The sequence below is a fragment of the Carcharodon carcharias genome, chromosome 28 (genome assembly GCF_017639515.1).
Source record: "Carcharodon carcharias isolate sCarCar2 chromosome 28, sCarCar2.pri, whole genome shotgun sequence".
NCBI classification, from domain to species: domain Eukaryota; kingdom Metazoa; phylum Chordata; class Chondrichthyes; order Lamniformes; family Lamnidae; genus Carcharodon; species Carcharodon carcharias.
In genome coordinates, this window is record NC_054494.1 from 20,962,844 (window position 1) to 21,107,022 (window position 144,179).

The 144,179-nt window shown below is 47.5% G+C and overlaps 1 protein-coding gene across 2 annotated transcripts; it reads left to right on the top strand.

The window, feature by feature from the left end:
- The first annotated feature begins 45,206 nt into the window (after positions 1–45,206).
- comtd1 (catechol-O-methyltransferase domain containing 1) lies at positions 45,207–120,119 on the top strand. 2 transcript variants are annotated; one of them, XM_041176436.1, is made up of 7 exons: positions 45,207–45,360; positions 48,848–48,984; positions 50,673–50,778; positions 60,095–60,213; positions 102,477–102,531; positions 118,061–118,194; positions 119,600–120,119. In XM_041176436.1, the coding sequence occupies exons 1-7, from the start codon at positions 45,285–45,287 to the stop codon at positions 119,747–119,749; spliced, it is 777 nt and encodes a 258-aa protein (XP_041032370.1). In that variant the 5' UTR covers positions 45,207–45,284; the 3' UTR covers positions 119,750–120,119. The 2 variants fall into 2 exon arrangements, with proteins under 2 accessions (XP_041032370.1, XP_041032371.1); XM_041176437.1 differs by having other exon boundaries at positions 45,311–45,364; positions 119,600–120,118.
- The last annotated feature ends 24,060 nt before the right edge of the window (positions 120,120–144,179 follow it).

The following is a 144,179-nucleotide window of genomic DNA, read 5'->3' on the forward strand; positions in this document are numbered from 1 at the left end:
CCTGGGTGCTTCCTATCTCTCTCACTATCTGGGTGCTCACTGTCTCTCACACTATCCTGGGTGCTCCCCATCTCTCACAAAATCCTGGGTTCTCCCTATCTCTTACACTATCCTGGGTTCTCCGTTTCTCTCACACTATCCTGTGTGCTCCCTATCTCTCGCACTATCATGGGTGCTCCCTATCTCTCACCCTATCCTGGGCGCTCCCTATCTCTTGCACTATCATGGGTGCTCCCTATCTCTTGCACTATCATGGGTGCTCCCTATCTCTCACACTATCCGGGGTGTTCCCTATCTCTTACACTATCCTGAATGCTCCCTATCTCTCATTCTATCCTGGGTGCTCCCTGTGGCTCTCACTATCCTGGGTGCTCCCTATTTCTCACAGAATCCTATGTGCAACCTATCTCTCACACTATTCTGGGTGCTCCCCATCACTTACACTATCCTGGGTTCTCCCGGACTCTCATTCTATCCGGGGTGCTCCCTATGGCTCACACTATCCTGGGTGCTCCCTATCTCTCGCACTATCCTGGGTTCTCCCTATCACTCGCACTATCCTGGGTGCTCCCAATCTCTCACAGTATCCAGGGTGCTCCCTATCTCTCACACTATCCTGGGCACTCCCCATCTCTTACACTATCCTGAGTGCTGCCTTTCTCTCATTCTATCCTGGGTGCTCCCTGTGGCTCACACGATCCTGGGTGCTCCCTATTTCTCGCACTATCCTGGGTGCTCCCTAGCTCTCGCACTACCCTGGGTGCTCCCTAAATCTCACAGTATCCTAGGCGCTCCCTATCTCTCACACTATTCTGGGTGCTCCTCATCACTTACACTATCCTGGGTTCTCCCTGACTCTCATTCTATCCGGGATGCTCCCTATGGCTCACACTATCCTGGGTGGTCCCTATTTCTCACAGAATACTGTGTGCTACCTATCTCTCAATATCCTGTGCGCTCCCTATCACTTACACTTACCTGGGTGTCCCTATCTCTGGCACTATCTTGGGTGCTCCCTATTTCTTACACTATCCTGGATGCTCCCTATCCCTGACACTATCCAGGGTACTCCCTATCACTTACACTAACCTCTTAGCTCCCTATCTCTTACACTATCCTGGGATCTCCCTATCTCTCGCACTATCCTGTGTGCTCCCTATCTCTCGCACTATCCTGGGTGCTCCCTATCTCTCTCACTATCCTGGGTGCTCCCTATCTCTTACACTATCCTGGGCACTCCCTATCTCTTGCACTATTCTGGGTGCTCCCTATCTCTCGCACTATCATGGGTGCTCCCTATCTCTCACCCTATCCTGGGCGCTCCCTATCTCTTGCACTATCATGGGTGCTCCCTATCTCTTGCACTATCCTGGGTGCTCCCTATCTCTTGCACTATCATGGGTGCTCCCTATCTCTCACACTATCCGGGGTGTTCCCTATCTCTTGCACTATCCTGAATGCTCCCTATCTCTCATTCTATCCTGGGTGCTCCCTGTGGCTCTCAATATCCTGGGTGCTGCCTATTTCTCACAGAATCCTATGTGCAACCTATCTCTCACACTATTCTGGGTGCTCCCCATCACTTACACTATCCTGGGTTCTCCCTGACTGTCATTCTATCCGGGGTGCTCCCTATGGCTCACACTATACTGGGTGGTCCCTATTTCTCACAGAATACTGTGTGCTACCTATCTCTCACTATCCTGTGTGCTCCCTATCACTTACACTAACCTGGGTGCTCCCTATCTCTCGCACTATCTTGGGTGCTCCCTATTTCTTACAATATCCTGGGTGCTCCCTATCCCTGACACTATCCAGGGTACTCCCTATCACTTACACTAACCTGTTTGCTCCCTATCTCTTACACTATCCTGGGAGCTCCCTATCTCTCGCAATATCCTGGGTGCTCCCTATCTCTCTCACTATCTGGGTGCTCACTGTCTCTCACACTATCCTGGGTTCTCCCTATCTCTTACACTATCCTGGGTTCTCCGTTTCTCTCACACTATCCTGGGTGCTCCCTATCTCTCACACTATCTTGGGCGGTCCCTATTTCTTACATTTTCCTGGGTGCTCCCTATCTCTCGTACTATTCTGGGTGCTCCCTATCTCTCTCACTATCTGGGTGCTCACTGTCTCTCACACTATTCTGGGTGCTCCCCATCTCTCACAATATCCTGCGTTCTCCCAATCTCTCACACTATTCTGGGTGCTCCCCATCTCTCACAATATCCTGCATTCTCCCTGTCTCTCACACTATCCTGGGTGCTTCCTATCTCTCATACTATCCTGGGTGCTGCATATCTCTCTCGCTATCTGGGTGCTCACTGTCTCTCACATTAGCCTGGGTGCTCCCCACCTCTCACAATATCCTGGGATCTCCCTAACTCTTACAATATCCTGGGCGTACCCTATGTCTTGCACTATCCTGGGTGCTCCCTATCTCTCGCAATATCCTGGGTGCTCCCTATCTCTCACACTATCCTGGGTGCTCCCTGTCTCTCGCAATATCCTGTGTGCTCCCTATCTGTCACATTATCCTGGGTGTTCCCTATCTCTCACACTATCCTGGTTGCTCCCTATCTCTCACCCTATCCTGGGCGCTCCCTATCTCTCACACTATCCTGGGTGCTCCCTGTCTCTCGCATTATCCTGTGTGCTCCCTTTCTGTCACACTATCCTGGGTGCTCCCTACCTCTCACACTATCCTGGTTGCTCCCTATCTCTCGCACTATCCTGGGTGCACCCTATCTCTCACACTATCCTGTGTGCTTCCTATCTCTCAACCTATCCTGGGCGCTCCCTATCTCTCACACTATCCTGGGTGCTCCCTATCTCTCGCACTATCATGGGTGCTCCCTATCTCTCACCCTATCCTGGGCACTCCCTATCTCTTGCACTATCATGGGTGCTCCCTATCTCTTGCACTATCCAGGGTGCTCCCTATCTCTTGCACTATCATGGGTGCTCCCTATCTCTCACACTATCCGGGGTGTTCCCTATCTCTTACACTATCCTTAATGCTCCCTATCTCTCATTCTATCCTGGGTGCTCCCAATCTCTCACAGTATCCTGGGAGCTCCCTATCTCTCACACTATCCTGGGCACTCCCCATCTCTTACACTATCCTGAGTGCTGCCTTTCTCTCATTCTATCCTGGGTGCTCCCTGTGGCTCACACTATCCTGGGTGCTCCCTATTTCTCGCACTATCCTGGGTGCTCCCTAGCTCTCGCACTACCCTGGGTGCTCCCTAAATCTCACAGTATCCTAGGCGCTCCCTATCTCTCACACTATTCTGGGTGCTCCTCATCACTTACACTATCCTGGGTTCTCCCTGACTCTCATTCTATCCGGGGTGCTCCCTATGGCTCACACTATCCTGGGTGGTCCCTATTTCTCACAGAATACTGTGTGCTACCTATCTCTCACTATCCTGTGCGCTCCCTATCACTTACACTTACCTGGGTGCTCCCTATCTCTCGCACTATCCTGGGTGCTCCCTATCTCTCTCACTATCTGGGTGCTCACTGTCTCTCACTCTATTCTGGGTGCTCCCCATCACTCACAATATCCTGCGTTCTCCCTATCTCTTGCACTATCCTGGGCGTTCTCTATCTCTCGCACTATCCTGTGTGCTCCCTATCTCTCGCACTATCCTGTGTGCTCCCTATCACTTACACTAACCTGGGTGCTCCCTATCTCTCGCACTATCTTGGGTGCTCCCTATTTCTTACACTATCCTGGATGCTCCCTATCCCTGACACTATCCAGGGTACTCCCTATCACTTACACTAACCTGTTTGCTCCCTATCTCTTACACTATCCTGGGATCTCCCTATCTCTCGCACTATCCTGGGTGCTCCCTATCTCTCTCACTATCTGGGTGCTCACTGTCTCTCACACTATTCTGGGTGCTCCCCATCTCTCACAATATCCTGCGTTCTCCCTATATCTTGCACTATCCTGGGCTTTCTCTATGTCTCGCACTATCCTGTGTGCTCCCTATCTCTCGCACTATCCTGTGTGCTCCCTATCTCTCGCACTATCATGGGTGCTCCCTATCTCTCACCCTAACCTGGGCGCTCCCTATCTCTTGCACTATCATGGGTGCTCCCTATCTCTTGCACTATCCTGGGTGCTCCCTATCTCTTGCACTATCATGGGTGCTCCCTATCTCTCACACTATCCGGGGTGCTCCCTATCTCTTACACTATCCTGAATGCTCCCTATCTCTCATTCTATCCTGGGAGCTCCCTGTGGCTCTCACTATCCTGGGTGCTCCCTATTTCCCACAGTATCCTATGTGCAACCTATCTCTCACACTATCCTGGGTGCTCCCTGTCACTTACACTAACCTGGGTGCTCCCTATCTCTCGCACTATCTTGGGTGCTCCCCATTACTTACACTTTCCTGGCTGCTCCCTGTCTCTTGCGCCATCCTTGTTGCTCCCTATTTCTTACATAATCCTGGGTGCTCCATATCCCTGACACTATCTGTGGTACTCCCTATCCCTTCCACTATCCTGTTTGCTCCCTATCTCTTACACTATCCTGGGAGATCCCTATCTCTCGCACTATCCTGGGTGCTCCCTATCTCTCTCACTATCTGGGTGCTCACGATCTCTCACACAATCCTGGGTGCTCCCTATCTCTCACACTATCCTGGGTTCTCCCTATCCCTTACACTATCCTGGGTGCTCCCTATGTCTCGCACTATCCTGGTTCCTCCGTTTCTGTCACACTATCCTGGGTGCTCCCTATCTCTCACACTATCCTGGGTGCTCCCTATCTCTCGCACTATCCTGGGTTCTCCCTATCTCTCTAACAATCCTGGGTGCTCCCAATCTCTCACAGTATCCTGGGAGCTCCCTATCTCTCACACTATCCTGGGCACTCCCCATCTCTTACACTATCCTGAGTGCTGCCTTTCTCTCATTCTATCCTGGGTGCTCCCTGTGGCTCACACTATCCTGGGTGCTCCCTATTTCTCGCACTATCCTGGGTGCTCCCTATCTCTCACAATATCCTAGGCGCTCCCCATCTCTCACACTATTCTGGGTGCTCCCTATCACTTACACTATCCTGGGTTCTCCCTGACTCTCATTCTATCCGGGGTGATCCCTATGGCTCACACTATCCTGGGTGGTCCCTATTTCTCACAGAATACTGTGTGCTACCTATCTCTCGCTATCCTGTGTGCTCCCTATCACTTACACTTACCTGGGTGCTCCCTATCTCTCGCACTATCTTGGGTGCTCCCTATTTCTTACACTATCCTGGGTGCTCCCTATCCCTGACACTATCCAGGGTACGCCCTATCACTTACACTAACCTGTTTGCTCCCTATCTCTTACACTATCCTGGGAGCTGCCTATATCTCGCACTATCCTGGGTGCTCCCTATCTCTCTCACTATCTGGGTGCTCACTGTGGCTCACACTATTCTGGGTGCTCCCCATCTCTCACAATATCCGGCGTTCTCCCTATCTCTTGCACTATCCTGGGCGTTCTCTATCTCTCGCACTATCCTGTGTGCTCCCTATCTCTCGCACTATCCTGTGTGCTCCCTATCACTTACACTAACCTGGGTGTTCCCTATCTCTCGCACTATCTTGGGTGCTCCCTATTTCTTACAATATCCTGGGTGCTCCCTATCCCTGACACTATTCAGGGTACTCCCTATCACTTACACTAACCTGTTTGCTCCCTATCTCTTACACTATCCTGGGAGCTCCCTATCTCTCGCAATGTCCTGGGTGCTTCCTATCTCTCTCACTATCTGGGTGCTCACTGTCTCTCACACTATCCTGGGTGCTCCCCATCTCTCACAAAATCCTGGGTTCTCCCGATCTCTTACACTATCCTGGGTTCTCCGTTTCTCTCACACTATCCTGTGTGCTCCCTATCTCTCGCACTATCATGGGTGCTCCCTATCTCTCACCCTATCCTGGGCGCTCCTTATCTCTTGCACTATCATGGGTGCTCCCTATCTCTTGCACTATCCTGGGTGCTCCCTATCTCTTGCACTATCATGGGTGCTCCCTATCTCTTACACTATCCTGAATGCTCCCCATCTCTCATTCTATCCTGGGTGCTCCCTGTGGCTCTCACTATCCTGGGTGCTCCCTATTTCTCACAGAATCCTATGTGCAACCTATCTCTCACACTATCCTGGGTGCTCCCTGTCACTTATACTAACCTGGGTGCTCCCTATCTCTCGCACTATCTTGGGTGCTCCCCATTACTTACACTTTCCTGGCTGCTCCCTGTCTCTTGCGCCATCCTTATTGCTCCCTATTTCTTACATAATCCTGGGTGCTCCATATCCCTGACACTATCTGTGGTACTTCCTATCCCTTCCACTATCCTGTTTGCTCCCTATCTCTTACACTATCCTGGGAGATCCCTATCTCTCGCACTATCCTGGGTGCTCCCTATCTCTCTCACTATCTGGGTGCTCACTATCTCTCACACAATCCTGGGTGCTCCCTATCTCTCACACTATCCTGGGTTCTCCCTATCCCTTACACTATCCTGGGCGCTCCCTATGTCTCGCACTATCCTGGTTCCTCCGTTTCTCTCACACTATCATGGGTGCTCCCTATCTCTCATTCTATCCTGGGTGCTCCCAATCTCTCATCGTATCCTGGGAGCTCCCTATCTCTCACACAATCCTGGGCACTCCCCATCTCTTACACTATCCTGAGTGCTGCCTTTCTCTCATTCTATCCTGGGTGCTCCCTGTGGCTCACACTATCCTGGGTGCTCCCTATTTCTCGCACTATCCTGGGTGCTCCCTATCTCTCACAATATTCTAGGCGCTCCCTATCTCTCACACTATTCTGGGTGCTCCCTATCACTTACACTATCCTGGGTTCTCCCTGACTCTCATTCTATTCGGGGTGCTCCCTATGGCTCACACTATCCTGGGTGGTCCCTATTTCTCACAGAATACTGTGTGCTACCTATCTCTCACTATCCTGAGTGCTCCCTATCACTTACACTTACCTGGGTGCTCCCTATCTCTCGCACTATCTTGGGTGCTCCCTATCTCTTACACTATCCTGGGTGCTCCCTATCCCTGACACTATCCAGGGTACTCCCTATCACTTACACTAACCTGTTTGCTCCCTATCTCTTACACTATCCTGGGAGCTGCCTATATCTCGCACTATCCTGGGTGCTCCCTATCTCTCTCACTATCTGGGTGCTCACTGTGGCTCACACTATTCTGGGTGCTCCCCATCTCTCACAATATCCTGCATTCTCCCTATCTCTTGCACTATCCTGGGCGTTCTCTAACTCTCGCACTATCCTGTCTGCTCCCTATCACTTACACTAACCTGGGTGCGCCCTATCTCTCGCACTATCTTGGGTGCTCCCTATTTCTTACAATATCCTGGGTGCTCCCTATCCCTGACACTATCCAGGGTACTCCCTATCACTTACACTAACCTGTTTGCTCCCTATCTCTTACACTATCCTGGGAGCTCCCTATCTCTCGCAATATCCTGGGTGCTCCCTATCTCTCTTACTATCTGGTTGCTCACTGTCTCTCACACTATCCTGGGTGCTCCCCATCTCTCACAAAATCCTGGGTTCTCCCTATCTCTTACACTATCCTGGGTTCTCCGTTTCTCTCACACTATCCTGGGTTCTCCCTATCTCTTACACTATCCTGGGTGCTCCCTATCTCTCACACTATCCTGGGTGCTCCCTATCTGTCACACTATCCTGGGTGCTCCCTATCTCTCACACTATCCTGGGCACTCCCCATCTCTTACACTATCCTGAGTGCTGCCTTTCTCTCATTCTATCCTGGGTGCTCCCTGTGGCTCACACTATCCTGGGTGCTCCCTATTTCTCGCACTATCCTGGGTGCTCCCTATCTCTCACAATATCCTAGGCGCTCCCCATCTCTCACACTATTCTGGGTGCTCCCTATCACTTACACTATCCTGGGTTCTCCCTGACTCTCATTCTATCCGGGGTGATCCCTATGGCTCACACTATCCTGGGTGGTCCCTATTTCTCACAGAATACTGTGTGCTACCTATCTCTCACTATCCTGTGTGCTCCCTATCACTTACACTTACCTGGGTGCTCCCTATCTCTCGCACTATCTTGGGTGCTCCCTATTTCTTACACTATCCTGGGGGCACCCAATCCCTGACACTATCCAGGGTACTCCCTATCACTTACACTAACCTGTTTGCTCCCTATCTCTTACACTATCCTGGGAGCTGCCTATATCTCGCACTATCCTGGGTGCTCCCTATCTCTCTCACTATCTGGGTGCTCACTGTGTCTCACACTATTCTGGGTGCTCCCCATCTCTCACAATATCCTGCGTTCTCCCCATCTCTTGCACTATCCTGGGCGTTCTCTATCTCTCGCACTATCCTGTGTGCTCCCTATCTCTCGCACTATCCTGTGTGCTCCCTATCACTTACACTAACCTGGGTGCTCCCTATCTCTCGCACTATCCTGTGTGCTCCCTATCACTTACACTAACCTGGGTGCTCCCTATCTCTCTCACTATCTTGGGTGCTCCCTATTTCTTACAATATCCTGGGTGCTCCCTATCCCTGACATTATTCAGGGTACTCCCTATCACTTACACTAACCTGTTTGCTCCCTATCTCTTACACTATCCTGGGAGCTCCCTATCTCTTGCAATATCCTGGGTGCTCCCTATCTCTCTCACTATCTGGGTGCTCACTGTCTCTCACACTATCCTGGGTGCTCCCCATCTCTCACAAAATCCTGGGTTCTCCCTATCTCTTACACTATCCTGGGTTCTCCGTTTCTCTCACACTATCCTGGGTGCTCCCTATCTCTCGCACTATCATGGGTGCTCCCTATCTCTCACCCTATCCTGGGCGCTCCCTATCTCTTGCACTATCATGGGTGCTCCCTATCTCTTGCACTATCCTGGGTGCTCCCTATCTCTTGCACTATCCTGGGTGCTCCCTATCTCTTACACTATCCTGAATGCTCCCTATCTCTCATTCTATCCTGGGTGCTCCCTGTGGCTCTCACTATCCTGGGTGCTCCCTATTTCTCACAGAATCCTATGTGCAACCTATCTCTCACACTATCCTGGGTGCTCCCTGTCACTTACACTAACCTGGGTGCTCCCTATCTCTCGCACTATCTTGGGTGCTCCCCATTACTTACACTTTCCTGGCTGCTCCCTGTCTCTTCCGCCATCCTTATTGCTCCCTATTTCTTACATAATCCTGGGTGCTCCATATCCCTGACACTATCTGTGGTACTCCCTATCCCTTCCACTATCCTGTTTGCTCCCTATCTCTTACACTATCCTGGGAGATCCCTATCTCTCGCACTATCCTGGGTGCTCCCTATCTCTCTCACTATCTGGGTGCTCACTATCTCTCACACAATCCTGGGTGCTCCCTATCTCTCACACTATCCTGGGTTCTCCCTATCCCTTACACTATCCTGGGCGCTCCCTATGTCTCGCACTATCCTGGTTCCTCCGTTTCTCTCACACTATCCTGGGTGCTCCCTATCTCTCGCACTATCCTGGGTTCTCCCTATCTCTCGAACTATCCTGGGTGCTCCCAATCTCTCACAGTATCCTGGGAGCTCCCTATCTCTCACACAATCCTGGGCACTCCCCATCTCTTACACTATCCTGAGTGCTGCCTTTCTCTCATTCTATCCTGGGTGCTCCCTGTGGCTCACACTATCCTGGGTGCTCCCTATTTTTCGCACTATCCTGGGTGCTCCCTATCTCTCACAATATTCTAGGCGCTCCCTATCTCTCACACTATTCTGGGTGCTCCCTATCACTTACACTATCCTGGGTTCTCCCTGACTCTCATTCTATCCAGGGTGCTCCCTATGGCTCACACTATCCTGGGTGGTCCCTATTTCTCACAGAATACTGTGTGCTACCTATCTCTCACTATCCTGAGTGCTCCCTATCACTTACACTTACCTGGGTGCTCCCTATCTCTCGCACTATCTTGGGTGCTCCCTATCTCTTACACTATCCTGGGTGCTCCCTATCCCTGACACTATCCAGGGTACTCCCTATCACTTACACTAACCTGTTTGCTCCCTATCTCTTACACTATCCTGGGAGCTGCCTATATCTCGCACTATCCTGGGTGCTCCCTATCTCTCTCACTATCTGGGTGCTCACTGTGGCTCACACTATTCTGGGTGCTCCCCATCTCTCACAATATCCTGCATTCTCCCTATCTCTTGCACTATCCTGGGCGTTCTCTAACTCTCGCACTATCCTGTCTGCTCCCTATCACTTACACTAACCTGGGTGCGCCCTATCTATCGCACTATCTTGGGTGCTCCCAATTTCTTACAATATCCTGGGTGCTCCCTATCCCTGACACTATCCAGGGTACTCCCTATCACTTACACTAACCTGTTTGCTCCCTATCTCTTACACTATCCTGGGAGCTCCCTATCTCTCGCAATATCCTGGGTGCTCCCTATCTCTCTCACTATCTGGGTGCTCACTGTCTCTCACACTATCCTGGGTGCTCCCCATCTCTCACAAAATCCTGGGTTCTCCCTATCTCTTACACTATCCTGGGTTCTCCGTTTCTCTCACACTATCCTGGGTGCTCCCTATCTGTCACACTATCCTGGGTGCTCCCTATCTCTCACGCTATCTTGGGCGGTCCCTATTTCTTACATTTTCCTGGGTGCTCCCTATCTCTCGTACTATCCTGGGTGCTCCCTATCTCTCACAGTATCCTAGGCGCTCCCTATCTCTCACACTATCCTGGGTGTTCCCTATCTCTTACACTATACTGGGTTCTCCCTGTCTCTCATTCTATCCGGGGTGCTCCCTATGGCTCACACTATCCTGGGTGGTCCCTATTTCTCACAGAATCCTGTGTGCTACCTATCTCTCATTCTATCCTGGGTGCTCCCTCTCACTTACACTAACCTGGGTGCTCCCTATCTCTCGCAATATCCTGGGTGCTCCCTATCTCTCACACTATCCTGGGTGCCCCCTGTCTCTCGCATTATCCTGTGTGCTCCCTTTCTGTCACACTATCCTGGGTGCTCCCTACCTCTCACACTATCCTGGTTGCTCCCTATCTCTCACACTATCCTGTGTGCTTCCTATCTCTCACCCTATCCTGGGCACTCCCTATCTTTCACACTATCCTGGGTGCTCCCTATCTCTCGCACTATCCTGGGTTCTCCCTATCACTCGCACTATCCTGGGTGCTCCCAATCTCTCATCGTATCCTGGGAGCTCCCTATCTCTCACACTATCCTGGGCACTCCCCATCTCTTACACTATCCTGAGTGCTGCCTTTCTCTCATTCTATCCTGGGTGCTCCCTGTGGCTCACACTATCCTGGGTGCTCCCTATTTCTCGCACTATCCTGGGTGCTCCCTAGCTCTCTCACTACCCTGGGTGCTCCCTAAATCTCACAGTATCCTAGGCGTTCCCTATCTCTCACACTATTCTGGGTGCTCCTCATCACTTACACTATCCTGGGTTCTCCCTGACTCTCATTCTATCCGGGGTGCTCCCTATGGCTCACACTATCCTGGGTGGTCCCTATTTCTCACAGAATACTGTGTGCTACCTATCTCTCACTATCCAGTGCGCTCCCTATCACTTACACTTACCTGGGTGCTCCCTATCTCTCGCACTATCCTGGGTGGTCCCTATCTCTCTCACTATCTGGGTGCTCACTGTCTCTCACTCTATTCTGGGTGCTCCCCATCACTCACAATATCCTGCGTTCTCCCTATCTCTTGCACTATCCTGGGCGTTCTCTATCTCTCGCACTATCCTGTGTGCTCCCTATCTCTCGCACTATCTTGTGTGCTCCCTATCACTTACACTAACCTGGGTGCTCCCTATCTCTCACACTATCTTGGGTGCTCCCTATTTCTTACACTATCCTGGATGCTCCCTATCCCTGACACTATCCAGGGTACTCCCTATCACTTACACTAACCTGTTTGCTCCCTATCTCTTACACTATCCTGGGATCTCCCTATCTCTCGCACTATCCTGGGCGCTCCCTATCTCTCGCACTATCCTGGGTGCTCCCTATCTCTCTCACTATCTGGGTGCTCACTGTCTCTCACACTATTCTGGGTGCTCCCCATCTCTCACAATATCCTGTGTTCTCCCTATATCTTGCACTATCCTGGGCTTTCTCTATGTCTCGCACTATCCTGTGTGCTCCCAATCTCTCGCACTATCCTGGGTGCACCCTATCTTTCGCACTATCATGGGTGCTCCCTATCTCTCACCCTATCCTGAGCGCTCCCTATCTCTTGCACTATCATGGGTGCTCCCTATCTCTTGCACTATCCTGGGTGCTCCCTATCTCTTGCACTATCATGGGTGCTCCCTATCGCTCACCCTATCCTGAGCGCTCCCTATCTCTTGCACTATCATGGGTGCTCCCTATTTCTTACTATATCCTGGGTGCTCCCTATCCCTGACAATATCCAGGGTGCTCCCTATCACTTACACTAACCTGTTTGCTCCCTATCTCTTACACTATCCTGGGAGCTGCCTATATCTCGCACTATCCTGGGTGCTCCCTATCTCTCGCACTATCTTGGGTGCTCCCCATTTCTTACACTTTCCTGGCTGCTCCCTGTCTCTTGCACTATCCTTGTTGCTCCCTATTTCTTACATAATCCTGGGTGCTCCAAATCCCTGACACTATCTGTGGTACTCCCTATCCCTTCCACTATCCTGTTTGCTCCCTATCTCTTACACTATCCTGGGAGATCCCTATCTCGCGCACTATCCTGGGTGCTCCCTATCTCTCTCACTATCTAGGTGCTCACTATCTCTCACACAATCCTGGGTGCTCCCTATCTCTCACACTATCCTGGGTTCTCCCTATCCCTTACACTATCCTGGGTGCTCCCTATGTCTCGCACTATCCTGGTTACTCCGTTTCTCTCACACTATCCTGGGTGCTCCCCATCTCTCACACTATCCTGGGTGCTCCCTATCTCTCGCACTATCCTGGGTTCTCCCTATCTCTCGAACTATCCTGGGTGCTCCCAATCTCTCACAGTATCCTGGGTTCTCCCTATCTCTCGAACTATCCTGGGTGCTCCCAATCTCTCACAGTATCCTGGGAGCTCCCTATCTCTCACACTATCCTGGGCACTCCCCATCTCTTACACTATCCTGAGTGCTGCCTTTCTCTCATTCTATCCTGGGTGCTCCCTGTGGCTCACACTATCCTGGGTGCTCCCTATTTCTCGCACTATCCTGGGTGCTCCCTATCTCTCACAATATCCTAGGCGCTCCCTATCTCTCACACTATTCTGGGTGCTCCCTATCACTTACACTATCCTGGGTTCTCCCTGACTCTCATTCTATCCGGGGTGCTCCCTATGGCTCACACTATCCTGGGTGGTCCCTATTTCTCACAGAATACAGTGTGCTACCTATCTCTCACTATCCTGAGTGCTCCCTATCTCTTACACTATCCTGGGTGCTCCCTATCCCTGACACTATCCAGGGTACTCCCTATCACTTACACTAACCTGTTTGCTCCCTATCTCTTACACTATCCTGGGAGCTGCCTATGTCTCGCACTATCCTGGGTGCTCCCTATCTCTCTCACTATCTCGGTGCTCACTGTGGCTCACACTATTCTGGGTGCTCCCCAACTCTCACAATATCCTGCGTTCTCCCTATCTCTTGCACTATCCTGGGCGTTCTCTAACTCTCGCACTATCCTGTGTGCTCCCTATCTCTCGCACTATCCTGTGTGCTCCCTATCACTTACACTAACCTGGGTGCTCCCTATCTCTCGCACTATCTTGGGTGCTCCCTATTTCTTACAATATCCTGGGTGCTCCCTATCCCTGACACTATCCAGGGTACTCCCTATCACTTACACTAACCTGTTTGCTCCCTATCTCTTACACTATCCTGGGAGCCCCCTATCTCTCGCATTATCCTGGGTGCTCCCTATCTCTCTCACTATCTGGGTGCTCACTGTCTCTCACACTATCTGTTCCCCATCTCTCACAAAATCCTGGGTTCTCCCTATCTCTTACACTATCCTGGGTTCTCCGTTTCTCTCACTCTATCCTGGGTGCTCCCTATCTCTCACACTATCTTGGGCGGTCCCTATTTCTTACATTTTCCTGGGTGCTCCCTATCTCTCGTACTATCCTGGGTGCTCCCTATCTCTCTCACTATCTGGGTGCTCACTGTCTCTCACACTATTCTGGGTGCTCCCCATCTCTCACAATATCCTGCGTTCTCCCAATCTCTCACACTATTCTGGGTGCTCCCCATCTCTCACAATATCCTGCATTCTCCCTATCTCTCACACTATCCTGGGTGCTTCCTATCTCTCATACTATCCTGAGCGCACCGTATCTGTCACACTATCCTGGGTGTTCCCTATCTCTCACACTATCCCGGGTGCTCCCTATCTCTCGCACTATCCTCGGTGCTCCCTCTCTCTCTCACTATCTGGGTGCTCACTATCTCTCACACAATCCTGGGTGCTCCCTATCTCTCGCACTACTCTGGGTGCTCCCTATCTCTCACACTATTCTGGGTGCTCCCTATCACTTACACTATCCTGGGTTCTCCCTGACTCTCATTCTATCCGGGGTGCTCCCTATGGCTCACAATATCCTGGGTGGTCCCTATTTCTCACAGAATACTGTGTGCTACCTATCTCTCACTATCCTGTGTGCTCCCTATCACTTACACTATCCTGGGAGCTCCCTATCTCTCGCAATATCCTGGGTGCTCCCTATCTCTCTCACTATCTGGGTGCTCACTGTCTCTCACACTATCCTGGGTGCTCCCCATCTCTCACAATATCCTGGGTTCTCCCTATCTCTTACACTATCCTGGGTTCTCCGTTTCTCTCACAATATCCTGGGTGCTCCGTATCTGTCACACTATCCTGGGTGCTCCCTATCTCTCACACTATCTTGGGCGGTCCCTATTTCTTACATTTTCCTGGGGGCTCCCTATCGCTCGTACTATCCTGGGTGCTCCCGATCTCTCTCACTATCTGGGTGCTCACTGTCTCTCACATTATTCTGGGTGCTCCCCATCTCTCACAATATCCTGCCTTCTCCCTATCTCTCACACTATTCTGGGTGCTCCCCATCTCTCACAATATCCTGCGTTCTCCCTATCTCTCACACTATCCTGGGTGCTTCCTATCTCTCATACTATCCTGGGTGCTCCGTAACTCTCTCACTATCTGGGTGCTCACTGTCTCTCACACTATCCTGGGTGCTCCCCATCTCTCACAATATCCTGGGTTCTCCCTATCTCTTACACTATCCTGGGCGTACCCTATGTCTTGCACTATCCTGGGTGCTCCCTATCTCTCACAATATCCTGGGTGCTCCCTATCTCTCACACTATTCTGGGTGCTCCCTGTCTCGCAATATCCTGTGTGCTCCCTATCTGTCACATTATCCTGGCTGTTCCCTATCTCTCACAGTATCCTGGTTGCTCCCTATCTTTCGCACTATCCTGGGTGCACCATATCTCACACTATCCTGTGTGCTTCCTATCTCTCACCCTATCCTGGGCGCTCCCTATCTCTCACACTATCCTGGGGGCTCCCTATCTCTCGCACTATCCTGGGTTCACCCTATCTCTCGCACTATCCTGGGCGCTCCCTATCTCTCACAGTATCCTGGGAGCTCCCTATCTCTCACACTATCCTGGACGCTCCCCATCTCTTACACTATCCTGAGTGCTGCCTTTCTCTCATTCTATCCTGGGTGCTCCCTGTGGCTCACACTATCCTGGGTGCTCCCTATCTGTCACACTATCCTCGGTGCTTCCTATCTCTCGCACTATCCTGTGTGCTCCCTATCTGTCACACTATCCTGGGTGCTCCCTATCTCTCACACTATCCTGGCCACTCCCTATCTCTCACACTATCCTGGGTGCTCCCTATCTCTCACACTATCCTGGGCGGTCCCTATCTCTTGCACTATCCTGGGTGCTCCCTATCTCTCGCACTATCATGGGTACTCCCTATCTCTCACCCTATCCTCGGCGCTCCCTATCTCTTGCACTATCATGAGTGCTCCCTATCTCTCATTCTATCCTGGGTGCTCCCTGTGGCTCACACTATCCTGGGTTCTCCCTATTTCTCACAGAATCCTATGTGCAACCTATCTCTCACACTATCCTGGGTACTCCCTGTCACTTACACTAACCTGGGTGCTCCCTATCTCTCGCACTATCTTGGGTGCTCCCCATTACTTACACTTTCCTGGCTGCTCCCTGTCTCTTGCACTATCCTTGTTGCTCCCTATTTCTTACATAATCCTGGGTGCTCCATATCCATGACACTATCTGTGGTACGCCCTATACCTTCCACTATCCTGTTTGCTCTCTATCTCTTACACTATCCTGGGAGCTCCCTATCTCTCGCACTATCCTGGGTGCTCCCTATCTCTCTCCACTATCTGGGTGCTCACTATCTCTCACACAATCCTGGGTGCTCCCTATCTCTCACACTATCCTGGGTTCTCCCTATCCCTTACACTATCCTGGGCGCTCCCTATGTCTCGCACTATCCAGGTTCCTCCGTTTCTCTCACACTATCCTGGGTGCTCCCTATCTGTCACACTATCCTGGGTGCTCCCTATCTCTCACACTATCCTGGGAGCTCCCTATCTCTCACACTATCTTGGGCGCTCCCTATTTCTTACACTATCCTGGGTGCTCCCTATCTCTCGCACTATCCTGGGAGCTCCCTATCTCTCACACTATCTTGGGCGCTCCCTATTTCTTACACTATCCTGGGTGCTCCCTATCTCTCGCACTATCCTGGGTGCTCTCTATCTCTCGCACTATCCTGGGTGCTCCCTATCTCTTGCACTACACTGGGTGCTGCCTATCTCTCACACTATCCTGGGTGCTCCCTATCTCTTGCACTATCCTGGGTGCTCCCTATCTCTAACACTACACTGGGTGCTCCTTATCTCTTCCACTATCCTGCTAGCTCCCTATTTCTTACACTTTCCTGGGTTCTCCCTGTCCCTTGCACTATCCTGGGTGCTCCCTATTGCTTACACTATCCTGGGTGCTCCCTATCTCTCACACTATCCTGGTTGCTTCCTATCTCTCATACTATCCTGGGCACCCCGTATCTGTCACACTATCCTGGGTGTTCCCTATCTCTCGCACTATCCCAAGTGCTTCCTATATCTCGCACTATCCTAGGTGCTGCCTATCTCTTACACTATCCTGGGTGCTCCCTATCTCTCGCACTATCCTGGGCGCTCCCTATCTCTCACACTATCCTGGGTGCTCGCTATCTTTTACACTATCCTGGGTGCTCCCTATCTCTAACACTATACTGGGTGCTCCTTATCTCTTCCACTATCCTGCGTGCTCCCTATTTCTTACACTTTCCTGGGTGCTCCCTGTCCCTTGCACTATCCTGGGTGCTCCCTATCTCTCACACTATCCTGAGTGCTCCCTATCTCTCACACTATCCTGGATGCTTCCTATCTCTCACATTATCCTGGGCGTCCCGTATCTGTCACACTAGCCTGGGTGTTCCCTATCTCTCGCACTATCCCGAGTGCTTCCTATATCTCGCACTATCCTGGGTGCTCCCTATCTCTCACACTATCCTGGGTGCTCCCTATCTCTCACACTATCCTGTGTGCTCCCTTTCTCTCACACTATCCTGGATGCTCCCTATCTCTCACAGTATCCTGGGCGCTCCCAATCTCTCACACTATCCTGGGTGCTCCCTAACTCTTACACTATCCTGGGTTCACCCTGTCTCTCATTCTATCCTGGGTGCTCCCTATCTCTCGCAATATCTTGGATGCTCCCTATTTCTTACACTATCCTGGGTGTTCCCTATCCCTGACACTATCCGGGGTACTCCCTGTCACTTACACTATCCTGTTTGCTCCCTATCTCTCACACTATCCTGGGTGCTCCCTATCTCTTACACTATCCTGGGTTAACCCTGTCTCTCATTCTATCCTGGGTGCTCCCTATCTCTCACACTATCCTGGGCACTCCCCATCTCTTACACTATCCTGAGTGCTGCCTTTCTCTCATTCTATCCTGGGTGCTCCCTGTGGCTCACACTATCCTGGGTGCTCCCTATTTCTCGCACTATCCTGGGCGCTCCCTATCTCTCGCACTACCCTGGGTGCTCCCTATCTCTCACAGTATCCTAGGCGCTCCCTATCTCTCACACTATTCTGGGTGCTCCCTATCACTTACACTATCCTGGGTTCTACCAGATTCTCATTCAATCCGGGGTGCTCCCTATGGCTCCCACTATCCTGGGTGGTCCCTATTTCTCACAGAATACTGTGTGCTCCCTATCACTTACACTAACCTGGATGCTCCCTATCTCTCACACTATCCTGGGTGCTCCCTATCTCTCGCACTATCTTGGGTGCTCCCTATTTCTTACTATATCCTGGGTGCTCCCTATCCCTGACACTATACTGTGTGCTTCCTAATTCTCACACTATCCTGGTCACTCCCTATCTCTTGCACTATTCTGGGTGCTCCCTATCTTTCGCACTATCATGGGTGCTCCCTATCTCTCACCCTATCCTGGGCGCTCCCTATCTCTTGCACTATCATGGGTGCTCCCTATCTCTTGCACTATCCTGGGTGCTCTCTATCTCTTGCATTATAATGGGTGCTCCCTATTTCTCACACTATCCGGGGTGCTCCCTATCTCTTACACTATCCTGAATGCTCCATATCTCACATTCTATCCTGGGTGCTCCCTGTGGCTCTCACTATCCTGGGTGCTCCCTATTTCTCACAGAATCCTATGTGCAACCTATCTCTCACACTATCCTGGGTGCTCCCTATCTCCCGCACTATCTTGGGTGCTCCCTATTTCTTACACTATCCTGGGTGCTCCCTATCCCTGACACTATCCAGGGTACTCCCTATCACTTACACTAACCTCTTTGCTCCCTATCTCTTACACTATCCTGGGATCTCCCTATCTCTCGCACTATCCTGGGTGCTCCCTAACTCTCTCACTATCTGGGTGCTCACTGTCTCTCACACTATTCTGGGTGCTCCCCATCTCTCACAATATCCTGCGTTCTCCCTATATCTTGCACTATCCTGGGCGTTCTCTATCTCTCGCACTATCCTGTGTACTCCCTATCTGTTGCACTATCCTGGGTTCTCCCTATCTCTCACACTCTCCTGGGTGCTCCCTATCTCTCACACTATCCTGTGTGCTTCCTAATTCTCACACTATCCTGGGCACTCCCTATCTCTTGCACTATTCTGGATGCTCCCTATCTCTCACCCTATCCTGGGTGCTCCCTATCTCTTGCACTATCATGGGTGCTCCCTATCTCTTGAACTATCCTGGGTGCTCCCTATCTCTTGCACTATCATGGGTGCTCCCTATTTCTCACACTATCCGGGGTGCTCCCTATCTCTTACACTATCCTGAATGCTCCCTATCTCTCATTCTATCCTGGGTGCTTCCTGTGGCTCTCACTATCCTGGGTGCTCCCTATTTCTCACAGAATCCTATGTGCAACCTATCTCTCACACTATCCTGGCTGCTCCCTGTCTCTTGCGCCATCCTTGTTGCTCCCTATTTCTTACATAATCCTGGGTGCTCCATATCCCTGACACTCTCTGTGGTACTCCCTATCCCTTCCACTATCCTGTTTGCTCCCTATCTCTTACACTATCCTGGGAGATCCCTATCTCTCGTACTATCCTGGGTGCTCCCTATCTCTCGCACTATCTGGGTGCTCACTATCTCTCACACAATCCTGGGTGCTCCCTATCTCTCACACTATCCGGGGTTCTCCTTATCCCTTACACTATCCTGGGCGCTCCCTATGTCTCGCACTATCCTGGTTCCTCCGTTTCTCTCACACTATCCTGGGTACTCCTTATCTGTCACACTATCCTGGGTGCTCCCTATCTCTCACACTATCCCGAGTGCTTCCTATATCTCGCACTATCCTGGGTGCTCCCTATCTCTCACACTATCCTGGGTGCTCCCTATCTCTCACACTATCCTGGGTGCTCCCTATCTCTCACACTTTCCTGGGTGCTCCCTATCTCTAACACTATACTGGGTGCTCCTTATCTCTTCCACTATCCTGCGTGCTCCCTATTTCTTACACTTTCCTGGGTGCTCCCTGTCCCTTGCACTATCCTGGGTGCTCCCTATCTCTCACACTATCCTGAGTGCTCCCTATCTCTCACACTATCCTGGGTGCTTCCTATCTCTCACACTATCCTGGGCGTCCCGTATCTGTCACACTATCCTGGGTGTTCCCTATCTCTCGCACTATCCCGAGTGCTTCCTATATCTCGCACTATCCTGGGTGCTCCCTATCTCTCACACTATCCTGGGTGCTCCCTATCTCTCGCACTATCCTGTGTGCTCCCTATCTGTTGCACTATCCTGGGTGATCCCTATCTCTCACACTATCCTGGGTGCTTCCTATATCTCGCACTATCCTGGGTGCTCCCTATCTCTCGCACTATCCTGTGTGCTCCCTTTCTCTCACACTATCCTGGATGCTCCCTTTCTCTCACACTATCCTGGATGCTCCCTATCTCTTACACTATCCTGGGTTAACCCTGTCTCTCATTCTATCCTGGGTGCTCCCTATCTCTCACACTATCCTGGGCACTCCCCATCTCTTACACTATCCTGAGTGCTGCCTTTCTCTCATTCTATCCTGGGTGCTCCCTGTGGCTCACACTATCCTGGGTGCTCCCTATTTCTCGCACTATCCTGGGTGCTCCCTATCTCTCGCACTACCCTGGGTGCTCCCTATCTCTCACAGTATCCTAGGCGCTCCCTATCTCTCACACTATTCTGGGTGCTCCCTATCACTTACACTATCCTGGGTTCTACCTGATTCTCATTCAATCCGGGGTGCTCCCTATGGCTCACATTATCCTGGGTGGTCCCTATTTCTCACAGAATACTGTGTGCTACCTATCTCTCACTATCCTGTGTGCTCCCTATCACTTACACTAACCTGGATGCTCCCTATCTCTCACACTATCCTGGGTGCTCCCTATCTCTCGCACTATCTTGGGTGCTCCCTATTTCTTACTATATCCTGGGTGCTCCCTATCCCTGACACTATCCAGGGTACTCCCTTTCACTTACACTAACCTGTTTGCTCCCTATCTCTTACACTATCCTGGGATCTCCATATCTCTCGCACTATCCTGGGTGCTCCCTATCTCTCTCACTATCTGGGTGCTCACTGTCTCTCACACTATTCTGGGTGCTTCCCATCTCTCACAATATCCTGCGTTCTCCCCATATCTTGCACTATCCTGGGCGTTCTCTATCTCTCGCACTATCCTGGGTGCTCCCTATCTCTCACACTATCCTGGGTGCTCCCTATCTCTCGCACTATCCTGTGTGCTCCCTATCTGTTGCACTATCCTGGGTGATCCCTATCTCTCACACTATCCTGGGTGCTTCCTATATCTCGCACTATCCTGGGTGCTCCCTATCTCTCGCACTATCCTGTGTGCTCCCTTTCTCTCACACTATCCTGAATGCTCCCTATCTCTCACAGTATCCTGGGCGCTCCCGATCTCTCACACTCTCCTGGGTGCTCCCTATCTCTCACACTATCCTGTGTGCTCCCTTTCTCTCACACTATCCTGGATGCTCCCTATCTCTCACAGCATCCTGGGCGCTCCCGATCTCTCACACTATCCTGGGTGCTCCCTATCTCTTACACTATCCTGGGTTCACCCTGTCTCTCATTCTATCCTGGGTGCTCCCTATCTCTCGCAATACCTTGGATGCTCCCTATTTCCTACACTATCCTGGGTGTTCCCTATCCCTGACACTATCCGGGGTACTCCCTATCACTTACACTATCCTGTTTGCTCCCTATCTCTCACACTATCCTGGGTGCTCCCTATCTCTTACACTATCCTGGGTTAACCCTGTCTCTCATTCTATCCTGGGTGCTCCCTATCTCTCACACTATCCTGGGCACTCCCCATCTCTTACACTATCCTGAGTGCTGCCTTTCTCTCATTCTATCCTGGGTGCTCCCTGTGGCTCATACTATCCTGGGTGCTCCCTATTTCTCGCACTATCCTGGGTGCTCCCTATCTCTCGCACTACCCTGGGTGCTCCCTATCTCTCACAGTATACTAGGCGCTCCCTATCTCTCACACTATTCTGGGTGCTCCCTATCACTTACACTATCCTGGGTTCTACCTGATTCTCATTCAATCCGAGGTGCTCCCTATGGCTCACACTATCCTGGGTGGTCCCTATTTCTCACAGAATACTGTGTGCTACCTATCTCTCACTATCCTGTGTGCTCCCTATCACTTACACTAACCTGGATGCTCCCTATCTCTCACACTATCCTGGGTGCTCCCTATCTCTCGCACTATCTTGTGTGCTCCCTATTTCTTACTATATCCTGGGTGCTCCCTATCCCTGACACTATCCAGGGTGCTCCCTATCACTTACACTAACCTCTTTGCTCCCTATCTCTTACACTATCCTGGGATCTCCCTATCTCTCGCACTATCCTGGGTGCTCCCTATCTCTCTCACTATCTGGGTGCTCACTGTCTCTCACACTATTCTGGGTGCTCCCCATCTCTCACAATATCCTGCGTTCTCCCTATATCTTGCACTATCCTGGGCGTTCTCTATCTCTCGCACTATCCTGGGTGCTCCCTATCTCTCACACTATCCTGGGTGCTCCCTATCTCTCGCACTATCCTGTGTGCTCCCTATCTGTTGCACTATCCTGGACGCTCCCCATCTCTTACACTATCCTGAGTGCTGCCTTTCTCTCATTCTATCCTGGGTGCTCCCTGTGGCTCACACTATCCTGGGTGATCCCTATCTCTCACACTATCCTGGGTGCTTCCTATATCTCGCACTATCCTGGGTGCTCCCTATCTCTCGCACTATCCTGTGTGCTCCCTTTCTCTCACACTATCCTGAATGCTCCCTATCTCTCACAGTATCCTGGGCGCTCCCGATCTCTCACACTCTCCTGGGTGCTCCCTATCTCTCACACTATCCTGTGTGCTCCCTTTCTCTCACACTATCCTGGATGCTCCCTATCTCTCACAGTATCCTGGGCGCTCCCGATCTCTCACACTATCCTGGGTGCTCCCTATCTCTTACACTATCCTGGGTTCACCCTGTCTCTCATTCTATCCTGGGTGCTCCCTATCTCTCGCAATACCTTGGATGCTCCCTATTTCCTACACTATCCTGGCTGTTCCCTATCCCTGACACTATCCGGGGTACTCCCTATCACTTACACTATCCTGTTTGCTCCCTATCTCTCACACTATCCTGGGTGCTCCCTATCTCTTACACTATCCTGGGTTAACCCTGTCTCTCATTCTATCCTGGGTGCTCCCTATCTCTCACACTATCCTGGGCACTCCCCATCTCTTACACTATCCTGAGTGCTGCCTTTCTCTCATTCTATCCTGGGTGCTCCCTGTGGCTCACACTATCCTGGGTGCTCCCTATTTCTCGCACTATCCTGGGTGCTCCCTATCTCTCGCACTACCCTGGGTGCTCCCTATCTCTCACAGTATCCTAGGCGCTCCCTATCTCTCACACTATTCTGGGTGCTCCCTATCACTTACACTATCCTGGGTTCTACCTGATTCTCATTCAATCCGAGGTGCTCCCTATGGCTCACACTATCCTGGGTGGTCCCTATTTCTCACAGAATACTGTGTGCTACCTATCTCTCACTATCCTGTGTGCTCCCTATCACTTACACTAACCTGGATGCTCCCTATCTCTCACACTATCCTGGGTGCTCCCTATCTCTCGCACTATCTTGTGTGCTCCCTATTTCTTACTATATCCTGGGTGCTCCCTATCCCTGACACTATCCAGGGTGCTCCCTATCACTTACACTAACCTCTTTGCTCCCTATCTCTTACACTATCCTGGGATCTCCCTATCTCTCGCACTATCCTGGGTGCTCCCTATCTCTCTCACTATCTGGGTGCTCACTGTCTCTCACACTATTCTGGGTGCTCCCCATCTCTCACAAAATCCTGCGTTCTCCCTATATCTTGCACTATCCTGGGCGTTCTCTATCTCTCGCACTATCCTGGGTGCTCCCTATCTCTCACACTATCCTGGGTGCTCCCTATCTCTCGCACTATCCTGTGTGCTCCCTATCTGTTGCACTATCCTGGACGCTCCCCATCTCTTACACTATCCTGAGTGCTGCCTTTCTCTCATTCTATCCTGGGTGCTCCCTGTGGCTCACACTATCCTGGGTGCTCCCTATCTGTCACACTATCCTCGGTGCTTCCTATCTCTCGCACTATCCTGTGTGCTCCCTATCTGTCACACTATCCTGGGTGCTCCTTATCTCTCACACTATCCTGGCCACTCCCTATCTCTCACACTATCCTGGGTGCTCCCTATCTCTCACACTATACTGTGTGCTTCCTAATTCTCACACTATCCTGGGCACTCCCTATCTCTTGCACTATTCTGGGTGCTCCCTATCTCTCGCACTATCATGGGTGCTCCCTATCTCTCACCCTATCCTGGGCGCTCCCTATCTCTTGCACTATCATGGGTGCTCCCTATCTCTTGAACTATCCTGGGTGCTCCCTATCTCTTGCATTATCATGGGTGCTCCCTATTTCTCACATTATCCGGGGTGCTCCCTATCTCTTACACTATCCTGAATGCTCCCTATCTCTCATTCTATCCTGGGTGCTCATTGTGGCTCTCACTATCCTGGGTGCTCCCTATTTCTCACAGAATCCTATGTGCAACCTATCTCTCACACTATCCTGGGTGCTCCCTATCTCTCGCACTATTCTAGGTGCTCCCTATCTCTCACCCTATCCTGGGTGCTCCCTATCTCTTGCACTATCATGGGTGCTCCCTATCTCTTGCACTATCATGGGTGCTCCCTATCTCTTGCACTATCATGGGTGCTCCCTATTTCTCACACTATCCAGGTGCTCCCTATCTCTTACACTATCCTGAATGCTCCCTATCTCTCATTCTATCCTGGGTGCTCCCTGTGGCTCTCACTATCCTGGGTGCTCCCTATTTCTCACAGAATCCTATGTGCAACCCATCTCTCACACTATCCTGGGTGCTCCCTGTCACTTACACTAACCTGGGTGCTCCCTATCTCTCGCACTATCTTGGGTGCTCCCCATTTCTTACAATTTCCTGGCTGCTCCCTGTCTCTTGCACTATCCTTGTTGCTCCCTATTTCTTACATAATCCTGGGTGCTCCATATCCCTGACACTATCTGTGTTACTCCCTATCCCTTCCACTATGCTGTTTGCTCCCTATCTCTTACACTATCCTGGGTGCTCCCGATCTCTCACAGTATCCTGGGTGCTCCCTATCTCTCACACTATCCTGGGTGCTCCCTATCTCTCACACTATCCTGGGTTCTCCCTATCCCTTACACTATCCTGGGCGCTCCCTATGTCTCGCACTATCCTGGTTCCTCCGTTTCTCTCACACTATCCTGGGTGCTCCTTATTTGTCACACTATCCTGGGTGCTCCCTATCTCTCGCAGTATCCTGGGTGCTCCCTATCTCTCACACTTTCCTGGGTGCTCCCTATCTCTTACACTATCCTGGGTGCTCCCTATCTCTCACAATATCTTGGGCGCTCCCTATTTCTTACACTATCTTGGGTGCTCCCTATCTCTCGCACTATCCTGGGTGCTCTCTATCTCTCTCACTATCCTGGGTGCTCCCTATCTCTCGCACTATCCTGGGTGCTCCCTATCTCTCGCACTATCCTGGGCGCTCCCTATCTCTCACATTATCTTGGGTGCTCCCTATCTCTAACACTATACTGGGTGCTCCTTATCTCTTCCACTATCCTGCGTGCTCCCTATCTCTCACACTATCCTGGGTGCTTCCTACCTCACACTATCCTGGGCGCCCCGTATCTGTCACACTATCCTGGGTGCTCCCTATCTCTTGCACTATCCTGTGTGCTCCCTTTCTCTCACACTATCCTGGACGCTCCCCATCTCTTACACTATCCTGAGTGCTGCCTTTCTCTCATTCTATCCTGGGTGCTCCCTGTGGCTCACACTATCCTGGGTGCTCCCTATTTCTCACAGAATCCTGTGTGCAACCTATCTCTCACACTATCCTGGCTGCTCCCTATCACTTACACTAACCTGGGTGCTCCCTATCTCTCGCACTATCTTGGGTGCTCCCCATTTCTTACACTTTCCTGGCTGCTCCCTGCCTCTTGCGCTATCCTTATTGCTCCCTATTTCTTACATAATCCTGGCTGCTCCGTATCTCTCACACTATCTGGGGTACTCCCTATCCCTTACACTATCCTGTTTGCTCCCTATCTCTTACACTATCCTGGGAGCTCCTATCTCTCGCACAATCTTGGGTGCTCCCTATCTCTCGCACTATCCTGGGTGCTCCCTATCCCTCGCACTATCTGGGTGCTTACTATCTCTCACACTATTCTGGGTGCTCCCTATCTCTCACACTATCCTGGGTGCTCGCTATCTTTTACACTATCCTGGGTGGTCCCTATCTCTTATACTATACTGGGTGCTCCTTATCTCTTCCACTATCCTGGGTGCTCCCTATTTCTTACACTTTCCTGGGTGCTCCCTGTCCCTTGCACTATCCTGGGTGCTCCCTAGTTCTTCCACTATCCTGGGTGCTCCCTATCTCTCACACTATCCTGGGTGCTCCCTATCTCTCACACTATCCTGGGTGCTTCCTATCTCTCACAGTATCCTGGGCGCTCCCTATCTGTCACACTATCCTGGGTGCTTCCTATCTCTCGCACTATCCTGGGTTCTTCCTATCTCTCACCTATCCTGGGTGTTCCCTATCTCTCGCACTATCCCGAGTGCTTCCTATCTCTTGCACTATCCTGGGTGCTCACTATCTCTCGCACGACCCTGGGTGCTCCCTATCTCTCACAGTATCCTAGGCGCTCCCTATCTCTCACACTATCCTGGGTGCTCCCTAACTCTTACACTATCCTGGGTTCTCCCTTTCTCTCATTCTATCCAGGGTGCTCCCTATGGCTCACACTATCCTGGGTGGTCCCTATTTCTCACAGAATCCTGTGTGCTACCTATCTCTCATTCTATCCTGGGTGCTCCCTCTCACCTACACTAACCTGGGTGCTCCCTATCTCTCGCACTATCTTGGGTGCTCCCTATTTCTTACACTATCCTGTTTGCTCCCTATCCCTGACACTATCCGGGCTATCCCTATCCCTTACACTATCCTGTTTGCTCCCTATCTCTTACACTATCCTGGGAGCTCAGTATCTCTCGCACTATCCTGGGTTCTCCCTATGTCTCGCACTATCATGGGTGCTCCCGATCTCTCACAGTATCCTGGGTGCTCCCTATCTCTCACACTATCCTGGGCGCTCCCTATCTCTTACACTATCCTGAGTGCTGCCTTTCTCTCATTCTATCCTGGGTGCTCCCTGTGGCTCACACTATCCTGGGTGCTCCCTATTTCTCACAGAATCCTGTGTGCAACCTATCTCTCACACTATCCTGGCTGCTCCCTATCACTTACACTAACCTGGGTGCTCCCTATCTCTCGCACTATCTTGGGTGCTCCCCATTTCTTACACTTTCCTGGCTGCTCCCTGTCTCTTGCGCTATCCTTGTTGCTCCCTATTTCTTACATAATCCTGGGTGCTCCCTATCCCTGACACTATCTGGGGTATTCCCTATCCCTTCCATAATCTGTTTGCTCCCTATCCCTTACACTATCCTGGGAGCTCCCTATCTCTCGCACAATCTTTGGTACTCCCTATCTCTCGCACTATCCTGGGTGCTCCCTATCTCTCTCACTATCTGGGTGCTCACTATCTCTCACACTATTCTGGGTGCTCCCTATCTCTCGCACTATCATGGGCGCTCCCTATCTCTCACACTATCCTGGGTGCTCGCTATCTTTTACACTATCCTGCGTGCTCCCTATCTCTTACACTATACTGGGTGCTCCTTATCTCTTCCACTATCCTGGGTGCTCCCTAGTTCTTACACTTTCCTGGGTGCTCCCTGTCCCTTGCACTATCCTGCGTGTCCCTATTGCTTACACTATCCTGGGTGCTCCCTATCTCTCACACTATCCTGGGTGTTCCCTATCTCTCACACTATCCCGAGTGCTTCCTATCTCTCGCACTATCCTGGGTGCTCCCTATCTCTCGCACTACCCTGGGTGCTCCCTATCTCTCACAGTATCCTAGGCGCTCCCTATCTCTCACACTATCCTGGGTGCTCCCTATCTCTTACACTATCCTGGGTTCTCCCTGTCTCTCATTGTATCCGGGGTGCTCCCTATGGCTCACACTATCCTGTGTGGTCCCTATTTCTCACAGAATCCTGTGTGCTACCTATCTCTCATTCTATCCTGGGTGCTCCCTCTCACTTACACTAACCTGGGTGCTCCCTATCTCTCGCACTATCTTGGGTGCTCCCTATTTCTTACACTATCCTGGGTGCTCCCTATCCCTGACACTATCCGGGGTACTCCCTATCCCTTACACTATCCTGTTTGCTCCCTATCTCTCGCACTATCCTGGGTGCCCCGTATCTCTCTCACTATCTGGGTGCTCACTGTCTCTCACACTATCCTGGGTGCTCCCTATCTCTCGTACTATCCTGGGTGCTCTCTATCTCTCGCACCATCCTAGGTGCTGCCTATCTCTTACACTATCCTGGGTGCTCCCTATCTCTCGCACTATCCTGGGTGCTCGGTATCTCTCTCACTATCTGGGTGCTCACTGTCTCTCACACTATCCTGGGTGCTCCCCATCTCTCACAATATCCTGGGTTCTCCCTATCTCTTACTCTATCCTGGTTGCTCCCTGTCTCTCGCACTATCCTGTGTGCTCCCTTTCTGTCACACTATCCTGGGTTCTCCCTATCTCTCACACTATCCTGTGTACTCCCGATCTCTCACAGTATCCTGGGAGCTCCCTATCTCTCACACTATCCTGGGCACGCCCCATCTCTTACACTATCCTGAGTGCTGCCTATCTCTCATTCTATCCTGGGTGCTCCCTGTGGCTCACACTATCCTGGGTGCTATCTATTTCTGACAGAATCCTGTGTGCAACCTATCTCTCACACTATCCTGGGTGCTCCCTATCACTTACATTAACCTGGGTGCTCCCTATCTCTCGCACTATCTTGGGTGCTCCCCATTTCTTACACTTTCCTGGCTGCTCCCTGTCTCCTGCGCTATCCTTGTTGCTCCCTATTTCTTACATAATCCTGGGTGCTCCCTTTCCCTGACACTATCTGTGGTACTCCCTATCCCTTCCACTATCCTGTTTGCTCCCTATCTCTTACACTATCCTGGGAGCTCCCTATCTCTCGCACTATCCTGGGTGCTCCCTATCTCTCTCACTATCTGGGTGCTCACTATCTCTCACACAATCTTTGTGCTCCCCATCTCTCACACTATCCTGGGTTCTCCCTATCTCTCACACTATCTTGGGCGCTCCCTATTTCTTACACTATCCTGGGTGCTCCCTATCTCTCGTACTATCCTGGGTGCTCTCTATCTCTCGCACTATCCTAGGTGCTGCCTATCTCTTACACTATCCTGGGTGCTCCCTATCTCTCGCACTATCCTGGGCGCTCCCTATCTCTCACACTATCCTGGGTGCTCGCTATCTTTTACACTATCCTGGGTGCTCCCTATCTCTAACACTATACTGGGTGCTCCTTATCTCTTCCACTATCCTGCGTGCTCCCTATTTCTTACACTTTCCTGGGTGCTCCCTGTCCCTTGCACTATCCTGGGTGCTCCCTATCTCTCACACTATCCTGAGTGCTCCCTATCTCTCACACTATCCTGGGTGCTTCCTATCTCTCACACTATCCTGGGCGTCCCGTATCTGTCACACTATCCTGGGTGTTCCCTATCTCTCGCACTATCCCGAGTGCTTCCTATATCTCGCACTATCCTGGGTGCTCCCTATCTCTCACACTATCCTGGGTGCTCCCTATCTCTCGCACTATCCTGTGTGCTCCCTTTCTCTCACACTATCCTGGATGCTCCCTATCTCTCACAGTATCCTGGGCGCTCCCGATCTCTCACACTATCCTGGGTGCTCCCCATCTCTTACACTATCCTGGGTTCACCCTGTCTCTCATTCTATCTTGGGTGCTCCCTATCTCTCGCAATACCTTGGATGCTCCCTATTTCTTACACTATCCTGGGTGTTCCCTATCCCTGACACTATCCGGGGTACTCCCTATCACTTACACTATCCTGTTTGCTCCCTATCTCTCACACTATCCTGGGTGCTCCCTATCTCTTACACTATCCTGGGTTAACCCTGTCTCTCATTCTATCCTGGGTGCTCCCTATCTCTCACACTATCCTGGGCACTCCCCATCTCTTACACTATCCTGAGTGCTGCCTTTCTCTCATTCTATCCTGGGTGCTCCCTGTGGCTCACACTATCCTGGGTGCTCCCTATTTCTCGCACTATCCTGGGTGCTCCCTATCTCTCGCACTACCCTGGGTGCTCCCTATCTCTCACAGTATCCTAGGCGCTCCCTATCTCTCACACTATTCTGGGTGCTCCCTATCACTTACACTATCCTGGGTTCTACCTGATTCTCATTCAATCCGGGGTGCTCCCTATGGCTCACACTATCCTGGGTGGTCCCTATTTCTCACAGAATACTGTGTGCTACCTATCTCTCACTATCCTGTGTGCTCCCTATCACTTACACTAACCTGGATGCTCCCTATCTCTCGCACTATCCTGGGTGCTCCCTATCTCTCGCACTATCTTGTGTGCTCCCTATTTCTTACTATATCCTGGGTGCTCCCTATCCCTGACACTTTCCAGGGTACTCCCTATCACTTACACTAACCTGTTTGCTCCCTATCTCTTACACTATCCTGGGATCTCCCTATCTCTCACACTATCCTGGGTGCTCCCTATCTCTCTCACTATCTGGGTGCTCACTGTCCCTCACACTATTCTGGGTGCTCCCCATCTCTCACAATATCCTGCGTTCTCCCTATATCTTGCACTATCCTGGGCGTTCTCTATCTCTCGCACTATCCTGGGTGCTCCCTATCTCTCGCACTATCCTGTGTGCTCCCTATCTCTCACACTATCCTGGGTGCTCCCTATCTCTCACACTATCCTGGGTGCTCCCTATCTCTCACACTATCCTGGGTGCTCCCTATCTCTCACACTATCCTGTGTGCTTCCTAATTCTCACACTATCCTGGGCACTCCCTATCTCTTGCACTATTCTGGGTGCTCCCTATCTCTCATTCTATCCGGGTTGCTCCCTATGGCTCACACTATCCTGGGTGGTCCCTATTTCTCACAGAATCCTGTGTGCTACCTATCTCTCATTCTATCCTGGGTGCTCCCTCTCACTTACACTAACCTGGGTGCTCCCTATCTCTCGCAATATCCTGGGTGCTCCCTATCTCTCGCACTATCCTGGGTGCTCCCTGTCTCTCGCATTATCCTGTGTGCTCCCTTTCTGTCACACTATCCTGGGTGCTCCCTACCTCTCACACTATCCTGGTTGCTCCCTATCTCTCGCACTATCCTGGGTGCACCCTATCTCTCACACTATCCTGTGTGCTTCCTATCTCTCACCCTATCCTGGGTGCTCCCTATCTCTCACACTATCCTGGGTGCTCCCTATCTCTCGCACTATCCTGGGTTCTCCCTATCTGTCACACTATCCTGGGTGCTCCCTATCTCTCACACTATCCTGGATGCTCCCTATTTCTCGCACTAACCTGTGTGTTCCCTATCTCTCACAGTATCCTAGGCGCTCCCTATCTCTCACACTATCCTGGGTGCTCCCTATCTCTTACACTATCCTGGGTTCTCCCTGTCTCTCATTCTATCCGGGGTGCTCCCTATGGCTCACACTATCCTGGGTGGTCCCTATTTCTCACAGAATCCTGTGTGCTACCTATCTCTCATTCAATCCTGGGTGCTCCCTCTCACTTACACTAACCTGGGTGCTCCCTATCTCTCGCACTATATTGGGTGCTCCCTATCCCTCGCACTATTCTGGGTGTTTCCTATCTCTCACACTATCCTGAGTTCTCCCTATCTCTCACACTATCCTGGGTGTCCCTATCTCTCGCACTATCCTGGGTGCTCCCTATCTCTCACACTATCCTGGGTGCTCCCTATCTCTTACAATATCCTGAGTTCTCCCTATCTCTCATTCTATCCTGGGTACTTCCTATCTCTCGCACTATCTTGTTTGCTCCTTATTTCTTACACTTTCCTGGGTGCTCCCTGTCTCTCGCACTATCTTGTTTGCTCCCTATTTCTTACACTTTCCTGGGTGCTCCCTGTCTCTTGCACTATTCTGGCTGCTCCCTATTTCTTACACTATCCTGGGTGCTCCCTATCCCTGACACTATCCGGGGTACTCCCTATCACTTACACTATCCTGTGTGCTCCCTATCTCTTACACTATCCTGGGAGCTCCCTATCTCTCGCACTATATTGGGTGCTCCCTATCCCTCGCACTATTCTGGGTGTTTCCTATCTCTCACACTATATGGGTACTCACTATCTCTCGCACTATCCTGGGTGCTCCCTATCTCTCACACTATCCTGGGTGCTCTCTATCTCTCACACTATCCTGGGTGCTCCCTATCTCTCGCACTATCCTGGGTGTACCCTGTCTCTCACACTATCCTGGGTGCTCCCTATCTCTCGCACTATCCTGGGTGTACCCTGTCTGTCACACTATCCTGCGCACTGCTGTTTCTCCATAGCAGAGTAACTCAGAAAGTCAAGGCATGATCTCTCCTGTAGGATTTTAGGTCTTGGATACCCAACGTCTCTCTTATATTTAAAATTTCATTCAGTAAAGAGATAGGCACATTTATTTATTGAAGTCACTGTCAAGATTCATCCCCTGCACATCCTAAGAGATCGGACTGGTAAACTGGCTTATCAATATCCTCAGGCACAGTGGACAGTAGAACTTAGACTCTCATTGTTGATCAAAGTCTGAATTCTTGAGAATGCACGGGGTCCAAGACTGCTATTCTAATTTGTGTCTCCCTGGAGTGTACCATCTTCCAACAATGCAGTTGCCAACTGGATTTGGAGAACAGGTCGCAATGGATTGACCTTATTTAAATAAGGCATTACAGAAACTGCTTTAGGCCGTCCCAGATAAATTATTTCCCAAGGTGATGGCAATGTCATTTAAGAACATTATAAGAAACCAATGCAAACTGATTTTTACAGAAAGTTCCAACTAATCCAACCTTCCAAGTGACAGGAAAGTTAATACTGCCTGTGTGATTAATGGAGGATATAGGATTGACTGTTCTGTTGTATCAGTAATTGTCTGCACACATCTTCCTACACATGTTGCTTCTTGTTCAATGACAAATGATTTTCATGACCGATGATGCAGCACAAAATTGCAAAACCACACCCACATTGGTGCAAAACTTGCAGCCCCATTACATAGGCTGTTCTCCTTACCCTTCAGCTCAATAAACCTTTTAAGCAGTAATTTGCCGGATCCTCGAACTGATAACGGGAATATCTGACAGCAAGGGTCTTGGAGTGTCTACGACCTTGGAGAACAACGGGACCAACAATCTACCTCCTTAACAAGTGGGATTTAAGGATAGAGCAAAAAACAGAGGGACAAGTGAAAATGAAATCGGGTGAAAGATCAGGTACAGAAACAGAAATAGAGAAAGAGAAAGAAAGAGTGGATAATGACAGAAAGAAAAAAGGCAGAAAGGAAAAATAAGAAAACATTTTTTTACAAATCTCCAACCTACAAACTGAAGGAATGAGACAATTTTAATAATTTCCCCTTCTGGGCTAGAGAGATTGGATAGAATTGCAGGAACATAAATCTTCTCAATAAAAGGCTGCTTAAGCTGTTCAGTACCGGTCCTAACTTCCTGCCCTGTGTTGTAATTAATGCACATAGCAGTAATTCTTTGAAACTCGTGGGATGTTGAGGGTGAGCTCTGGTTTCTGCAAGACTAACAGCAGAGTAACAGTAATCGCCCAACAATTTGTAGTGATTTGTGATCCACATAGGATCACTTTCTCACTAAAGCTTGCGAGGTTACTTTCACACTAATAACAGCATGCACCTTTAACTGGCCACTATTTTCTCAGCAAATTCTGGACATTGGTCTTTTTAACCCATTCTGCTTTAATTTTCCTTCCATTTACTCTGAAACTATGTTGTCTTTGGCCCTTTACCTGGGTTTTCAGTTTATCTGGGGCTAGAAAGGATACGATTGAGAATCTGATCAATAAAGACAGGATGGTTAAGCTTGAATATTAAAAGCTACAGGTTGGAGGAAGCCAGTGATTCCAAATTACTATGTGCAAAACTCCAAAAATAGAGATGTGGCAAAATGGAAGCAGGTTGAGAAAGTTGCCCCTTTCGACCACAGCTTCTCACCCCAATCCCTGCCACACTCCCCAACCCACTCCCCCTGCTCACTCCTGCACACTTCAGCTCTCTCCCCACACCCCAGCCCTCACAACCCACTCCCCTGCTCTCTCCACTTTGCTCACTCTTGCCCACTCACCCCTATTCACACCAGCTGTCTCCCCGCCACCACAACCCCCACTCTCCTAACCCCCCATTCTGCACTCCCCCACTCTCACACCACTTTTCCCCTGCCCAGCTCTCTTCAGCCGCCTCTCTCCACATCCTTGCTGCACCCCCCAGCTTCCCCGGCTCTCTAATTGCCCCACGATTCTCCCCCACTCCGCTGCCCTGACCACTTGCAATCCCTCCAGCTCTCTCTCACCCCAGCTCCCCACTCCCACCAAATCCCGTTACCCTCCCACCCCAGCACCCTGCTCCCATTCCCACATCCTCACCACCACGCCGCTTCCCCCTCTTCCCCGCACATCTCCAGCTCCTCACTGCCCCCCAAGTACTCCCACTCCCAGTTCCCCTCCCCCAGCTTCAATGGTAGAATCCTCCCTCCAAAATCCCCAATTGAGCCACAGTAAAGTTCACCCACTAAGGGCAGGGAGGGTCAAACATTAATCATGTCATTCGCAGCCAAGATAAAAACTAAACTTTCATTATCTCAGCCAGTAATCAATGAACTAATCTGAATTCAACAGGATGAGGAAAGTTAGAACATTATTATCGGCTCACAAAAACAACAGTTGTTTAATTTTTGTGGGTAAGGATTAAAACGTTCCAGATACATCTGCTGGTGGGATGCAATGACTCAGAATTTGACTGAGGGTCCTTCAGAGCAAAGCTGCTTAACCCTTCCTGCTATTTTTCAGCAGTTAATAAGTGCTTGTAAAACAGGAAATGCAAACAACTGGGACTCATCGCTGGTTTATTTTTACATATCGGAGGTCTGCCAGAAATGTCAATGAACACATCGAGTGGGGCCACAGATTGTGGGAAAGCTGGCCTAGGTCAGACAAGATGGTAGTCAGATGCTAGATTCACACTGGGGGAGCGGGCGAGCTGAATATTCTCGGCAGCCAGACTGTCGCTTCCCAGTGAGAATTGCAAGAGATGGGAGCAGTTTGTTGGACTGTTTTATACGCAATAATAGACAGATGGAAAGGATGGAAAGCTGGAATCTGATCATGTCATCGGTCGTGAGAGAAATGCTGCCATGGAATGTGAATGTTGTCTGAATCCCATGGTTGATTAGACACAGGTCTCGATATTAATTCTCCCCTTCTCACCAGCGACAGGCAGGGGAGGGTCGGGGCTGGGTTAAAATGGGAAAACCACATAACCCAACCCCAACCCGCTGAACGTGCACTGACTGCAATTGCTGAGCCAGCTCAGTGTCAGGGTATCTAAGTGTCTCGCAATGGAGAGGAGGGACACTTATTAACATACTTAAACCAGGCCCTGAACAGTGGGATTTAAAATTAACTGGGGCTGCATGTTTTTCTCAGTGGGGTCGGAGGGGAGTTGGAGGCGCAGGAGTATCCCTCCAGCCGACACCTCATCCCCTCGAGGAAGCCTTCGGCCTCCTCCTATCCCCGATCATCAGCCTTGACAAGCCTCCTCTCTGCTGGCCTGTCTGTCCATCAGGCCGGCTGCAGGGTGCAAGGCGGACACCCCAAGATGCACCTAAGGCCCTTCCTTAGCAGCAGAACCTCCACATCTCCGGCCTGCCTTCTTGGGCTGATTTTTACCTCACCATCACCATAAACCTTCGAGTCAAGGCTTTCAATCCTTGGTATCTGTTAATTCAGATTCTAAACACTGGCATTGCTTAATTTTATAAAGAATATGAAATCAAAGAACTGTCTGGCTGACTTCAACTTTCTGGTATCCATGGGGTCGTGTGAGTCATAGAAAACCACCACAGGCTTGCTGGCTGAGGATGATAGCAAGGATTCAATGTAAGACCAAACTGACTCCATGTAGGACGTTAACAGCATTTCAAGGCTGCAACACAACCAAGGCATTCAAATTAAATCATAATTAGCCATGTGAAGCTCGAGCAGTTTACAAGGATCCTTGAACCCCAGAATTGTGAAGTAGCCTTATAGCACATTTAGTAACCTAATTACCCTATCATCTACAATTTCACTTTTCTTACTGTTGTAAAACTATGGGATGGATCTTTGAGCCACACTGGTATGCTCTCTTGGGGTTTCTTCTGTTCAAAGACAGTTGGGGATGGGCAACAAATGCTGGCCTTGCCAGTGATGCCCACATCCCATGAATGAATAGGAACAAGGGGTGTTTTCAAGGTGGGAAATTGCGAAGAGGGTGCTGAAAGAGTTTTTGTTTCCAGCTGCTTTCTTCATGATATCCTCGACGAGGAGCAATTAACGATGATTGGAAAGGTTGCTGCCCCTTGTAGGTTTGCCTGTGAGCAGCTGGGTCTATAATGGACCAACAGCGCACAGTCTGGGGTGAAATAGGTTTGATGGGACAATTGGCCTTTTCTTGTTTTGTGACACCTGAACAGAAAAGCTATGTTTAATCAGGGACTGTGCTTTCAGTGAATAAACAGCTCCACACTGAAACTGTGTTGTCGCTTCTTAAAGCAGATAGTTTTAAGGTTCAGTTGATACCATGATCACATCATCCAACATGGATTAGGACGGAACATTCCGCTGCAGCTCACAGACTGTCATGAAAATATTTAATGTGGAGATTGCACCACCCAGTGGATGGACCACAAATACTTTCAACAAAATAAAAACAGAAAATGCTGGAAAAACTCAGCAGGTCAGACAGCGTTTGTGGAAAGAGAAACAAAATGCTGGTTAAAAAGAAAGACTTGCATTTATATAGCACTTTTCACAACTACTGGATGTCTCAAAGTGCTTTACAGTCAATTAAGTACTTTTGAAGCGTAGTCAGTGTTGTAATGTGGGCAAGGAAGCAGCCAGTGTGTGCTCAGCAAGATCTCACAAACAACTATGTAATAATGACCAGATCATCTGTTAATGTGATTGGGGGATAAATATTGGCCATGACACCAGGGACAACTCCCCTGCTTTTCTTCGAAATAGTGCCATGGGATCTTTCACATCCACCTAAGCAGGCAGGTAGGGCCTCAGTTTAACATCTCATCCAAAATGTAGTACCGCTTGTTTCAGCACCCGAGTGTCAGCCTTATTTTTTGGGCTGTGGAGTGAGATTTGAACCATGAATGAACCAACCTTAATTTGGATGGAAATTAGCGTTAGCAAAGGTATCTCGTGGGTTTGCCAGCAGGGATGTAAAAGATTTAAGTCATTATGAGGCATTGCTTAGCACTCAGCTCTGTACTTAAGGCGGAGTGGGGGAGGGTGGTAATGGTGGTGGTAACATGGTGGTGATGTTATTGAGCTAACAATGCAGAAACATGGAATAATGCTCCAGGAACATGAGTTTAAATCCTATCACAGCAGCTGCCAAAATTTAAATGTAATTAATTAATAACTTTGGAATAAAATGCTATTAATCTCGTTAATAACTACCAGATTGACATTAAAAATAAAATACCTGGTTCGTTAATGCCCTTTAGAGAAGGAAATCCGCCATCCTTACCTGGTCTGGCCTACACGTGACTCCAAACCCACAGCAATGTGGTTGACTCTTAACTCCCTGAAATGGCCGTGCAAGTCACTCAATCCAAGGGCAATTAGGGATGGCTAATACCTCGAGGTGGCTGTGGTGGGGAAGAGACCATTGTTCACCTCCTTCTGGAATGTACCTTTGCAAAGAAGGTCTGGATAGAGATGCAGTGGTTTTTGTCGAGGCTCATCCCGAGCAGTTTTGTGACACAGGACTCTGTGCTCAATGGGTTGTTCCCAGGGACACACACCCAGGCAAACATTAACTACAGTTGGAGGATCATCAACTCAGTGAAAGACGCTCTTTGGTCTGTCAATGCAAAGAGTTGTCCACGAATGAGCGTTGCAGACTGGCACATTCCAAGGTCCAAGACTACGTGCTGAGGGACGCACTAAAGCTTGGGACAGCCCCTACAGAGGTGCAATGGGGAAAGGTCACTGTCTAAGGCCTTTCAGCCATAGTGCACCAAGGGGCTGGGAATTGTAAAGATTCCTCAGGCTGTATGACTCACATTGAATGTATACAGTAAATATTACAATAACACAATTGTATTGAAACACTTCAGAGTGCAACATGATCCATGTAGAAAATTTGAATATCTTTCCACATTCTATCATGACCATTTTGAAATATTTTGTGATGATCTTTTTGATATTTTATGAATACAGTATATTTTTGCAAAAAAAAGGGGGATGGACTATAAATGCTGGTCTTTCTTGCCAGCGACATGCAAATCCCAAGAATAATTTTTTTTAAAAAATCTTCTTTAGAATAAAACAGGTGTATCTAGATCTTTGGTTATGCCCAGGAACTGTCCTGACCCAGTTCATGTTTCTGTAGATAAATCACAAGTAGTTACGATTACATAGTACATACGGTATAAAAGCATGCCGTTTGGCCAAACCAGTCCTCACCAGTGTTGATGCTCCACTCGAGTTTCCTCCCATCTTTTCTTATCTAAATCTACCATTGTGACCACCTCCATGGTTTCTGACCAAGGCTGACCCAAGGATGAATTTTGCCAAGGAGATATTTAACAGAACTGTACAAAGTGTTAACCCAATAAACCGGGTCACATTTCCTGGTCTTATCCAAAGGCCCTGAAATCTAGAATGACTTTATAATGTGGGGATGGAGAATTTTACAGAGTCATGTAGATGAATAAATTGGAAGACAGATGGTTTAATAATCCAGATCTTTCTAGTATGGAAAAGGATAACTTATTTCAAGAACAACTCTACAACTTTACAACTCTAAAGGGGGCGCAGAACAAAGGGACCTGGATGTATAAATATATTAATCATTAAAGGTAGCAGGACAAGTTGACAAAGCAGTAAATAAAGCAAAAAAAGTTAAAGACAGTATCAAACTTAAAGAAAAAGCATACAATTGTGCAAAGATGGGTGGCAGGTCAGTCAATTGGACAGAACATAAAGAACAGCAAAGAATGACAAAAAGATTAATACGGAGGGAAAAATAAGGAGTATGAGAGGAAGCTAGCTAGAAATGTAAAAATGTATAGTAAGAGTTTCTATAGATATTTAAATAAGAAAAGAGTTTAAAAATTGAGCATTGGTCCTGTAGAAAGTGCTTCTGTGGAATTAATAATGGAAAATAAGGAGATGGCAGAAGAATTGACCCAGTATTTTGCATTGGTCTTCACTGTAAAAGATACAAGCAACATCCCAGAAATAGCTGTAAATCAGGAAATGGGAGGGAGGGAGGAACTCAGGAAAATTATAGTCACCAGGGAAGTGGTATTGAGCAAATTGTTGGGGCTGCGGGCTGGACAAATCCTCAGGTCCTGAGGGACAACATCCTAGAGTTGAAAGAAGTGGCCACTGAGATAGTTGATGCACTGGTTTTAATTTTCCAAAACTGCCTAGATTCGGGGAAGGTTCCATTAGATTGGAAAATAGCAAATGCAATTCCTTTATTCAAAAAGAAGGGGAGACAGAAACCAGGAAACTATAGGCCAGTTAACAGATGTCATATGGAAAATGTTAGAAGCTATTATTAAAGATGTTATAGCAGGGTACTTAGAAAAATTCAAGGTAATCAGGCAGAGCCAACATGTTTTTTTTGAAAGGGAAATCATGTTTAACTAATTTATTAGAGGTCTTTGAATGAGGCACATGTGGATAAAGGGGAACCTGTGGATGTACTGTACTTAGATTTCCAAAAGGCATTTGATAACGTCCTATATCAAAGGTTAATGCGGAAAATGAAAGCTCATGGTGTAGGGAGTAAAATATTGGCATGGATAGAAGATTGGCTAGATAACAGGAAGCAGCAGGTTGCCATAAATGGGTCTTTCCCTGGCTGGTGGGATGTAATGAGGGATGTGGCACAGGGATCAGTGCTGGGGCCTCAACCTTTTACAGTTTATATAGCTGGCTTGGATGAAGGTTTGGTTGCTAAATTTGCTGATGACACAAAGATAGGTAGGAAAGTAAGTTGTGAACAGGACCTAAGGAGGCTACAAGGTTAAGTGTGTGGGCAAAGATCTGGCAAATTGAGTATAATGTGGGCAAATGTGAAGCTTCTTATCTAAATGGTGAGAGGTTGCAGAGCTCAGAGATTCAGAGGGGTCTGGTGTCCGAGTGCATGAAAAGTGCATCAAAAGGTTAGTATGCAAATACAGCAAGTGATTAGAAAAGCTAATAGAATGTTATCATTTGTTGTGAGGGGAATTGATTATAAAAGTAGGGAGATAATGCTTCAGTTGTTCAGGGCACTGGTGAGACGACATCTTGAATACTGTGTGCAGTATTGGTCTCCTTATTTAAGGACGCATGCATATATGTAAAAAGCAGTTCAGAGAAGGTTTACTAGGCTAATACCTGGAATGCAGGCTGTCTTATGAGGAAAGGTTAGGCTTGTATCCACTGGAGTTTAGAAGAGTAAGAGGTGACTTGATTGAAATCTTTAAGATCCTGAGGCGTCTTGAGAGGGTGGATGTGGAGAGGATGTTTCCTCTTGTGGTAGAATCTAGAACTAGGGGGTCACTGTTTAAAAATAAGGGTCACTCATTTAAAGACAGAGATGAGGAGAAATTTCTTCTCTCAGAGGGTCTTCTGACCTCTCTTCCTCAAAAGGCAGCGGAAGCAGAGTCTTTGAATATTTTTAAGGCAGAGGTAGATAGATTATTGATTAGCCGGGGGGGGTGGTGAAAGGTTATTGGGGTAGGCAGGAATGTGAGGTTGAGGTTACAATCAAATCAGCCATGATCTTATTGAAAGGCGAAGCAGGCTTGAGGGACCAAATGCTCCTAATGCATTTCTTTGGTGCTCATTTACACTATCCTTGGCTTTATTAATAGGGGCATAGAGTACAAGAGCAAGGAAGTTATGTTGAACTTGTATAAATCACTTGTTCAGCCTCACCTGGAGTATTGTGTCCAGTTCTGGGTGCCACTCTTTAGGAAGGATGTGAAGGCATTAGAGAGGGTGTAGAAAAAATTCACGAGAAGGGTTCCAGGGATGAGTAACTTCAGCTATGAAGATTAATTGGAGATGTTAGGACTGTTTTTCTTGGAGAAAAGAAGGATGACAGCAGATATGATAGAAGTAGTAAAAATCATGAAGGGTCTGGACAGAGTAGATAGGGAGAAACTGTTCCCAATCATGAAAGGATCAAGAACGAGAGGGCACGGGTTTAAAGTAATTGGCAAAAAAAGCAAAAGTGATATGAAAGGGAACATTTTCATGCAGTGAGTGCTTAGAGTTTGGAATGCATTGTCTGAGAGTGTGGCAGAGGCAGGTTCGATTGGAGCATTCAGAAGGGAATTAGACGTTACCGGAAAAGGAAGAATGTGCAGGGTTACGGGGAGAAGGTGGGGGAAAGGCACTCAATGAGTAGCTCATTCAGAAAGCTGGAGCATACACAATGGGCTGAATGGTCTTCTTCTCTGCTGTAACAACTCTGTGATTCTGTGAACAAACTCTGACAAAATAACTAGGTCCGGAATTGCTGGCTGTGCCTTCAGCTGCTGAGACCTGAAGTCCTGAAGTTCCCTCTCTAAACCTCCCCGCCTCTCAACTCTGTCTCCTCCTTTAAGATGCTCCTTAAAACCTACTTTACCTGTCATAATACCTCTTTATGTAACTTGTTATCAAATGTTCGCATTGGGACGTTTTACAATGTTAAAGGTGCGATATAAATGCAAGTTGTTGTTGTTGAAATTCACTTCTAAGTTCTTTGCCTCACAAGATGAAGGCTGCCTGGCATGGCCCTGTGCTCTGTGGGTGTCTTACCCCTTTAATAGGGCATTTTCACTGGTTTCGTGGAGCCTGGTTAGTCTTCTCCCTTCATCTGATGCCATCAGCTTCTCTCATTAGTTTAAAGAGCTGCCAGCAGAGGGCACCCCACACTCATGCAAGTGTCTGGCTTTTAAATCAAGGTTCTTAACCTCAACCCCATGTGACTGACTTCAGGAGCGAGTGAGAAGGATTAATCGGGCAAAACTGGAGAAAATGTTGAAGCAAGAAAGAAGAAAAAGATGACTGCAGTTATCTTCAATAATTGTGATATGACCGAGCAGCTGTTAAAGCTGAGTTCTTTAAAAATCCCAGAGGGAAACTTTAAATAACTGTCATAACCTATAATTTTAATGCAATTCTAAATTCAGGAATTGGACCACCAGTTCTCAAGGTTTAACAATAAACTAAATGAAACAATTCATTAATTTACACAGGTTAAAAAATATATATACCATAGCTACAAATTACTATTATCATAACTTTTAACAAATTCCCAAACTAATCTCCACTAAGGCAACTGTAACACATAGACTTAACCAGACATCAGGCAAAGCATTTTCACCTTTCACATTCAAAATTAGGTTCTTTTCACTTTGGTTCCTGTGGAGGCTTACAGCTGCTTTTGATCTCACATTGCCTCTGCCCTTCACACACAAAACTGCTGAAGTTAAACCTGGCACCGGTCACTGAATGTAAATTCTCTTTCAACTCCACCTTTTAACAATAAAACCCCTTTCATAGAACCAATTTTATTAGTAATATAAACATATTGCTTGGTATCTGCCTGCTAGCTAGGTGGTAGTTTTCACCCCACTTCTTGAATGCTCTATTCATAAAATGCAAATGTACACTATCTCTCTTACATATCAAAACTAGTACACACCAAAGCACCCAGACTAGCTGGCTTTAATCCAATTAAGACACACCCACAGACTAAACTTCTATTTTAAAATAAAATATTTTCCAATAATACTATATACTTGATGACAATTTGCTTTTGCATGGCCCGTGGCTCTCGTCCTTCCACTAAACAGCAGCATCGCAGATGCCTCCAATCCCATCTCTGACTTTGTTCGATCCCCAGCAGGACAGGCCCAGAAGATGATAGAATGATTGAATGCAGTAATGGGGGAATGTCTGTGTGAGTCCTCAACATGGACTATGGACCCCACGGAGCCTCATGGCATGGGCAAGAAAACCTCCTGCTGATTACCACCCACCGCCCTCCTCAACTGAGGAATTAGTACTCCCTCCATGTTGAACACCACTTGGAGAAAGCACTGAGGGTGGCAAGGGCACAGAGTGTACTCTGGGTGGGGGACATCAATGTCCATCACCAAGAGTGGCTCGGTAGCACCACTACTGACTGAGCTGGCTGAGCCCTGAAGGACATAGCTGCTGGACTGGGTCTCCAGCAGGAGGTGAGGGAACAAACAAGAAGGAAAAACATACTTAACCTCATCTTCACTAATCTATCTGCTGCATGACAAAATTTGGAGCAGTGACCATTGCACAATTCTTGTGAAGGCAATGTCCTGTCTTCACACTGAGGAAACCCTCCATCATGTTGTGTGATAGTACCATGGTACTAAAAGGGATAGGTCCAGAATAGATCTAGCAATTCAAGTCTGGGCATCCATGAGACAATGTGGGCCATCAGCAGCTAAAGAATTGTATTCCACAATCTGTAACCTCATAGCTTGGCATATCCCCCACTCTTCCATTACTATCAAGCCAGGGGATCAACCCTGGTTCATGAGTGTAGGAGGGCATGCCAGGAGCAGCATCAGGTGTCAATCTGCTGTATGAAGCTACAGTATAGGCCTGTATGCCAAACAGCAGACTCATGCAATAGACAGAGCTAAGTGATCCCACAACTAACGGATCAGATCAAAGCACTGCAGCCCTGCTGTATCTGGTTTGAATGGTTAAAGGACCAACCAGTGAAGAAGGAACTAATGTTTTGAGTCCAATATGACTTCATCCAAATTGTTCACTCTCTCCACAGATGCTGCCAGACCTGCTGAGTTTTTCCAGCACTTTCTGTTCTAATTTCAGATTGCAAACATCTGCAGTGTTTTGTTTTTGTTTTATTTGCTCACTGGTGCAGTTTGGGTTCTGCCACAGCCACTCAGCTCTCATTGTAACTTTGGTCCAGATATGGACAAAAGTCCTGGAACTCCCTCCCTAACAGCACTGTGGGTGTACCTACACCACATGGACTGCAGCGGTTCAAGAAGGCAGCTCACCACCACCTTCTCAACGGCATCTAGGGATGGGCAATAAATGCTGACCCAGCCAGCGAAGCCCACATCCCATGAATGAATAAAAAAAAAGTTCTCAGGATATGGACAATGCTGCCAAGTTACACTTACTGCCCTTCCCAGTTGGCCCTGAGGGTAATAAATGCCATATGGTGAGCATTAAACCACGAAGTGGGTATTAAAGAGCACGCAATGGACTTGTTTACAGGATGTGGAGATATCCCTCAGTGACCTCGGTCACATCTTCAATAAAGTGGTTCCTTAGTCATGGGAAGGTTGGGGGGTGGGGGGCGGGGAGGGGCAATCCCTTTCGCAATGAGTTAGGGAACCTGTAAAAGAATTGGTACAGAGGTTTTAAGAGATGTAAAAGCGACCCAAACAAGCAGAAGAAGCAAGGGAGCGAGCTGAGTCCCGTGAATCTGACAGCAGCCCGTGTGTGTGTCCAGGGCTGACTTTTACTCAGTGAATTCTCTCCGCCCTGCAGATGTCGCTGGCCGGATTAGGAAGCTTGCTTCATTTCAGAAGCTTTGCCCCTTCCGCTAATCCACCCCCCACCCCACAACGTTTTGTGATTTGCTTCTGTCTCTGGTGAGCAGGCAAGTTCCCTGTCTGGAGCGGCTCTGACACTCCGCTTGGCACTTGCACCGGGACCTGCGGCTGGCAATGTCCATCTTGGGGAAGGACGGGTTCCTGTGCGCTGCTGCGCTGGGAGTGACTTTCACCGCTGGGCTCTGGCTGGGTAAGTGAGTGTAACATTCAGCCTGGATACATCTGATAGCAACTCCCCCCTCCAGAGTCGCGGCTTCCTCCCTCTGGCACCGCCTCTGGCTTTGAGCCTGATCCCTTGGTTAACCTGGGTTCGCTAGTTGTAAAGAAAACAAAAATAGCTGGAAAAACTCAGCAGGTCTGACAGCCTCTGCGGAGAGGAACACAGTTAACGTTTCGAGTTTCAAGACTCTTCAACAGAATTAAAGAAATATAGATAAGAGGTGAAATATAAGCTGGTTGTGGGGGGCGGGGGGGAGGGGTTGGTGGTGGGACAGGTAGAGCTGGATAGAGGGCCAGTGTTAGGTCGAGGCAAAGAAGAGATGCCAAAGATGTCACAGACAAAAGGACAAAGAGGTGTTGAAGATGGTGATATTAGCTAAGAAATGTGCTAATGGTGACATTAAGGGTAGAAAGCAGGACAAGCAAGGTACAGATAGCCCTAGTGGGGGGAAGGGATCGACATAGGCTAAAAGGTGGAGATAAAACAATGGATGGAAATAAATTTAAAAACTAATAACAGAAATAGGTGGGAAAAGGAAAATATATTTTAAAAATATATAAATAATTAGAAAAAAGGGGGGTCGGAAAGGGGGTGGGGATGGAGGAGAGAGTTCATGGTCTGAAGTTATTGAACTTTTTTTTCGCTAGTTATATCAGGGACAGAATGTTTCAGTGTTGAGTCTAGGGCAGGATCATTGGCCAGGGTTGTAGCTGGGTGTCTGGTGCCAGCTGCCCATGTCTGGTGTCTGGCATCTGGCGGTACCTGCAGGAAAGGACTGAGATTGTGAGAGTGCCAGCAAATAGTAGGGTTTGGATGGAGCTTTAATATCCTCCCCCCACCCCACACTCTCATTGCTTGGTAACAATCGTTTGCTTGGGTGTGAAATCACAGCCTGGAATCAAGAGGGAATAGCCACTGTAATTGAAGTAAATGAGATCAAATGAGGTGATGGCATAGTGGTATTGTCGCTGGGCAAGTAACGGACTGGATAATGCTCTGGGGACTTGGTTTGAATCCCACCATGGCAGATGGTAGAATTTGAATTCAATAAAAAAAAATGGATTCTTGTAAAGGCCCATCTGGTTTATTTAAGGGAAGGAAATCTGCTGGCTTGGGTCTGGCCTACATGTGACCCCAGATGTGGTTGACTCTTAAATGCCAATGCTAAATGGCAATTTTTTAAATAAATGAATGCCTGGCTGTAAAGAGGCCTTGCCCACAGTTTGTTTTTCTTTAGGTTACTTGGCACCTTGTGATGTGGTGAGGAACCTTGGTGACTTTCTACTTTCTGTATTTAGATCTTGTGGTGAGTCAGGTGCCAAAGCATGTTCAAAACAAAAATCATTCGAGCAAAAAAAAAAATTCCCTGCTTTATTCAAAGCTTTCTTTTTTCCCCCTATACTTTTATCAGTCTATCCCTTCCAAGTCACTCACCATCCTGACTTGGAAATATATCGCCGTTCCTTCACCCTGTCGCTGGGTCAAAATCCTGGAACTCCCTCCCTAACAGCACTGTGGGTGTGCCAACACCGCATGGACTGCAGTGGTTCAAGAAGGCAGCTCACCACCGCCTTCTCGAGGGGTAGCTAGGGATGGACAATAAATGCTGGCCCAGCCAGCGAAGCCCACATCCTGTGAATGAATTTTTTTTAAATTCCCATAGTGAATAGTGGATAACTAAAACAGGTTCCAGCTCTAATTGTGAACTTTCTGAAAGGTTCACAACTGGTTCTGAATCACTTCATGACATTAGTCAATCAAATCTGGCAAAGGCTCAGATGTTGAGCAGTGGGCACAGCACATACAAACATTATAGACAATGGAATTAACAGTGTAATTTATGCAAGTTAACGTACCTATCATATAATATATAAAAGCAAAATACTGGAGATGTTGGAAATCTGAAATAAAAACAAAGTGTTGCAAATACTCATCTGTGGAAGGAGAAACAGAGTTAGCATTTCAAGTCCAATATGACTTCTTCGGAACTATTATATATCTGGCTCTGGTTAGTTTGAATACTGCATTGAAGTTTGAGAATTGTTGATATCATATAATAATTTTGATACAAGTGAACTGTTTCCACTAGCATGAAGACTCAGATACGAGGTAGTTGGAAACAGGCCCAGAGAGGAAACAAGAATTTTTTGTTACTATGGAGCGAAACTATATCTAGAAAACACTCCCTGAAAGCTAGGGTAGAGGCAGATTCAATAGTGAGGAACTTGATGAATAGTTTAGGGGAGAAAAAATGCATGGCTATGGGGAAAGAGCAGGAGAGTGGATGTCAGGAAGATATAATTTTCATAATGATATTGGAATTTATTGTAAAATAGAGTAATAGTGGGATCTGTGTCTGTGTGTGTGTGTGTGTGTGTGTGTGTGTGTGTATGTGTGTGGGGGACTTAACTGAATTAAAGGCAGCTGGTCTGAAGGCTTTGATGTATCCGAAGATAAGCTAGGTTTGAAATGTTAAGTAGATAAACATGGGGAAAATGTTAGAATGGAAGGTGTAAAGGGAACGTTTGCATTTTAAAATAAACCAAACTAGCTTGAATTCAAAGGAGAGAGTGAAATTTTACACCTAGCCAGGAGAAGTTAGGAAACAGCATGTTTTTTCCCCAAAGATTACTGGTAAAATTGGTACTATGGTAGATTTCTATTATTAGAGAGGTAAAAGTCAAAGTGAAACAATGGGAATTTTCATTCAAAGGGGAAAATATGTATAAAGGAGTGAAGGTTGTGTGTAAGGGGAAGGCATTCTAAGATATAACATAAGTGTGAAAAGCCTCCAGCATCTAAGCCTCAAGCTGCTGTCTACAAGGAACTGAAGCTGAGAAAAACTCACTTTGAATGCAACTGTTCAGGGTATTATGTGTCACTTTGCCTGGGTCTGTTAAAACCTATGTGTCTCATTGTTGCCTTAACGAACGTGTAACTGGGGTTTAGATTAATTAGGGGATTTAGAAGTTATCATAGTAGTAATTTGTAGATCTATGTATGTGTTTAAAATTATTTCTTCTGTTAATAAAGGTTTAGTTTTGAAAGAGAACTATAAGACTTGGTGGCCTTCTTTTACTGAGTTCAAAGCCCGCATCTCAAAATAAGTAGAAATTGCAAATAGTTGTGGCAGCTGCTTCAAATTTCCCTCTGGGATTTGGGCATTTTTGGCATTTACCATCCTGCATAACATGTAACTAATTAGAATCTATAAATTAGACAGTTCTTTGAGTATGATTCTGTAATAGTGGTTGGAGTTTCCTGTTTCTGTGGCAATATTTTCCCTCATTTGTCCACTCCAATTATCATTTCTATTACGCACATGTTGTTTGCATTATTGTATAAATATTAAAGGCACACGAAGGCCACAAACCTGCACTACTTTTTCATATTTAGATGTTTTGGATGAATTTGTGTAAGAACTTTGTGCAACATGCCCTTTGCCTCTTTTTTGTAGGGAGAAAGTGGTTTTCACACCATTATTCAATTAGCAATATCTTTAAGAGCCACGGTGGCGCAAAAAGAGATCCTTTAATGGATTACGTGTTACAGAATTCTCTCCGAGAGCATCCAGCCCTGAAGAAGTTGAGGAAGGTCAGTGACTTTGCTATTAACTATTTGTGGGATTTAGTGCAATGCACAGAACAAAAATTAGTCGCCATTAAGTGATGAGGACTGGAAGTAGAAAGTGGGCTTAGTGATCTGGACAAATAATTTCACAGACAATAGTACGGGCCATCCAGGAAGAGTTGTGTTTGAGCAATTTGAACTGTGTGCTTGCGATTATGTGTTTCTCTTTCCTAGTGTAATGGCTGCTAGGAGTTAATCCAGCCTTCTAGCATGCCATGAATGATTTCTTCTATGGGGAGAATGACCCTATTTGTACTGATCCAACTGAGATAATAAGCTTGTGCCCAAGTCCTGACAAAAGTTGCTCTCATGTCAGTTCCTGCACCCTAAGGGGGAATGTTAGTGTAGTGGTAATGTTAGTAATCAGGAGGCATGAGTTCACACTCGCGCAGGATAAGTTCAAATCCCAATATAGTAGCTTCATTAATTTAATTAATTCAGTTAATTAAATAAATCTCGAATAAAAATCTAGTCTCAGAACTAGTGACTGATTATTTTTAAACAAAAAAATTACATTAAAATTAAAATTGTACTGTACAAAACATTTCAGCTTGGAAATTGCAGGAAATGCAATAAAATTCAGCTTGTCTCCATACAGCATGTTCCATTCTGAGGTGCATTAATACAATTTAATACTCTTGATATGTACAATATGCATTCCTTGTCAGACATACAGCCTGAGAACAAAATGTTCCAAATTGAAGATTCCAGAAAGTGCAATAGAATCCAGCTTTCTTCTATACTCCATGTTCCACTCTGAGGTGCCTCAATATAATTTCAACACTTTTGATATTTGAAATATACATTTCTTGTCAGGCGTACAGCCCAAGACGTTCTACACAGTTTCCAGCCCCTGTGAAACTACTGGTTCACTAATGTCCTTCAGGGGAGAAAATCTGCCGTGCTTACCTGGTCTGGCCTATATGTGACTCCAGGCCCACAGCAATGTGGTTGGCTCCTAACTGCCCCACGAAATGCCCCAACAAGCCAATCAGTTGTGCCAAACGACCATTTTGGATTGTCGCCTATCTGTTTTTGCCAGTTGTGCACAGGGTACTAGAATTTGTACTTTTGGTTATATGTGCCAAGTGTCTTTGCACAATGGGTGAGGAGATTTCTAGTTGCTATTTTGCTTTCATGTTCATTTACCTGGCCTGAAGAGGCTTAGTTTCTCTTGGTAGCACTCCAGTTAACACATTCACAAAAACTGCATCATTTTACCTCTTTTATGACTAAGAAGTTGAAGGTGGTACCAAAACTTACCATTAAAAGGGGTGTGTAACAGATACAAATCTGAATTTATCAGAAGATTTATGTACACATAAATCAAGCTGTGATCTGCTGTCAGATTGTTGCAGCCCAATTCTTGCGTGAAAATTTATCCACTGTAATTTGGACATGTGAAGTCTCCGTTTTTAATCATTCGCTTTTGTCTTATGATGGGGAAATTATCAAATTTCAAGCAGTTTTATCATTGGTGGCAGTTGGCACAGCCCTTGGCAAGAGTCAAAACAGGAAGAAACAAAACTGACACAAATAGCTTGTTTGTCCCCACTGACCATGAGCTAAAGACCACAACACATCTTCCAAGAAAAAGCAAAGCGTTCGGAAACCCCTTTCTCACTTTTATTCTTTTTAAAATGTCTTTTCAGCGGACTCTCCAAGATGAAAGGTATTTGATGATGGTGGCTTGTGAACAGGCTCAACTGATGGCCAACCTGGCGAAGCTTATTAAAGCAAAGAATGTGATTGAAATAGGTGCGTAAAGCCCCAACCGAGCCCTCAGTCCACTAGAGAACATTTGGCAGCTGGTTGGTGTATAAATCAATGTACATGGGTAAAGAATCATAAATATGGCACAGTGTATACTGAGGGTCCCTGCAGGTGACACACACTGAAAATACATCAGTGGGCATCCATAGGCTTCCAAAGCCAACAAAAATGTAACTTTGTACACCTTAATTGCATTAGCTGAAGTTTTGTAATAGAAAGGATATGTGATCTACAATTGCATTCAATGAAAAATTGCTTATTGTATTTGAACAAGACATTGGGTTTGGGGAGGTGGGGATGGTGGTAATGTTTGCAGGGATCATTTTAAATCAGTCCCTGTGATTCTCATTGGATTCTATACAATGTCTCAGTGTGTGTCTTAGTAAAGAAACTTCATGTCCCATTTTGAGATGGTTCCTATGTTCAGCAGCTAGTGTACAGCTGCAGTTCAAATAAAATACTTTTTAACAATAGGGCTTTCGATGTGGGTCGTGGGAGAGAAAGGGGTCTGATGCTGAAAATTCACTGGGAGGGCTCGGAGAAGTGAGTGCAAACTTGGTCAAGGATGGGTTTTGTGAAGGTGCTTAAAAGGACAGGGCAAAGATGGAAAGAAAGAATTGCATTTATATAGAACCTTTCATGTCTTCAGGAATGTCCCAGAATGCTTTATAGCTAATTACTTTTGAAGTGTAATCACTGTTGTAATGTAGGAAATGTAGCCAATTTGCACACAGCAAGCTCCCACACGCAGCAATGAGTTTAATGGTTAGATGACTATTGTAGTGATGATGGTTGGGGGATAAATATTGGCCAGGACACCAGGGAGAACTGTATTGCTTTTCAAAATATGTTGGGATCTTTTCAGCCAACCAGAGAGGGCAGATGGGGCTTTGGTGTAAAGTTTTGTCTTAAAGACAGTATATTAAAGTGTAATACACCTTCAATACTTCACTGGAGTGTCAGCCTAGATTTTGTAGTAAGGGCTTAAACCCATAACCTTCTGACTCAAAGGCAAGAGTTCTACCACTGAACCATAGCGAAAATCCTAGTCAGAGAGTGGAAGGGAGAATGCCTCAGGGAGTAGTGTTGAAAGGTGGGTTGTGGGGGTGTGCAGGATGCCAGAGTCAGGAGACAGGAAGGAATGGGAAGACCCATAAAGAGGAGAAAAGCTACAGCAGTGGGATGCACCAAAGTCATGGAGTGATTTGAAAATAAGGACTGTAATTCTGACCTCTTGGGGAATGGAGCCAATCTAGGTTACTTGGATGCCACATTTAAGTGGGACTAAAGATTGGTTTAACATGGGGGCATAAAAGACTTTTCTTCCATGAATGTATTAATCAGAGGGGAGCAGAGAAAACAAGACTCCTTTGAGGCCAGGGAGAAACATGCTATACAAATCCCATCATCTTTAGTACAAGGGACCCTATCATCAATTGTACCTTCCAGCCCCCCTGTGCAGAGTACAGAATCCAAGAAATTTCAGCCATTACTGTCTGTTCTTCAACTTTGGCGCTCTATGTATCCCACCCTCTATTCAACTGCTCCGCTTCAGCCACTATGATCTTGAGCTCTGGAATTACTTTGCTAAACCATTCTGCCCTCTCTCCACCTTAAGAACCTTTCGTAAAATCCACCTCTGTCCCTTCAGTCAACTCCTCAGACTTTTCTCCAATTTTCTGTAAGATACTGGGGGATGTTTGATAGAGTGAAAAGTGCTTGATAAGTTTCATCATTACCCTGAGCTGTGGTTTGCACATTATTGACCCAAGTACCTGTAAGAGAAGTCTTGTACATGGTTCAGTGGGTAACCTTCTTGGTTCTGAGTCAGAACCTTCAAGTCCCACTCCAAATGCTTGAGCAAAGTAGGCTGACAGTCTGAAGTGCCGTCTTTCATAGGAGATTTTAAACCAAGCCTGCCTCATCCTCTCAGGCGGACATACAAGATCCCATAGCACTACTTCGAAGAGCAGGGGAATTAGCCCTGGTGTCCTGGCCAATATTTATACCGCAACCAACAATGGATTTTTTTTTAAGTCATCAATATCACATTGCTATTTGTGGGAGCTTGCTGTGCACAAATGAACTGTAGTGTTTCCTATGTTACAATAGTGACTACACCTCAAAAATATTTTGGGATGCCCCGAGGCACTATATAGATTTTCTTGAACTGTGATTGAGGGGAAGTGGTGACGAAGAGGTAATGTCACTGGACTAATAACCCAGAGGCCCAGGCTAATGCTTTGGGGACATGGGTTATCATCTCACCACGGTAGCTGGTAGAATTTAAATTCAATTAATAAATCTTGGACATAAAGCTAGTCTCAGTAATGGTGACCTTGGTAAAAACCCATCTGTTCACTAATGCCCTTGAGGGAAGGAAATCTGCCATCCTTACCTGGTCTGGCCAGGATGTGATTCCAGACCCACAGCAATCTGGTTGATTCTTAAAAAGTCCCCTGAAGTGACCTAGCAAGCGACTCAGTTATACAGAAAAGTCAAACAGAAATAAAACCAGATGGACCCCACTCGGCATCAACGCACCCAACCCTGTCAATCCCACAACGTCCTCCTTACTAACATCTGATTCTCCTTGTTTCACCTGTACATAAACCACTGGTTTCTCCTGTCTCTGAACCTCAGAACCCACAGTACTTTTACTTCCAGAGCTTTTCTGTACCCCAACAATTCCTACAGATTTTTCCTGCAACCTCCAACACACTGACTTTGTGTGCCCCACTTTATTACAATGAAAACACCTCAATTTTCAAATGTCACTTCAACCTTCAGCATCTTCCTTTTTGTTAAAAAAAAATCTTCCTGGGAACTTCCAGCTACTCCTCTTCCCTGACCTTCCGTTCACCTTCCCACTTTTTATCCTTTTCCAATTTGAAAGTGTGACGAATAAAAGGTTTGGCTCTATGAACTAACTCATAATCATCAGCTATCTCAGCTGCTTGTTTTACAGAATCAACCCTCTGTTCCTCCACATGAGTTCTCACTACCGAAGAGATTGAATCTTTACATTCTTTCAAAAAAATGACTTCCCTAAGAGCTAAATAGTTTGTCTCTATTTTTAACACCCATATCCACTGATCAAAATTACTTTGTTTTACTCTTTCAAACTCAATATAAGTTTGCCCAGGCTGTATTCTCATATTCCTAAATTCCTGCCTGTATGCCTCAAGAACCAACTCATATGCACGCAAGATATCTTTTCTCACCACATCATAATTCACCGACATTTCTTCTGATAGCAAAGCACATACCTCAAGTGCCCTACCTAACAACTTAGACTGTAATAATAACATCCAGTTTCCTGTGTCTATTTCATCTGTTTACCTAGCTTCTCAAATCAAATAAAATATGCTTCAATATCTTTTTCCTCAAACTTTGGAAGAGCTTGTATAAATTTAAACATATCCCCACTTTTATCCTCACCTACTGACATCTCTCTTCTAACTGCCAACATTTTCAGTTGGAATTTGCTCTCTCTCTCTATCTCTTTTTCCTCCTCCATTTGCACAGTTTCTAATTCCTTTGCTTCTAATTCAAGCTTCTTCATTTGCAACTGAAGTCTCACTACCTCCAGCTGTGATACACTAGGGTCAAGTTTCACTTGCAACTGTAGATGCTGTGTTATACTTTTAACTATATCTGCAAGTAACCCCAATCTTAACTTGTTAGCTTACTTTTGGTTATTTTCTCCAACACAGTTATCTCTTCTACTCCTGGACAAGTCTTAGCAATTGCTAAAGCCACCTTGCAGTCTCACCACTTCTAAAATACCTCACCAACTCCTGAATTCAAAGTGCTTCTTGTACTTGTAACCTTAAGATTCACCAATTCCTAACCAATCGAGGAATTAGAAATATAATTTAGCCCGGCAAGAGCCCCCAGTTGTTAGCAGCCAGCCTTTTGGTAAAGCGGAGTTATTTAAAAATCCCAGAGGGAAACTTTAAACAACTGTCAAAACCTATAATTTTAAGTGTTATGTTTGAGATGCGACTCTAAATTCAGGAATCACACCAGTTCTGGAGGTTTTACTTTAAGCTAAATGAAACATTTTATTAATTGACACATATATATACATGGCTACAAATTACAACCATCATAACTTTTAACAAATTCCCAAACTAATCTCCATTCAGGCAACTGCAACTCACAGACATGACCAGATACCAGGCAAAGCATTTTCACCTTACAAATTCAAAATGAGGTTCTTTTCACTTTGGTTCCTGTGGATGCGTTTGGAGGCTTACAGCTACTTTTGACCTCACATTGCCTCTGCCCTGCACATACAAAACTGCTGAAGTTATACCTAACACCATTCATTGAATGTAAATTCTCATTGTATCACCAGCCCCTTTGAACTCCACCTTTTAACAATAAAACCCCTTTCATCGTACCAACTTTATTAGTAATATAAACATATTACTTGGTCTCTGCTAGCTAGGTGGTAGTTTTCCCCCCCGCTTCTTGAATGCTGTATTCAAAAAGTGCAAATGCGCGCTATCTCTCTTACATATCATAACTAGTATGCACCAAAGCACCCAGACTAGCTGGCTTTACTCCAATTAAGACACACCCACAGAGTAAACCTCTATTTTAAAAGAAAAATATTTTCCAACAATATATACATTAATAGCTTCATGACAATTAGAATAGATCTAGCACTCAAAACTGGGCATCATGAGGTATGGTGGGCCACCAGCAGCAGCAGGATTGTATTAAACGACATGACCTGGCATATCCCCCGCTCTACCATCACCATCAAGCCGAGGGATCAACACTGGTTCAAGGAAGAGTGCAGGAGGGTATGCCAGGAGCAGCATATCTAAAAATGAGGTGTCGACTGGTGAAGCTACAACACAGGACTACTTGCATACCGAATAGTAGAAGCAGCATTTAGTAGACAGAGCTAGGTGAACCCACAGCCATCGGATTAGATCTAAGCTCTGCAGTCCTGCCACATCCTGTTGTGAATAGTGGTGGACAATTAAACAGTTCACTGGAGGAGGCAGCTGCACAGATATCCCCATTCTCAATGATTGGAGAGCCCAGCACGTCAGTGCAAAAGACAAGGCTGAAGCATTTGCAACAATCTTCAGCCAGAAGTGCCAAGTGGTTGATCCATCTTGGCCTCCTGCTGAGGTCCCCAGGGTCACAGATGCCAGTCTTCAGCCAATTCGATTCACCCCATGTGATATCAAGAAACAGCTGAAGTCACTGGATACTGCAAAGGCTATGGGCCCTGGCAACATTCCAGCAGTAGTACTGAAGACTTGTGCCCCAGAACTTGCTGCACCCCTAGCCAAGCTGTTCCATTACAGCTACAACACTGGCATCTACCTGGCTATGTGGAAAAGATATGTCCTGTCCAGGAAAAGGAGGACAAATCCAATCTGGCCAATTGCCACCCCATCGATTTACTCTCGATCATTAACAAAGTGATGGAAGGTGTTGTCGACAGAGCTATCAAGCGGCACTTACTTCGCAATAACCTGCTCACTGACGCTCAGATTGGACTCTGCCAGGGTCACTCAGCTCCTGACCTCATTACAGCCTTGGTTCAAACATGGACAAAAGAGCTGAGCTCCGGAGGTGAGGTGGGAGTGACTGCCCTTGACATCAAGGCAACATTTGACTCAGTGTGGCATCAAGGAGCCCTAACAAAACTGAATGGGAATCAGGGGAAAACTGTCCACTGGTTGGAGTCATACCTGGCACAAAGGAACATGGTTGTAGTTGTTTGAGGTCAATAATCTCAGTCCCAGGAATCACTGCAGGAGTTCCTCAGGGTAGTGTCCTTGGCCCAACCATCTTCAGTTGCTTCATCAATGACCTTCCCTCCATCATAAGATCAGAAGTGGGGATGTTCACTGATGATTGCACAATGTTCAGCACCATTCACAACTCCTCAGATACTGAAGCAGCCCATGTCCATATGCAGCAAGACCTGGACAATATCCAGGCTTGGGCTGATAAGTGGCAACATTTATGCCACACAGCTGCCAGGCAATGACCATCTACAACAAGAGAGAATCTAACCATCTGGTATTGTCACTGGACTAGTATTCAGAGACCCAGGACAATACTTCAGGGACCAGGGTTCGAATCCCACCATGGCAGATGGTGAAATTTGAATTCGATAAAAATCTGGAATCAAAAGTCTAATGATCTGGTTCACTAATGTCCTTTAGGGAAGGAAATCTGCTGTCCTTACCTGGCCTGGCCTACATGTGAATCCAAACCCACAGCAATGTGGTTGACTCTTAATTGCCCTTGTTCAGAGGGCATTTAGGTATGGGCAAAAAATGCTGGCATAGCCAGCGATGCCCTCGTCCCATAAATGAATAAAAAAAAGATCAATTCTGCACCAGACGCTGGGCTTTCTCCTCCTCAGTGCTGCAAACCCCATAAACTAGTTTTAGATCTGCTGAACATCTCATTCATTAAAAACCAGCATTAACAGATAAGGTCCAAATCTATTCACAGTAGAAATGTAACAATTAGACAACAATCCAATGTACCAATCAGAAATTGCTGACGTTTTAACTTCTGTTCTACCTTCCTCTAGGTGAAGATAATGTGAACTTTACAAGATGATTATGTTTTAAAACGTCTCCTTTAATTGATGCTGAAATAGAATATTCTGGATAGGGGGGATGGTGGTCATACTAAACCTCTGCCCAGACTAAAACTTAAAAAAGAACATAAATCAAACATTAATTAATAGGCAACTAATACACCAAACTAAAGAAAAGATACTTTCACATTAACTAATTAAAACAATTGAGATACCTCTTACATTTCCTTTTGCTATGCATCGCACTTCTGGCAAATGTGTAGCAATACAAGATTAAGTTCCAAGCTACTCCCAGATTTCCAACAGGCTCACTTCTCCCTGCAACATCAGGTCAAATTTCCCAACAGCCTTCGAAAATCGTTCCACTCAGCCCAAGTATTCCAGACCAGCTTTCACCAATAAGGCCCACTTATGCGACTCCTTGTTCCTTAATTCTCCAAAAGTCCCGTCCATTCTGTCCTCTTCTTTTTGAAGAGAAAACCAGTTCTCACCAGCATCCTGCTTGGGTAATAACACAAAAATAGCCTTTTCTCAAAGCAGCAGCCCTCCTATTGTGAGGTACTCTGTGAAGGTGTGAGAACTGTCACTTGATATTTTAATAGGTTTCTGTTTGGGTTTCTTTCCCCATGGCAACCAGATCACCTGGGCCTGTCTCTTGGCAAAAGTTTAGTATGACACCATCCCCTTGTCCAGAACATTCTGTTTCACCTTAAATTAGAAGACATTTTAAAACCTAACCCGCCTTGTAAAGTTAAACACTTGCAACAAACGTAAATGCCTCCTTCATAGCCTTCACCAAGAAGGTAGGACAGAGGTTAAAACCCTGTAGTGCTGAAACTAGGGTCGTTTTCTGATTGGCACATTGTCGCTGTTCCAATTGATACCAATCCAATCTGTCTACTTGTTACATCCCAATTGTAGATTTAGATCATATCTGTAATTGCAGATTAAGTTGGCAATGAATCTAAAACCCGGTTGTGGGGCTTGCAGCACTGAGAAGGGGAAGACTTAGCTGCTCAGTGCTGGTGCAGCATTGACCTGTGTAGAACAGGTCAGTGGGTTTGGTGGGTAAGAGGATACCTGGTGTGGCAGCGACCCTGGTACTATTTGTGCAACTCTCCGAGTTCTCCTCCTGGTCTTTTTCCCTTAAATTAACGTTGTCAAACAGATTATCTGGTTGTTATCATATTGTTGTTTAAAGGAGCTAGCTATAAGCAGCTTGACTGCTTCATGTCCTACATTACAGTAGTTACTACACTTTATTGGTATGATGAAGTCACAATACCTGCTTGAAATAAAGATAAAGACTAAGACTTGCTTCTTCCGACAGAGTTTTAATTTGGTCAATAAAACTCTACAGAGAGCTTATCTCACCTGCTTTCTCTTTTATTCTTTTGAGCAACCAATTAAACTAAAGTAACATAACAAGGGGCAAATTAAAAGAGCAGCCCCTTAAAGGGATACTGCAAAAGGAAAGACTAATCTTAAAGGAAACTTACAATAAAGTTTTCCTGCAACTGTACAGGACATTGGTGAGACCACATCTGAAATATTTGTTTTCTGTTTTACACATTCCAGTGGGTACTTAGCTAGTTAGTTAATAATTACCAATGGAAAGTCCTTATGAGTTAATTATTTCCTTCTCCAGTATGGACTGTTGTCTATCTTTATACAAGATATAGGAATGTTGTTGAGCGACAGGCAATGACAATATCTGACTCAATTGCTTAACATTTTAAATCCAGAAACGTCTTTCATTTAACTGATGGACTTTGAATCAGATAACTGTGAAGTCTCTGATCATATGATGTGATCTAATAGACACCCCAAAAAGGTAATCAGTTTTCATCACTGCCCTGCACTTCATAGGGGAAGGGATCAATAAGTCCCCTTGTAAAAATGCATTAGAAGCAGTTCAAGAAGTCTCACTCAACTCATTACTGGGATGAGGGGCTTATCTTATGAAAGATTGAACAGGTTGGGCCTATACCCATTGGAGTTTAGAAGAATGAGAGGCGATGTCATTGAAACATTTAAGAACCTGAGGGGACTTGATAGGGAGATACCAGGTGGATGTTTCCTCTTGTGGAGGAGTCTGGAACTAGGAGACACAGCTTAAGAATAAGAGGTATGCCTTTTAAAACAGAGATTAGGACAATTTTTTCTTCTCTGAGGGTGGTTAGTCTGTGGAATTCTCTTCCCCAGAAAGCAGTGTAGGTTGGGTCATTGAATTTATTCAAGGCTGAGTTAGACAGATTTATGATAGACAAGGGAGCCCAGGGTAATGGGGGGTAGCAGTCAGCAAAGTGGAGTTACAACCACAACCAGATCAGCCATGATCTTATTGAATGGCAGAACAGGCTCGAAGGGCTGAGCGGCCTTCTCCTGCTCCTGGGTCCTATGTTCCTAAGTCAAGTTCCTTCCTCCTATTCCCTGTTAGATGAGATCCATCATTGCTGTATCGTTGCTTGTGATTTGAGCTGAAGTCAGCACTGTTTTTTGAGGGAGAGAGGAAAAGGGGAATGAGCAGCTCATGTAGAGCAGCAGTGTGAACTGTTTGCAAATTTAGGCAACTTTAGTTAGATTTTTGTGGTGTCTTTGTAGAGGAGACAGATCAGATTGTACCAGCAAATCTTAGTGAACTGTTCTTGGTTTAGATATTTCCCCTCTTTAGTTTAATCATTCAATATTCGGCTTGTTTTGCTTCTGCAGGTGTCTACACTGGATATAACACCTTGAACATGGCTCTTGCAATACCAGATGATGGAAAAATCATTGCCTGTGATATCAATTTGGAGTTTGCCAAGATTGGAATGCCATTTTGGAAGGAGGTGAGAAAAGATTTCCATACTGCTTGTGAGCAGTAGGTTGCTGGTTTTCAAGCTAACATAAATTCAAATTAATATTTTTGTAGCCGCAAAAATGAAACAATTCACTGTACCTTTGGAGGAGAGGTATAGGAATAGGCCATTCAGCCCCTTAAACCTGTTTTGCCATTCAATGACTTGTATAAGTTTAGTATTGCTCACTTTGATGTTTTCCCCCATACCCTTATTTATAAACCCAGGACCTCCAAAAACTTTTAAACAAGTGAAGAGGGCACTCAGTAGAGCACATATCTCCACTGCACTGGGTTAACTCAACATTATCATTATTATGACGCAGCTCTTCCTTGAGGGTTTTCCCTGCCTGGTTAATGCTCTGTAACTACAAAGCTGAAAAAAGAAATATTTTTATTAAGAGCCTCCAGCTCACTGAGGAGGTTTCAGGCCAATCCGCATCCAACAACCTGCTCTGAAAACTCTGCTCACATCTTGACAGCTGTGACAAATTCCACCACAGCAACTAAGACAATCCACAACATTCTAAAACAATCAACAACATCCTAAATCAAACAACCCACAGCATTCTTTTTTTTTAAAAAAGTTCAACTCACCCCATCTCCCAATGTTAACAGATCCTTTAACAAATTTCTAACATCCAGGCCTGGATCTGCACCTTCACCAGTAACAAATCAGTCCTTCCTTTGGGCTATACCATACCTGTGTACCAAGTTTTGTTGAAATCGGTCCATTCGTTTTTGAGATATATTGTTTACAAACAGACAAACAGGGGCAAAAACGTTACCTTTGCCCACTTTCAGCGATGGAGGTAAGAACAGCCTTGCCAATTTGCTCTCACTTTTAGACAACTGTGTATCTGAGCTCTCCCAACTCTGCGCTTCTCACTTTAAAGTATTACCATTCCCTTAAATCTCAGTGAGACGTACGTATGTATGTTGAGATGTACTGTGATTTCTTTTTTAATTAAAGAAGTACTGTCCCTTCAGACTGCAGCCATACCTATTCTAATTATCAAGACCTTCTGAAGACCTTAGCAGAGGCAATGCCTCAACTTGTGCTTTGAGAATAGCATTGAGAGAGAGGATTACATACCTGGCATTGGTTGACAGGATTGATTCTTATGGTGAGCAACAGAACTGTAATTTCTCGGGTGAAGCCTCTCTGGAAACTGAGTCTTCCAGAACGAGAACTGAATTCTGTGGGTAGAATTTTGCCCTCGTCGGGTGGTGGGGGTGGTCAGAAATCTGACCACTGCCCACGATTGGGGCCTGACCGCGATTTCCCGCTGGTGAGCCAATGTCACGCGGCTCGTCACTGGCCAGGAAGGGCCGGGCGGGGGTGGGGTCCCGTCGGCCGCTGGGTCCAATGGCGGCCCGCGGCCTGTTTAAAACCGGCCCAGGCAGCCCCAGAAAGGCTGCTGGGGAAGAGCGGAGTCCAGTTTGTCAGCCAACGCCAGGCGGGAGGGCACTCGGCTCCCCCGTTTCTCTGACGAGTGCCTCGGTACCCTCTTGGAGGAGGTGGCTGCCAGACGGGGCACCCTTGGCCCCAGATTTTGGAGGAGGTGGCTGCCCAGGTGAGCAGCCACAACCTGGTGCGGTGCCCCTGGGTGCAGTGCCGAAAGCGCTTCAGTGACCTGCTGCTGTCAGGAATGGTGAGTACCAGGAAGATCTGAAGAAGAGTCATACGGACTCGAAACGTTATCTCTGTCCCTCTCTCCACAGATGCTGCCAAACCTACTGAGTTTTTCCAGCATTTTTTGTTTTTGTTTGTGGGTGAGTGTCAGGAGTGTCAGGAGTGTCAGGAGTGTCGGAGTGTCGGAGTGTCGGAGTGTCGGAGTGTCAGGAGTGTCGGAGTGTCGGAGTGTCAGGAGTGTCGGAGTGTCAGGAGTGTCAGGAGTGTCAGGAGTGTCAGGAGTGTCGGAGTGTCGGAGTGTCGGAGTGTCGGAGTGTCAGGAGTGTCAGGAGTGTCAGGAGTGTCGGAGTGTCGGAGTGTCAGGAGTGTCAGGAGTGTCAGGAGTGTCGGAGTGTCGGAGTGTCGGAGTGTCGGAGTGTCGGAGTGTCAGGAGTGTGTCAGGAGTGTGTCAGGAGTGTGTCAGGAGTGTGTCAGGAGTGTGTCAGGAGTGTGTCAGGAGTGTGTCAGGAGTGTCGGAGTGTCAGGAGTGTCAGGAGTGTCAGGAGTGTCAGGAGTGTCGGAGTGTCGGAGTGTCGGAGTGTCGGAGTGTCGGAGTGTCGGGAGTGTCAGGAGTGTGTCAGGAGTGTGTCAGGAGTGTGTCAGGAGTGTCGGAGTGTCGGAGTGTCGGAGTGTCGGAGTGTCGGAGTGTCGGAGTGTCGGAGTGTCAGGAGTGTGTCAGGAGTGTGTCAGGAGTGTGTCAGGAGTGTGTCAGGAGTGTGTCAGGAGTGTGTCAGGAGTGTCGGAGTGTCAGGAGTGTCAGGAGTGTCAGGAGTGTCAGGAGTGTCGGAGTGTCGGAGTGTCGGAGTGTCGGAGTGTCGGAGTGTCGGGAGTGTCAGGAGTGTGTCAGGAGTGTGTCAGGAGTGTGTCAGGAGTGTCGGAGTGTCGGAGTGTCGGAGTGTCAGGAGTGTCAGGAGTGTGTCAGGAGTGTGAGGAGTGTGAGGAGTGTGAGGAGTGTGAGGAGTGTGAGGAGTGTGAGGAGTGTGAGGAGTGTCCGAGTGTCGGAGTGTCGGAGTGTCGGAGTGTCAGGAGTGTCAGGAGTGTCAGGAGTGTCAGGAGTGTCAGGAGTGTCAGGAGTGTGTCAGGAGTGTGTCAGGAGTGTGTCAGGAGTGTGTCAGGAGTGTCAGGAGTGTCAGGAGTGTCAGGAGTGTCGGGAGTGTGTCAGGAGTGTGTCAGGAGTGTGTCAGGAGTGTCGGAGTGTCGGAGTGTCGGAGTGTCAGGAGTGTCAGGAGTGTCAGGAGTGTCGGAGTGTCGGAGTGTCGGAGTGTCGGAGTGTCGGAGTGTCGGAGTGTCAGGAGTGTGTCAGGAGTGTCAGGAGTGTCAGGAGTGTCGGAGTGTCGGAGTGTCGGAGTGTCGGAGTGTCGGAGTGTCAGGAGTGTCGGAGTGTCGGAGTGTCGGAGTGTCGGAGTGTCAGGAGTGTGTCAGGAGTGTCAGGAGTGTCAGGAGTGTCGGAGTGTCGGAGTGTCGGAGTGTCGGAGTGTCGGAGTGTCGGAGTGTCAGGAGTGTCAGGAGTGTCAGAGTGTCAGAGTGTCAGGAGTGTCAGAGTGTCGGAGTGTCGGAGTGTCAGAGTGTCGGAGTGTCGGAGTGTCGGAGTGTCGGAGTGTCAGGAGTGTCAGGAGTGTCAGGAGTGTCAGGAGTGTCAGGAGTGTCCGGAGTGTCAGGAGTGTCGGAGTGTCGGAGTGTCGGAGTGTCGGAGTGTCAGAGTGTCAGAGTGTCAGAGTGTCAGAGTGTCAGAGTGTCAGAGTGTCAGGAGTGTCAGGAGTGTCAGGAGTGTCAGGAGTGTCAGGAGTGTCAGGAGTGTCAGAGTGTCAGGAGTGTCAGAGTGTCAGAGTGTCAGAGTGTCAGGAGTGTCAGAGTGTCAGAGTGTCAGAGTGTCAGGAGTGTCCGAGTGTCGGAGTGTCAGGAGTGTCAGGAGTGTCAGAGTGTCAGAGTGTCAGGAGTGTCAGAGTGTCAGGAGTGTCAGGAGTGTCAGGAGTGTCAGGAGTGTCAGGAGTGTCGGAGTGTCGGAGTGTCGGAGTGTCGGAGTGTCAGGAGTGTCAGAGTGTCAGGAGTGTCGGAGTGTCGGAGTGTCGGAGTGTCGGAGTGTCGGAGTGTCAGGAGTGTCAGAGTGTCAGAGTGTCAGAGTGTCAGAGTGTCAGAGTGTCAGAGTGTCAGAGTGTCAGAGTGTCAGAGTGTCAGAGTGTCAGAGTGTCAGGAGTGTCAGGAGTGTCAGGAGTGTCAGAGTGTCAGGAGTGTCAGAGTGTCAGAGTGTCAGAGTGTCAGAGTGTCAGAGTGTCAGAGTGTCAGAGTGTCAGAGTGTCAGAGTGTCAGGAGTGTCAGGAGTGTCAGGAGTGTCAGGAGTGTCAGGAGTGTCAGAGTGTCAGGAGTGTCAGAGTGTCAGAGTGTCAGAGTGTCAGGAGTGTCAGAGTGTCAGAGTGTCAGAGTGTCAGGAGTGTCCGAGTGTCGGAGTGTCAGGAGTGTCAGGAGTGTCAGAGTGTCAGAGTGTCAGGAGTGTCGGAGTGTCAGGAGTGTCAGGAGTGTCCGAGTGTCGGAGTGTCAGGAGTGTCAGGAGTGTCAGGAGTGTCAGGAGTGTCCGAGTGTCGGAGTGTCAGGAGTGTCAGGAGTGTCAGAGTGTCAGAGTGTCAGGAGTGTCAGAGTGTCAGGAGTGTCAGGAGTGTCAGGAGTGTCAGGAGTGTCAGAGTGTCAGAGTGTCAGAGTGTCAGAGTGTCAGAGTGTCAGAGTGTCAGAGTGTCAGGAGTGTCAGGAGTGTCAGGAGTGTCAGAGTGTCAGGAGTGTCAGAGTGTCAGGAGTGTCAGAGTGTCAGGAGTGTCCGAGTGTCGGAGTGTCGGAGTGTCGGAGTGTCGGAGTGTCGGAGTGTCAGGAGTGTCAGGAGTGTCAGAGTGTCAGAGTGTCAGAGTGTCAGAGTGTCAGAGTGTCAGAGTGTCAGAGTGTCAGAGTGTCAGGAGTGTCGGAGTGTCAGGAGTGTCAGGAGTGTCAGAGTGTCAGAGTGTCAGGAGTGTCAGAGTGTCAGAGTGTCAGAGTGTCAGAGTGTCAGGAGTGTCAGAGTGTCAGAGTGTCAGAGTGTCAGAGTGTCAGGAGTGTCAGGAGTGTCAGGAGTGTCAGGAGTGTCAGGAGTGTCAGGAGTGTCAGGAGTGTCAGGAGTGTCAGGAGTGTCAGAGTGTCAGGAGTGTCAGAGTGTCAGAGTGTCAGAGTGTCAGAGTGTCAGAGTGTCAGGAGTGTCAGGAGTGTCAGGAGTGTCAGAGTGTCAGGAGTGTCAGAGTGTCAGAGTGTCAGAGTGTCAGGAGTGTCAGGAGTGTCAGAGTGTCAGAGTGTCAGAGTGTCAGGAGTGTCCGAGTGTCGGAGTGTCAGGAGTGTCAGGAGTGTCAGAGTGTCAGGAGTGTCAGAGTGTCAGAGTGTCAGGAGTGTCAGGAGTGTCAGGAGTGTCAGGAGTGTCGGAGTGTCGGAGTGTCGGAGTGTCGGAGTGTCGGAGTGTCGGAGTGTCGGAGTGTCGGAGTGTCGGAGTGTCAGGAGTGTCAGAGTGTCAGAGTGTCAGAGTGTCAGGAGTGTCCGAGTGTCGGAGTGTCGGAGTGTCGGAGTGTCGGAGTGTCGGAGTGTCGGAGTGTCGGAGTGTCGGAGTGTCAGGAGTGTCAGGAGTGTCAGAGTGTCAGAGTGTCAGAGTGTCAGAGTGTCAGAGTGTCAGGAGTGTCAGGAGTGTCAGGAGTGTCAGGAGTGTCAGGAGTGTCAGGAGTGTCAGGAGTGTCAGGAGTGTCAGGAGTGTCGGAGTGTCGGAGTGTCGGAGTGTCGGAGTGTCGGAGTGTCGGAGTGTCGGAGTGTCGGAGTGTCGGAGTGTCAGGAGTGTCAGAGTGTCAGAGTGTCAGAGTGTCAGGAGTGTCAGAGTGTCGGAGTGTCGGAGTGTCAGGAGTGTCAGAGTGTCAGAGTGTCAGGAGTGTCAGGAGTGTCAGAGTGTCAGAGTGTCAGAGTGTCAGAGTGTCAGAGTGTCAGGAGTGTCAGGAGTGTCAGGAGTGTCAGGAGTGTCAGGAGTGTCAGGAGTGTCAGGAGTGTCAGAGTGTCAGGAGTGTCAGAGTGTCAGAGTGTCAGAGTGTCAGGAGTGTCAGGAGTGTCAGAGTGTCAGAGTGTCAGAGTGTCAGGAGTGTCCGAGTGTCGGAGTGTCAGGAGTGTCAGGAGTGTCAGAGTGTCAGAGTGTCAGGAGTGTCAGAGTGTCAGGAGTGTCAGGAGTGTCAGGAGTGTCAGGAGTGTCGGAGTGTCGGAGTGTCGGAGTGTCGGAGTGTCAGGAGTGTCAGAGTGTCAGGAGTGTCCGAGTGTCCGAGTGTCGGAGTGTCGGAGTGTCGGAGTGTCGGAGTGTCAGGAGTGTCAGGAGTGTCAGAGTGTCAGAGTGTCAGAGTGTCAGAGTGTCAGAGTGTCAGAGTGTCAGAGTGTCAGAGTGTCAGGAGTGTCAGGAGTGTCGGAGTGTCAGGAGTGTCAGGAGTGTCAGAGTGTCAGAGTGTCAGGAGTGTCAGAGTGTCAGAGTGTCAGAGTGTCAGGAGTGTCAGAGTGTCAGAGTGTCAGAGTGTCAGAGTGTCAGGAGTGTCAGGAGTGTCAGGAGTGTCAGGAGTGTCAGGAGTGTCAGAGTGTCAGAGTGTCAGAGTGTCAGGAGTGTCAGAGTGTCAGAGTGTCAGAGTGTCAGAGTGTCAGGAGTGTCAGAGTGTCAGAGTGTCAGGAGTGTCAGAGTGTCAGAGTGTCAGAGTGTCAGAGTGTCAGGAGTGTCGGAGTGTCGGAGTGTCAGGAGTGTCAGAGTGTCAGAGTGTCAGAGTGTCAGGAGTGTCAGAGTGTCAGAGTGTCAGAGTGTCAGAGTGTCAGAGTGTCAGAGTGTCAGGAGTGTCAGGAGTGTCAGGAGTGTCAGAGTGTCAGGAGTGTCAGAGTGTCAGAGTGTCAGAGTGTCAGGAGTGTCAGGAGTGTCAGAGTGTCAGAGTGTCAGAGTGTCAGGAGTGTCCGAGTGTCGGAGTGTCAGGAGTGTCAGGAGTGTCAGAGTGTCAGGAGTGTCAGAGTGTCAGAGTGTCAGGAGTGTCAGGAGTGTCAGGAGTGTCAGGAGTGTCAGGAGTGTCAGAGTGTCGGAGTGTCGGAGTGTCGGAGTGTCGGAGTGTCGGAGTGTCGGAGTGTCAGGAGTGTCAGAGTGTCAGAGTGTCAGGAGTGTCCGAGTGTCGGAGTGTCGGAGTGTCGGAGTGTCGGAGTGTCGGAGTGTCGGAGTGTCGGAGTGTCGGAGTGTCGGAGTGTCAGGAGTGTCAGGAGTGTCAGGAGTGTCAGAGTGTCAGAGTGTCAGAGTGTCAGAGTGTCAGAGTGTCAGAGTGTCAGAGTGTCAGGAGTGTCAGGAGTGTCAGGAGTGTCAGGAGTGTCAGGAGTGTCAGGAGTGTCAGGAGTGTCAGGAGTGTCAGGAGTGTCAGAGTGTCAGGAGTGTCGGAGTGTCGGAGTGTCGGAGTGTCGGAGTGTCGGAGTGTCGGAGTGTCGGAGTGTCGGAGTGTCAGGAGTGTCAGAGTGTCAGAGTGTCAGAGTGTCAGGAGTGTCAGAGTGTCAGGAGTGTCGGAGTGTCGGAGTGTCAGGAGTGTCAGGAGTGTCGGAGTGTCGGAGTGTCGGAGTGTCGGAGTGTCGGAGTGTCAGAGTGTCAGAGTGTCAGGAGTGTCGGAGTGTCGGAGTGTCAGGAGTGTCAGGAGTGTCAGGAGTGTCAGGAGTGTCAGAGTGTCAGGAGTGTCGGAGTGTCGGAGTGTCGGAGTGTCGGAGTGTCGGAGTGTCGGAGTGTCGGAGTGTCGGAGTGTCGGAGTGTCAGGAGTGTCAGAGTGTCAGGAGTGTCAGAGTGTCAGAGTGTCAGAGTGTCAGGAGTGTCAGAGTGTCAGGAGTGTCAGAGTGTCAGAGTGTCAGAGTGTCAGGAGTGTCAGGAGTGTCAGAGTGTCAGAGTGTCAGAGTGTCAGAGTGTCAGAGTGTCAGGAGTGTCAGGAGTGTCAGGAGTGTCAGGAGTGTCAGAAGTGTCAGAAGTGTCAGAAGTGTCAGAGTGTCAGAGTGTCAGAGTGTCAGGAGTGTCAGAGTGTCAGAGTGTCAGGAGTGTCAGGAGTGTCAGGAGTGTCAGGAGTGTCAGGAGTGTCAGGAGTGTCAGGAGTGTCAGGAGTGTCAGGAGTGTCAGAGTGTCAGGAGTGTCGGAGTGTCGGAGTGTCGGAGTGTCGGAGTGTCGGAGTGTCGGAGTGTCAGGAGTGTCAGGAGTGTCAGAGTGTCAGGAGTGTCAGAGTGTCAGAGTGTCAGAGTGTCAGGAGTGTCCGAGTGTCGGAGTGTCAGGAGTGTCAGGAGTGTCAGAGTGTCAGAGTGTCAGGAGTGTCCGAGTGTCGGAGTGTCAGGAGTGTCAGGAGTGTCAGAGTGTCAGAAGTGTCAGGAGTGTCAGAGTGTCAGGAGTGTCAGGAGTGTCAGGAGTGTCGGAGTGTCGGAGTGTCGGAGTGTCGGAGTGTCGGAGTGTCGGAGTGTCGGAGTGTCGGAGTGTCGGAGTGTCGGGAGTGTCGGGAGTGTCGGGAGTGTCGGGAGTGTCGGGAGTGTCGGAGTGTCAGGAGTGTCAGAGTGTCAGGAGTGTCAGGAGTGTCGGAGTGTCGGAGTGTCGGAGTGTCGGAGTGTCGGAGTGTCGGAGTGTCGGAGTGTCGGAGTGTCGGAGTGTCGGAGTGTCGGAGTGTCGGAGTGTCGGAGTGTCAGGAGTGTCAGGAGTGTCCGGAGTGTCGGAGTGTCGGAGTGTCGGAGTGTCGGAGTGTCGGAGTGTCGGAGTGTCCGGAGTGTCAGAGTGTCAGAGTGTCAGAGTGTCAGAGTGTCAGGAGTGTCAGGAGTGTCAGGAGTGTCAGGAGTGTCAGGAGTGTCAGAGTGTCAGGAGTGTCAGAGTGTCAGGAGTGTCAGAGTGTCAGAGTGTCAGAGTGTCAGGAGTGTCAGAGTGTCAGAGTGTCAGAGTGTCAGAGTGTCAGAGTGTCAGAGTGTCAGAGTGTCAGAGTGTCAGAGTGTCAGGAGTGTCAGAGTGTCAGGAGTGTCAGGAGTGTCAGGAGTGTCAGGAGTGTCAGAGTGTCAGGAGTGTCAGGAGTGTCAGAGTGTCAGGAGTGTCAGAGTGTCAGAGTGTCAGAGTGTCAGGAGTGTCAGAGTGTCAGAGTGTCAGAGTGTCAGAGTGTCAGGAGTGTCGGAGTGTCAGGAGTGTCAGAGTGTCAGAGTGTCAGAGTGTCAGAGTGTCAGAGTGTCAGAGTGTCAGAGTGTCAGAGTGTCAGGAGTGTCAGGAGTGTCAGGAGTGTCAGGAGTGTCAGGAGTGTCAGGAGTGTCAGAGTGTCAGGAGTGTCAGGAGTGTCAGGAGTGTCAGAGTGTCAGAGTGTCAGAGTGTCAGGAGTGTCAGAGTGTCAGAGTGTCAGAGTGTCAGAGTGTCAGGAGTGTCGGAGTGTCAGGAGTGTCAGAGTGTCAGAGTGTCAGAGTGTCAGGAGTGTCAGAGTGTCAGAGTGTCAGGAGTGTCAGGAGTGTCAGGAGTGTCAGGAGTGTCGGAGTGTCGGAGTGTCGGAGTGTCGGAGTGTCAGGAGTGTCAGGAGTGTCAGGAGTGTCAGAGTGTCAGAGTGTCAGAGTGTCAGGAGTGTCCGAGTGTCGGAGTGTCGGAGTGTCGGAGTGTCGGAGTGTCGGAGTGTCGGAGTGTCGGAGTGTCAGGAGTGTCAGGAGTGTCAGAGTGTCAGAGTGTCAGAGTGTCAGAGTGTCAGAGTGTCAGAGTGTCAGGAGTGTCAGGAGTGTCAGAGTGTCAGAGTGTCAGAGTGTCAGGAGTGTCAGAGTGTCAGAGTGTCAGAGTGTCAGGAGTGTCGGAGTGTCGGAGTGTCGGAGTGTCGGAGTGTCGGAGTGTCGGAGTGTCGGAGTGTCGGAGTGTCGGAGTGTCGGAGTGTCGGAGTGTCAGGAGTGTCAGGAGTGTCCGGAGTGTCGGAGTGTCGGAGTGTCGGAGTGTCGGAGTGTCGGAGTGTCGGAGTGTCGGAGTGTCCGGAGTGTCAGAGTGTCAGAGTGTCAGAGTGTCAGAGTGTCAGAGTGTCAGGAGTGTCAGGAGTGTCAGGAGTGTCAGAGTGTCAGAGTGTCAGAGTGTCAGAGTGTCAGAGTGTCAGAGTGTCAGAGTGTCAGGAGTGTCAGGAGTGTCAGGAGTGTCAGGAGTGTCGGAGTGTCGGAGTGTCGGAGTGTCGGAGTGTCGGAGTGTCGGAGTGTCGGAGTGTCGGAGTGTCAGAGTGTCAGAGTGTCAGAGTGTCAGAGTGTCAGAGTGTCAGAGTGTCAGAGTGTCAGGAGTGTCAGGAGTGTCAGGAGTGTCAGAGTGTCAGGAGTGTCAGAGTGTCAGGAGTGTCAGAGTGTCAGAGTGTCAGAGTGTCAGAGTGTCAGGAGTGTCAGAGTGTCAGAGTGTCAGGAGTGTCGGAGTGTCAGGAGTGTCAGAGTGTCAGAGTGTCAGAGTGTCAGGAGTGTCAGAGTGTCAGAGTGTCAGGAGTGTCAGGAGTGTCAGGAGTGTCGGAGTGTCGGAGTGTCGGAGTGTCGGAGTGTCAGGAGTGTCAGAGTGTCAGAGTGTCAGAGTGTCAGAGTGTCAGAGTGTCAGAGTGTCAGAGTGTCAGGAGTGTCAGGAGTGTCAGGAGTGTCAGAGTGTCAGGAGTGTCAGAGTGTCAGGAGTGTCAGAGTGTCAGAGTGTCAGAGTGTCAGGAGTGTCAGAGTGTCAGAGTGTCAGAGTGTCAGGAGTGTCGGAGTGTCAGGAGTGTCAGAGTGTCAGAGTGTCAGAGTGTCAGGAGTGTCAGAGTGTCAGAGTGTCAGGAGTGTCAGGAGTGTCAGGAGTGTCGGAGTGTCGGAGTGTCGGAGTGTCGGAGTGTCAGGAGTGTCAGGAGTGTCAGAGTGTCAGAGTGTCAGAGTGTCAGGAGTGTCCGAGTGTCGGAGTGTCGGAGTGTCGGAGTGTCGGAGTGTCGGAGTGTCAGGAGTGTCAGGAGTGTCAGAGTGTCAGAGTGTCAGAGTGTCAGAGTGTCAGAGTGTCAGAGTGTCAGGAGTGTCGGAGTGTCAGGAGTGTCAGGAGTGTCAGAGTGTCAGAGTGTCAGAGTGTCAGGAGTGTCAGAGTGTCGGAGTGTCGGAGTGTCGGAGTGTCGGAGTGTCGGAGTGTCGGAGTGTCAGGAGTGTCAGGAGTGTCAGAGTGTCGGAGTGTCGGAGTGTCGGAGTGTCGGAGTGTCGGAGTGTCGGAGTGTCGGAGTGTCGGAGTGTCAGGAGTGTCAGAGTGTCAGAGTGTCAGGAGTGTCAGAGTGTCAGGAGTGTCAGGAGTGTCGGAGTGTCAGGAGTGTCAGGAGTGTCAGGAGTGTCAGGAGTGTCAGAGTGTCAGGAGTGTCAGAGTGTCAGAGTGTCAGGAGTGTCAGGAGTGTCAGGAGTGTCAGAGTGTCAGAGTGTCAGAGTGTCAGGAGTGTCAGGAGTGTCAGGAGTGTCAGGAGTGTCAGGAGTGTCAGGAGTGTCAGGAGTGTCAGGAGTGTCAGAGTGTCAGGAGTGTCAGAGTGTCAGAGTGTCAGAGTGTCAGGAGTGTCAGAGTGTCAGAGTGTCAGAGTGTCAGAGTGTCAGGAGTGTCAGAGTGTCAGAGTGTCAGAGTGTCAGGAGTGTCGGAGTGTCGGAGTGTCGGAGTGTCAGGAGTGTCAGAGTGTCAGAGTGTCAGAGTGTCAGGAGTGTCAGAGTGTCAGAGTGTCAGAGTGTCAGAGTGTCAGGAGTGTCAGGAGTGTCAGGAGTGTCAGGAGTGTCAGGAGTGTCAGAGTGTCAGGAGTGTCAGAGTGTCAGAGTGTCAGAGTGTCAGAGTGTCAGAGTGTCAGGAGTGTCAGGAGTGTCAGAGTGTCAGAGTGTCAGAGTGTCAGGAGTGTCCGAGTGTCGGAGTGTCAGGAGTGTCAGGAGTGTCAGAGTGTCAGAGTGTCAGGAGTGTCAGAGTGTCAGAGTGTCAGGAGTGTCAGGAGTGTCAGGAGTGTCGGAGTGTCGGAGTGTCAGAGTGTCAGAGTGTCAGGAGTGTCAGAGTGTCAGAGTGTCAGGAGTGTCAGGAGTGTCAGGAGTGTCAGGAGTGTCAGGAGTGTCGGAGTGTCAGAGTGTCAGAGTGTCAGAGTGTCAGAGTGTCAGAGTGTCAGAGTGTCAGAGTGTCAGGAGTGTCGGAGTGTCGGAGTGTCGGAGTGTCGGAGTGTCGGAGTGTCGGAGTGTCAGGAGTGTCAGAGTGTCAGAGTGTCAGAGTGTCAGAGTGTCAGAGTGTCAGAGTGTCAGAGTGTCAGGAGTGTCGGAGTGTCAGGAGTGTCAGGAGTGTCAGGAGTGTCAGGAGTGTCGGAGTGTCAGGAGTGTCGGAGTGTCGGAGTGTCGGAGTGTCGGAGTGTCGGAGTGTCAGGAGTGTCAGAGTGTCAGAGTGTCAGAGTGTCAGAGTGTCAGGAGTGTCAGGAGTGTCAGGAGTGTCAGGAGTGTCGGAGTGTCAGGAGTGTCAGGAGTGTCAGGAGTGTCAGGAGTGTCAGGAGTGTCAGGAGTGTCGGAGTGTCAGGAGTGTCGGAGTGTCGGAGTGTCGGAGTGTCGGAGTGTCGGAGTGTCGGAGTGTCGGAGTGTCGGAGTGTCGGAGTGTCAGAGTGTCAGAGTGTCAGAGTGTCAGAGTGTCAGGAGTGTCAGAGTGTCAGAGTGTCAGAGTGTCAGAGTGTCAGGAGTGTCGGAGTGTCGGAGTGTCAGAGTGTCAGAGTGTCAGAGTGTCAGAGTGTCAGGAGTGTCAGAGTGTCAGAGTGTCAGAGTGTCAGAGTGTCAGGAGTGTCGGAGTGTCGGAGTGTCGGAGTGTCGGAGTGTCGGAGTGTCGGAGTGTCGGAGTGTCAGGAGTGTCAGGAGTGTCAGGAGTGTCAGGAGTGTCGGAGTGTCGGAGTGTCGGAGTGTCGGAGTGTCGGAGTGTCGGAGTGTCGGAGTGTCGGAGTGTCGGAGTGTCGGGAGTGTCCAGAGTGTCAGAGTGTCAGAGTGTCAGAGTGTCAGGAGTGTCAGAGTGTCAGAGTGTCAGAGTGTCAGGAGTGTCGGAGTGTCGGAGTGTCAGGAGTGTCAGGAGTGTCAGAGTGTCAGAGTGTCAGGAGTGTCAGAGTGTCAGAGTGTCAGGAGTGTCGGAGTGTCGGAGTGTCAGAGTGTCAGAGTGTCAGAGTGTCAGAGTGTCAGAGTGTCAGGAGTGTCAGGAGTGTCAGGAGTGTCAGGAGTGTCAGGAGTGTCAGGAGTGTCAGAGTGTCAGGAGTGTCAGAGTGTCAGAGTGTCAGGAGTGTCAGAGTGTCAGAGTGTCAGAGTGTCAGGAGTGTCCGAGTGTCGGAGTGTCAGGAGTGTCAGAGTGTCAGAGTGTCAGGAGTGTCAGAGTGTCAGAGTGTCAGGAGTGTCAGGAGTGTCAGGAGTGTCAGAGTGTCGGAGTGTCGGAGTGTCGGAGTGTCAGGAGTGTCAGAGTGTCAGAGTGTCAGAGTGTCAGAGTGTCAGAGTGTCAGGAGTGTCAGAGTGTCAGAGTGTCAGAGTGTCAGAGTGTCAGGAGTGTCGGAGTGTCGGAGTGTCGGAGTGTCGGAGTGTCGGAGTGTCGGAGTGTCGGAGTGTCAGGAGTGTCAGGAGTGTCAGGAGTGTCGGAGTGTCGGAGTGTCGGAGTGTCGGAGTGTCGGAGTGTCGGAGTGTCGGAGTGTCGGAGTGTCGGGAGTGTCCAGAGTGTCAGAGTGTCAGAGTGTCAGAGTGTCAGGAGTGTCAGAGTGTCAGAGTGTCAGAGTGTCAGGAGTGTCGGAGTGTCGGAGTGTCAGGAGTGTCAGGAGTGTCAGAGTGTCAGAGTGTCAGGAGTGTCAGAGTGTCAGAGTGTCAGGAGTGTCGGAGTGTCGGAGTGTCGGAGTGTCAGAGTGTCAGAGTGTCAGAGTGTCAGAGTGTCAGAGTGTCAGGAGTGTCAGGAGTGTCAGGAGTGTCAGGAGTGTCAGGAGTGTCAGGAGTGTCAGAGTGTCAGGAGTGTCAGAGTGTCAGAGTGTCAGGAGTGTCAGAGTGTCAGAGTGTCAGAGTGTCAGGAGTGTCCGAGTGTCGGAGTGTCAGGAGTGTCAGAGTGTCAGAGTGTCAGGAGTGTCAGAGTGTCAGAGTGTCAGGAGTGTCAGGAGTGTCAGGAGTGTCAGAGTGTCGGAGTGTCGGAGTGTCGGAGTGTCAGGAGTGTCAGAGTGTCAGAGTGTCAGAGTGTCAGGAGTGTCCGAGTGTCAGGAGTGTCAGGAGTGTCAGAGTGTCAGAGTGTCAGAGTGTCAGAGTGTCAGAGTGTCAGAGTGTCAGAGTGTCAGGAGTGTCGGAGTGTCAGGAGTGTCAGAGTGTCGGAGTGTCGGAGTGTCGGAGTGTCGGAGTGTCGGAGTGTCGGAGTGTCGGAGTGTCGGAGTGTCGGAGTGTCAGGAGTGTCAGAGTGTCAGAGTGTCAGAGTGTCAGAGTGTCAGGAGTGTCAGGAGTGTCAGGAGTGTCAGAGTGTCAGGAGTGTCAGAGTGTCAGAGTGTCAGAGTGTCAGGAGTGTCAGGAGTGTCAGAGTGTCAGAGTGTCAGGAGTGTCAGGAGTGTCCGAGTGTCGGAGTGTCAGGAGTGTCAGGAGTGTCAGAGTGTCAGGAGTGTCAGAGTGTCAGAGTGTCAGGAGTGTCAGGAGTGTCAGGAGTGTCGGAGTGTCGGAGTGTCGGAGTGTCGGAGTGTCGGAGTGTCGGAGTGTCAGAGTGTCAGAGTGTCAGAGTGTCAGAGTGTCAGGAGTGTCAGGAGTGTCAGGAGTGTCAGAGTGTCAGGAGTGTCAGGAGTGTCAGAGTGTCAGAGTGTCAGGAGTGTCAGGAGTGTCAGAGTGTCAGGAGTGTCAGAGTGTCAGAGTGTCAGAGTGTCAGAGTGTCAGAGTGTCAGGAGTGTCAGGAGTGTCAGAGTGTCAGAGTGTCAGGAGTGTCAGAGTGTCAGAGTGTCAGAGTGTCAGAGTGTCAGGAGTGTCAGAGTGTCAGAGTGTCAGAGTGTCAGAGTGTCAGGAGTGTCGGAGTGTCGGAGTGTCGGAGTGTCAGGAGTGTCGGAGTGTCGGAGTGTCGGTGTGTCAGGAGTGTCAGAGTGTCAGAGTGTCAGAGTGTCAGAGTGTCAGAGTGTCAGGAGTGTCAGGAGTGTCGGAGTGTCAGGAGTGTCAGGAGTGTCAGGAGTGTCAGGAGTGTCAGGAGTGTCAGGAGTGTCAGGAGTGTCAGGAGTGTCAGGAGTGTCAGGAGTGTCCGGAGTGTCAGGAGTGTCGGAGTGTCGGAGTGTCGGAGTGTCGGAGTGTCGGAGTGTCGGAGTGTCGGAGTGTCGGAGTGTCGGAGTGTCAGGAGTGTCAGAGTGTCAGAGTGTCAGGAGTGTCAGGAGTGTCGGAGTGTCAGGAGTGTCGGAGTGTCGGAGTGTCAGGAGTGTCAGAGTGTCAGAGTGTCAGGAGTGTCAGAGTGTCAGAGTGTCAGAGTGTCAGGAGTGTCAGAGTGTCAGAGTGTCAGAGTGTCAGGAGTGTCGGAGTGTCGGAGTGTCGGAGTGTCGGAGTGTCGGAGTGTCGGAGTGTCAGGAGTGTCAGAGTGTCAGAGTGTCAGAGTGTCAGAGTGTCAGAGTGTCAGGAGTGTCAGAGTGTCAGAGTGTCAGAGTGTCAGGAGTGTCAGAGTGTCAGAGTGTCAGAGTGTCAGAGTGTCAGAGTGTCAGGAGTGTCAGAGTGTCAGAGTGTCAGAGTGTCAGAGTGTCAGAGTGTCAGAGTGTCAGGAGTGTCGGAGTGTCGGAGTGTCAGGAGTGTCAGAGTGTCAGAGTGTCAGAGTGTCAGAGTGTCAGAGTGTCAGGAGTGTCAGGAGTGTCAGAAGTGTCAGAAGTGTCAGGAGTGTCAGGAGTGTCAGAGTGTCAGGAGTGTCAGAGTGTCAGAGTGTCAGGAGTGTCAGAGTGTCAGAGTGTCAGAGTGTCAGAGTGTCAGAGTGTCAGAGTGTCAGAGTGTCAGGAGTGTCAGGAGTGTCAGGAGTGTCAGGAGTGTCAGGAGTGTCAGGAGTGTCGGAGTGTCAGGAGTGCCGGAGTGTCGGAGTGTCGGAGTGTCGGAGTGTCGGAGTGTCGGAGTGTCAGGAGTGTCAGGAGTGTCAGAGTGTCAGAGTGTCAGAGTGTCAGAGTGTCAGGAGTGTCAGAGTGTCAGAGTGTCAGAGTGTCAGGAGTGTCCGAGTGTCGGAGTGTCAGAGTGTCAGAGTGTCAGAGTGTCAGAGTGTCAGAGTGTCAGAGTGTCAGAGTGTCAGAGTGTCAGAGTGTCAGGAGTGTCAGAGTGTCAGAGTGTCAGAGTGTCAGGGTGTCAGAGTGTCAGAGTGTCAGGAGTGTCAGAGTGTCAGAGTGTCAGAGTGTCAGGAGTGTCGGAGTGTCGGAGTGTCAGGAGTGTCAGAGTGTCAGAGTGTCAGAGTGTCAGGAGTGTCGGAGTGTCGGAGTGTCGGAGTGTCGGAGTGTCGGAGTGTCGGAGTGTCGGAGTGTCGGAGTGTCAGGAGTGTCAGGAGTGTCAGGAGTGTCAGAGTGTCAGAGTGTCAGGAGTGTCAGAGTGTCAGGAGTGTCGGAGTGTCGGAGTGTCAGGAGTGTCGGAGTGTCAGAGTGTCAGAGTGTCAGGAGTGTCAGGAGTGTCAGGAGTGTCGGAGTGTCGGAGTGTCGGAGTGTCGGAGTGTCGGAGTGTCGGAGTGTCGGAGTGTCAGGAGTGTCAGGAGTGTCAGGAGTGTCAGAGTGTCAGAGTGTCAGGAGTGTCGGAGTGTCGGAGTGTCGGAGTGTCGGAGTGTCAGGAGTGTCAGGAGTGTCAGAGTGTCAGAGTGTCAGGAGTGTCGGAGTGTCGGAGTGTCGGAGTGTCGGAGTGTCGGAGTGTCAGGAGTGTCAGGAGTGTCAGAGTGTCAGAGTGTCAGAGTGTCAGGAGTGTCAGAGTGTCAGGAGTGTCGGAGTGTCGGAGTGTCAGGAGTGTCAGGAGTGTCAGAGTGTCAGAGTGTCAGGAGTGTCAGAGTGTCAGAGTGTCAGGAGTGTCAGGAGTGTCAGGAGTGTCAGAGTGTCAGAGTGTCAGAGTGTCAGAGTGTCAGAGTGTCAGGAGTGTCCGAGTGTCGGAGTGTCGGAGTGTCAGAGTGTCAGAGTGTCAGAGTGTCAGAGTGTCAGAGTGTCAGAGTGTCAGAGTGTCAGAGTGTCAGGAGTGTCAGGAGTGTCAGGAGTGTCAGGAGTGTCAGGGTGTCAGAGTGTCAGAGTGTCAGAGTGTCAGGAGTGTCAGAGTGTCAGAGTGTCAGAGTGTCAGAGTGTCAGAGTGTCAGGAGTGTCAGGAGTGTCAGGAGTGTCAGGAGTGTCAGGAGTGTCAGAAGTGTCAGGAGTGTCAGAGTGTCAGAGTGTCAGAGTGTCAGAGTGTCAGAGTGTCAGGAGTGTCAGGAGTGTCAGGAGTGTCAGGAGTGTCAGGAGTGTCAGAAGTGTCAGGAGTGTCGGAGTGTCAGGGTGTCAGGGTGTCAGAGTGTCAGAGTGTCAGAGTGTCAGAGTGTCAGGAGTGTCAGAGTGTCAGAGTGTCAGAGTGTCAGAGTGTCAGGAGTGTCAGGAGTGTCAGGAGTGTCAGGAGTGTCAGGAGTGTCAGAGTGTCAGAGTGTCAGGAGTGTCAGAGTGTCAGAGTGTCAGGAGTGTCAGAGTGTCAGAGTGTCAGAGTGTCAGAGTGTCAGAGTGTCAGAGTGTCAGAGTGTCAGGAGTGTCGGAGTGTCGGAGTGTCAGGGTGTCAGAGTGTCAGGAGTGTCAGAGTGTCAGAGTGTCAGAGTGTCAGGAGTGTCAGAGTGTCAGGAGTGTCGGAGTGTCAGGAGTGTCAGGAGTGTCAGAGTGTCAGAGTGTCAGAGTGTCAGAGTGTCCGAGTGTCCGAGTGTCGGAGTGTCAGAGTGTCAGAGTGTCAGAGTGTCAGAGTGTCAGAGTGTCAGAGTGTCAGAGTGTCAGAGTGTCAGAGTGTCAGAGTGTCAGAGTGTCAGGAGTGTCAGGAGTGTCAGGAGTGTCAGGAGTGTCGGAGTGTCAGGGTGTCAGAGTGTCAGAGTGTCAGAGTGTCAGGAGTGTCAGAGTGTCAGAGTGTCAGAGTGTCAGAGTGTCAGAGTGTCAGAGTGTCAGAGTGTCAGAGTGTCAGGAGTGTCAGGAGTGTCGGAGTGTCGGAGTGTCAGGGTGTCAGAGTGTCAGGAGTGTCAGAGTGTCAGAGTGTCAGAGTGTCAGGAGTGTCAGAGTGTCAGGAGTGTCGGAGTGTCGGAGTGTCGGAGTGTCAGGAGTGTCAGGAGTGTCAGAGTGTCAGAGTGTCAGAGTGTCAGAGTGTCAGAGTGTCAGAGTGTCAGAGTGTCAGGAGTGTCAGGAGTGTCAGGAGTGTCAGGAGTGTCGGAGTGTCAGGGTGTCAGAGTGTCAGAGTGTCAGAGTGTCAGGAGTGTCAGAGTGTCAGAGTGTCAGAGTGTCAGAGTGTCAGAGTGTCAGAGTGTCAGAGTGTCAGGAGTGTCAGGAGTGTCAGGAGTGTCAGGAGTGTCAGGAGTGTCGGAGTGTCAGGGTGTCAGGGTGTCAGGGTGTCAGGGTGTCAGAGTGTCAGAGTGTCAGGAGTGTCAGAGTGTCAGAGTGTCAGAGTGTCAGAGTGTCAGAGTGTCAGAGTGTCAGAGTGTCAGAGTGTCAGAGTGTCAGAGTGTCAGAGTGTCAGGAGTGTCAGGAGTGTCAGAGTGTCAGAGTGTCAGGAGTGTCAGAGTGTCAGGAGTGTCAGGAGTGTCAGGAGTGTCAGGAGTGTCGGAGTGTCGGAGTGTCGGAGTGTCGGAGTGTCGGAGTGTCGGGAGTGTCGGGAGTGTCGGGAGTGTCGGAGTGTCGGAGTGTCAGAGTGTCAGAGTGTCAGGAGTGTCGGAGTGTCGGAGTGTCGGAGTGTCGGAGTGTCGGAGTGTCGGAGTGTCGGAGTGTCGGAGTGTCAGGAGTGTCAGGAGTGTCAGGAGTGTCGGAGTGTCGGAGTGTCGGAGTGTCGGAGTGTCCGGAGTGTCCGGAGTGTCGGAGTGTCGGAGTGTCGGAGTGTCAGGAGTGTCGGAGTGTCGGAGTGTCGGAGTGTCGGAGTGTCGGAGTGTCGGAGTGTCAGGAGGCTTTGGAGCTTGAGAGGCGCCATGCACCTCGATCAAGCAGCCGCATTGAGGCTGGGGTGTCAGACGAGGGCACAGCCTCAGAGTAAAGGGAAGCCCTTTCAGAACAGCGATGAGGAGGAACTTCTTTAGCCAGCGAGTGGTGAATCTATGGAACTCATTGCCCCAGGAGGCTGTGGAGGCCAGGTCATTGAGCGTATTTAAGACCGAGATAGATCGGTTCCTGATTGGTAAGGGGGATCAAAGGTTGCGGGGAGAAGGCGGGAGAAGGGGGTTCAGAATCTTATCAGCCATGATTGAGTGGGGGAGCAGATTCGATGGGCCGAATGGCCTAATTTCCGCTCCTATGTCTTATGGTCTTACGAAGGTAAGAGTGCAGTGCACTGAGGTGAGAATTTTGGCTTGTGCAACCATACTACCGCAGTCTCTTCATTGGCGTGAGGCTCGAACCTGGGGTCTCCTTTTATCATTGAAAGTCAGGGCATCGTGATGTAGATCTCCATTGTCTCACAAGGGTGCCTGGCATGCACAGTGACAGTGTGATGACTTTAACTAATGACATGTCCTTCTTCTCCCTTTTAGGCCCGCCAGCAGGCGTTTGCTCTGCGGACCCTAAAGGGCCACCCCTGATACTGGAGGACCACCACACCCCGCAAGCAGCTGTGTCACACCCGCTCTCTGAAGCAGGCACCAGCGCAGATACCAGCACCTCAGTGCGCATTGGTGAGGGCGCTTCACACTCGCTTGAGGTGCAGGCAGAGACAGGGAGTGCCCAGGGCACCGGCAGTTGGAGGCCTGAAGGAGACCAGGACGATGCTCAGTTGAAGGCTGATGATGGGCCTTTGGAGTCGTCCATTAGTCAACAGATGCTGCACATCCAGCGGGAGGATCTAGTGGAGATCTAAGAGGGTATGTTCTCCATTGTGGAGGAGTCCCTGCGGAGCGTGAGCACTGCACTGACCCTCATGGCCGAGCGCACTGCCTCCTCCTTTGAGAGAGTGGCGACTCTCATGGAGAGGCTGATCCAGGAACAGGATCAGGGGTTCTTGGGATTGTGCTCCAACCTGCAAGCCTTCGCTCAGGCCCTGATCTCAGCTGGTCAGTGTCCACGTATGAGATGGATGGGGCACCCAGTATCCCAGCTAGGTGCCCCTCCATCAATGGCGAGCAGTGAGGTCCAAAGCAACCTCACGTTGAGCGTGAGCTGCTTGTTGTCTCTGAGGGCTCCTCTCAGGGTGTTCTGGATGATGGCAGCAGCTCCTCCCCCCCCTCTGCCAGTAACCGTGGCATTTGATGAGGCTGCCGTGACACTAGCTTCTCCCTCCCAGGCAGGGCCAGCACAGGCTCCATGGGCCAGAGGACGACCACCAAGGTCATCAAGGCCAACAGGACAGCGGAGTGAGCAGACTGCCTCCAATGCCAGTGCCAGCGAGGGGGGCGCTTCTAGACGTAGCACCCGTAAACCTTAAGCACAAGAGGGACTGCTCACAGGTGATCTTTTGTTCCCCCATTTTGTTTCTTTTTACTGGTGTCACTACCAACACCATTTTATTTTCCGTTGAAGATGATGTAAGTTCCAGCATCCTGTGATCACACACTATCTGCACATTCATGGAGTGGAATCCCTTCCTGTTGACGAAGGCACCGGGCTCACCTGCTGGTGCCTTGATGGCCACATGTGTACAGTCTATAGCACCCTGGACACGGGGGAAGCCAGCAATGGCCGCAAAGCCTCTGGCCCGCTGTGTCTGGCTTGCCTCGTTTGTCTGGAAATGAAGGAAAGTCAATTCCTGCCTGAACAAAGCTTCTATCACCAGTTTGACGCAACTGTGAACAGCTGATTGGGAGACATCACAAAGATTCCCCCACTGAGCCCTGGAAAGAGCCAGAGGCTTGGAGCTGAGGGCCACCATGACCTTCAGAGCCACTGGCATGGGATGTCCACCCACACAGTCGGAGCTGATCTCAGGCCCCATCCTCTGACAGATAGAGGTGACTGTCCCCCTGGAGAGACGGAGCCTCCTTCAGCATTACACCTCAGGCATATTGAGGTAACTGCATTGCCACCTGTAAACCCTGGCAGCAGGATAGTGGCGTCTTCTGTGGCCCCATTTGCCTTGGACTTCCTGTTGATCCTGTCCCCCTTGCGCCTGCGCCTTACCCCCCCCCCCCCCACCGGTCCCTCCCCCAGAAGCTGCACTGGGACACCTGGCCTCCTCTCCCTTCTGGCCCTCTCTTTCTCCTCAGAGGAGGTGCCACCAGCGGAGACCACAGCCTCTATTCCCAGGGTAAGGGAAGGCTGTGAATCTTCCGGGGGTCTGGAAGACACGCATAAATCCAGAAATGAAGCCTGGAAATTCTGAGAATGCAGCCCTGAACAGAGAATAAGTTGCCAAGTCTCAAGAAGCCACCAGCAGCAAGTTATCTCCAAACTGCTCACTACTCCCACTGGCAATGCTGCTGACCCTTCTTACCCTGCCCGTGGATGTGGTTTTGTAAATTGTGGGCTGCCCGCCTGCCCGTTTTGTCCGTGCAATGAGTGAAAAATCACACGGGCAACATTAAATCACCGTCAACTGGGTTGTCAAGGGCCTTAACTGGCCTGTTAATTAATGGCGGGTGCAGCTCGGAATCCTGCGCACACACGCCGAGCGAGATATCGCGCAAGTGCGCGATGACGTCGGGACCCTCGCCCCATGTCATCGTGAGTCATTTTATACTCGAGCTGGTCGGGCAGCGCCCACCCGCTCAACGAGAAATTCTGCCCCATAAATCAGCTGATGGTGCTGAGAAACACACCGATTGATCCTGTTAGGGGGAAATTAAATATATACATATCATAAAAAAGAAGCACACGGTAAGAATTTGCTAAACATACTTAAAATCTGCAAGCAGCCATGGATGTTAAACCTATTGACTGCTGAGGGTAAGCAGATGGACATTGCACACTAAGGAGCTTTGAGTTTGTGATTTACACAGTTTCAAGAGAAGAACTAATGTCCAGCCACAGGCAGAACCATTCAAGTGGTGCAACGATGTGATGAAGCCTTGAGAGATGGACCGGAGATAAAACATAACCGAAAGTTAGTTTAGGTATACTCCTCTCTCAGATAAGGACAGGGCAGATGGTTTTAGCTTAGATATGGGAGGACATACAAAGACAAGAGAGGTCTTTTGATGAAACACAAGTAGTCTTGAGTTGTGAGAACCAAGTCTTGCGTATGTGTTTTAATTTTGAATGGATAATATAATTATGTATACACCCTTTAGAATAATTGGTTAGCAGAATCGCATGTTTATGTACTCAATAGGATAGTTTTAACATGGCACCTGTGTGTCGGTTACTGATTGGATATATTCAAATGTACTCAAATGTATTGTGATAAGAAAAAGTACAAAAGTAATGAAATGTAATCAGTCAGGGAGCTGCTGGGTCTTCATTCTTAGGAATGATTGCGGCTCCCTTGCATATGCTTGAATAAAACTGGTAAAGGAAGCCTGAGTCTCTCTGGTCGCTATGTGGGTCAGGGATTTAGTTTCTCCTCTTCGACTGGCCTATGTGGTAGTTGCAGGATTGGAGGGAATACCTTCTTCAATCCTGTATGCCCTGGAACTCCCTCCCTAACAGCAATGTGGCTGTACCTACGCCACATGGACTGCAGCGGTTCAAGAAGGCAGCTCACCACCACATCCTCATGGGCAACTAGGGATGGGCAATAAATGCTGGCTCAGCCAGTGATGCCCACATCCCTTGAATGAATGAATAAAAAATCTATGACATGTGTGAGGTACACTCATAGGTGTGACACTCGAGGTTGGGGGTAGGGTATTATGCTCGGCTGTCCCTACTAGATTAAGGCTGCTAGACGTGATTTCACTTGGAGCCCAGTGAAGGTAGCTACAGTTCCATAAGCAACATCCTGCCTCCTTGAACTATACAGTGAGTGATTCATACCTAATCTGGTGTGTGCACCATGTTAACAGGATAAGCAGGGATATTCCATCATCTTCACAAATGAGAAAGTTTAAAGGCAAAACGTTGGCTCGTGTTCACGGGAGGTTCCAGTGAGTTACTAGATGTGAGCAGCAGCCCATTGCAGCTGATCATGGAGCACTCACTTCATCTACATGGCTCTGTTACTGAGTGTATATGATGCACACTGTACAGGAGGAATTGGCAGAATTGAGTCCTCTCCCCAGCTGAACTAAACATAGGGAAATGCAGCCATGGGTGCCTGTGAGGACCAGTCCTGCTGTTTGGGAAATATCTGAAGTGAGTGGTATCCAACTAGGCTTTTAATGTGGGGAGAAAGCTCTGTATTAAAAGCGGAAGGGCTGGAAAAACACAGCAGGTCAGCATCTGTAAAAGAGAAAAGAGTAAGTGAAGGCTTAGAATGTAGACCCTTTATCGGAATCAGGCAGATAAATGAGGCACTTTTACAGGACTGGACAAAAAGAGAGGAGAAAGAAAAGTGGAGGTGAACGCACTGACTATCCCCACTGACCATCATGGGTTTAATGTCGTGAATATACGGACTTCCCTCACTGACCATCACAGGTTTAAGTCCTGAATATACGGACTTCCCTCACTGACCATCACGGGTTTAATGTCCTGAATATATGGACTTCCCTCACTGACCATCATGGGTTTAATGTCCTGAATATATGGACTTCCCTCACTGACCATCACAGGTTTAAGTCCTGAATATACGGACTTCCCTCACTGACCATCATGGGTTTAATGTCCTGAATATATGGACTTCCCTCACTGACCATCATGGGTTTAATGTCCTGAATATATGGACTTCCCTCACTGACCATCACGGGTTTAATGTCCTGAATATATGGACTTCCCTCACTGACCATCACTGGTTTAATGTCCTGAATATATGGACTTCCCTCACTGACCATCATGGGTTTAATGTCCTGAATATACGTACTTCCCTCACTGACCATCACGGGTTTAAGTCCTGAATATACGGACTTCCCTCACTGACCATCATGGGTTTAATGTCCTGAATATATGGACTTCCCTCACTGACCATCACGGGTTTAATGTCCTGAATACATGGACTTCCCTCACTGACCATCATGGGTTTAATGTCCTGAATATATGGACTTCCCTCACTGACCATCACGGGTTTAATGTCCTGAATATACGTACTTCTCTCACTGAGCATCACGGGTTTAATGTCCTGAATATACGGACTTCCCTCAGTGACCATCATGGGTTTAATGTCCTGAATATACGGACTTCCCTCACTGACCATCATGGGTTTAATGTCCTGAATATACGGACTTCACTCACTGACCATCACGGGTTTAATGTCCTAAATATACGCACTTCCCTCACTGACCATCATGGGTTTAATGTCCTGAATATATGGACTTCCCTCACTGACCATCACGGGTTTAATGTCCTGAATATATGGACTTCCCTCACTGACCATCATGGGTTTAATGTCCTGAATAAATGGACTTCCCTCACTGACCATCACAGGCTTAATGTCCTGAATATATGGACTTCCCTCACTGACCATCACAGGCTTAATGTCCTGAATATATGGACTTCCCTCACTGACCATCACGGGTTTAATGTCCTGAATATACGGACTTCCCTCACTGACCATCACGGGTTTAATGTCCTGAATATATGGACTTCTCTCACTGACCATCAGGGGTTTAATGTCCTGAATATACAGACTTCCCTCACTGATCATCATGGGTTTAATGTCGTGAATATATGGACTTCCCTCACTGACCATCATGGGTTTAATGTCCTGAATATACGGACTTCCCTCACTGACCATCATGGGTTTAATGTCCTGAATATACGTACTTCCCTCACTGACCATCACAGGCTTAATGTCCTGAATATATGGACTTCCCTCACTGACCATCACGGGTTTAATGTCCTGAATATATGGACTTCCCTCACTGACCATCACGGGTTTAATGTCCTGAATATATGGACTTCCCTCACTGACCATCACGGGTTTAATGTCCTGAATATATGGACTTCCCTCACCGATCATCATGGGTTTAATGTCCTGAATATACGTACTTCCCTCACTGACCATCACAGGCTTAATGTCCTGAATATATGGACTTCCCTCATTGACCATCATGGGTTCAATGTCCTGAATATATGGACTTCCCTCACTGACCATCACAGGCTTAATGTCCTGAATATATGGACTTCCCTCACTGACCATCAGGGGTTTAATGTCCTGAATATACGGACTTCCCTCACTGACCATCACGGGTTTAATGTCCTGAACATACGGACTTCCCTCACTGACCATCACGGGTTTAATGTCCTGAATATACAGACTTCACTCGCTGATCATCATGGGTTTAATGTCGTGAATATATGGACTTCCCTCACTGACCATCATGGGTTTAATGTCCTGAATATACGGACTTCCCTCACTGACCATCACAGGTTTAATGTCCTGAATATATGGACTTCCCTCACTGACCATCACGGGTTTAATGTCCTGAATATACAGACTTCCCTCACTGATCATCATGGGTTTAATGTCGTGAATATATGGACTTCCCTCACTGACCATCATGGGTTTAATGTCCTGAATATACGGACTTCCCTCACTGACCATCATGGGCTTAATGTCCTGAATATACGTACTTCCCTCACTGACCATCACAGGCTTAATGTCCTGAATATATGGACTTCCCTCACTGAGCATCACGGGTTTAATGTCCTGAATATATGGACTTCCCTCACTGACCATCACGGGTTTAATGTCCTGAATATATGGACTTCCCTCGCTGACCATCACGGGTTTAATGTCCTGAATATATCGACTTCCCTCACCGATCATCATGGGTTTAATGTCCTGAATATACGTACTTCCCTCACTGACCATCACAGGCTTAATGTCCTGAATATATGGACTTCCCTCACTGACCATCACAGGCTTAATGTCCTGAATATATGGATTTCCCTCACTGACCATCAGGGGTTTAATGTCCTGAATATACGGACTTCCGTCACTGACCATCACGGGTTTAATGTCCTGAATATACGGACTTCCCTCACTGACCATCACGGGTTTAATGTCCTGAATATACAGACTTCCCTCACTGATCATCATGGGTTTAATGTCGTGAATATATGGACTTCCCTCACTGACCATCACAGGTTTAATGTCCTGAATATATGGACTTCCCTCACCGATCATCATGGGTTTAATGTCCTGAATATACGTACTTCCCTCACTGACCATCACAGGCTTAATGTCCTGAATATATGGACTTCCCTCACTGACCGTCATGGGTTTAATGTCCTGAATATATGGACTTCCCTCACTGACCATCACAGGCTTAATGTCCTGAATATATGGACTTCCCTCACTGACCATCATGGGTTTAATGTCCTGAATATACAGACTTCCCTCACTGACCATCATGGGTTTAATGTCGTGAATATATGGACTTCCCTCACTGACCATCATGGGTTTAATGTCCTGAATATACGGACTTCCCTCACTGACCATCATGGGTTTAATGTCCTGAATATACGGACTTCCCTCACTGACCGTCATGGGTTTAATGTCCTGTATATATGGACTTCCCTCACTGACCATCACAGGATTAATGTCCTGAATATATGGACTTCCCTCACTGACCATCACGGGTTTAATGTCCTGAATATATGGACTTTCCTCACTGACCATCACGGGTTTAATGTCCTGAATATATGGACTTCCCTCACTGACCATCACGGGTTTAATGTCCTGAATATATGGACTTCCCTCACTGACCATCATGGGTTTAATGTCCTGAATATATGGACTTCCCTCACTGACCATCATGGGTTTAATGTCCTGAATATACGTACTTCCCTCACTGACCATCACAGGCTTAATGTCCTGAATATATGGACTTCCTTCACTGACCGTCATGGGTTTAATGTCCTGAATATATGGACTTCCCTCACTGACCATCACGGGTTTAATGTCCTGAATATATGGACTTCCCTCACTGACCATCACGGGTTTAATGTCCTGAATATATGGACTTCCCTCACTGACCATCACGGGTTTAATGTCGTGAATATATGGATTTCCTTCACTGACCATCACGGGTTTAATGTCCTGAATATATGGACTTCCTTCACTGACCATCACGGGTTTAATGTCCTGAATATATGGTCTTCCTTAACTGACCATCACCGGTTTAATGTCCTGAATATACGGACTTCCCTCACTGACCATCACGAGTTTAATGTCCTGAATATACGGACTTCCCTCACTGACCATCACAGGTTTAATGTCCTGAATATACGGACTTCCCTCACTGACCATCACGAGTTTAATGTCCTGAATATACGGACTTCCCTCACTGACCATCACGGGTTTAATGTCCTGAATATACGGACTTCCCTCACTGACCGTCACGGGTTTAATGTCCTGAATATACGGACTTCCCTCACTGACCATCACAGGTTTAATGTCCTGAATATACGGACTTCCCTCACTGACCATCACAAGTTTAATGTCCTGAATATACGGACTTCCCTCACTGACCATCACGGGTTTGATGTCCTGAATACACTGTTATGACTGAGCCATTGGTAAAGCTGAGTTATTTTAAAAATCCCAGAGGGAAACTTCAAACAACTGTCATAACCAATATTTCGAAGTGGTATGTTTGAGATGCGACTCTAAATTCAGGAATCAGACCACCGGTTCAAGGTTTTACATTAAACTAATTGAAATATTTTATTAATTTACACACGTTAAAATATATACACATGGCTACAAATTACTACTATTATAGCTTTTAACAAATTCCCAAACTAATCTCCATTAAGGCAACAGGAACCCAAAGCCTTAACCAAAACACCGGGCAAAGCATTTTCACCTTACACATTCAAAATGAGGTTCTTTTCACTTTGGTTCCTGTGGAGACAGTTGAAGGCTTACCGCAGCTTTTGATCTCACATTGCCTGTGTTCTGCACACACAACACTGCTGAAGTTATTCCTAGCACAGCCCATTGAATGTAAATTCTCATTGTATCACCAGCGCCTTTGAACTCCACCTTTTAACAATAAAACCCCTTTCATCGTACCAACTTTATTAGTAATATAAACATATTGCTTGGTCTCCGCTAGCTAGGTGGTAGTTTTCACCCCACTTCTTGAATGCTGTTCAGAAAAATGCAAATCTACTCTATCTCTCTTACATATCAAAACTGGTACACATCAAAGCCGGTTTTAATCCAGTTAAGACACACCCACATACTAAACCTCTATTTTAAAAGAAAATGTTTACCATTAATAATATATACATTACATTAATAATACACAATACATATAGGGGGAGTTGATAAAGTCGTGGTATTGTTGCTGGACTAATAATCCAGAGACGCAGGTGGTCCTGGGTTCGAAACCTGCCACGGCAGATGGTGGAATTTGAATTCAATAAAAACCTGGATTTAAAAGTCTAATGATGACCATGAAACCATTGTCGATTGTTGTAAAAACCCATCTGGTTCACTAAAGTCCTTTAGGGAATGAAATCTGCTACAAATGTGGTTGACTCCAGACCCACAGCAATGTGGTTGACTCTTAAATGCCCTCTGCACAAGGGCAATTAGGGATGGGCATTAAATCCTGGCCTAGCCAGTGGCACCAACATCCCAAGAATGAATTAAAAATAGCTTTGTGACAATGCTGACTAGCCGGGTTTAATGACCTGAATATACTGGCTACCCTTGCTGACCACTTAATGTCGTTCTAATAGAATTTCTCTCTGCAGGAAACAGATGAAAAACCAATTTTTATGAATTTTGAGTGATGTGCTGAGGTTCTAGAAATCATGGGTACAGTTTAAACTGGAGTAGGTGCTAGTGGAAGTTTTCATTGAGTAGTTTCCGTTATTAAAGAGTGACCTGATGTCTACCGTTAACATTTATTTTAAACATTGCTCTTGTTAAACATCCTGCCGTGTGAGCTATTCAGTGTTTAAAATGTGGACAGCCAGAGTTTCATCTTTTGTTGGACACCAGTCAGGCTTTAAATGATAAAATGATAGCTTTGCGATATCAAACCCTGACAATAGTAAGGTGATAAAATCCCTGTTCATCTGTTGCAGTTTGTAGATAAAATGCTGGTTGTCAAGTGCCATGTGTTTGGTGATTTCTGATGATCCAGAGAGGGGATTGGATACGAGTTGCATTTCTCTCTGCACTCCTCCAGCACCCCTTGAACATCCCTGATTCTAATTGCTCTACCGTTGGTGGCCATGCCTTCAGCCTCCTAGACCCTTAGCTCTGGAGTTCCCTCCTTAAAATTTTCTATCTCTCTCACCTCCTTTATGACATGCCTTAAAACCTACCTCTCTGACCAAGCTTTCTCCTTATGTGGCTCAGTATCAAATTTTGTTTGATAATCATTTTCCTGAAGCGCCCTGGGATGGTTTTACTACTTTAAAGGTGCTATATAAATGCAAGTTGTTTACGTAGAGCCTTTCACAACCTTGACCTCCCAAATCAATTTACTAGCCAAAGAGGCAGAGACAACGTGGAGAAAATCTTCTTTACGGAATGGGTGGTGAAGATTTTGCCTGACACGGTGATGGATACAGATTCAATAAATAGTCTTTAAAAGAGAATTGGATAAATACTGGAAGGGGAAAAATTGCAGGGATTTAAGACCATAAGACATAAGACATAGGAGCAGAAATTAGGCCATTCGGCCCATTGAGTCTGCTCCGTCATTCAATCATGGCTGATAAGTTTCTCAACCGCCTTCTCCCCATAACCTTTGATCCCCTTACCAATCAAGAACCTATCCATCTCGGTCTTAAATACGCTCAATGACCTGGCCTCCACAGCCTTCTGTGGCAATGAATTCACCACTCTCTGGCTAAAGACGTTTCTCCTCATCTCTGTTCTAAAAGGTCTTCCCTTTACTCTGAGGCTGTGCCCTCGAGTCCTAGTCTCTCTACTAATGGAAACATCTTCCTCACGTCCACTCTATCCAGGCCTTTCAGCATCCTGTAAGTTTCAATCAGATCCCCCCTCATCCTTCTAAACTCAATCGAGTATAGACCCAGAGTCCTCAAATGTTCCTCATATGTTAAGACTTTCATTCCTGGGATTGTTCTCGTGAACCTCCTCTGGACCCTCTCCAGGGCCAGAACATCCTTCCTGAGATATGGGGCCCAAAATTGCTCACAATATTCTAAATGTGGTCTGACCAGAGCCTTATAAAGCCTCAGCAGCACATCCCTGCTTTTATATTCTAGTCCTCTTGAAATAAATGCCAACATTGCATTTGCCTTCCTAACTACCGACTCAACCTGCAAGTTAACCTTAAGTGAATCCTGGACTAGGACTCCCAAGTCCCTTTGCACTCCAGATTTCTGAATTCTCTCCCCATTTAGAAAATAGTCTATGCCTCTATTCTTCCTACCAAAGTGCATGACCTCACACTTGCTCACGTTGTATTCCATCTGCCGTGTCTTTGCCCATTCTCCTAACCTGTCCAAATCCTCTGCAGCCTCCCCACCTCCTCAATACTACCTGTCCCTCCACCTATCTTTGTATCATCTGCAAAATTAGCCAGGATGCCCTCAGTTCCTTCATCTTGATCATTAATGTATAAAGTGAAAAGTTGTGGTTCCAACACTGACCCCTGCGGAACTCCACTAGTCACCGGCCGCCATCCTGAGAAGGACTCTCTTATCCCCTCTCTCTGCCTCCTGCCAGACAGCCAATCTTCTATCCATGCTAGTACCTTGCCTCGAACATCATGGGCTCTTATCTTACTGAGCAGCCTCCTGTGCGGCACCTTGTCAAAGGCCTTCTGGAAGTCTAAGTAGATAACATCTATTGGCTCTCCTTTGTCTAACCTACTCGTTACCTCCTCAAAGAATTCTAACAGATTTGTCAGGCATGACCTCCCCTTGATGAAACCATGCTGATTTTGCCCTATTTTACAATGCACTTCCATTTTTAATCCTTATCCTTAATAATGGACTCTAAAATCTTACCAATGACCGAGGTCAGGCTAATTGGCCTGTAATTTCCCATCTTTTGCCTCACTCCCTTCTTAAACAGGGGGGTTACATTCGCGATTTTCCAATCCTCTGGGACCCTCCCTGACTCAAGTGATTCCTGAAAGATCATCACTAACGCCTCCACTATCTCTTCAGGTATCTCCTTCAGAACTCTGGGGTGTAATCCATCTGGTCCAGGTGATTTATCCATCTTCAGACATTTCAGTTTTCCTAGCACCTTCTCCTTGGTAATGGCCACCATACTCACCTCTGCCCCCCCGACTCTCTTGAACTTTGGTGATGTTACTCGTGTCTTCCACTGTGAAGACTGACGCAAAGTACCTATTCAGCTCCTCCACCATTTCTTTGTTCCCCACTATTACCTCTCCAGTGTCATTTTCCAGTGGCCCAATGTCCACTTTTGCCTCTCTCTTACCCCTTATGTATCTAAAAAAACTCATGCAATCTTCTTTTATATTACTGGCTAGTTTACCCTCATATTTAATCCTCTCCCTCCTTATTTCTTTTTTAGTTGTCCTCTGTTGGTCTTTGTAGGCTCCCCAATCCCCTGGTTTCCCACTGCTCTTCGCCGCATTGTATGCTTTCTCTTTAGCTTTTATGCTGTCCGTGACTTCCCTTGTCAGCCATGGTTGCCTCGTCCTCCCTTTAGTATGCTTCTTCTTCCTAGGGATGAATTTTTGCTGTGTTTACTCTCAAACTACTCCCAGAAACTTCTGCTATTGCTGTTCCACAGTGTTTCCTGCTAGCTCATCTCTCAGTCAATTCTGGCCAGCTCCTCCCTCATGCCTCTGTAGTTGCTTTTATTCAACTGTAATACCGTTACATCTGATTCCAGCTTTTTCCTCTCAAATTGCAGGGTAAATTCTATCATATTATGGTCACTTCCACCTAAGGCTTCCTTCACCTTAAGCTTCCTTATCAAATCTGCCTCATTACACATCACTAAATCTAGAATTGCCTGTTCCCTAGTGGGCTCCACCACAAGCTGCTCCAAAAAGCCATCTCGTAGACATTCCACAAATTCCTTTTCTTGGGATCCACTACCAACCTGATTTTCCCAGTCCACCTGCATATTGAAATCCCCCATGATCACTGTAACCTTGCCTTTCTTACGCACCTTTTCTATCTCCTGGTGTGTTTTATGCCCCACATCCTGATTACTGCTCGGAGGCCTGTACATAACTCCCAGTATGGTTTTATTACCTTTGTGGTTCCTCAACTCTTACCCACACAGATTCTACATCATCTGACCCTACGTCATTTCTTGCTATCGATCTAATTTCATTTCTTACTAACAAAGCAACCCCACCCCCTCTGCCAACCTGCCTATCTTTTCGATAGGATGTATATCCTCGGATATTTAGCTCCCAGTCCTGATCCCCTTGCATCCATGTCTCCGTGATGCCCACCACATCATACCGGCCAATTTTAATCTTTGAAGAAGAACACATTTTCAAGAGACAGTGCAGACTAAATGGGCCGACCTTCTGGGCTGTGCTATTCTGAATCTATGAAGCGTTTTTTCTTAAAAGTGTAGTCATTGTTGTTATATGGGGAATATTCATATAGCTAATTTGGCCATGAATGAAGCAAAGCACTAGGCTCAGAAAGAGTTGAAAGCTTTTTAAAAGGCTGGGCACCCTGGGCCACCTTGGCAACCACTTACTGAGGGAGAGTGACTCAGGCCGAGGTACATGTGCCTTAGCAGCTGTTAGCAGAGAGTTGGAGGAAAATGGGACCAAGAGGAACGAGGAGCTCAGAGAGGAGTAAATAAACTAGTTTGTTATTTATCTCTCTCTGCAGAAATTGGGAAATTGAGACTGCTGCCTTGGATATCTTCAGTTTTCAGTGATGAATGAATGATTTTCTGAGGTGTAGAGAGATGTGTGGAAACCTCTGTGGCCAGAGTTGTTGGTGCGGGAAGATAAGATCAATGCAGCAGAGAAACCTGCAAGGTGCCACTTACTGGCCTCCTCAGGGTAATAATGAACTCCATCAGTACCTGGAGACCCGTCTTTTTTTGAAATTACTGAGCTTGAGTTCCAAGCCTGTTGGAGTTTATTTAATTTGGATGATGCCCTGCAGCAAATTGAACTGTAAAAGTTGCCAGATTGTGAACTCGGAATGCAGTCAGCTATAGAAAGTCACTGACTTACCCCTGAAATTGGAGGGCTGTAAGTACAGAGTGGTGGGGATGTATAGCTGACACTGAAACAGACTCTGTTGGACAGCCTGCTGGGTGATACACAGCTTCATTGAAAACTACTGTAACCCAGATCCATTATACCTCGTTACCCTTGCCTTTACTGCCACTGCCCTGCTGTGAGAGCAGGTTTAAACATGGCTGTTGCACTGGTTGCATCATGCCAGTTAAGTTTGAATACCTGTGTGCAGTGCCAGGGTAATGCAGTGTTATCTGAGCTAAGGTAAATGCTGCATGAGCGCTCGCCATCACTCTGGGTCCAGGTTTCTGTCAGGTGTCTCCCAGCAATATTGGGGGAAGGTCTTCAAGTTGATGGCAGGGGCGGGGCTCAGGGCTGAGGAGGGGGGGTGAGGAGGGGGTGCAGGGCTGAGGAGGGGGGTGAGGAGGGGGGGTGAGGAGGTGGGGGTGAGGAGGGGGGTGAGGAGGTGGGGGTGAGGAGGGGGGTGAGGAGGGGGGGTGAGGAGGGGGAGTGCAGGGCTGAGGAGGGGGGGTGAGGAGGGGGGGTGCAGGGCTGAGGAGGGGGGGTGAGGAGGGGGGGTGAGGAGGGGGGGTGCAGGGCTGAGGAGGGGGGGTGAGGAGGGGGGGTGAGGAGGGGGGGTGAGGAGGGGGGGTGCAGGGCTGAGGAGGGGGGGTGAGGAGGGGGGATGCAGGGCTGAGGAGGGGGGGTGAGGAGGGGGGGTGAGGAGGGGGGGTGCAGGGCTGAGGAGGGGGGGTGAGGAGGAGGGGTGAGGAGGGGGGTGAGGAGGGGGGGTGAGGAGGGGGGGGTGAGGAGGGGGGGTGAGGAGGGGGGGGTGAGGAGGGGGGGCTCAGGGCTGAGGAGGGGGGGTGAGGGGGGGGTGAGGAGGGGGGGGTGAGGAGGGGGGGGGTGAGGAGGGGGGGTGAGGAGGGGGGTGAGGAGGGGGGGTGAGGGGGGGGTGAGGGGGGGGGTGAGGAGGGGGGGTGAAGGGGGGGTGAGGATGGGGGGTGAGGAGGGGGGGGGTGAGGAGGGGGGGTGGTGGGGGGGTGAGGAGGTGGGGGTGAGGAGGGGGTTGAGGAGGGGGGGTGAGGAGGGGGGGGTGGTGGGGGGGGGGTGAGGAGGGGGGTGGTGGGGGGGTGAGGTGGGGGTGAGGAGGTGGGGGTGAGGAGGGGGTTGAGGAGGGGGGGTGAGGAGGGGGGGTGAGGAGGGGGGGGTGGTGGGGGGGGGTGAGGAGGGGGGTGAGGTGGGGGTGAGGAGGTGGGGGTTGAGGAGGGGGGGTGAGGGGGGGGTGAGGAGGGGGGGTGAGGGGGGGGTGAGGAGGGGGGTTGGTGGGGGGGTGAGGAGGGGGGGTGGTGGGGGGGTGAGGAGGGGGGTGAGGAGGGGGTTGAGGAGGGGGGGGTGAGGAGGGGGGGTGAGGAGGGGGTTGAGGAGGGGGGGTGAGGAGGGGGGGTGGTGGGGGGGTGAGGAGGTGGGGTTGAGGAGGAGGGGGTTGAGGAGGGGGGGTGGTGGGGGGGTGAGGAGGTGGGGGTGAGGTAGGGGTGAGGAGGTGGGGGTGAGGAGGGGGGGGTGAGGTGGGGGTGAGGAGGTGGGGGTGAGGAGGTGGGGGTGAGGAGGGGGGGTGAGGAGGGGGGGTGAGGAGGGGGGGTGCAGGGCTGAGGTGGAAGGATTTGCTTCATTACATTTTTCTTTAAAAGTCGCCTGTACAGATTTACAGGAAACCATTCTAGTGGCAGGAAGACCACGAGAACCAAAGTGTAAGGGCTGCCGCTCGGAACTCAAGTCGCCATTCGAATCACGGTTTAGATGTAAAAATATTAGCTATGGCTGGTCATTGGATTATAGAATGTTAAAGGATAGAAGGAGGCCATTTGGCCCATTGTGTCTTTGCCAGCTCTGTCAGTACTGACCATAGGGCAGAATTCTCCCTTCGGCGAGTGGGGGTGGGGCCTGCTCGCCGACGTGTGAAATGACGCACGGTGACGTTGGGCGGGAGTCCCGACATCACCGCGCGTCATTGAGATGGTCAGTGCGGTGGGCACGCAGCTGAGTCAGACCATCACTAAACAGGTAAAGGAGCTGCCTGAAGATTAGCGGGCAGGCCAGAAGCCTTGAGGCCTTCAGAAAAAACACAAAAACCTCATCCACGGCCGGGATGAGGGTTCGTGTGGGATTTAACATTGGTGTGACATTTTTAATGAAAGTAATTGACATGTCCCAGGTCATGTGACAGTGTCACTTGAGGGGACATGTCAGTAAAAATTTTTCTCATCATTTATTATCTTTTCAAAAGTAACACCGATCTCCCTGAGGAGATAGAGCGCACTCCCAACTCACGGAATCCACCCCCCCCCCCACCGCACAGGGAGCACATAGCAAAATGGGGGCACCGATCAGGAACCCACCCTTCCCCGCACAATCCTCCCCTGACGGTGGTGGGGGTGGTGGGGGGGGGGGGGGGGGGGGGGGGTGGTGGGGAGGTGGTGGGTGGTGGTGGTGGTGAAATGCTGCCCATAGAATTTCCTGCTGAACATTTATTTCACCTGCATTGTTGGTTGAACAGATTAAGTCTTGTCTGTTACTGTTTAGCGATTGGTCCATTTTCATTGATTTCAGAGACATTTCCTCCTCTCCAATTTGTTTTCTTTCTGTGTTTTGCGGGGGTGGGAGTGGGTATGTGGGGCCGTGGTGGGTGGGTGAGGGCATACATTGGTGTGAGGGGCATGAGAGGCCCATAGGGTTGTTTGGGGGTCATGCATTGGCATGAGAGCATGAGAGGCTGTAGGGGGCGGGTGGGTGGCATACATTGATATGGGGGCCATGAAGGACCATAGGGTTATTTGGCATGAGGCATGAGGGCCAAAGGGCGTGAGTTGGGGACAAAGGTTGGCATGGGGGACATGAAGAGGACCTTTTGAATTTACCTTTCAGTGGTTCCCTCAGACTAGGTTCATGACACCACTGAAGTGCCGTGAACCACGACTCTTTAAAAAGCTGGCCCGACTCCATGAAATTGCGGAGCGATTTGACATGGCCATTCCCACAATGGAGCTGGCCAGACCGGGAGTGCAGAGTGTGGGCTCATGACCCGAACCAGCCTGAACTCCTGAAAATCGGAAACCCTGGGAATGGGGTTGGGAATCCCAGAATCGGGACCTGCCGCAATATTTAAAGGGCTTCTGAATCATAGAGGTCTACTGCACAGTAATAAGTCCTCCGGCCCATCGAGTCTGCGCTGGTCAAACAAGAACCTAACTATTCTAATCCCATTTTCCAGCACTAGCCCATAGCCTTGTATACCATGGCATCACAGGTGCACATCCAAATACTTCTTAAATGTTGTGAGGGTTTCTGCCTCTACCACCCTTTCAGGCAGTGAGTTCCAGATTCCCACCCACCCTCTGGGTGAAAAAATTCTTCCTCACATCCCCTCTAAACCTCCTGCCCCTTACCTTAAATCTATGCCCCCCGGTTATTGATCCCTCCACCAAGGGGAGAAGCTCCTTCCTGTCTACCCTATCTATGCCCCTCATAATTTTATACACCTCAATCATGTCCCCCCTCAATCTCCTCTGCTCCAGGGAAAATAACCCCAGTCTATCCAATCTCTCCTCATAAGTAAAACTCTCCAGCCCAGGCAACATCCTGGTAAATCTCCTCTGCACTCTCTCTAATGCAGTTACATCCTTCATAGAATGTGGATTCTAGAACTGCATGCAGTCCAACTCCCAACTCGGCGAAAATCCAGCCTCGTTTCTCCCTGTGTGACTCAGTGTCATATTTTGTTTTTTGTCCTGAAAGATCTGGCCCTAATTTTTAAGCTACATCCCTTAGTTCTAGACTTCCCAACCAGCAGAAATAGAGAAAAGAAAATTTGTAAACTAAAAACATGAGAAGTGAAGCTGGAGTAGGCCATATGACCCTTTATCTGCTCTTCCATTCAATGAGATCATGGTTGATCTTCGATCTCAATTCAACCTTCCCATACTATCCCCATATCCCTTAATTCCAATTGTACACAAAAACCCAGCCATCTCTGTTTGAGTCTGAGCATCCACAGCTCACAGATTTCCAAAGATTCAAAATCCTTTTGAGAATTTTCTCCTCATCTCCGTCCCAAATAACCAACCAACTGTTAAACACGTTAAACCTCACAGTTCTGCACCCCACCCCCAACTGCAAGAAAAGCTTTTAGTGATGGGGCTTCTTCAGTGCCATGAATTCTCAGGTGCGTGGTCATATGATCCTACAAATAAAATGACTGTATTTACAGAAGGCTTCCCCCATACAGGAGCCCATACCATTCTCGACCATTGCCCATCTGTGCTCCCACTCATAGTGTCTGTATCCTCCCTTCTTCAGGTTCCCTTTAATCCTGTTTCTTAAATCATCCTTCATTTGCATAGGTGAAAACTCTACCTGGGCCCACTCTCACCTGGGGTCTTGTTGCTACTCTGCAACTTCCTGTCTCCTGGGTCCATCAGGCAAAACAACCAGGACTCCTTGGCCTGTCTGGACCAATGCAGGAAACCTGTGAGAGTACTGAGACTGTGTGTTTACCTGGATCACTTCTGCTGTCAGTCGGAGCATGGATTGTTCCTCAGCGAAGTTGACTTTCTGAAGGGCATTAGCTTCTATCACCTACATCAGCTGGCACTGCAGTAGCTGAGCTGGTGACAGTACTGGCTTACAGTGAGGTCAAACCAGGCTCTGGGTGAGCTCTGCTACTTTCATTGAACACTGGAAGATGTTTTAGTGTGCAGTGGAGGGGCAGATTGGAGTTACCTGTCCCACAGTACACATGTTCTGAATAATCAATTAACTTAATGGGCAGGATATTGAGATCGGCGAGGGGGTGGGGCCTGCTTACCAACATGTAAAATGATGCAGGATGACATTGGGCGGAACTCCCAACGCCACCCAGCCCCATTTCCATTTTCAGGTCGACGGGGCCGCAGCCAAACTGTCAACGGCCAATTGAGGCCATTTAAAAACTAATTGAACTAGTTAAAGGACCTGCCCAGTCCAACCTTAAGGTTGGCGGGCAGGCTGGGAGCCCTGGCGGGCTTCAGAAAAAGCATGAAACCTCGATCACAGGCGGGATGAGGTTTCATGTAGATTTTTAAAAGGTTAATTAAAAGTGATGTCCCAACTCATGTGACAGTGTCACGTGAGGGCACGTGTCAGGGAAATTTTATTTTTCTATGTTTAACATTTTTGAATTTGGCGCCGACCTCCCTGAGGCTGCACTTAGCCTCAGGGAGATGAGTGCGCTCATTCACCTGAATCAGCACACTCTCGGCTAAGGGAATATCCTCCCCCCAACCCCCCACCCCAACCGCCTGTACAAGGAGCGCATAGCACTTCCTGGAGAGCTTCACACTGGGTGGGCCTTAGTTGGCCCGTCCACGTAAAATGGCGGTGTGCCCCCCCCGATCGGGGGTGCTGATCGGACGCGCGCCCACACACACTCACTCCTGAACTTCCCCCCTGAAGGGGGGAAAATTCTGCCCAATGTTACAACCCACCCCCAGGTGAGGTTCCCTAAAGCTGTTGATACAGACAAAACGCCTCAATTTGTCACTATCTGGCTGGGACGCTCCCAAATTGTGTGCCCTGGGTGAGAAGGGATGGACTGGCTTCCCTGCCTTTATTTAACATCCCTACCCCCCCAATTCTATTGGTCACAGCAAGATTTAATCTAAAAGGGATCCCTTTCGTGGATACCATTCTCCCAGACCCAATCGTTCTGGTTTTGAAGGAACCACTTTGATCAGACTTTCTTAAGCTAGGGGTACGAGTAAGTTTATTAACTACTAATGGCAGGAAAGGATGAAACACATGCATATTCGGTCATACACATTAAGAATTTAGCTTGAAGTAAGTGAATATGTATAAGGTTTCAAGGTTCCAGTAGTGTTGAATTTGGTATAGAGGGAGAGAGATTGGGATATTTGCAAAATGGCGATTTGCAGAAGTATTTTGTGTGATTGTTATTTCTGAGTCAAACTTCCAGCACTTGCTCTCTCTCAGAACACCCGCCAACAGACAGACACCAGGGCGGCTTTTCAACTCACTTTTAACCCCTTCTTTGTATATTCCAAGTTGGAAGTGAATCACAAATTTGTCTGGGCATTGCTCACAGGATTTCTTGATGAGATGATACTCATCTTCCATTATGTCCCATTGTCTCTACCAGAGGGAGCAATTAGGTTTTCCACCCACGGTGGTTGACAGGGCCCTCAACCGTGTCCGGCCCATCTCCCGTGCATCCGCCCTCACACCTTCCCCTCCCTCTCAGAACCATGAGAGGGTCTCCCTTGTCCTCACTTATCACCCCATCATCCTCCGCCATTTCCGCCAACTCCAGCATGATGCCACCACCAAACACATCTTCCCTTCACCCCCCCTGTCAGCATTTCATAGGGATCGTTCCCTCCAGGACACCCTGTCCACTCCTCCTTCATCCCCCCAGACCTCAACCTCCTCCCACGGCACCTTCCCATGCAACCGCAGAAGGTATAACACTTGCCCCTTTACTTCCCCTCCCGCCACTGTCCAAGGGCCCAAATACTCTTTGCAAGTGAAGCAGTATTTCACTTGCACTTCCCTCAATTTAGTCTACTGCATTCACTGCTCCCAGTGTGGTCTCCTATACATTGGAGGGACCAAACGCAGACTGGGTGACCACTTTGCGGAACACCTTCGGTCTGTGCACAAGCATGACCCAGACTTCCCTGTCGCTTGCCATTTCAACACACCACCCTGCTCTCATGCCCACATGTCCGTCCTTGGCCTGCTGCATTGTTCCAGTGAAGCTCAACACAAACTGGAGGAACAGCACCTCATCTTCCGACTAGGCACTTTACAGCCTTCTGGACTGAATATTGAGTTCAACAACTTTAGATCATGAACTCTTTCCTCCATCCTCACCCCTCTTTTTGATCCCCCTTTTTTCTAATAATTATTCTATTTTATTAGATATATATTTTTCTTTTCCCACTTATTTCTATCATTATTTTTAAAATGTATTTCCATCCATTGTTTTATCTCCATCTTTTAGCCTATTTCGATCCCTTCTCCCCACCCCACCCCCACTAGGGCTATCTGTACCTTGCTCGTCCTGCTTTCTACCCTTAATGTCACCATTAGCACATTCCTTAGCTAATACCACCACCATCAACACCTCCTTTGACCTTTTGGCAATCTCTCCTTTGCCTCCACCTATCATTGGCCCTCTATCCAGCTCCACCTGTCCCTCCCCCTCCCCCCAACCAGCTTATATTTCACCACATTTCTTATTCCTCTTTAGTTCTGATGAAGAGTCATACGGACTCGAAATGTTAACTCTTGTCTTCCCCTCCACAGATACTGTCAGACCTGCTGAGTTTTTCCAGCAATTTTTGTTTTTATCTGAGCAATTAGTTCCTTTAGTGACTTTAGAAGTACCTTGTCTGGCAACAGGGTGAGGTTCCATTATCTCTTAGGGAGTCACCCTGCAGCATTCCAGTCAGTGGCATGTGAGCATTTTAAAAACTCAGGTCTTATTTTTAATTTCCGGATGCAATTCAGTGTTTATCCTTCATTATTATGACATTCATTTAACTAAAGCAGTAAGAATAAAAGTTAATTTGGTGTCTAGATTTTACCCATGTTGTTTGATGTAACCTGAATTCTTTGATTTTGGATTAGAGAGCAGTATTTTGTGTTTGATTTCCGTTAATTCTCCCTCTGATCTGCTGTGTGTTAATGAACTGTGACATCAGTAATGCTTTCTAAAGCTTAAGTCCATTTGCACATTTTGTTGAATCGCACATTATCCCCAATCAGCTTTTCTGGAATTACTTTCACCTGATAGACCTTTAATGACTTGTGCAGTCAGAGATTGTGACAAGAATAAACAGAAACAATGCTGAATTATTTTGGAATTACCCCAATTCAATTTTTGGACTTCATTATTTTTTAAAACTTAACACTTGGGAAATAAAATTAATTGAAAATGAAAAAAGGACTCACACAAATAACCTTCATTTCTTCCCTCTCTCTTTCTCTCCTCCCCTTAACTCTCTTCCTGATTATTTGCTCTCATTCTTTGGTTCAAGGTTGACGATCTAGAAATTCAGGTGGGCTGTTGGGAAGGATAGTTGGCATCAGGGCTGGGGGGGATGTGGTCAGGGCTAGAGTTCAGAGTTCAAGGGTCAAGGATGGAGAGCAGCCTGGAGTCCATGATCCAGGGTGAGGTGGGCAGAGTTGCTGACAGATGATGTCAGAAGCAGCAGTCAGATCTTTTAATGTAAGATCTGGAGTAGCTCTCCTGCATTTATTGAAGTTATTTGCCTTTGTTGCAACTTGGGTTGGTTTCTTATAATGGCTCCAGCAGCCTCAGGACAAGCCAACGCTGGAGCGGGGACCTTGAGCAGATGTTAGGCCCTTTGCATATGTAAGTGTGGGGCTTAACATCTGCTTCAGGAGCAGGTAAAGGATGCCTCTTGTTTAACCTTGTCAGTGGCCAGCACTCATTCGACAAGGAACATGCATTGCTTTTTTTGCCCGTCAATTGGACCTCTTGATAGGCTGAGTGGCGCCTGTAAAATGGTTGCCGCGTGGCCCAGTTTTTAAGCCCATGACTTCACTCTGGTGAAATGAAAGCTGTACAGTCTACTGGAGAAAAGGTTGTCCTGATTCTTACAATTATACCAGTTCAAGTTTGAGCCGGGTGTTTAATCGCTACTCTGCCTATAGTTGGAAATGATTCCTGAGCAGCATATTGTAGCTCTGTGTGTTGGTGAGATGTTGGAGTATTTTTAAAGGCCTGAAACTTACTACCATTTACTTAAAAATCCAGTTGCAATTGCCTGGGGCAGCTAAGGTAATCCTGTTCACAGTCCTCATGTGAATAAAGGTGTCAAGGACCCAATGTACTTGGTGTCTAACAATCTCCTTTTGTTTCCTTTTCCTCTCTGCAGCAAGGTGGATTTGGAATTTGGAAAGGTTAGTTGCTGCCGGTGAATCATTAGTTATGTGGATAGCTGCAAGCTGGTGCTGTTGTGCTCTGCTGCTTGATGGCCCTTGTTCTGTTAGTCTGACTAATGAGCCCTGCTGCTGTGGGGCCTGTGATGAATTAAGGCCCAGACTGTTCACTCTTGAGCCTGATTGGTTTATCTTGGTCCCAAGGGGGGAAAGCTCAGCACATTGTGCATGGGTGGCATATTCTCCTGCCTGTTCGAAACATTTCCAGATAACTCCACACTTCACTGAGAACAAACAAAACATCACTGAATTCATGTTGAGTTTCTGTGTTTTTTTAAATTAAATTTCTATGTTGATTTAATTGCAGGCTGGAGTGGAGCATAAAATTGACCTACAGATTAAGCCAGCAGCTGAAACACTTGGTAAGTACTGTAAAACAGGCAAGAGAAACAGGAGCCAAATAATCATTAATTCTTTAACTCTGGCATTGCTTCTACACCAGAATTATAACTTAGACCCACTTGTCCTCTCGTCTCAATTCAATAGAGTGAAAGAGATACTTCATCCCTCCAGATGTTCCTTTACTATATCCAGCTACACTATATCATTTATTCACATAACTATGGGCTGAATTTTCCCCCCGTTGGGAGTGGGGGGGATGTTGATGGGCAGGCAAGTACAGGCGCTTCCGACTGGCGCCCCCGATTGGAGGCACGACGCCATTTTAGGTGAGTGGGCCAATTAAGGCCCGTTCAGCATGACACCTGCACTGAAACGCTATGCGCTCCCTGTGCGGGTGGGGGGGAAATCCCAAAATCGAGAGTATGCTCTTTCACGCATGTGCACGAAAAAGCGCACTCATCTCCCTGAGGCTAAGTGCAGCCTCAGGGAGATCGGCTGTAAATGTAAAAAAGATAAAAATAGAAAAATAATATTTCCCTAACATGTCCCCTCGTGTGACAATGTCATGTGAGTTAGGACAGGGCCATAATTTTTGCAAAACCTTTATTAAAATTTTTTAAAGCCTACATGAAACCTCCTCCCACCCATGGATGAGGTTTCATGTTTTCTCTAGTTCCTGCTGGTGCTCCTGGCCAGCCGCCAACCTTAAGGATTTTGCTGTGCTCCCGCCTTCCTGAAAATGTAAATGGGGGCACGGTGATGGCAGGAGTTCCCCCCGATGTCACCGCGTGTCATTTCACGTGTCGGTGAGCAGGCCTCACCCCCGCTCGCTGCCGTGTAAAATCCTGCCCTCTGAGTCTATTTTTGGGGATCATGAGGCCCGTCACCAGCATTTATACAAATTATTTTTCTTCTGCCCTCCTTGTCAGCTGTGGCTCAGTTACAAGTCTCTGAATCCGAAGGTTGTGGGTTCAAGGCCCACTTTTGAGCACGTAATCCAGGCCGACACTCGAGGGAGTACTGAGGGAATGCTGCACTGTCGGACTTTCGGACAAGGTGCTAAATCAAGGTCCCGTCTGCCCTCTCAGGTGGGCATGAGAGATTCCTTCGTACTCTTTAGAAGAGGACTCTGGAGTTTTCCAAGGTGTCCTCACCATTCTAAAACCCTGAACCACCAACACAAAGAGAAAACAGATTATCTGGTGTGGGAGCTTGCTGTGCACAACTTCACTGTCACATTTCCTACATTACAACAGTGACTACACGTCAAAAGCACTTCATTTGCTTTGGAACGTGCTGAGGTCAATTAATGTGATTGGAAGCCTAGGCTGCATCCTGAGAAACTCTACACTTTTTTTTACAAAGTAGAAAAAAACACACACAATGACACAATGAAGCTTCCAGTGTCTAAAAATGTCTTTACATCATCCCCTTTTATCAACTGAATTAACTATTGATGGTTAAAAATGATAGCTACAATTTGAAAACTACAACCTGAAATGTCCCATCACTAGCATTGTGTGTGAATGGCTGAACCTCACAGGCATGAATGGTCCTTTCACACATCAAATCCAGCCTGGCTTGTTTATAATGGAGTGATCAACCAGCGCATGTCTGAAATTATGTGGATCTCACCAGAGAAGGGCAGATTAACTGCTCTCATTGGCAGGAAGGTCTAGAATCAGGGAGCATTGACTCAAGGTGCACAGCAAAAGAACTGAAGGCAATATGAGGAGAAATCTTTTTACAGAATAAGTGGCAGGGACCAGGAACGCACTGCCTGAGAGTGTGTTGGAGGCTGACTCAATCGTGGCTTTCAAAAGGGAATTGGATAATTATCTGAAAGGAAGAACATCTGCTGGGATTTGGAGCAAAGGTGGGGGAGTGGAGCTAGCTCTCTTAGAGAGCTAGCATGGGCATGAGGGGCCAAATGGCCTCCCACGCAGTAACCACTTTATGATTCTGTGCTTGAGATTCCATGGAAACAGTTAAATTAGCGCCACTGCTGCTCTAAAAAGGAGGATGTCTGACTAATGCCAGACACCCCAGTCCACACGCACGTAGTCATCTAGCAGCTTTGAACATCCATGAGTAGATGCAGAGTTGGTTTAAATAATGTGCAAGTTAAAATCTGTTCCTGACACAATCGAGCAGCATCCATGCTTGTGGCCGAAGTATCAGCTTTCATATCATAGGTTCTAGCCGCAGTGCAACTGGACAATCAGACACAGGAAATTAGGAAAAATCTTTCCTTTCTTAACTTTACTTCATCTGCTGAAACATCAGGGAGAATCTTCGGCTCGGCGAGCGGGGGTGGGGCCCACTTACCGATGGTGTAAAATGACGCAGGGCGACATTGGGTGTGTGTCACCGCGCGTCACTTAGATTTCCAGTTCGGCGGGCACACAGACGAGTCAGCTGCCCACCCGCCAAACTGTCAAAGCCCTATTAAGGCCCTTTAGCTAACAATTAAAATAATTAACGGAGCTGCCTGTCCGGCAGACAAAGAACCCAGGCGGCCGTCGTACTTTTCCTGGAACCTCACCCACGGGCGGGATGAGGTTTCATGAATGATTTTAAATTTTCTCAAAAACTTTTATTGAAATTAGTGCACGTGTCCCAGCTCATGTGACAGTTTCACAGGCGGGGACATGTCCTAAAAAATTTTTTCAACACTTTATTGAACCGTTAAAACTTAAAACTAATCCCCCTGAGGAAGCTCCGTGCCTCAGGGAGATGTCTGCACTCCTTCGCGCACATGCACGTGAAAAAGCGCACTCCCGACTCAAGGAACCCCCTCCCCTGCCCACACAGGGCACGCACAGCACTTCCGGGTGCCAATCGGGCCCGCGTCCGCCCCCACATAATCTCCCCGACGGGGGGGAAAATTCTACCCATCGAGTTTAATCTGGTAGATGTGGCCTTGCTCAGTTGGCCTTTGCTTCCTCTAGGTGGCATCTATGTCCTTTAGAAGTTGCTCACTGCTTTGGCTTTAGTTTAAACTCCGAATGTACCATTTCCCTAAGTCCAGCTTAAACTTTGCAACAACTTTTAATGCTCCCACTTCCTTTATCTTAATGTGTGGTGAGAGTTTAGATTGTACAGCAGTTATGAAAGATGGACGAGTACAGGGCTCCATAATAGTTGTGTAATTACAGTGAACATCCTTCCCTTTAATTCCTGGAGTGGACGATGTAATGCGGCTGCAGTCTTAATGACTGAGGTTAATCCTTTGTAAATTATCTTTCAAATAATAGCGTTTGATTTTTGCTAGTATGGGAGCCTAACTAATCAAAACTGGTTCTTGAAATTTCAAACTGAACTTTCAATTTTGAGTTTTAAGCTGACGATTTGGTTTATTGGATTTTCAAATCAACTGTCTGATGACAACTTACGAGCATATGAAATAGGAGCAGAAGTGAGCCGTTCGCCCTCTCCAGCCTGCCCATCATTCAATAAGATCATGGCTGAACTGTTTATGTTTCGAATTCCACATTCCCATCCACCTCCGATAACCTTTGATTCCCTTGCCTAACAAGAATCTATCTACCTCCGCCTTAAAAATATTCAATCACCTCGTCTCCACCGCCTTCTGAGGCAGGGTTGCGAAGTCGCTCAATCTCTGAAAGAATAAATTTCTCCTCATCTTTGTCCTAAAAGGGTGTCCCCTGATTTTAAAACAGTACCCCCTAGTTCTGGACTCACCCACAAGAGGAAACATCTTTTCCAAGTCCACCTTGTCAAGGCCATTTAGAATCTTGTATGCTTCATTCAAATCACCCCTCACTCTTCTAAACTCCAGTGGAAACAAGCCCAGTCTGTCCAACCTTTCCTCAGAAGACAACCCACTCATTCCAGTTTCAATCTAGTAAAACTCGTCTGAACCGCCTCCAATGCAAAACAGAATGTGTCTGATTATGTACCAGGGATGGAGTTAATTTTGGGACATCCTGAATTGTGAATATTTAACCAGACACTGTCGCCTAGCCTTGATAATGTTAATAACTGCGCAGCGCTATTGAGTTTCTGGTCAAATTGACAGCCACGACTCAGTGAGTAGGACTCTTGCTTCTGAGTCAGAAGTTTTGGGTTCATATCACATTCCAGGGACGTGAACACAAATCCAGGCTGACACTCCAGTCAGTCCTGAGGGAGCGTGGCACTGTCAGAGGTATTAAACCGAGGTCTCATCTGCCCTCTTCGGGGCATGTCAAAGGTTCCATGGCATGATGTCAAAGAAAAGCAAGGGAATTATCCCTGGGTCCTGGTCAATAATTATCCCTCAATCAATATTGAAAAATAACAGATTATCCAGTAATTATCACCATTGCTGCTCGTGGGAGCTTGCTGTGCACAAGTTGGTTGCTGCTGCATTGGCTGTAAAGCGCTTTGGGACATCCCGAGGTTGTGAAAGATACAAAATAGACACAAGTTTCTATTTTTTAAGTGACACCTCCATTAACCTTTTGTTAGATAAAATTGGCAAACAGTCTGCTTCTGCTTGAAGTCTTTGACGTTTCCCCTATGAAAGGTTTCCAGCAAATCATTTAGCTCGCAATGTTTGACCTAGGAACATTATTGGCAGCGACCAAGGGCTTTGACATGGCTGTCATGTTCCCAGGTCCAGCATCTCCTGTAGCTTGCTGCTTGTATGGCACAGGGAATGCATGTGGGTGCACTGCTTTGGAAGTCCCTGCACTTACATGGTGCCCAAACTGCTTTGTAAAGGTGGTTTGTCCAAGAACAGTTGCAAAAATGTAGTAGCAATTCACCAACTTCCTATTTCTCTGCGGAGTTAAGAGTGATCTGACATAGTGACCTGACCTACTCTCCTCATTTTATAGCCCATCCTCTGAGGCAGCAGTGAAACACCAACCCCTTCCTGACGATAGCGTTGGAACTTTAAACATACTCACTTGGCCACAATGCTAGCTTGGTTGGCAATGCGTACCTTGACTATATAATCTACCTTCCCAGGTCTTTCCACCATTCTATTATCAGAGAACGATAGCCTGTTCCTCTCCCAAACCTGATTTCAATCTTCAACAAGGTTATAAACTCTCAATCACAACCATTATTTTGCTGTAAAAAGGATCCCACCACACCATTCACATTGAGTATTTGAATTGAATCTAAGGGCTCAGCCCACTGATCCACTGCAAACATTGTGTTCAGTCTGTGATTTTGGGGAATTATGGCATCTGTACAAAGCAGGAATGACTAGAGGTTCCTTACTTATTTTTCTCCAAACAGCAAGTAAAAAAGAGGGAGCAGAATTAGAAGGGAAAAAACAACCAAAAAATGCTGAATAAACTCAGCAGGTCCAACAGCATCTGTGGAGGGAAAGGCAGAGTTAATGTTTCGAGTTTGTATGACTCTTCTTCAGAACCTGTTTCAGATTTCCAGCATCCGCAGTATTTTGCTTTTATCTTAGAGCAGAATTATATCCTGTCTTGTTTAAAATCCCCACAGGACAGGCCTTAAAATGGTCAATGTAGCGAGTCTGATAGCACTAAGATTACAAATTTATAGGTGATTTTAGTAGATTTATTGGATTTTCCAGCATACTGATAGAAATATTGGGAAAAGCTGACACAATAATTACTGATCCAAATATTAATACATATAATCAAAATCTGTCCTGTACATCATCCATCCAGAGATTTAGAAAGTGGGGGTTTTTCATTTTCAGATTTAGTTCTTAATTATTCAAATTTCTATGTTACAATGAATCACAGTAATAAATCAGTACATCTCCATCTCCTCATCACCAACGCACAGTTGTGCTTTACTCCACAAATGTATCAACTCTGCTGCTTAACCCTTCTGACTATTGAATAGCCTTTGGTTTTTAAACCTATATGGAAATGATGGAAACATAGGAACACGCAAACATTCAGCCCCTTGAGCCTGCTCCGCCATTTAATAAGACCATGGCTGATGTGATAGTAACCTCAAATCTGCATCCCGCCTACCCACAATAACCCATCACCCACTTGCTTACCAAGAATCTATCCACCTCTGCCTTAAAAGTATTCAAACACTCTACTTCTACCAGGAAGAGAGTCCCAAAGACTCAAGACCCTCTGAGTGAAAGAAATTTCTCCTCAATCCTGTTTTTAAGCAGTGTCCCCTAATTCTAGATTCACCCACAAGAGGAAACATTCTCTCCTCATCCACCCTGTCAAGACCCCTCAGGATTTTATATGTTTCAATCAAGTCGCCTCTTACTCTTCTAAACTCAGTGGATACAAGCCTTGTCTGTCCAACCTTTCCTCAGAAAACAACCCACCCATTCCAGGTATTAGTCTAGTAAAACCTTCTCTGAGCTGCTTCCAAAGCAATTACATCCTCCTTAAATAAGGTGAGCAATACTGTACACAGTACTCCAAATGTGGTCTCACTAGTGCGCTGTACAACTAAAGTATAACCTCCCTACTCTTCTATTCAATTCCCCTCGCAATAAATGATAATATCCTATTAGCTTTCCTAATTGCTTGCTGTATTAGCATACTAGCCTTTTTGTGGTTCATGCACGAGAACACCCAGATCCCTCTGCACCTCAGAGCTCTGCAATCTTTCACCATTTAGATGATATGCTTCTCTTTTATTCTTCCTGCTAAAATGGACTATTTCATATTTTCCCACATTATATTCCATTTGGCAAATCTTTGCCCACACACTTAACCTATCAATATCTTTTTGTAACCTCCTTATGTCCGCTTCACAACTTACTTTCCTACCTGTCTTTGTGTCATCAGCAAATTTGGCAACCTTCCCTTAAATCCCTCCATCCAAGTCACTTATATAAATTGTAAGCAGTTGAGGGCCCAGCACTGATCCCTGTGGCACACCACTATATCTTGCCAACCTGAAAAAGACCCATTTATGCCTACTCTCTGCTTCCTGCTAGCCAGGCAATCTTCTATCCATGCCAATATGTTACCCCCTATACCATGAGCTTTTACTTTTCACATTAACCTTTGATGTGGCACTTTTTCAAATGCCTTCTGGAAATCTAAGTACAGTACATCCACCCCCCTTTATCCACAACACGTTACTTCCTCAAAGAACTCCAATAAGTTGGGTAAACATAATTTCCCTTTCACAAAACCATGTTAACTCTGCTTGATGACCTTGAGCTTACCCAAGTGCCCTATAACTTCTTCTATAATAGCTTCTAACATTTTCCCTACGACAGATGTTAAGCTAACTGGCCTGTAGCTTCCCACTTTATGTCTCCCTACTTTTTGAATAATGGAGTTACATTTGCTATCTTCCAATCTAATGGGACCTTCCCTGAATCTAGAGAGTTTCAGAAAATTAAAACCAGTGCATCAGCTAGACACTTCATTTAAGACCCTAGGATGAAGTCCTTCAGGATCCAGGCTCTTGTCAGCCCACAGCTCCAATAATTTACTCAGTACCACTTCTCGGGTGACTGTAATTTTCCTGATTTCCTTCCCCACTTCCATTTGGCGGCTTATAGCTGCTTCTGGAATGTTACTTGTATCCTCTATAATGAAAACTGGTGCAAAATACCTGTTCAATTCATCTGCCATCTCCTTATTTTCCATTATGAATTCTCCAGCTTTTTAGTTAACCACAGATGGTGTGCCTGTCCCTTGGACTTTTTCTTATTCATTGGAATGTATCTATTCTGTGCATTCTGAAATACTGCCTTAAACATTAGTCACTGCATCTCTATTGACCTATCCCTTAACCTAATTTGCCAATTCACTTTAACCAGCTCAGCTTTCAAGCCCTCATAATTGTCCTTATTTAAGTTTAAAAACTTAGTCTCAGACCCACTCCTCTCTCCCTCAAACTGAATGTAAAATTCAATCATATTATGGCCGCTGCCACCTAGGGGCGCCTTCACTATGAGATCATTTATTACTCCCATCTCATTGCACAATACCAGATCTAGAATAGCCTGCTCTCTGGTTGGTTCCAGAACATGCTGTTCTAAGAAACTATCCTGAAAACATTCAATGTACTCCTCATCTAAGCTACCTTTGCCCATCTGACTTTTCCAATCTATATGTAAATTAAAATCTCCCATGATTATCGTCGGGCCTTTCTGACAAGCTCCAATTATTTCTTCCTTTATGCTTAATCCCACCATGTGGTTATTGATAGGGGGCCTGTACACAACTCCCACAAGTGACTTCTTGCCTTTACCATTTCTCATCTCTACCCAAACCGTTTCCACATCCTGCTCTCCTGAACTTACATCATCCCTCTCTCTGCTAATATCATCATTAACTAACAGAGCCACCCTTCCACCTTTTCCTTGCTTCCTGTCCTTCCTAAATATCCTGTACCCTTCAGTATTCAGGTCTCAATCCATGTCCTCCTGCAACCATGTCTCCGTTATGGCTATCAAATTGTAATTATTTATTTCTAAGTGCATTCTCAGTTCATCTGGTTTGTTTCAAATGCTACGAGCATCCAGATACAGAACTTTTAGTTTTATCTTTTTATTCTTATTATAACCTCTGGTTTCATCTGTTGATTTACTGTTACATTTATACTCTCTATCCCTTCCTGTCACGGTCTGTTTGTCATTTCCCGTAATAATATCTTTTACTTTTGTCTTGTCTCTGCTCTTTGATTTACTACATCTTCCCAAATTGGATCCCTTGCCCCCCGCTATTTAGTTTAAAGCCCTCTCTACTTCTCTAGTTGTGCGGCTCGCAAGAACACCAGTCCCAGCACAGTTCAGGTGTAGACTGCCTAATGGTACAGATTCCACTTTTCCCAGTATTGGTGCCAGTGCCTCATGAACCAGAACCCATTTTTCCCACACCAGTCTTTGAGCCACACATTCATCTCCCTAATCTGATTTATCCTATGCCAATTTGCACGTGGCTCAAGTAATAATCCAAAGATTATGATCTTTGAGGTTCTGGCTCTTAATTTGATGTCCAGGTCCTCATAGCTGACTATGCAGAACGTCCTCTTTTGTCCTTCCTGGAAAGGGAAAGACCAACTCCATCCAGCCTACCCCACACAATGATGCCTCTTAAACATTGTCTCACAACAGTCCCACCCACCAGCAGGAAGCTGGAAGAGGCAAAAATACAGTCAGCTTTTGAGAAGCAGACTCGATTTAGGGGGAACAATTCTGGAAAATAGCCCGTAATCCCCTTAGACGATCAGAGCTGGTCCAGGAGACCAGGTTTACCATGGGCTGAAATTTAGATCCTGCGGGCCCAACCCGATCAGGGGTAAATTGGCACAAGAAGACGTTGGGCGAGCGTCCTGATATCTTCGCACGCTTGCGCGATATTTCGCTCAGTGGGCCCGCACAAAATTCGCAAGTGCACCCACCGACAATTAAGAGGGCAGTTAAGCCCATTACCGGCGCAATTGTCTCCGATTTTTCGTAGCCAGTCCAACCTTATGGTTGGCAGATGGGTGAATCGGCCAGGCCGACTTGGCACTTTTCATCCAATATCATCCAAGGGCGGGATGAGGTTTCTGTTACGAAATAAAAAAAATAAATAAATATCTGCGGGCAGCATTTTTATCACCTATATTTTCAGGTGATTGATTGTGATGCATGGACATTTTTTTTCAGCTTTTATAACATTTATTTGATGGTTTTCAGGTCTGCAGCTCCCTGAGGCAGCATTGCCCACCATCTCCCTGCCCCCACCCCGGCGGCGCTGAGCATTTCACACTCGCTGGCCAGCCAGCGTGAGACTACAGTTGGGGGTCGATTGCAGTCGGTGGTCTGTTTCCCGACTGCACTCCAGCTGGCCAATCAGCTGTGCCCGCCAATCGGCTGTGCCCGCCTAAGTTAAATTTCAGGCCCATGATTCGTATTCTCGGGCTTCCACCGAGATTTTGTGTTCTGTGATATCTGTCACAAGCAGAAATTGCTCCAGCTCTCCTTTGTTAAGCTGCTTGCAATTTGTTTGCTTAGTCAACTATCTTGTGGGAAAAGAAGAACCTTCAGATCCATCTGGCATAGTTCCGCCCTTGTGTCATTTATACACATGACCCTGGTCCTCCCTAACCTATTTAACTGAAATGATCTGCCAGTGTTGTCTCGCCCCTTCAGAGTTTAAATCCTCTATCAGATCTCCTCAGTCTATTCATCTCTAAAGTAAAGAGATGCAGCCTATCTAAGTAAGGTGTTTTAAAAAGGGTACCATTCTTGTTTGCGGCCTCTCTGCTTGAATCTTTTCCACAGCCTCTATAATGCCCACATATGAGGGGTAATGTTTTGTAACCTCCTCCAGCCATGCCTTGGTGACCATGGACTTCCATTGGATTGGTCGATGATTAAGCTTGGCAAAGTACTGCAATGGTTTGCTGTTGTCTTCTGCAGTTTGGCTGACCAGGAAACTCTCCCACCCTTACCGCCTACCATCAGGCATATGGGAAGGATTTACAGGCTGATAAACAACGTGTTTGGCCACATTATGAACACACCTTCCATGACCATCAAGTCCTGAAGTCGGACTTGAACCTGGAGCTTCTAGCCCAGAGGTAGGGATACTACCCACTGTGCCACAAGACCTCCTCCCCCTTTATAATCTACAGAATCACAGTGTTGATTTTTAGAACGGCACTTCCCTCAACAGTGATTGCCAAACTCTGACCCTTGACTTGTCATCTTGTCCTGAAAACGTTTGTCTGGAGTTTGCCGTCAGCAGTGAAGGAAGGCGCTCGCTGTTCACTACGCTTCCTGCTGCCTACAGAGCTTTCTCAAGCTTTTGTGCAGCAACCTGCCATCTTATCCAACAGGAGCAATTAGGAGGGACAGTGTAGTCTAAATGATGGCATGAAGTGCTTGGGGGACTTGGCATGTTTTGGAGATTACCAATAGCATCATGAGACAGATCCCCCATCTCGAGCTGCCTACAGTTTCTAGGTTCTCTGGCCTCCTCATGTGATTGACCAGTTCAAAACCATTTTAAATATTTCAAAGGCTTGCTTATTAATCTCTTTTAATTTCACCATACATTAAAGAATAGTTCAGGGCTGGGAGAGTGATGGAGAAACCTTTAAATAGGTTTCATAACCATATTATCCGTTGTTTGGACAGAATGAGGTCAGCATGAGAGATGATTATGTGCTAGCCTGCATAGTGTCGGCAGTTTTTAAAGCAGTGTAAGTCTGATAATATTACTGAATTAATCCTTGGCTGCATTTGAGAGCAATCTGAAAGAAATGGTAATTGAAGCTGCGTTTTGAATGAGCCAAGGTTTTCCTATTGAATGACAGGTCACAATTAAATGAATGTCTCCATTAGCAGTACAGCATTTATTAATCGTGCTTCAGGTCAGCATGTCCCCAGGGGAAAGGCCAGCACAGGCAGCTTTTAGCTTCACACACAACTTAAATGAGAGTTCCTCCAAATACGCAGTCATTGGTACAAAGCTACTTCCTGCTCCTCATTGTAAACAAACTGGCAGGGTCAACTTTTCAAAGCGCCATTAACTCTTCCAGGTGATTGGTGAAACGCAGTATATTCAGTGAGTGGACCCCGCAGAATACGTAAGTCACCATTTTTGTATGGGGGCAGTGGTGGGTTAAGGACCTCAAGAAGGAAACTGCTTTAAAAAAGGCATTTGTGGCTTTCCAATTCTCATCACCTGACAGCAGTCTGAGGAGGCAGTGGCTGGACTAGTAATCCAAAGACCCAGGGTTATGCTCTGGGGACCCGGGTTCAAACCCCACCACGGCAGATAGAATTCAATAAAAACCTGGAATTAAAAGTCTAATGATGATCATGAAACCATTGCTGATTGTTGTAAAAACCCATCTGGTTCATTAATGTCCTTTAGGGAAGGAAACCTGCCCTCCTTACCTGGACTGTCCTACATGTGACTCCAGACCCACAGTGTGATTGACTCTTAAAAATACCCTCTGAATGAGGGCAATTAGGGCTAGCCAGCGATAGCCACATCCCATGAAAAATTTTTTTAAAATTCAGCTGTAGAATTCAGCCATTGGGTCCTCAGATAGTTCAGCACAGCTACGATCCAATTCACTGAGCTAATATCCGGGTATAGCTTCCTCCAGTTGTTTCCAACAATTCCTTTGTCACTAACAGAAAAGCAACTGCACACGTGCGTCCTCAAACTGAGGAGGTGCCTCTAATATAATTAAATGCTCACTAACGAAATGAAAGTAAACCAATAATTTAGATCCTTTGTCTTGCACTGTCTACAGGCCATGGAGGGTCTTGAGGATACTGGTGATACCCCATGTCCTCCTTCCAAGACCGCCTGAGCATGGACTAAAGGACAAAATAGAGACAGGCAGCCAGAGACCCTGTGCCAACGTTATCCAAGACCTGTGAGTGACAGTTTGGACCGGATCCTAGGAACAGACCCACGAGAAGGTGCTGTTAAGGCAAGGAGAGCCAATAACATACCTTTTCCCTGTTAGTCCACTAGCATCATTAATTAATTAATTAATCGATCAATTAATTAATTAAATGGAATTCTGGAATACAAAGCTAGCATCAGTAATGGTGACCATGAAACTACCGGGCTGCCGTTAAAACCCCATCTGGTTCATTGATGTCATTTAGGGAAGGAAGTCTGCCATCCTTTCCTGGTCTGGCCTAAATATGACTCCAGACCCACGGAGAATGTGGTTGACTGTTAAATGTTCCCTGAAATAGCCTAGCAAGCCACTCAGTTATATTCCAGAAGGTGGCTCACTGCCAGCTCCTCAATGGGCAATAAATGCTGGCCACCAGCAATGTCCACATCGTGTGAATGAATGATTTTAAAAAAACTGGTCTTGTATGTGGTTTCTTTGTAAAATAGTAAAATTTTGTGTGTGTGAAGGGAACGTTTTCTGGCCATCACTGTCCGTGCTATTCCCTTGTATCTCCCCCTCCCCTGTAAATCTGTAGAAAATCAGATTAGTGGATTTTACAGCATTGCTACCTTTCTAATTGTATATATTATTACAATAGTTTAGATATGATTTTTTTGAACAGTTTTACACTATTTTATCCAAGTTTTGCTTCCCCCCTGGGTACAAGCCATTTGTGCAGATTCACAAGTGCATTTTTCCTATGGAGAATGGTGCAGGGCTGCCAAAGATTCATCAGCAGTGAAAATGTGTCTTTGCTTTGACTTTCTATTGGGACAAACATAAATTGATATTTATTTATTAGCCAACCTTGAATGATTGATCAAATGTTAGCAGATCAATTTGGGTAACATTTCAGTTTATGGAACAAGCCAGCCAGCCTGAACCCTTGGCTTGGCCTGTGGTTTTTCAACCATCATTACCTCTAATTTTATTGGTCTGTGGAGAGCTTTAAATATTTGGCTATCGATGTTACCAGGACTTGGGGCAGTGGTGGTATAGATCCCATGTCACTTGCTGCAGAACAGGAAAATAAATTTCCAAGTATTGCACAATCTCTTCTTTTGTCCCTCTGGGTAAAGCAAATGTCATTAAAATTGTGGTGATGCTTAATGCAGTTTCTACAATTTCCCTTTGGCTGAATTCGCTGTTTGCTGATTTATGGATTTTGAACCTTTGCCCGGGTGTGAAAGTAAGAAATCAACAGACAAGCCAGAGTTTGGACTTCCTGATTCCTTACACTACTTTCAAACTTTCCAATGTGTTGCTGTTGGTTCTTGATTAAAAACAGTCAATGTTCATTAGCTTGGATAATGGCAACCAAAGGAAACCTTTTAATATTAGCAAATGGTCAACTGTGCCATTCAAGAAAATGGTTCTTAATGGGAAAAACTTTGCTAGTTCTCATGCAACCACTGCTCTGCCTGACCACTGGGCAATGCGGAGCAAACAGTATATCTCCATGTTGTTGTCTATTACAGCTTTAACACAGAAAATGGCTGCAGCGTCTTGGTGTCTACTTATCTTCTTCTATAATGATTACAACATTCACTGGTTAAACAGAAATAATCGAAAGAAATAGAACAGTAATTCTTATTAATTGTTTGAAGTGAGGTTGTCACTTGCTCTTTAAAGGCTAGTGTAGGTCAAGAGTGGGACTATCCACTTGTTATATAAAGCAAATGGCTAGTTTCCTTTCAGCTGCTCTGGCTCCTGACTCTGTAGTCAGCAGAAACTGGTGATAAAAAGCACAGGATAGCTCAGGGTTTAAATTCAATGAAATGGGGTTGCTTAACTGAGCAACAAAATGCCATGCTCATAACCAAGGATGATGTACAAAGCAGGGCCTTCATGTGATAATTGTCAGGTAAGCACAAAGCTTCAGTTCAACAGACACATTACAGCCTTGGTTCAAACGTGGACAAAAGAGTTCTAGAGGTGAAGTGAGAGTGAGTGCCCTTGACACTAAGGCAGCTTTTGACCAAGTGTGGCATCAAGGAGCCTAGCAAGACTGGATTCAGAATTGGGGGGAAACTCTCCACTGGTTGGAGTCATACCAAGCACAAAGAAAGATGGTTGTGGTTTTTGGAGGTCAACCATCTCAGTTCCAGAACATCACTGCAGGAGTTCCTCAGGGTAGGGTCCTCAGCCCAACCATCTTCAGTTGCTTCATCAATGACCTTCCTTCCATTATAAGGTCAGAAGTGGGGATGTTCGCAGATGATTACACAATGGTCAGCATCATTCGTGACTCCTCAGATACTGAAGCAGTCCTTGTCCAAGTGCAGCAAGACCTGGACAACATCCAGGCTTGGGCTGACAAGTGGCAATTAACATTCATGCCACACAAGAGTCAGGCAATGACCATCTCAGAGTGAAACTAAGCATTGCCACTTGATCTTCAAAGGCATTACCATCACTGAATCCCCCACTGTCAATATCCGGGGGCTTATCGTTGACCAGAAACTAAACTGGACTGGCCATTGTGGCTACAAGAGCAGGTTAGAGGCTAGGAATCCTGCGATGAGTAACTCACCTCCTGACTCCCCAAAGCCTGTCCACCTTGTGATGGAATATTCTCCACTTGCCTGGATGAGTGCAGTTCCAGTAACACTCAAGAAGTTCGACACCATCCAGGACAAAGCAGCCCACTTGATTGGCACCACATCCACAAACATTCACTCCCTCCACCACCAATGCACAGTAGCAGCAGTGTGTACCATCTACAAGATGCACTACAGGAACTCACTAAGGCTCCTCAGATAGCACCTTCCAAACCCATGACAATACCATCTATAAGGACAAGGGCAGCAGACACATGGGAATTCCACCACCTGAAAGTTCCCCTCCAAGCCACTCACCATCCTGACTTGGAAATATATCGCTGTTCCTTCACTGTGGCTGGGTCAAAATCCTGGAACTCCCACACTAACAGCACTGTGGATGTACCTACACCACATAGACTGCAGCGGTTCAAGAAGGCAGCTCAACACCACCTTCTCGGGAGGCAATTAGGGATGGACAATAATGCTAGCCCAGCCAGCAAAGCCCATATCCAATGAATGAATAAATAAAAGCACATGAACATTACGATTAAGTCATATTAGTTCCTTTTTCCTGCACTTGCTAACTAAAGCGGTTTGAAAATGATTTGTCCCTCTTTAGTAATTGTGTTTTTCTGCTCTCCTGATTTTTCAACAGATGAGCTTCTGGAAGCTGGCAAAGCAGAATCCTTTGACTTTGCCTTCATTGATGCTGACAAGCTGAACTACGGCGTGTATTATGAGAAATGTCTGCAACTTATCCGGAAAGGAGGAATAATAGCGGTTGACAATGTGAGTCTGTAAGGTGTCCTTAATTAACTGATGGGGTCAGTTAGCTGATGGCAGCTTGTGATTGGTAACAAGATACTGACGTGGTCCTAAACAAATTTTTAAATGGCAAAAGTGGAGGTAGTTGTCATATGACAAACTTTGAGTTCCAAAAGGCCATGTCAGGAGTTTCATCTTATTACAGTTAGAACTGTTTCTTTGACCTTGTTCCACCATAACCTGATCATGCTTTGTTTTACTCTCCTTCCATTTCCCAGCTCAGCTTTGCCAATAGAAATCTTTGTTAGCCACTACCTCATTGGGTGACTGTGAGCTCCTGAGTTTTGACCCTTCTCCACTCGCATTGCAATCTGCCAACAATACTGGATCCATTTGTAATAAACAATAATTGTCAGCCATGGCTCAGTGGGTACCTCACTCGTCTCTCAGTCAGAAAGTTGTGGATTCAACAATTTCTTTCTCCCTCCCTCCCACCCCAGGGACTTGAGCACAAAGTCAAGGCTGAAACCTCAGTGCAGTACTGAGGGAATGCTGCACTGTCTTTCAAATGAGACATTAGGCCAAGCCCCTCTCTTCTCTCTCAAGTGCAAAAAAAGGTCTCATGACTCTATTTCAAAAAAAGAGCAGGAGAGTTCTCCCTGTTGTCCCAGTTAATGTATCCTAATATTTGAGTAGATCCTGCTTATCTATTATTGGAACAACCGATCTGTACTTTTGCCAGCTGCCCTATTTTTTATTCCTGATAGCTGCCATTTTGTAATGTTGCTGATGCTTTGGAGAATCAAGCTGTTTATTTAAAGGTTTGCTGGTCTTGCTGAAACTCTAGGTGTAATGGTAAGAGTGCAGGAATCATCATGGAACATTCGCATTCTGCTCCATACTGTATATATGTATGTGTGTGTGTATATATATACATGTATATATTTAAAAATATATGTATTATATATCTAAATATACATACGCAACACATACATACAATGGTCACAGTTCCCAATATGCCAATTGTCCTCTTAATGTGTTTCTACTGATCCTAACACTTGCTGCTGACTGATTGTCATATGGTGCATTCTCCATGGCAATGCCACTTGCCAACCAATCAGCACTCTCTTCACATACAGTATAAATTGTTGCTTTCCCCTTATATTGGTTGTTCTTGTGAAGTGTCCTGATGAGTGTAAAACGAAAAGCTTTGACATGTCTCTTTTTTCAGCAATACTCAAGTGTCAGTACCCTCTCTATTTTAGCTAAAAAGGTGCACTGATATTTCTTTGGATTCCCTTGGACTGTTGGGGATATTTAATTAGAAACAAAAAAGATACCTTCTCTTCTACCTGCTCTAAATGATTTTGTCAGATGCAGGTTTCCATTCACCCTCAGAAAGAATCTGCGTGTTTTTTTTCCCCTACAGGTACTATGGGGTGGGTCAGTGCTTAATCCAGGAAATGACCCCGACACGCTGAGCATCGTTAAACTCAATGAGAAGATTTACAGGGACAGCAGAGTCAATATGAACATGCTCACCATTGGCGATGGAGTCACCTTGGTCTTCAAGCTGTAGTGCAAACTCCAGTGAGCACACATTCCAACTGCTCACGATATTTCTTCAGCAAGTGCAACACCAGATAATGAAACATCTTCCTATTATTCACACTACCTATCTCCTTTCTCTTCTCTTAATATTTTCTCACTCTATGTTTTAAATTCTGCAGCTTTCCAAAATGATATACCAGTGGCGGCGCTTATCCCTCCCTCTTTAAGGACCCAAATCATGTCTTCTACCACTTGCTTCATTCATTCATTGAAAGGATCATTCCCCAGTGAATGAGACACTGTTGGAAACAAAACACAAGGGGCTGAATTCTCCAGTCAGCGAGTGGGGACGAGGTCCGCTTGCCGATGTGTAAAATGACGCGGGGTGATGTCGGGCGGGCTTCCCAACACCACCGCACATCTTTTAGATTTTCAGTTCGGCGGGCGCGCAACCAAGTCGGCTGCGCAGCCACCAAACTGTCAAAGGCCTATTAAGGCCATTTAGAACCTAATTAACTCAATGAAATGAGCTGCCCATCCAACCTCCGTGCCTCAGGGAGATCTCTGCACTCTTGCGTGCACATGCGCAAAAGAGCGCGGGCCCTGACTCAGGGAAAACCCTCCCCCGCCCTCACAGGGAGCGCTCAGCGCTTCCGGGCGAGCATCACGCTGGTCGAGCCTTAATTAGCCTGCCCATGTAAAATAGTGGCACGGCCCTGATCAGGGGCACCAATCAGGTTCGCACCCATCCCTGCCCCTGCACAACCCCCCCAACGGGGGGGATAATTTTTCCCATGATGATATCTTTGTAAGATTTTTCACATCATAGGAAGATTTTTAATATTGCTGCTGGGTGTAGACAGGATGAATTCAAAACACTCTTCACCTTAAATTCATGTAAAACCTAACAACAACAACTGACCCTAATCAAATTGTACTCTGATATCTACTAATGCATACAAGAATCTTGCATAAACATAAGAAATAGGAGCAGGAGTAGACCAGTCACCCTTTGTTTCTGTTTTGGTGTTCAATTAAATCATAGCTGATCTACCTCAGTTTCACCTTCCTGCACAATCGCCCTTTATCCTGAGACTGGGACCTCGTGCTCTTTATTCCCCAGCCAGGATAACATCCTCCCATCATCTACCCCATTCAGCTCCTTAAGATTTTTATATGTTGCAATGAGATCACCACTCATATTTCTAAACTCTAGGCAATACAGGTCTAGTCTACTTAATCTCTCCTCATAGAACAAGATTGTTACAATCTGCCAACCCAAAAAGGCCCATTCATTCCTACTCTGTTTTCTGTCCATTAACCAATACTTAATTCATTCTAAAATATTACCCCAAGTCCATTCTAAAATATTACCCCAAATTCATTCTAAAATATTACCCCAAATCCATTCTAAAATATTATCCCAAATTCATTCTAACATATTACCCCAAATCCATTCTAAAATATTATCCCAAATTCATTCTAAAATATTACCCCAAATCCATTCTAAAATATTACCCCAAATTCATTCTAAAATATTACCCCAAATCCATTCTAAAATATTACCCCAAATCATTCTAATATATTACCCCAAATCCATTCTAAAATATTACTCCAAATCCATTCTAATATATTACCCCAAATCCATTCTAAAATATTACTCCAAATCCATTCTAAAATATTACCCCAAATCTATTCTAATACATTACCCCAAATCCATTCTAAAATATTACCCCAAATCCTTTCTAAAATATTACTCCAAATCCATTCTAATACATTACCCCAAATCCATTCTAAAATATTACCACAAATCCATTCTAAAATATTACTCCAAATCCATTCTAAAATATTACCCCAAATCCATTCTAAAATATTACCCCAAATCCATTCTAAAATATTACCCCAAATCCATTCCAAAATATTACCCCAAATCCATTCTAATATATTACCCCAAATCCATTCTAAAATATTACTCCAAATCCATTCTAAAATATTACTCCAAATCCATTCTAAAATATTACCCCAAATCCTTTCTAAAATATTACTCCAAATCCATTCTAAAATATTACCCCAAATCCATTCTAATATATTACCCCAAATCCATTCTAAAATATTACCCCAAATCCATTCTAAAATATTACCCTAAATCCATTCTAATATATTACCCCAATTCCATGAGCCCTATTTTCTGTGTACTAATGTCTTGTGTGGCACCTTATTGAATACTTGTTAAAATTCCAAATGCACTTCATCCACTGGTTGCCCCTTATCTACCTACCCTGCTAGGGCACTCGCTCTGCCTTAGGTGCACATGTCCTGTTGTAGACTGCTACTGTCCCACACTTAAAAGCAATTCAAAAAAGCAGATAATTTGCTAGCGTCTACAAATGCACTTTTGTAACCAATTTGATGGGTCTGTTAAGTTCTTTAAATGCACTTGTGCTCAGATTTATCTGGTAGACTGAATGGAGTTCAGAAAATGACATTCAGGGACAACATCATCTTCAAAAAGATGAAAGGAGATAGAGTAAAGGGGTGAAGGCCTTTCAACTCTGGGAACTGCCTTCCAATCCAACCAGTGATTTAATTGTTTTCCTTGTAGGTGTTGCTTTAGAATGAAGGTACCAAGAAAATCTTGTACTTGTCTGCCAGATTCGTTTGAATATAGACAATATTGAGGATCGAAGAGATGGCTGTTAAAAATCGCCTGTAATGAGCAGCTAACATGTTGAAACCAGGCTGGATTTAGCAAAAAAGATCAATTTTCTAAAATGGGTAATTTTTTAAAAAAGGATTTTAACAAAAACCTACCTTGTGCAGAACCAATTATTTGCACACAATTTTCCTTCCTCTTATATTAAAGAATCACAGAATTTTAATGGCACAGAAGGAGGCCATTCGGCCCATCGTGTCTGCACAGGCTCTCCAAATGAGCATTATGACCTAGTGCCATTGCCCTGCTTTTCCCCATACCCCTGCACATTGTTTCTATTCAAACAATCATCCAAAGCCCTCTTGAATGCCTCAATTGAACCTGCATCCACCACACTTCCAGGCAGTGCATTCCAGACCTGAACCACTCGTGTGAAAAAGTTTTTTCTCATGTCACATTTGCTTCTTTTGCAAATCACTTTAAATCTGTGCCCTCTCATTCTTGATCCTTTTACGAGCAGGAACAACTTCTCCCAATCTAGTCAGTCCAGCCCCCTCATGATTTTGAACATCTCTATCAAATTTCCTCTTAGCCTTCTTCTCTCCAAGGAGAACACTCCCAACCTCTCCAATCTATCCTCATAGCTGAAGTTTCTCATCCCTGGAACCATTCTTATAAACCTCTTCTGAACTCTCTCCAATGTGTTCACATCCCTCCTATTGTGTGGTGCCAAGAACTGTACACAATACTCCAGCTGAGGTTTAATGAGTGTCTTATGTAAATTCAGCATAACCTCCTTGCTTTTGTACTCTATGCCCTTATTAATAAAGCCTAGGATACCAAATGCTTCATTAACTGCTCTCTCCACCTGTCCTACCACCTTCAATGATCGATGCACATGTGCACCCAAGTCTTTATGCTTCTGCACCCCTTCAAAATTTCACCCCTTATTTTATATTGCCTGTCCATGTTCTTCCTACCAAAATGCATTTCCTCACACTTCTCCACATTGAACTTCATCTGCCACTGTCCACTCCACCAACTTGTGTATGTCCTTTTGAAGTTCTACACTGTCCCCCTCGCAGTTTACAATGCTCCCAAGTTTCACATCATCCTTAAACTTTGAAATTGTCCCCTGCACACGAAGATCTAGATCATTAATAGAAATCAGGAAAAGCAAGGGGAGTGAATATTCCAACAGCCAAAGACAGTACATGTTATAATTAAACTTTAATTTTGTTGAACATATGGATGGAATGATCATGTGAGGAGTTGAACCATTTCAATGACTGTGCATGAATCAGACTGTTTTTAGTATTGGAGCAAGCACAAAAGTTCACTCGGTAACTTTGAAACTGCAAAATTTAAAAATTGAAATTTTCAGTGACTGGAGATCCGACTTTTTTTGCAAATCTCACGTGTAGGCCACTGCGAAATGCTCTCAAGAGTTCATGGGAAGAGTAACAAGGCAGACAGGCCAATGATAATTGCAATGATAAACACTTCATGCGAATGTCTAAGATGCTTCCTTCAGGAAACAACAGGGAATAACGTAACCAGCATCTTCAGTAAAATTGTGCTAAAAATACAAGCTCAGTCTGATGAATAATTCAGTAGCTACTGAAACACTGGACACTGTGGAACTCCTGATTACCAACTCCAGAAAACCACATGCCTTATTGTTTAAGTGTTTTGCCAAGATGCTTGTCAACTTTTTGGAAAGTACAAGGATATTCACTGTGAAAAGTCCTGATTGTCATATTCCGCCGTGTCTCTTTTTTGCACCAAGGATGTTTGTCTTAGATAGCTCAGCAATGAATCTGAATTACTGAGGTGTCTCGAATGTGCTTGGTTTGAAATATCTATAAAGTGTGCCTTTGTTTCTTTTTACAAGGTCACCAGATTGACACTTTCCTTCAGGATGCCTTAGGGCTAATTTTAACCAAAAATCTCAGGTAGGAAGCCCATGGGATCTGGTGGAAGGCAAGTTTTAAATCCTACCCACATTCAGAGAAGATTAAAATCGGGCTGGGTTTAAAACCACCGTTACACCCAATTGTCAGTTTTTCACCTGGTTAGTTCGGTTAAAAATGCCCCAATCTTGGGCCTTTAAGTTATTTTGGGTTTTTTTTGCTTGCCATACAGCATATTTCTTTGGTGAATACGGTGATTAATTGCTTATGATTGTTAATCAATGCTGCCTTACTACATGTGAAGTAAAGTTAAAATGTTCTTTTGCCACAAGGGTGGTGTTAAGATTGAAGAATTTGGAAATTTATATTGAAGGTGAAAGTGATGTATTTTTCTGTGCAGATGGAATAAAAATCAAATTAAGAAAGCATTTGCATTTTGGGGGAAAAGTATGAAGTTGAAAAGAAGGATAATTTAGCCTGGTTTATGTTGGAGTAAATCATCCAGATGTTTAATGTATATTTAGTCAACAATGTTAGTGTTTAAGACATATCAGGATGTACTTATTTTTAGTTGCAATGCATCTCATTATCTTGAGAATATTTAGTTTGAAGTTTATTTGGGTTATTTATGGTGTTCTGCACTGATATATGATAACCTATGTTGTCAGCAGAGGGAGTTTGCTGGCAGGGTCATGTGGGGACATCATTTATTTTCTGTGACTGAAGAAATTATGCAGCTTAAGGGCCCTCGAGGGAAGGTTGTTCATTTTCCGTTTTGATAGATCCGTATTCAGTGAAATCATGCCACTGACCTGTTTGCAAAATTAGATGCTATCTTTTTTATTTTGCTCAAGGTGAAATGTTTTGGCTCGACATATAAATATTATGTGATCTGTGAGTGTGTTCAAGGGGCAGATTTTATGGGGTCTATCATAGGTACAGAGGTGGCTGCTTCTAGGTTTTTGTGAGTGAACTTCATTTCTACAGGGGTGATTGAATCTAATTTGTTAATGTTTTACAATCCAATTGACTGTCTCAGCCCTCCTGCCATCACTTTTCTTTGTCTCCATTATCTATCAGCTTGGATCAGTAACAATATTGTTGCCCCAACATTGCCAGAATGTTCAAGTCCCATTTCAGAAATTTGAGTGCAAAATGTAGGCTGGGGGGGGGGGGGGGGTGCTGCACTGTCGGAGGCACTGTCTTTGGAATGAGATGTTTAAAGATCTGCCTAATTAGGTGATATAACAGGTTCCAAGGCACTATTTAAAGAATAGAACAGCATCCACAGTTTTTTGCTTTTAACTATTTAAAGACTGGCTGAAAGGTTTCATGGCCAACATCTATCTTTCAATTAACAGCAGCAAAAACAGGTTAATAGGTTATTTATACCATTATGAGATTTTACTGCACACAAATTGGCTGCAGCATTTTCTGGCACAATATTTTGAAAGTAAATAATTGGGTCTGAAGTCCATTAGAATGTCTCCTTCAGCACTTCTGGCTGAAGATGGTTGTAAAGACTTCACTGTCTTTTTCAATTGTGCTTTGCCATTATTGAGGATGGGGATGTTCATGGGCCATTCGCAGTTGGATGTGACAGGACTGCCGAGCTTTGGTCTAGTCTGTTGGTTGTGGAATCGCTTAGCTCTGTCTATGGCATGCTGCTTCCACAGTTTAGCGGCACATAGTCCTGGGTTGTAGCTTCACCAGGTTAGTTTCTCATTTTTGAGTATACCTGGTGTTGCTCATGGCATGATCTTCGACAATTTCTTCATTGAACCAGGCTTGGAATTCTGGCTTGATACTAATAGTAGAGTGTGGAATATGTTGGCCATGAAGTTAAAGACTGTGATGCAAACTGCTATTGCTGGTGGCCCACAGTGCCACATGGTTGCCCAGGTTTGAGCTGCTAGAATGTGCATAACACAGTACATCTCGGTAAAAGTGACAATTGGCACAATAAAGGGTGTCCTTAGTGTGATGACAGAATTTGATCTCCACAAGGGCAATGAGGTGGTCACTCATACCAATACTTTCATGTACAAATATATCTGGGACAGGTAGATTTGTTATTTCCTCATGTTGGTTCTCACCGTCTGTTGCAAGCACCGTCTGGTAGTTATAGCCGTTGTGACTCGACCAGCTCCATCAGTCTTGGTGCTACCAAGTCGGTGTTGGTGATGGATATAGAGGTCCCCCACCTCGAATACATTCTGTGCCCTTGCTAGCCTCAGTGCTTCCTCAAAGCAAGAGCTTTCCATTATTGTTTGACTCGAAGCCTTGAGATTTTATGTGGGCTGGAGTCAATAATGAGGACTCCCAGGGCCAGCTGTATAGCTCTATGCCACCATGTCTGGTAAGTCTGTCCTACTGGATGATGATGAAGGAGTCTGGTACATTGGCTGATCAATATGAATCTATGGGTACGATTATGTCAGGCAATTGCTTGACAGCTCTCCCAAATTTGACACCAATCCCCAGATGTCAGTGAGGAGAACTTTGCAAGTTGGCCTGGGCTTTGTGTGTCTTTATCTTGTTCAAATCCGATATCGAGGTCAAAGTCAAATGGTCTGCCGATTTTACTATTATTTGTAGTACTTTGATATAACTGCATGTCTCACTGGGGTATTTCAGAGGGCAGTTAAGAGAACCACAGTGGTGGTGTACTGGGGTCACATTGTCATTGTCTTCCTAGATTTTATAACAGAATAGTTTGTCAGAAGACGTTAAGAGTCAATGTAATATTGTAGGCCTGACTAAGTGGGGGGGCAGGTCCCCTTCCCTTTCCTAAAGGACAATACTGAACTTTTTAGGTGTTTACAACAGTTGAGCAACTTTCACAGTCTTTTTCCTGGTACAGGCCCCAAAATTAGCGTCATAGAGTCTTAACGGCACAGAAGGAGGCCACCCAGCCCATCTGTAGAGAGCAACCCAATCAGTCCTGTTCCCCCACCTATAACAAATAATAATAAAATCGGCAGACCATTTGGCTTTGACTTCGATATCGGATTTGAACAAGATGAAGACACACAAAGCCCAGGCCAGCTTGCAAAGTTCTCCTCACTGACATCTGGGGATTGGTGTCAAATTTGAGAGAGCAGTCAAGCAATTGCCTGACATAATCGTACCCATTGATTCATATTGATCAGCCAATGTACCAGACTCCTTCATCATCATCCTGTCCTACCAGCAGGACAGACTTACCAGACACGATGGCATAGAGCTATACAGCTGGCCCTGGGAGTCCTCATCATTGACTCCAGACCACCTATAATTAGCCCCTATAAGTTTATTTCCCTCAAGTGCCCATCCAATAATTATTCACCGTCTCTGCTTCGGCCACCCTCATGGGCAGTGAATTCCAGTTCGTTACCACTTGCTGCGTAAAAATGTTCTTCCTCACATTCATCCCACCCACATCTTTTGTCAAAACCTTATCACCCCCCAAACCCCCTCCAGTCCTTGTACCATCAGTTAATGAAATCAGCTTTTCTTTTGCAAGATTTAATAAATTCAATTTCACAACTCGCTATGATGGGATTTGCTGCATTTATTGTAATCCTCAGACTTATGATATTGCAAAGAATGAACTACCCTTTTATATTCCCCATGAATGGTCAGTTACACATGTGCCCAGAATTATTCTCTTATTCCAAATCCTAGCAGTTTTAAGCGTTTCAATGTGGCTCAAAGTTAGATTTTGCACTTGCAATCTCCTGGTTAGGGATTCAACATTCAAAGCAGGATATGAGATGAGCTGGCAGTGACCCTTGTCGGCGCAGCGTGTGCTATTCATTTTATCAAAAGATCTATAAACCCCTTATTTTTGCAGATGGAAGGAGAGCTTTAGCGGTAACAAGGTCACTTACTCATCCTGAGGGCAGGTAAAAAAAGCTGGCTAATTGGTCCCAACTTGCCTAAAAGTAGAGAAAAACATTCTCTCGCTCGTGAATAGTTGCACTGCTGTTCCCAGGGCACTTGTACTTTGTGCTGAAATATTAATCACTGCAGTGTTTCAGTGAAAATTCCGAAAATTGGTCATTTGTTGTGGCTTAAGGAGGATCCTGGGAATTAAAAGTAAACTGATCCTTTGTTTTCACATAATAAACAGCTTCAATTCACAAGGCAATTATCCAGATCTATGTGGAAATATAAAGGTTTTGGGGGAAACGGTATCACAGTGGTAATCTTACTGGACTAGTAGTCCTGAAGCCTGGACTAACGTTCCAGGAACGTGTCCAAATGCCACCTTGGCATCTGGGGGACTTTAAATTCAATTAATTAAATTTGGAATAAAATTTTAGCCCAATTAATAATGATCACAAAACTAATTGTTGTAAAAACCTTAACGTCCTTCAGGGGAGGAAATTTGCCATCCTTACCTGATCTGACATACTTGTGACTCTGGATCCACAGCAGTGTGGTTGACTTTTAAGTGTCTGGGATGGGGACGGCATAGCAAAGCACTCAGTTGTATGAAACCGCTACAGAAAAAGGCACTGTGGGTGAACCTACGTCAGGTGGACTGCAGCAGTTTAAGGCGGTGGCTCATCGCCACTTTATCAGGGACAATTCAGGATGGGCAATAAATGCTGGCCTAGCCAGTGCCACTCATATCTGAAGAACCAATCAAAAAATGTCACAATCCTGGAATTTATTTCCTTCGTAACTTTTTAAAAGGACAGATTTGCATATAGCCTGGTTCTATTTCTATTTTGGTGCATTGCTGCTCCCATAGACCTCTGTATTCAAGTGGATGAAAGGTTACTTACACCCATGATTGGATTCCAGGCTGCAGATTTATATTCCTTTTTAAAAGGTGTGAATTCATTCATCGCCTCCTAAGTTCCATCTGTTAGAGTTGTGGCATAAGGTGAAATATACTTCATATTTTCTCAATAAATGTAAGGTCCCCTAAACAGAATTTCCTAATGGGAAATAGAAGAATGTTTAGAACTACAATTGCTGTTGTTCCACAAGCATGTGTGCTTCATCTGTACCTGAATCCGGTTGAAGGTTACTCGGCCAGAAAGTCAGGTGATTGTGTCTAATTGGAAAGATGGTGAATGCTGTAATGAAGAAATACTGAATAAGAACTTATTTCACTATATATCTACCTTTACCACATGGACTGCAGCAGTTCGAGAAGGCAGCTCACCACCAACTTGTCAAGGGCAATAAATGTTGGCCCTGCAAATGACATCCACATCCTGAGAATGAATGAATAAAAATGTTATTCATTTAGGGGAAGGTAGTGGTAATGGCATTGGATTAGTAATCCTGAAGCCCAGACTCTGGGGATATGAGTTCAAATCCTGCCATGGTAGCTGGTAGAATTTGAATTCAATAAATCTGTAATGTAAAGCTAGTTTCAGTAATGGTGACCATGACAACCATCATCAGTTGTTGTAAAAGCCCATCTAGTTCACTAATGACCTTTACGGAAGGAAATCTGCCATAGTTGCTTGGTCTGGCCGATGTGATTCCAGACCCACAGCAAAATGGGTTGACTCTTAGCTGCCCTCTGTATTGGCCTAGCAAGCTTAAATTTTATTAAATAAACTGAAGCCATTTGATGTGGGTGGCCTGTTAATCAACAAAGCCTTTTTTTTGCAAATTGAAGGTTCAATCGTTTACATTTGGCTAAAAGGCCACTCAGTGTAACTTGTGTCCCATCAGCAAGTCAGATTAAGAAGGGTCCATCCAGGTTCAGTCAGTCACCGTGTTAATGGATATAGGATTGGACCGGATATGGGACTGAAATATGTTACATGACTGGGAGCTGAACATTCAATGGCTTGAATTAATAGAATCCCTTTATTTCTTTGTAATATTGGATAAGTACATTATATAGTTTATTCTATTTCTTACACCAGTGTCAAAAGCTTCTTTTTAAGGTAAAGTAAGCTTCCATTTCTCTGGAGGAATGTGATTAGAAGCTGTAAGATTTCATTTCATAAATATTTAAACAAATAGTTAACTAGAATGTTAGCAAAGCTGACAGAATCTGACCCACAGGAATATTTGAGGGTGGCATTTATGGATGTGAAAGAAACCATAGTGGTTGTAAAATTCAAAGGCAATAAGATTAATTTGTGTTAGATTGCATTGTCTAAGTACATGTGATACGACCACATTGACAGTAAGGCACTAGTTGGGCTGAATGGCCTGTTTCCGTGCTACACGTTCTACATTTTTCTCAGAACAGAAATGTGAGCCTTTCCCAAGGTTATTTCAGTGCTGTTTTGGAAAGAGGTACATGAGTGCAGTTTAGGGTTATGCCTCATTGGATAGTTCTTCTCTCCAGTGAACAGCTATATCCATGATCAGATTCTTATTCTGATGGCCCATCTGAGATTAAGAACTCACAATGCAGTGAGTTCCCAGCATGATTCCATAGCCTACCAATTTGCAACTCAAAGATATTTTGGAATATCATATTAGAAGGACTGAGAAATCAAGAAATATAATTTGGTAAATATCTACCTGATTCAAGCAGAAAGCACAGATTGTAGAATTCACCAGTGCAAAAGGAGGCCATTTAGCCCATCATGCCTGTGCTGGTTCTTTGAAAGCTATCCAATTAGACCTTCAGTTCTGTTCTTTCGTTAAGTTTGCTAGGCCAATACAGAGGACAGCTAAGAGTCAACCACATTGCTGTGGGTCTGGAATCACATCGGCCAGACCAGGCAAGGATGGCAGATTTCCTTCCCTAAAGGTCATTAGTGAACTAGATGGACTTTTACAACAACTGATGATGGTTGTCATGGTCACTATTACTGAAACTAGCTTTACATTACAGGTTTATTGAATTCAAATTCTACCAGCTACCATGGCAGGATTTGAACCCATATCCCCAGAGTCTGGGCTTCAGGATTACTAATCCAATGCCATTACCAATTCTGTTCTTTCCACATAGTCTTGTAAATGTTTCCTTTCCTCATGTATTAAATCAATGTCTGTTTGTTATGTCATGGAGATTAATGGTTCCAGTTCTGTTGCAAATACAAAGAGTTTGTCAATGATTTCTGTTTTCATTATTTAGTACATGCCACACATTGGGTTCAACTTGGTTTTTCAAATTAGCAAGAATGCTACTTTACAAACCCTTTTTACAGTGTAATGAAGCCTTCTCATTTATATTCATGAAAAAATAGGGGGAATAATTGAAGAGCCTAAGGTTTTGCTTCTATTTTCAATAAAAAATCCTGATGCAAATCAAAGATTATTGTCACAATAATTACGTATTAATCAGATTACAGCCATTTTAATTTAATTACATTGAGTGAATGAGACATTCAGAAATTGCATAATTTCCCTGTTGTGATCTGGATGAGTTAGCAATTAGGAAACAAGAATAATTCTCTAAAAATGTAATTATGTTCACTCTAATATCTTGTGGGGTTGTAGGATGTTCACAATATTTCTGTGGAGTAGAAAAAAGAGCCAAACTAGGGCCAATATGCGCTTCCAATGCACTTCCAACATAACTCCCAACAGGACATCCCAGGTTCCAGCCTTCCTCCGAATTATTCTATGGCCTTTGTTTGAGTCGAAGCTTCCACTCACTCTATACAAGGCCATTCACAAATTGGGAGGATAGGCCCAGAGGGAAAAGGACTGCCTATATTGGACTTCCCACTTCTCCAATCTGGAAGCCAGCCAGGATAGGATCAGTGGTTGGATTGCCCATTGAGAAGAGGTTTACCCATTAAACAACACATCTCAGTGGTCCAGACCCCAATCCAGGCCTGAACTGCTGGACAAGAAGGTAAGTTATTAAAGAAGTCTTGGTACTTTTCGAAGGTCAATTAGTCTATTGTGTCATCTGCCACCCTTACCCCACCAGGTTTTCTCTCCTGAAGATTGTTAGTCATGTCAGGCTTTTGGTGGTGGTAAGGTAGGAAGCAACAGCCTTCTGGTACACTGATCAAGAGGTGTTCCTGAGTACCATCCCTCACTGTGAACTTATTCTCAGAGAGAACCAACTGTGGTCCACCTATTGTGCCAGCTCTGAGTGAGCTCCAGGTTCCAGTCCCACATCCAACTGTGAAAGCTGTAATCCTGTAAGGTGATCATATCGTGATGTATAATTTATATCAGACAGTAATTGAAATGGAAAAGATACATCCAAAAAACCACATTATAGTAAATCATCATACTAGGACAAGGGGGCATAGATTCAAACTATCAATTTTGGATTAACATCAGGAGGTTCTGCTTTTTGCTTGTAGAAGGGGTTTCTAAACAGAGTCGTGACCTGTGTCTTTCTAAAGAAAATAATTGAATATTGCAGTGGGTGGACTGGGTTCTTTCTGATAGATGGACTGAACGGCCTTCCTCGCCTGCTGTTGGCCCAGTTATGCTGGCTACAGGCACCAATATTGCAGGGTGCTGTCCACATGCTAGCTGCATTCACATTCTTGTACTCCTGCCCAGAACTCCTGACTTCTGTTGATAATCTTTAAAAAGAAAAATAACGCTCTCTGAAACTTGTATACATTATTTGTTCAACCTTTTGAGTTACAACCATATAAACTTCACAATGTAATTTCTATGATTTGAAACATTTTCAATACAAATAACACAACTGTAACTGAATAAATTGATGTGAAGAATTAAAACCAAATATTTCTACTCCTTCCTCAGAACAATGCAGTCTGGAATTCTTAACTTCAGTTCCCCAACAGATGATAAGCCCTTATGCTTTTCCTGACTGCTTACTGGTACTAAATTCAGCTAGTCTGGCACAGCACTAGGAACTCAACTGCAACTTGGGGAGTGGTTTCACAATGCATTACATAGGTTTACATAGAGCCTATTACTCAGGAACAACATGCCATTCAGTCCAACTGGTCTCTGCTGGAATTTATGCTCCACACAAACCCTCTCCTGTTGTAATGTGCCTTTAAGGATACGAGTATGTCTCTATATACGTTATTAGAAGGGAAATGATGAATGTATTGTGTGTTCCGGTTTTAGTTTCACTTTTGCTTTAGGCAACAGAGCAAACAACAGCTCTTAGGCTCCAAGCTTTATAACAATGTAAGATGGTCTTACATGTCTTAGTGAATGAACCCACAATATTTTTTTTGAAAAATATACTTTATTCATAAAATATCTGGAAGATACATTACAAACCATTTCAAAATCGCCATCACAAAAAGTACAATCAGATTCAACTTTTACACATGGATCACGATGGTGCATCAATACGATCAATGGACATTATAATAATTTCAATATAGTCATTACAGACAGTCAGACAGTGCAATGGTATTGGAATTATCAACATACATCATGTTGCACTCTGAGGTGCTTCAATACAATTAAAATACAATTAGTATTCAATGCATACATCCATTGTGAGCCATACAGCCCGAGGGCTCTATACAATTCCCAGCCCCTTGGTGCACTATGGCAGAAAAGTCTTAGGCAGCAACCCTTCCCCATTGCGCCTTTGTGGCAGCTGCCCCAAGCTTTACTGCGTCCCTCAGCACATAGTCCTGGACCTTGGAATGTGCCAGTTTGCAACACTCGGTCGGGGACAACTCTTTGCACTGGAAGACCAATAAGTTTCGGGCAGACCAAAGTGCGTCTTTCACTGAGTTGATGATCCTCCAGCTGCAGTTGATGTTTGTCTCTGTGTGTGTCACTGGGAACAGCCTGTAGAGCACAGAGTCCTGTGTCACAGAACTGCTCGGAATGAACCTCAACAGAAACCACTGCATCTCCAGACCTAACCCAATCCCTTATGAGTGATTAGTGCCTTATACAGCAAATAAGCTCAAGGATTTATATCAATTTAAGAACACAACACCTCCCACCCCTCTTCAACTAGCCCTATCAATGTAGCCCTCTATTTCTTACTCCCTCATATGCTAATCTGGCTTCTCCTTAAATGTATCTATGCTATTCATCTCAACCACTCCTTGTGGTTTATTCCCAGGAGTTTAATACCACAGGATCTTCCCATGCTCTGAAAGATCTCTTATCTTGCAGTGCAAATGGAAATACTAAAATTCATTCCAATGCAGACTGGCTCTCTTTTATCAACTATCTGACAACTCACCGTCCACTTTTAGTAGCAGCTTGGGGATTTCACCTTTTGTGCGGATGCTTTGGGTTCTGTGACTGTTTTAAGGCAGAACTTGGCTTCATTGCTATTGTTAAATGACTTGTTGACAGAATGATTGTACAAAAAGCTGCATTGCAGCATATTGGGAATTAGTATGAAGGAGGAGAAGGTGTGATGAATGATTGGAAATGGAGGGACAGTTTTTCAGCTACCAGTCGTTGAAAGCTTCTGTTATTAAATGTGTGAGAAATGAAACTGTTGCAAACCTGAAACACACTGTTCTCTAAGTTGGCCAGTTTTTAAATAGGGTGAAACGTAGCAGGCACTAAACAGTCCAACTGTAGGCAAAATATCTCTGCAATATTATGACAAATGTTGTGCTAGGAAGGATTTGCCAACAGATTGGAAGTGTCTTGGGTAGTGTTGGTTTGCACAGGGACAAGTAGACACTACAATACTTCCAGAAAACTGCTCAGCAGAGAGATTTAAGTGAAGGTCAGTATTTGTGCTGTCACCAAATTAGCAGATCTAATGCTACGTTTTATGGCCGTCTGTGATTGTTGCCTTTCTGAAACAAATTATTTTCTGCCTGTATTTTGGATATATTGGTAACAGATGGGATGCACGTAATGTTATTGCAGCAATTTCATTTTATATTTATGAAATTAACCCAAAACTTACTGTGACTTCGTTTGGAATAATGTTTAAACTAAAGACAGATGATCTGAAAGAGGTGCCTAAGCAAGATAATCAATTAACAAACAACAAGTGAACAAACAAGACTGGGTGACTGCTTTTCAAAGCACCTCCATTTATCCCACAGACATGACCCTGAGCTGCCGGTTGCTTGTCATTTTAATTCTCCACCTTGCTTCCATTCTGACCTTCCTGTCCTCGGTCTGCTACAGTGTTCTAGTGAAGCTCAATGCAGCCTCAAGGAGCAGCACCTCATTGCTTGATGGCACTCTACAGCCTTCTGGACTCAACATTGAGTGCAACAACATTCAACCATAACCTCTGCCTCCATCTTGTTCTATGTTTTTTTCCTTCTCGTTTTTTGTTTTGCTGGGTCGGTCTTTGTCTTGTTTTATTCTTTATCCTTTCATGTTGCATTCAGATGTTTTTTTATGTAGCAATTCATGCCCCATTTGGATATAACCTTTGTTCCTTTACTATATCCATTACCACTCTCTTTGGCTGTTGCATCATGAAACCTTTTGTTATTTAATCTTCCCCATGGCCTCCACCGTATCACAGACCTCTTTTGTTCTTCCTGCTTCTCCCCATCCCCACCCCATCACTTCCACTGTTTAAGAACTCTTACATTTCTATCTTTCTCCAGCGCTGATGAAAGGTCATCGACCTGAAATATTAACCCTGCTTCCCGCCACAGACACTGCCTGACCTGCTGTGTTTTTCCAGCATTTTCTGTTCTGAGAGACATTAAAATGTGCAAATAACACAATCCCTGAGCCGCTTTTTCAAAATAAAAATGTTTCCCCAGTTAATGTTGCAGAAAAGGCTACATGACAATTAACGCCATCTTTATCCCAGAAGCATTAGAACAGCCGATCCTCAACAGTTGGCATCCTCTTGAAACAATGAGCCGAGTACCAGCACCAACACTTCTCCTTTCGCCTGTGGAACTGTTACCATTACCGTTGGATCCCTGCCCCTGTAGGTAGAAGGTCAAACATAAGGTTAAACACTGACTTGCTGGACGACCATGGGAGCACACATGAAGCCAGGATTCTTAATCGGTGTTAAAGTGCAAGTACTCTAGATGTCCCTGTGCCAGCAGCAAGCACAGGGCCTACTCGGTGAGGCATCTGCCCTCTCTGCAGTTGCTTTGAGCTGCATCTTGGTGTTCCATCACCAAGTGCACAGCATGATCCCGGTTACCACTTTCGGTATATTTGACAAAGAGATAGGGTTGCCAATGGTGATTAAATGTATCCCTGGAGGTTTCATCATAAGTTGCCCCCATGCTCTTGCCATTAGTCGGCCAACAAATCCATCCCTGTGACATACTGCCTTCCCACAAGTCTGATTACCCAATCGGATGATGCTTGACTGTGAGCCAAACAGCCATTGTTTTTTTCCATTTTCAATATTTTTACATCTAGTAAAGAAAAATGTTCAAAGAAACTGACAAAAGAAAAACCAATCTTTTTGAATGTCCTGATGACTTTTCTCCAGGATTGTACACAGCAGTATCCTGAAGATTGATCTTCAATTCCTGGAGACTCCAGACCAATCGTGGAGGGTTGGCAACCCTGTAAAACACATCATATAAAGCATTCACCCCGGTGTACAGCCAGTCTCACCCCAGTGTACAGCCAGTCTCACCCCAGTGTACAACCAGTCTCACTCCTGTGTACAACCAGTCTCACCCCAGTCTACAGCCAATCTCACCCCCGTGTACAACCAGTCTCACCCCAGTGTACAGCCAATCTCACCCCAGTGTATAGCCAGTCTCGTCACTGTGTACAGCCAGTCTCAACCCAGTGTACAACCAGTCTCACCCCAGTGTACAGCTGGTCTCATCCCAGTGTACAGCCAGTCACACCACAGCATACAGCCAGTCTCACCCCAGCGTACAGCCAGTCTCACCCCAGTGTACAGCCAGTCTCACCCCAGCGTACATCCAGTCTCATCCCAGTGTACAGCCAGTCACACCCCAGCATACAGCCAGTCTCAGCCCAGTGTACAGCCAGTCTCACCCCAGTGTACAGCCAGTCTCATCCCAGTGTACAGCCAGTCTCACCCCAGTGTACAAACAGTCTCACTCCTGTGTACAACCAGTCTCACCCCAGTATACAGCCAATCTCACCCACGTGTACAACCAGTCTCGTCCCAGTGTACAGTCAATCTCACCCCAGTACACAGCCAGTCTCGTCCCAGTGTACAGCCAGTCTCACCCCAGTGTGCAGCCAGTCTTGTCCCAGTGTACAGCCAGTCTCACCCCACTGTACAGCCAGTCTCGTCCCAGTGTACAGCCAGTCTCACCCCAGCATACAACCAGTCTCACCCCAGTGTACAGCCAGTCTCACCCCAGCATACAGCCAGTCTCACCCCAGTGTACAGCCAGTCTCACCCAAGCGTACAGCCAGTCTCACCCCAGTGTACAACGAGTCTCACCGGATACAGCCAGTCTCACCCCAGTACACAGCCAGTCTCACCGCAGTGTACAACCAGTCTCACCCATGTACAGCCAGTCTTGTCCCAGTGTACAGCCAGTCTCACCTCATTGTACAGCCAGTCTCACCACAGCGTACAGCCAGTCTCGTCCCAGTATACAGCCAGTCTTGTCACAGTCAACAGCCAGTCTCACCCCTGTGTTCAGCCAGTCTCACCTCAGTGTACAGCCAGTCTTGTCACAGTCAACAGCCAGTCACACCCCAGTGTACAGCCAGTCTCAACCCAATGTACAGCCAGTCTCACCCCAGCGTAGAGCCAGTCTCACCCCAGTGTACAGCCAGGCTCACCCCAGTATACAGCCAGTCACACCCCAGTGTACAGCCAGTCTCACCGCAGTGTACAGCCAGTCTAATCCCAGTGCACAGCCAGTCACACCCCAGTGTGCAGCCAGTCTTGTCCCAGTGTACAGCCAGTCTCACCCCAGCGTACAGCCAGTCTCACCCCAGTGTACAGCCAGTCTCACCCCAGCGTACAGCCAGTCTCACACCAGTGTACAGCCAGTCTCGTCCCAGTGTACAGCCAGTCTCACCCCAGTGTACAACCAGTCTCACCCCAGTGTACAGCCAGTCTCACCCCAGCATACAGCCAGTCTCACCTCAGTGTACAGCCAGTCTCACCCCAGTACATAGCCAATCACACCCCAGTGTAGAGCCAGTCTCACCGCAGTGTACAGCCAGTCTAATCCCAGTGCACAGCCAGTCTCAACTCAGTGTACAGCCAGTCTCACCCCAGAGTACAGCCAGTCTCACTGCAGAGTACAGCCAGTCTAATCCCAGTGTACAGCCAGTCTCACCCCGTGTACAGCCAGTCTCACACCAGCGTACAGCCAGTCTCACCTCAGTATACAGCCAGTCTCACCCCAGAGTACAGCCAGTCTAATCCCAGTGTACAGCCAGGTTCACCCCAGTGTACAGCCAGTCTCACCCCAGTGTACAGCCAGTCTCACCTCAGTATACAGCCAGTCTCACCCCAGTGTACAACCAGTCTCACCAGTGTACAACCAGTCTCACCTCACTGTACAGCCAATCTCACCCCAGTGTACAGCCAGTCTCACCTCACTGTACAGCCAGTCTCATCCCTGTGTACAGCCAGTCTCACCTCAGCGTACAACCAGACTCACCCCAATGTACAGCCAGTCTCACCGCAGCGTACAGCGAGTCTTAACCGTGTACAGCAAGTCTCGTCCCAGTGTACAGCCAGTCTCACCCCAGTGTACAACCAGTCTCACCCCAGTGTACAGCCAGTCTCACCCCAGCATACAGCCAGTCTCACCTCAGTGTACAGCCAGTCTCACCCCAGTACATAGCCAATCACACCCCAGTGTAGAGCCAGTCTCACCGCAGTGTACAGCCAGTCTAATCCCAGTGCACAGCCAGTCTCAACTCAGTGTACAGCCAGTCTCACCCCAGAGTACAGCCAGTCTCACTGCAGAGTACAGCCAGTCTAATCCCAGTGTACAGCCAGTCTCACCCCGTGTACAGCCAGTCTCACACCAGCGTACAGCCAGTCTCACCTCAGTATACAGCCAGTCTCACCCCAGAGTACAGCCAGTCTAATCCCAGTGTACAGCCAGGTTCACCCCAGTGTACAGCCAGTCTCACCCCAGTGTACAGCCAGTCTCACCTCAGTATACAGCCAGTCTCACCCCAGTGTACAACCAGTCTCACCAGTGTACAACCAGTCTCACCTCACTGTACAGCCAGTCTCACCCCAGTGTACAGCCAGTCTCACCTCACTGTACAGCCAGTCTCATCCCTGTGTACAGCCTGTCTCACCTCAGCGTACAACCAGACTCACCCCAATGTACAGCCAGTCTCACCGCAGCGTACAGCGAGTCTTAACCGTGTACAGCAAGTCTCATCCCAGTGTACAGCCAGTCTCACCCCAGCGTACAGCCAGTCTCACCCCAGCGTACAGCCAGTCTCAACCGTGTACAGCAAGTCTCGTCCCAGTGTACAGCCAGTCTCACCCCAGCGTACAGCCAGACTCACCCCAGCGTACAGCCAGTCTCAACCGTGTACAGCAAGTCTCGTCCCAGTGTACAGCCAGTCTCACCTCAGTGTACAGCCAGTCTCGTCCCAGTGTACAGCCAGTCTCACCTCAGTGTACAGCCAGTCTCGTCCCAGTGTACAGCCAGTCTCACCTCAGTGTACAGCCAGTCTCGTCCCAGTGTACAGCCAGTCTCACCTCAGTGAACAGCCAGTCTCATCCCAGTGTAAAGCCAGACTCGTCCCAGTGTACCACCAGTCTCACCCCAGCGTACAGCCAGTCTCACCTCAGTGTACAGCAGTCTCGTCCCAGTGTACAGCCAGTTACACCTCAGTATACAGCCAGTCTCACCCCAGTGTACAGCCAGTCTCACCTCAGCGTACAGCCAGTCTCACCGCAGTATACAGCCAGTCTCACCCCAGTGTACAGCCAGTCTCAACCCAGCGTACAGCCAGCCTCGCCCCAGTGTACAGCCAGTCTCACCTCAGTGTACAGCCAGTCTCGTCCCAGTGTACAGCCAGTCTCACCTCAATGTACAGCCAGTCTCGTCCCAGTGTAGAGCCAGTCTCAACCCCAGCGTACAGCCAATCTCACCCCAGTGTACAGCCAGTCTCACGGCAGCATACAGCCAGTCTCGTCCCAGTGTACAGCCAGTCTCACCCCAGTACACAGCCAGTGTCACCTCACTCTACAGCCAATCTTGTCCCAGTATACAGGCAGGCTCACCCCAGCGTACAGCCAGTCTCACTCCAGCGTACATCCAGTCTCACCCCAGCGTACAACCAGTCTCACTCCAGTATACAGCCAGTCTCACCCCAGCGTACAGCCAGTCTCACCTCACTGTACAGCCAATCTTGTCCCAGCGTACAGCCAGTCTCACCCCAGTGTACAACGAGTCTCACCCGTGTACAGCCAGTTTCGTCCCAGTGTACAGCCAGTCTCACCCCAGTACACAGCCAGTCTCACCGCACTGTACAAACAGTCTCACCCATCTACAGCCAGTCTCGTCCCAGTGTGCAGCCAGTCTCACCTCATTGTACAGCCAGTCTCACCAAGCGTACAGCCAGTCTCACCCCATTGTACCGCCAGTGTCACCCCAGCGTAGAGCCAGTCTCACCCCAGTGTACAGCCAGACTCACCCCAGTATACAGCCAGTCACACCCCAGTGTACAGCCAGTCTCACCTCAGTGTACAGCCAGTCTCGTCCCAGTGTACAGCCAGTCTCACCTCAGTGTACAGCCAGTCTCACCCCAGTGTACAGCCAGTCTCACCCCAGCGTACAGCCAGTCTCACCTCAGTGTACAGCCAGTCTCACCCCAGTGTACAGCCAGTCTCACCGCAGTGTACAGCCAGTCTCACCCCAGCGTATGCCAGCCTCGCCCCAGTGTACAGCCAGTCTCACCTCAGTGTACAGCCAGTCTCGTCCCAGTGTACAGCCAGTCTCACCTCAATGTACAGCCAGTCTCGTCCCAGTGTAGAGCCAGTCTCACCCCAGCGTACAGCCAATCTCACCCCAGTGTACAGCCAGTCTCACCGCAGCATAGAGCCAGTCTCGTCCCAGTGTACAGCCAGTCTCACCCCAGTACACAGCCAGTGTCACCTCACTGTACAGCCAATCTTGTCCCAGTATACAGGCAGGCTCACCCCAGCGTACAGCCAGTCTCACCCCAGCGTACAGCCAGTCTCACCCCAGCGTACAACCAGTCTCACTCCAGTATACAGCCAGTCTCACCCCAGCGTACAGCCAATCTCACCCCAGTGTACAGCCAGTCTCACAGCAGCATACAGCCAGTCTCGTCCCAGTGTACAGCCAGTCTCACCCCAACGTACAGCCAGTCTCACCCCAGCGTACAACCAGTCTCACTCCAGTATACAGCCAGTCTCACCCCAGCGTACAGCCAGTCTCACCTCACTGTACAGCCAATCTTGTCCCAGCGTACAGCCAGTCTCACCCCAGTACACAGCCAGTCTCACCGCAGTGTACAAACAGTCTCACACATGTACAGCCAGTATCACCCCAGCGTACAGCCAGTCTCACCCCAGCGTACAACCAGCCTTACCCCAGTGTACAGCCAGTCTCACCCCAGCGTACAGCCAGTCTCACCCCAGCGTACAGCCAGTCTCACCCCATTGTACAGCCAGTGTCACCCCAGCGTAGAGCCAGTCACACCCCAGTGTACAGCCAGTCTCACCCCAGTGTACAGCCAGTCTAATCCCAGTGCACAGCCAGTCTCAGCCCAGTGTACAGCCAGTCTCACCCCAGCGTTCAGCCAGTCTCACCCCAGTGTACAGCCAGTCTCACCCCAGCGTACAGCCAGTCTCATCCCAGTGTACAGCCAGTCTCACCCCAGCGTACAGCCAGTCTCATCCCAGTGTACAGCAAGTCTCGTCCCAGTGTACAGCCAGTCTCACACCAGCGTACAGCCAGTCTCACCCCAGCGTACAGCCAGTCTCAACCGTGTACAGCAAGTCTCGTCCCAGTGTACAGCCCGTCTCACCCCAGTGTACAGCAAGTCTCGTCCCAGTGTACAGCCAGTCTCACCCCAGCGTACAGCCAGTCTCACCCCAGCGTACAGCCAGTCTCAACCGTGTACAGCAAGTCTCGTCCCAGTGTACAGCCAGTCTCACCTCAGTGAACAGCCAGTCTCATCCCAGTGTAAAGCCAGACTTGTCCCAGTGTACCACCAGTCTCACCCCAGCGTACAGCCAGTCTCACCTCAGTGTACAGCAGTCTCGTCCCAGTGTACAGCCAGTTACACCTCAGTATACAGCCAGTCTCACCCCAGTGTACAGCCAGTCTCACCTCAGCGTACAGCCAGTCTCACCGCAGTATACAACCAGTCTCACCCCAGTGTACAGCCAGTCTCAACCCAGCGTACAGCCAGCCTCGCCCCAGTGTACAGCCAGTCTCACCTCAGTGTACAGCCAGTCTCGTCCCAGTGTACAGCCAGTCTCACCTCAATGTACAGCCAGTCTCGTCCCAGTGTAGAGCCAGTCTCAACCCCAGCGTACAGCCAATCTCACCCCAGTATACAGGCAGGCTCACCCCAGCGTACAGCCAGTCTCACCCCAGCGTACATCCAGTCTCACCCCAGCGTACAACCAGTCTCACTCCAGTATACAGCCAGTCTCACACCAGCGTACAGCCAGTCTCACCTCACTGTACAGCCAATCTTGTCCCAGCGTACAGCCAGTCTCACCCCAGTGTACAACGAGTCTCACCCGTGTACAGCCAGTTTCGTCCCAGTGTACAGCCAGTCTCACCCCAGTACACAGCCAGTCTCACCGCACTGTACAAACAGTCTCACCCATCTACAGCCAGTCTCGTCCCAGTGTGCAGCCAGTCTCACCTCATTGTACAGCCAGTCTCACCAAGCGTACAGCCAGTCTCACCCCATTGTACCGCCAGTGTCACCCCAGCGTAGAGCCAGTCACACCCCAGTGTACAGCCAGTCTCACCTCAGTGTACAGCCAGTCTCGTCCCAGTGTACAGCCAGTCTCACCTCAGTGTACAGCCAGTCTCACCCCAGTGTACAGCCAGTCTCACCCCAGCGTACAGCCAGTCTCACCTCAGTGTACAGCCAGTCTCACCCCAGTGTACAGCCAGTCTCACCGCAGTGTACAGCCAGTCTCACCCCAGCGTATGCCAGCCTCGCCCCAGTGTACAGCCAGTCTCACCTCAGTGTACAGCCAGTCTCGTCCCAGTGTACAGCCAGTCTCACCTCAATGTACAGCCAGTCTCGTCCCAGTGTAGAGCCAGTCTCACCCCAGCGTACAGCCAATCTCACCCCAGTGTACAGCCAGTCTCACCGCAGCATACAGCCAGTCTCGTCCCAGTGTACAGCCAGTCTCACCCCAGCGTACAGCCAGCCTCACCCCAGTGTACAGCCAGTCTCACCTCACTGTACAGCCAATCTTGTCCCAGTGTACAGCCAGTCTCACCTCAGTGTACAGCCAGTCTCACACCAGTGTACAGCCAGTCTCACCTCAGTGTACATCCAGTCTCACCCCAGTGTACAGCCAGTCTCACCTCACTGTACAGCAAGTCTCGTCCCAGTGTACAGCCAGTTTCACCTCAGTGTACAGCCAGTCTCACCTCAGTGTACAGCCAGTCTCACCTCAGTGTACAGCCAGTCTCGTCCCAGTGTAGAGCCAGTCTCACCCCAGCATCCAGCCAATCTCACCCCAGTGTACAGCCAGTCTCACCCCAGTGTACAACGAGTCTCACCCGTGTACAGCCATTCTCGTCCCAGCGTACAGCCAGTCTCGGCCCAGTGTACAGCCAGTCGCACCCCAGTACACAGCCAGTCTCACCGCAGTGTACAAACAGTCTCACCCATGTACAGCCAGTCTCGTCCCAGTGTGCAGCCAGTCTCACCTCATTGTACAGCCAGTCTCACCCCAGCGTACAGCCAGTCTCGTCCAAGTGTACAGCCAGTCTTGTCACAGTCTACAGCCAGTCTAACCCCTGTGTTGAGCCACTCTCACCTCAGCGTACAGCCAGTCTCGTCCCAGCGTACAGCCAGTCTCACCCCAGCGTACAGCCAGTCTCACCCCAGTGTACAGCCAGTCTCACCCCAGTGTACAGCCAGTCTCACCTCAATGTACAGCCAGTCTCGTC

What these genes read in the sequence shown, in the direction of transcription:
- comtd1 (XM_041176436.1), top strand. Translation starts at nt 45,285, where the DNA reads ATGTCCATCTTGGGGAAGGACGGGTTCCTGTGCGCTGCTGCGCTGGGA. An exon ending in CCCTGAAGAAGTTGAGGAAG is followed by an intron (nt 48,985 to 50,672) that starts GTCAGTGACTTT and finishes ATGTCTTTTCAG; the next exon opens with CGGACTCTCCAAGATGAAAG. An exon ending in GAATAATAGCGGTTGACAAT is followed by an intron (nt 118,195 to 119,599) that starts GTGAGTCTGTAA and finishes TTTCCCCTACAG; the next exon opens with GTACTATGGGGTGGGTCAGT.